The 144,179-nt window shown below is 35.8% G+C and overlaps 2 protein-coding genes across 5 annotated transcripts; one reads left to right on the top strand and one right to left on the bottom strand.

Moving 5' to 3' along the window:
- Positions 1 to 44,472: 44,472 nt before the first annotated feature.
- On the bottom strand, positions 44,473 to 104,180 carry SH3YL1 (SH3 and SYLF domain containing 1). Of its 2 annotated transcripts, none has more exons than XM_072634331.1 (10): positions 103,983 to 104,180; positions 83,732 to 83,842; positions 82,092 to 82,205; positions 73,697 to 73,761; positions 59,565 to 59,677; positions 58,726 to 58,854; positions 52,470 to 52,632; positions 51,821 to 51,899; positions 50,806 to 50,862; positions 44,473 to 44,871 (listed from the first exon to the last, which is right to left on the bottom strand). In XM_072634331.1, exons 1-10 carry the CDS (start codon positions 103,999 to 104,001, stop codon positions 44,681 to 44,683), a joined length of 1,041 nt encoding a protein of 346 aa, XP_072490432.1. In that variant the 5' UTR covers positions 104,002 to 104,180; the 3' UTR covers positions 44,473 to 44,680. The 2 variants fall into 2 exon arrangements, with proteins under 2 accessions (XP_072490432.1, XP_072490433.1); XM_072634332.1 differs by lacking the exon at positions 103,983 to 104,180 and adding an exon at positions 103,496 to 103,685.
- Positions 104,181 to 109,166: 4,986 nt separating this feature from the next.
- ACP1 (acid phosphatase 1) lies at positions 109,167 to 138,843 on the top strand. 3 transcript variants are annotated; one of them, XM_072634334.1, is made up of 6 exons: positions 109,167 to 109,551; positions 119,106 to 119,179; positions 119,459 to 119,572; positions 129,451 to 129,512; positions 138,407 to 138,512; positions 138,664 to 138,843. In XM_072634334.1, exons 1-6 carry the CDS (start codon positions 109,509 to 109,511, stop codon positions 138,739 to 138,741), a joined length of 477 nt encoding a protein of 158 aa, XP_072490435.1. In that variant the 5' UTR covers positions 109,167 to 109,508; the 3' UTR covers positions 138,742 to 138,843. The 3 variants fall into 3 exon arrangements, 2 of the variants coding, with proteins under 2 accessions (XP_072490435.1, XP_072490434.1); XM_072634333.1 differs by lacking the exon at positions 119,459 to 119,572 and adding an exon at positions 119,292 to 119,405 and having other exon boundaries at positions 109,177 to 109,551; XR_011972492.1 differs by having other exon boundaries at positions 109,409 to 109,551; positions 119,292 to 119,572.
- The last annotated feature ends 5,336 nt before the right edge of the window (positions 138,844 to 144,179 follow it).

The raw sequence follows: 144,179 nt of genomic DNA, 5'->3' as shown, positions 1-144,179 counted from the left end.
TTCTATGTAATTCTTGTCCACATCCTCACTTCCTATGTTCACTATAGGCAATTTACTTGACATGCTGGAGATTTTTCTTGTTTTCTTTTGGCCTCATGAGGATGCTAGTGAAGTACAAAGTGTGTCTAACATTTGTCCCTTATTCTTACCATACGACCATACAATATTCTTTTATATCCATTTCTTTGATGACACCCTTTATTCTACTTTTCATCATAATTCCTTATTTATAGTATAATGCTGCCTGCTCACCTTATACCAAGCCTAAATATTCTCCTTTGCAACTTCTACTCTTTAGCCGTTCCTGGTTCTGTAGCCTAGAATGAAACAGAACAGTTCTAAAGGCCTCTCCCACATAAGAGTCCTTCAGATACTTGAAGCTCGTTAATTTGAGCCACTTCTCTCTGTCTTCTCACATCTAAGCCAAACATATCTAATTCCTTCAACTAATCCTCATGTGGCCTGATTTCAAGGTCATTTACCATTTTGGCCATTCTCCGGCTTATCAGTGTCCTTCCTAAAATATGGTGCTCGTTAAAATCACCATTATTGAACAGATCACATGTCATGTGATAAAAGAAAAGATGAACTTAGAGTCAGACTGCTTAGGTTCAAATCTCAAACCTGCCACTTACTAGTGGTGTGTCTGCAGGGAAAACACTGGTTGCAATGAATTTTTTTAATCTATAAAATGAAGATTTATAATACCTGTCACAGGGATAGTACGAACAAGCTTTTCAAGGCTTTTCAAGCCATTAAGTGCTACAGAAATGTAGGCCATTGTGATTTCACTTACTAATTGTGTATTTCCTCTTTCCTTTGTCCTTTTCAGTATTCTTATTTAATGTTTATGCATGCACACTCATATCATTTTATTCCATACACTACTAAAATTTGTTTCCAATTGAGCTACAATAGGGAAATTAGGTTAATGTCCTGAAAGAGCCCAGGGAATTAATCTACATCTACTTACAGAGAACACACACACACACACACACACACACACACATATGCATGCATGTATGCATATAGTATGTATATGTATACTGATATACACATAAGTGATCTACACACACATAATGTATATTGTTGTTGATTTGTTTCAGTTGCGTCTGACTCTTCGTGACCCTATTTGGAATTTTCTTGGCAAAGATATCAGAGTGGTTTGCCATTTCCTTCTCTAGCTCATTATATGGATAAGGAACCGAGGCAAACAGGGTGAAGCGGATTGCCCAGGGTCACACAGCTACTAAGTGTCTGAGGCAAGATTTGAACTCAGGAAGATGAATATTCCTGATTCCAAGTCCAGTGTTTTCTCTACTATAACACCTAACAATTCTAATAATTAAAAAAATTCTGCAAGTGACTAGAAGAAAGAACCTAAAATATAAAGGAAAAAGAATTCAAATAAAACAAAACTATTCTGTTACCCACCAGAAACGATAGAAAGGAATGGGATAATGTGTTTTAAAGAGTAAAGGGGCTCAAAATACACCACAAGGTGACATACCTTATTAACTTGACCCTAATCATCACTGAAATCATTGTGAAAAGAGGACCGGACCTGAAGTCAGAAGACCAAGGATCAAATACTACCTGGATCATTTGCATGGAGGTATAACTCTAGGCAAGTCATTTAATATACGGATCCCAGTTTCCCAGTCTACAAAATGAACAGGTTAAATTCAGTGATCTCCAAGACCCTTCCAACTCCCTCTCTATGATCCTCTGATGTGTTAAATACAAGAGAAATTATATCACACTGCCACAACGTGGGGTGTGCCCTGGAAAAATGTGAAACATCTTAGAATTGGAAGAAACATTACGGGCCATTGAATCCAATCTATGCCTGAATGGGACAATATCACAAATGTGTGATTATCCTGACTTTTTATTTGACCTTTGGAGATGAGGTCTTCTGCCTATTACCTCTACTAGCAACTCATTCTACTTTTGGACAGTTCTTATTATTAGGAAGTCTTTCTTAATATCAATTGTATTCTGCCTCTCTGCAACTTCCATTTATTCCTTCTAGTTCTGTTCTCTGGTATCTATCAGAACACCCTCATCATTTTTCAGAGAACAGCCACTATCTTTTAATTTTGAGCTTTTTCCAATGCCCCAATTCCTTCCTCAGTATCATGATCTCGCTTGTTCTAATAAGCCACTAATACCTTAGTATGAATTGGTATTATTTGCTAGTTATCCCAGATGACATATTTTTAAAACTCTCTTTAAAAAAATTTAAAATGCAAGATTTTTAAAAGGGTAAAAAATTTCAGTGGCTTTCATACACCGTGCAAAGTTCAAAATCTTGAATTGAAGAACACTTACAATGTAGTATCATCTTAAATTTCTAGGTATTTCCTTTCATGCACTCTATATTCTAGGAAAATGGTTTATTTTCTGCCTCTGCAAATGCACCAGAGCCTCATGTCCCAGCTGTTTCTTAAACCTCTAATGTCATCTCCTCTGTGTTTGGCTCTCCTTGAATTCCCATCCATCCTTTAAAACTAAACTCAAAGTCCACCTCCCTTGATAAGCCTTCCTATTCACCCATGTTTCTCCCTTATCCCTCTCCCAATACCTCCAAATCATTACTAAACTTGTATCTCACATGAAACTTTCATAGGTAACTCTCTGAGATATTTAGTATTTAATATTATACCTTTTAATCATCTGTTTATGTCATATTCCTTTTATAGATGTAAACTCCATGTTTTTTCTAAAATTTTTCTGTTCCCCCATCACCTTGAACAGGACTTTCTACATAGAGTGGACCGTTATTACACATTTGTTGAATGGATAGATGGGTGTAAAGATGAATGAGTGGATGGATTAATAGATAGATGGAGAGATGGATAACTAGATATAAGGGGATCTGCAAGAGAAGAAATCAAAGACATCAATTTTGAATGGTGAAATTTCAGATTGGTGTTTTCTGTGGCAATGAAGAAATATTTTGAGACATTTAGGAGAAGCCACATAGGCAATAACTTACAAATAAAATCTTTTATTCCCACTTATTTTGATGATTTGGAGGTGGGGTGAGGGTGGAGCAGAGTTCGAAATGGAGAGCAAAGAAATGTTGAAGGAAATGAATATCACCTAGACCAACTCTCATTTTATAGAGCAGAAAGTTGAACTACAGTTTGATTTTACTAAAACAGAGGAGCTGGTTGTTGGGGTAGAAATGATGAGAAGCCTAAGAGGAAAGGAAATGATCACTCCCATTTAGAGTTTTTAATCGTGGATAGAAAACCCAGGCCTAATCTGACATGTTCCCTATGCAACAAATTTCAGAGAATTCAGTGGAAGGATGTGTAGGATCTCATCAACTAAACTTCTACTAGGGAAGTTGACTCAGAAGGGTTAGGAAATTAATGAATGAAATTATGAAGTCACAAAGTGAAACAAATTTCATTGAGGAGGAATAAAAAAGAATTTTTTCAGAACATCAATGTATATGCACAAAGAACTCACCAACAAACTTAGATTGAAAAAATAATAGGTACAGAAGATAAAAGCAAGATAACAGAAGATGAAAACCAGAGGTAAACAGAACAAGATGGAAGGGCTGAGGGATGAAATATAAATGTATGGCATGAAGGAAAGGGACAAAAATTTATTAGGGACCTACTTTGTCCTAGTCACTATGCTAAAAGATTTACAAATGTTATCTCATTTTGTCCTCGCAACAACCTCAGGAGGTAAATACTATCATTGTAATGCTTTATATTTACCTTTCAGGAAACTGAGGCAGACAGCAGTAAAGTGACTTCCCTAGGGAAGTGTCTGAGGCCAGATTTGAGCTCAGGCCTTTCTGATTCCATACCCAGAATTCTATCCATTTTACCATCTCACTGCCCATGGGCTTGGAAGAATAATACCAGGATTGCTTAAGTTCAGAATATGTTGGGGAAAGTAAGAAAAGTTAAGGTCAGCAAAAAAGTTTTTGTTTTTTTTTTTTTTGTAAACCTATGCTGGGAAGACTCAAAGAAGAAACAGAAGGAATGGGTATTATGTTAAAGGTTAATAGAATGATGATAAATGACCATAGATGGGGGGAAAGACTATCTGATTATGATATTGCTTTCTTTTCCTGCCAAGGAACACGACCTTTGACTAGAAAAAACAAAACGAAAATCTCAGATAAGGGAGTTACTATCCAAGATGTAGGAGAAAGAGAGCACCTAGCTGCTCTTTACAAATTCATGTCACCTGGCCCAGATTTTTGATTACTGGAACACGAGAAGAATGTGATTGATGAACAGTGAATGGGAGAGCTACCTAAGAATCAGAAGACACATTTTCTATCCATTTTGAAAGAGGGAAAGAGGATAGTTTATGTCCTATAGGCCAATGAACTTGACGTCAATTTTTGGCAAAATTTTACAATGGTTCATTAAAGATATCTCTGGGTGGTTGTTGTCCTTCTTTCTTGAAGAGGACCAAAATGGCATCACTATGCTAGAGTCATGTCAATGTGTCCAGCTGTGGCTGAGAAGACCAGTATGAGCTTGGAATGCTCTACCACAGGTCAGGCATAAATAGTGTGTGTGAACATTTGGAGTGGATTCTCTAAATTTGTGCTTTCTCTAAATCCTGTTTCCTCTGAATTGTTTCAATTCTGCTTTGCTCACAGAGCACGGCAGCTTCTCTGATATGGGCACACCATGCTGATCAGTTCTGTACCAATGTCTTCCATGTCACACAATCAATTCCAAAATTTTTAAGAGAAAACTTGAGAATTCTTCTATCACTTCTTCTGACTATCATGTGAGCTCTTGCCCTGTGTGAATTCTCCATAAAATAGTATTTCTGACAAGCATGTGTTTTGCATTCGAACAAGACCAGCGCATGAGAGTTGTGCTCTCTGAAGCATGGTTTGAATGCTTGGTAGTTTAGTTTGAGTAAAGACCTCAGTGTCTGGTATCTTATCCTGCCAGGTGATCTTCAGAATCTTCCTAAGACAGTTCAAATGGAAGAAATTCAGTTTCCTGGCATGATGTCCATGTTTTGCAGGCATACCATAATGAGGCCAGCACCACGTCTCTGTAGACTTTCAATTTGGTAGTCAGTCTAATACTTCTTCTCTCCCAAACTTTTCTTCAGAGCCTCCCAAACATTGAGCTAGCTCTGGCAACGCGTGTGTCAACCTCATTGTCAGTGTGTACATCCCTGAAAAGTACACTACCAAGGTAAATGAACTTATCCACAGCATTCAAAACTCCTCCATTTGTTGTAACCCATGGTTCCATGTATGGATGATGTGGTGGTGGCTGATGGAGCACCTGTGTTTTTTTGGTGTTGATTTCAGGGGTGATTGGTGGATTCTTTCAATTTCTATATATTTTCTCTCTGATTCAAGGGTATCAGGGCACTTTTCCTTGACAATTTCTTGAAAGATGATATCTATGGCTCTTTATTTTTGATCATAGCTTTCAGGTAATCCAGTAATTTTTAAATTATCTCTTCAGATCTATTTTCCAGGTCAGTTGTTTTTCCAGTGAGATAGTTCCCATTTTTTTCTTTTTTTTCTAATTTTCTTTTTGTTTAAAACATTGTTTCTTACTATCTCAAGGAGTCTCCTTAGCTTTCACTTGTCCAATTCTAATTTTTAAGGAATTATTTTCTTTAGTGAGCTTTTGTACCTCTTTTTTCATTTGGTCAATTCTGTTTTTTTAAGGTCTTATTTTCTTCAGTATTCTTTTGTGCCTCCTTTACCAAATTCTTAACTCTTTTTTCATGATTTTCTTGCCACACTCTCATTTCTTTGCCCAGTCTTTCATCTGTCTCTTTCATCTGATTTTTAAAAATCCTTTTGGAATTGTTTCAGGAATTCTTTTGGGGTCTAAGACCAATTCACATATTTCTTAAGGCTTTAGATATAGCAATTTTTGCTTTGCTGTCTTCATCTGAATTTTCATTTGGATCTTCCTTTGTCATCATAGTAACTTGCTATGGTCAGATTCATTTTTTTCTTCTCATTTTGCCAGCATGTTTCTTGACTTACAATTTTATGTTAAAGTTGGGTTCTGCTCTCAGTGTGGAGAGGACATTGTTCCAAGCATCAGGTTTTTTGTCCTGCTATTTTCAGAGATAGTTCTGGGTGTCTATAAGTTTTCAGTTCTTCCTAGGTGGTATGATCTAAAGAAAGGTGTGGTCACTGCTCTCCTGGCCTGTGCTGTGGTCTATGAGTGACCACAAGTTCTTTTTTTACCCTGAAACTTTGACCATGGTCTCCACTCCTGCTAATGCTCCTCCTTACCATGGGACTGCGACCTGGAGTAATGCATAAGCAATGCTACATAGTCCTGCACTCAGTGCCAGCAAAGGGTCCCCTCTAATCTCCTTCTGACTGGTTTTCTGACCCCCTTACCATCTGTGGGCTCTGGAAGCTTCCACTGCCCATTCTGTCTTTTCAAAAGTCTGCTGCTGGCTTTTTCAAGAGTGACCTGTGTGGATTGCACTCCACTCTTGTCCCAATGAGACAGACCTTTCCTGCTGACCTTCTAAGTTGTCTTAGACTGGAAAATTGTTTTACCCCACTCTTTTGCTGGTTCTGCTGCTGTAGAATTAATTTTGAGGCATTATTTTAAAGTTTTTCTGGAGAGGAATTGGGGATAGTTCAGGAAATTCCTACATTTACTCTGCCATCTTGGCTCTGCCCACCATTCCTTTGGATTCTCAAGAGCTAAAAGAATTAGATATTTCTAGTCGACTAGAGAGGAAAGAAGTAGGAACAATGGATAGAAGCTACAGAGAGGAAGATTTCATCTTGATGTCAAGAAACACCCCTAACTACTAGACATATCTAAAAGCTGAATGGGCTGACTCAGGAAGCAGTAGCTAGTGGGTTCTTGGAAAAAGCTGAACTTTTCAGATTCTACTTTTTAGAGACATTCAACAAGGGATTCTTGATCAGGTGATGTCAAATGAGGTGGCACTGAAGTCTCTTCCAATTCTTAGATTTTTTTATCTCAATGAGCCCCATTTTCCCAATCTATGAAAGGTAGAAGGTCTCTTTGAACTCTAAATCATATGATCCTGTATAAATTTTTACTATATAAAAAATTTGAGATAGAATGGGTTGAGTCATGGTATCAGTCATTTTAAGGGTACCCTCCAACTTTAGCGGTCCCCTGCATGCTAATTCAATTTAACATACTAGTTCCACTTAACAGTCAGATTAGTTTTGTACAAAGGAATATTTACTTCAAAGTTACAGCAAGAACAAACATATGTGGTATATAATATAATAACAAACAAACATATTCTCTCTTCTAACACATGTAGGTCATACTCCCCCCTTACATCACCTTAGTCCCTTAGTGAGAAAAAGGATTCTAGGGTCAGAATTTAACTCTGTTCCTGTATAGCACAATACCACTAACTGAAGTCCCTAGTACCCTGATTTCTCAGACCTTCCCTGCTAGAATGGTAGCAGCAACCAGCTTGGAATCCTGCTTCCAAGGTCAACATGGCTTCAAAAACTCCACTGTTTGTGCTGAGAACTAAAAAAGACAAAGAAAACAGATCAGATCCAGCTCCAAGGCAATTTAAGACACAGGGCCTAAAGGGGGGAGTCCTCAGTTCATGTTGCCAATAATTGGGGAAAACTGTACCTTCATCCTCATCAATGGTGCCAGAAAGAGACAGAGTGAGATAGGAGGGAAAGGGAAAGAGACAGAGACAGAGACAGAGACAAAGAGAGACAGAGAAAGAGAGAGACAGACAAAGATAGAGGCAGACACAGAGACAGAGAGAGAGAGACAGACACAGAGACAGAGAGACAGAGACAGACACAGAGACAGAGAGACAGAGACAGACACAGAGACAGAGAGACAGAGACAGACACAGAGACATAGAGACAGACACAAAGACACAGAGAGAGAGAAATGCAGAGAGACAGAGAGACACAGAAAGAGAGAGAGTCAGCCTGTCCCAGTGTGGTAATTTTAAAGACATAGCCTGTTCCAGCTACACAACAAATAGAAAGAAGCTGTTCCTATTCGTATGGTAGAGGAATGCAGAATGTCTGCTCTTAGAAGCAAGTCTCTGGCATCACCCATGTAGGTGCCTTCATGTTAGGTTATCTAGACATGTACAAAATAAAGCTCCATTATTTTCTCAATTTAATTCCCTAACAGGCTGCCAGCTTCCTCCACCTGCTACTTGTCCCTGGCAAAGCATATTTCTACATGGAGCCATGGTTTGACTTTACATAGTAGCCTTCTCCACTGTCTTGGCACACACTTCTTCCTTTAGGAGACACTGGGAGCAAAAGGTGCTGAATGAGTTTGTTTGTGAAAATGAAAACCAGTCTGACTCCAGAACCAGGGGCATTGATAATAAAATCCAGGAAGAGCTTCAGTGCTATGATATTCACAGTTATACAGACTAAAGCAGGGGTGGTTACCCTTCTGCTCTTGAAAGCTGTTGTCAGATCTTATCAAGAGAGTATCTTCTGAAGCCAAAGCAGCTTTTCGACTCAGGATCTTGGCCATATGTTCTGGGTCTAGGTAGAAAGTCTATGTCTGCATCTCTTTGTTACAGTCATCACTGGAATCCTCAGGTGACAGAAGCTACTTCCATTCTGCCACATACATGAGTTAGCCAAATTTTCCTATAAGGGATTTTTTCCATGGAGACTAGAGAGAGGCACTGGAGGATCAGTTTTGCTTAATGAGTATAACTTGGAGTATAAGCAAAGGGGCCCATGTTTTCTGTTTTGTCTGTCTTAGTCCCATCCAGGACAGTGAGCCCTAAGTGAAGATGTTATGATTTTCCATCTCAGGCTTGCCTTTTCCCTGGAGTAGGCCCTAATGGGCAGGAATCCAGACCTACTTCCTTCCTTCAGGGTTAGGTCATACTAAATGATCTGAGGAGACTTGGCTTCTGTTGAACTAGTCATTCTAAAGGTATGATCAAGGGACCTCTGAGTGTCAGATCCTTTCAGGCAATCTATAAGGTCAATACTATTTTCACAATAATACTAAAATGTTTCCATTTCTAATATATCAAATAACAATAGATACAATCTGCATAAACAAATATTTTGGTTGTTAGTCTTCAGTAATAGTACAATAAAAAAGATGATTGCATATGAAATTACAAATCTACTGTAAAAACTTGCTTTGCCTTTCAAATATACAACAAAATTATCATGCAAATTTTTTCCCTCCTCCAACACCTCACCCTAGAGACAGATACTATTAGACATAAATAATTATACATATATATGTAAAATTATTCTTTACATACTTTATCAGTTCTTTCTCTGTATGGAGACCACATCTTTCTTCATATGTCCTTTATAGTTAATTTGGACATTTATGATAGTCAAAATAACTTATTCACTAAAAGTAATTATTAAAAAAATATTACTGTTACCATGTATGATATTCTCTTAGTTCTGCTCATTTCATTCATTATTTCATGCAAGTCTTTCCATGTTTTTTTTTTAAACCATTGAGCATATCATTTCTTATGGCACAGTAGTATTACATCACAATCATATATCACAACTTGTTCAGCCATAATTTTTAAGAGTATAAAGGGGACTGAGAATAAAAAGTTTGAGAACTGTGCAGGACAATCAATATGTTGGGTAGATGGGTGGCAGGGGGCTGTAATGGCAAACAAAGTAGGATTTTTTGCTGTTTTTCTGGATTGAGTTTTAGCCAGTCAAGTGCCTTTGATTGAGTCAAGAGTCTTTGTTTCAATCAAGAGTCTTTGACTGAATTGAGTCTTTGATTGGAAACAGTATATATGGTATTGCTTGGAGGGAGAAGAGAGTGGTGAGAGAAACAGACCTAGAGAGAGAAGTGAGTGTGAGCAGACCAGGGGAACTTGCTTGTGGGGAGGCCTCATAAAAGAATGTTTGTTTGTGTTATTGGGAGCCCTGTCTGCTGAACTGCTAATTCTTCAGACAGAAGCCCTGTCTGTTGAACTGTGTTGATTTCTCAGACAGAAGTCTTGTCTGTTGTTCTGTGTTAATTTCTCAAACAGAATCTCTGTCTGTTGGTCTTTATGAGTGCATTGGGATGATGGTGTGTAACAGCAAGGACCCTGACATACACAGGAGGGCCTGCTGTACAGATTCTTAGATCTGCTTTTTTAAAAGGAAATCAACTTTTGAGGGGTCAACAATCTACTTTAATCAAGCACATATATCATTCACTTAGTTGAGGAGAAAAAGTCAGCACTCTGAACTTCAGAGAAAATACAGAGAAATAAAGATCAATATGAAGGGCTTCCAAGTGTCTGACCATTAGCAATACATACATCGTCACCAGAGAGAAAAGCACCAACATCTGGGTTTTGAAAGCCAGGGGTCTCCTTAGCATCTTCCCAGAGTCTCATCTGGCATACAAACCTTCTTCCAAAAACTAAGCCCCAAAGTAAAACCTCACCTCAAAATATTTATACCCTTTTCAGAACCAGATGGAAGGACCTTCTGACCCAGTGCCTCAATAGAAATTAACAAAAGATATTGAGGCCTATTAAAGATCTTTAACTCTTCCCCCCACTCACTGTTAATCTTAAATTACCATTACATGGCTCTGGTAATGTGTATAAATATTGTTATAGCCTGGTTAAGCTTTGTTTTCCTAGAAACAGAAGTTGCAGGCAGGAGTCCCTGGAGCTTGCTGTCAGGCAGAAGCAGGAAGCATCTGGAGTGGAACAGTCCCCAAAAGCTGAGACAAGAATCAGGAGCAGAGAGCTACCTGTGTATGTGAACACAGGCAAAAGCTGGGAGCGGCCCATGGAGGAGGAGCCATAGGGTTTGGAAGTCATCCTTAGGTTAAGATGAGAGAGGACTTTATTTGGACACTGTGCGTTGATTAAAGAAATTGTTCTTACAATGACCTAGAGGATGGTGTGATATTTTCTGCTACCCCTTAAGAATGTGTCTTGCTAGGAAAGACCCTAGCCTTGGACCCCTGACTTTGGGAATGCAATAATATATGTTATGTGCCATATGACATACTGAGTGTTATGAGATACATATATGTATTAGGTGATATGTTTTGCTTAAGGATGTAGCTATGAATGTTATGCTTTACTTTATTGAACAATGTTAACAATGTTTAGTTTATTGCTGAATAGAGAGTTCATTATACTATGCAATTAGACCCTTACAATTATTCACAGCAGCAGTCCTCAGGTGTGTTGCCGTGAATGATGGGCATTACAGGGGCACATATAGAGAATGAACTATTGAGTTCTTGTTCAGAGGAACATTCAATACGCAGTTAAATAAACGGATTTCTCCCCTCTCTAATTCTCAAGGTTTGGTTTGGTTTGGTTTGGTTTTGGAGCCAACTCCCACCCTATGTTCTCTCACCCTTTCACATTTCTGTGTTACTAGTTACTCCTCTAAGATACATTGTCCTTCTCTACACTCCTGTAAGGTACATGTTCCACCAACACTACCCGAGTCAAATGGCATTCCCATCACCTACTTATTTTACGCCAAAACCTGAAAGAGCAAATCTGTATGACACCCCCCAAAAAATTCCCTTACAGGGTTTTTTTTGCCACCAAACTATTAACATCATATGAGCCTCCAAAAAGTTCAATAAATAAACTATCACTCTGTGAGGAATCTCTATCAAAGAGACAGACATGACAAAAACCTATCTCAGGGAGTAACTATGGAAGTCTCTAGGTGTCATCCTTAGAATATTCTAAAGCAACAGCTTTTAAGTATCATTGGGGTTTAAATTACAGGACATAAATTTGATTAAAAAATAAAGATTACATCAGTTATGATATAGCTTGAGAGGGATAAAGTTGTTTTGTTAATTTAAACTGCTCTTATTCTGCTCATTTCTCCTTCCTGAAAATGCATCAGAATAAGGATCAAATTATTATAGCAAATGGTTGCACTTTATTGTAATGAATGAATGTCTTCATTTGGTTGGCAGCTCTCTCAGCTTGTACATTTTAATTTTATGCAAGAAATTTTGTAGCCTTATTTATATACATGAGGCAAAAAATTATGTTTCTCTTAAGTGGTACATGAATATCTGATTTGTACTCATCATATTGAGGACTCATCTGACGAGCATGAGGACCTGCAAGATTTAGGGATTTACCTTTTGGGGGATAATATACTTACTAGATTAAAATAATTTTTATTACGATCTTCACGTAGGACAATTGCATTTTTCATTTTGGTCTAGAGATAAATACATCTTTTCTTTTGATATAGTTGTACTACTTAGTATATACTGCAGAAACAAAACAAAACATTGGACTAGGAAATGCAGAGCCTGGTTCAAGTTTTCTACTTCCCCACTTACTAACTCTGTAACTCTGAACAAGTCAATGTAACCTTTTTTTGAGCCTAGATTTCCTTATCTGTAAACTGGGCATGATCATAGCAGTTCTATCCATTCACAGGGCATGTCTCAGGCATTATGCTAGGTCATGGGCCCATTAAGACCAAAATGAAGGAGATTATATATCGGAGTTGTCAGGTCTTACAAGAATACTGTCAGCAGGGCCCAACCTCAGAAAAGACTAAGACGAGAAATGACAATTACAATAACTAGTGTTTATTTAGCATCTTGGAGTGTCCAATAAGCTGTTGGAATTGTGAGAATGGAGGTTAACAGAGAGATTAAGCCTGGATAAGTAAATCTGAGAATCATCAGCACACAAATGATAAGTAGATTCAAGGGAGCTGATGAGATCACCAAAATGAAATAATGTGGAGGAAGAAAAGAAGGCCTAAGAGAGCATCCTAGGAACACTCATTGTTAGTAGAGGACCTGGATTATGATACAACAAATAAGACTGAGAAGGAATAGCCAGGCATGAAGAAAACCAGGATAGACTATTGTCATGAAAGCCTTGAGAGAAAAGAGTATCAAGGAAATATTTGGCAGAATGGTCAAAAAGAATGAAGAGTGAAGAAAAAGCTACTAGATTTATCAATTAAGAGATCATTGGTAACTTTGATGAGCAGTTTTGACTGAATGATGAGTTTGGAAGCCAGGTTGGAGACAGTTAAGAAGAGAGTTACAGGCACCTAATGGAAATAGCCTTCTCAAAGAATTTACCCATAAAAGGGAAGAGAGAGATGAGTTGATAGCTAGTGTGGATGGATGGATGGATGGATGGATGGATGGATGGATGGATGGATGGATGAATCAGTGAGGGATTTTCTGAGAATGGAGAAAACATGAGCAAGTTTTTGGGCAGTAGGGAGAGATCAAAGAAAAGTGAGAAAGGAAAATAGAGGGGCAATCTACTGGAGAAGATGGAATGAGATCACTTGTGCATGGAGAAAGGTTTTCTTTAGCAAGGGGAAGGACTACCTTTTCATATGAAAAAAGGTGGAGGAGGAGATACTGGCAGAAGGTTATCTAGATTGTGTGAGAAGAGAAGGAAAGGAGGCAACTCTCAGGGAATGGCTTCAATTTTACCAGCAAAATACAAGAAAAATGGCACTGACCTTTCTGCTGCTCAAACAAAACACTCCTGATTATGGGAATTTTTTGTGGGCTATCCTCCATGCCTGTAATGATCTCCCTCCTATCTCCACCTCCTGGCTTTCCTGGCTTCCATTAAGTCCCAGTTGAAGCCTTTACAGGAAGCTTTCTCAGTCCCTCCTTAATTCTAATGATTTTCCTCTATTGATTATTTCCAATTCATCCTGTAAATTGTTTATACTTAGTTGCTTGCATGTTATCTTCTCCATTAGACTATGAGCTTCTTGAGAGCAGACACTGTCTTTTACTTTTCTTTCTATCTCCAGTGCTTAATATAGTACCTTGTACACAGTAAATGCTTTATAAGTGCTAATTAATTGACTGACTGACTCATGCCTTATAATATTTTTCTTCTTTACCCCTGTCTCTCAGAATTTTTGGATCCCTTCAATTTTTAGCTCAAATGCCACCTACTATGGGAAGTCTTTCTTGATTTCCTCTGCGTTAATAGTGTTCTCTACCTTATTAAATATATTATAGGTTCTTATCTGTGTGAATGTTGTATCCTCCCAGTTGAGTGTAACCTCTTCTGGGGCAAGGGCTGTTTCATTTGTCTTTATATCTCTAGCACCTAGCAGACCTGACACTTAGCTGAATTATCCAAATGAACTAAATTGTTCAATTTTTGTCTCTTCTGTATTAGGTATGGATATGATGTCCACTCTCTATTAATCAAGGAAATTCTTTTCAATTTAAAATAAGCTAGCAGTCAGATTTTTGTATATATGGCATACCATTGAGCCTTGAGGCTACTATTTTAAAGACTACATGTGTTTCCTCAATCAAAATGCCATTTGAATTTGCTTTGTGACTAGAAATTTCAAGTATTATATATCACTCTGAAGTTTAGCTAGTTTGGGGTTTAAATTAGAATAAGAAATGTAAAAATTAGAAACCTAGTCTCATGAAAAACTTTATCTTCCTTCATCTATTGTGAAAAGCTGGAATTTCCACAATCTGTCTTTCAAATCACAGTGTGCCCAATTTCCTGCATATTTGATTACCAAATTAAGTCCACATTGTGTTGGTGTGGGAGTGTGAGTCAGCATGTGACACTGTCATTCATCAGTATTATAGACATTCGTAAAGACCTTTCAAAAGATTTAATAATCCTAAAAATGTCTTTGGAGATAGAACATGTCATAGTCATCTGCTTTGCTAAGCCAGAAGCTACAATCTCAGCTACAAATGAGAATTGGGGTCCAATGAATTGATTTAGAAAGTAAGAAGCTGGGTCACAGCAATCCTGGAGCCATATTCGTGTTTTGGTTTCTTGAGTATAAACTTCAGGTTTTTCCCAGCTGAAAACTTTTCCTAAGTCTTTCACTAAAAAAAAATACTTCCTGCTGTTTGATTGACTTTCACATTACCTCTACTTCAACTTAGTTTTTGCTGTTACAAGGTAGGTCGAGTTCTTAAAAAAAATTCTTTTGTATCTATTTTTCAGTCAACAAAAATTTTCATGTGCCTAATATGTGCAGAAAATTTTAGATAATATACAATCCTTGCTTTCACAGACTAGCACACAATCTATCTAGTGTGAGGATAAAACACAAATGCATTGAACTGTAGAGCCCATTATCTCAGAGGAGCACATTAAGAGAGCTGGCAGAGTTGCTATCAGCTCATGGGGGAAGAGATTAGAGAAGGTTCTCTAAAGAAGGTAGCACTGAGTTGGACTTTAAAGAATTCAGAGAGGCAATATGGCAACATGGATAAAGGACATCACCCCCACATCCTGTCACTTGCCAAATCTTGTCATTTCTACTTACATACCATCTTTCAAATTCAACCCCTTCTCTCCACTCACATAGCTACCACCCAAGTTCAGGCCATCATCACCTCTTGCCTCGACTACTAGCCGCTTAGTCGTTCAACCAACCGCTAAAGCGACTTCTGGAAGCCAGTCTGGATTGCTGGAGAGAGTTTCCAAAAAAGACAAAAAAGCAGAATTGATTTAGAGCAGAAATATCTATGACATGAATGAATAGTTTCTTCTGATAGATCTAATTCAGTTCTGTGAAAATGCTGCTCCATTGTTTTAACCACAATCCATTATAAAATCACAGAATCTTAAAGGCTGCAAGTGATTTCAGAGACTCTTCTAGGTAATAGCTAATTGAGAAGGAATCTTCTCTACACTATTCCTAATATTGAGTGGCCACCCAGCCTTACATTATAACTTACATTATAATGTTATAACTCCTAGTATAAGATCATAAGATCCTCTTTAAGGCTGTTAGGGAACTTAGAAAGCCATTGAGTCTAATTTGTTCATTTTACACATGAGGAAACTGAGGTAGAGAGGGAATGGTGAGTCTAAATGGGACACAAGACATGAGATATGCCTGTTATATGTGGAGATGATTATACATAACATTCTAGGTGAAAGCAAAATATAAGCCAGATTTGTGAAGGAATTTATGAAATATGATGTGTGCATAATTACTTTATCTTAAAAAACTGTTTCAAGGAATCTGAGTCAAGGTAGAGGGTTGTTTTTCTGCAGTTAGGATAACTGCCTAACTATCCTATGAGGCACGGGTGGGATAAATTCTCTACTTATTTTAACTACTTTTTCATATGGTCATCAAAACTCATTCCTTGAGGGACCCTCTGCATCACTATATACAGAGAACCAAGAAAATTCCCTAAAGTCACATAGATAAATAGAAGAGCCAAGATTCAAACCCCAGGTCCTATGCCTTCAAATTCATTTTGCTTTTACACTATTCCATACTTAAACTTTATTCTTTATAAAACAATTTGTGTAAATTATTTCAATTCACAGAATCTTTGAGTTGTTGTTCAGTTGTGCTCTACTCTTTGTGACCCCATTGGGGATTTTCTTGACAAAATTTGTGAGTGATTTACCACTTCCTTCTCTAGCTCATTTTATATATAAGGAAACTAAGGCAAAAAAGGCTAAGTCACTTGCCCAGGGTCACCTAGGTAATAAGTATCTGAGGCCATGTTTGAATTCAGGAAAATAAGTCTTCTTGATTCCAGGAGCAGGACTCGATCCAGTGTACCACCTAGCTGCCCCTCAGAATCTGATTTAGGAGATTATCTAATCTAACCTATACCTATCAAAGAATCTCTTCTACAAAAGTCCTAGTAAATCATCATCCAGACTTTACTGGAAGACTTCAAGTGAAAGTCCACTACTTCCCAAGGGAAAGGTGGCTAAATGGATAAAGCACTGGGTGTGGATTCAGGAAGACCTGAATTCAAATCTGGCATCAAACACTTACTGGATATCTGACCATGGACAAATCACTTAAACTTGATTTGCTTCCGTATCCTCTACTATAGAATGGATATCATAATAGCATCTGTTTCTTAGAGCTGTTATAAGGATCAAATGAAATAATATTTTTAAAGTGCTCGGTAGAATGCCTGCTACATATTAGGCACTATATAAATGTATATTCCCTTCCCTGTCTACCCTATTAAACTCTTCTATCATTCTAGTTGTTACATTTTTTTTAAGTTGTCTGAAATCAGCCTTACTGCCACATGTACATATTTTCCCCACAGTATAGGATCATAGTATTGTAAAGTTAGAGCTATAAGAGACCTTACAGGCTATAGAGTCTAACTCCCTCATTTTACAAGTGAGCAAACTGAGGCCCAGAGAAGTTAAGTGACTGGATAAGGGTCACACATCTAATAAGTGTTTTGGGTGACAATTATGTCCAAGCAGAAAAAGTTTATTTTCTTTTCCATACAAAATACCTTGAGATACTTAAAGGCATCTTCCCTCCCCACTCAAATAATCTTTAAGTACCCCAAATTCCCTTTTATCATTTCAAGGTTTTTCAATATCCTAGGCACGCTTCCCTAGACACTTTCTAAATTGTCAGTCTTCAAGATGCAGTTTGACCAGAATACAGAAAGACTGTCACCCCATCCATCTCTTATGTAAAATAAAATCTTGTTAGCCTTTTTGGCTGTTATGTCAGTGTTGACTCATATTGGGCTTTTAGCCAACTACAATCTCCAAATATTTTCCAGACAAACTTCTGTCTAGTCATGTCTCTTCCATTAAGTCATGCATAAGACCTTACATTTATTCATCTGATTGGATTTGGCCCAGTGTTCTAGTCTTTTACAGTCATTTTGGATAATTACTGCCATCCAGTGTATCTATAAATGTGAAAGAACTACCATTGTGCCTTCATCTAAGTCAATGATAAAAATGCAACCAAAAAAAGCACAGGGTCAAGTATAGTGTGTTATTGGAAAGTCTACCTTCCTTCAAAATGATGATGAACCATTAATAACTACTCATTGGGTGTGGTCACTCAATCAATTCCAAATCCTTTTAACTTTGTTATCATGTAGGCCATAAGGCTTCATCTTGTTCACAAAGAATTCAGTTTGATTCAATTGAGTAAACGTTGATTAATCATGTGCTAAGTATAAAGAACTATAAGATATATTGGGAATATAAAGACAAAAAAAGAATGGTTCCTATGATCAAAGAGCTTGCATTCAATTAGTGAGATGAAATACAAGTACAGATAAGAATAACATAGGACAAGAAGTGAGGAGGGTAAGGTAGAGATGGAAAAAATTTTTAGGAAGTTTTGATATCAGACAGATCACTAATACCTGGGGGTATCAGGAAAGGCTTATCTAGGAGACACCATCTGAATTGAATCTTGAAGTAAGATAAGGGGCTATTGAACAGAGAAATGGATTTGAATTTAGGAGACCTGAGGCTGAATCCTATCTCAGTCAATAAACTAGTTTTGTGATCCTGAGGTAGACACTTCATATCTCCAAGACTCCACTATTCTATCTTTAAAAGAAGAAATAATAAAACATTATCTACCTAACAAGTTAGTCAAGAAAGAATTTTGCAAACCTTAAAATGGCATAAAAGTATAAGCTGTTAATATTATTGTAAGCATAGAAAAGATGGCTTTGCGTCATCAGGGAGTTGAGAGATTGGAGATGGAATGTTGAGGTCTGGAAAGAACAAGTTGTACCATTTAGGGCAGATAAGGAAGTCAAGTGAAAAAAAGATGCAGAAATTGGTTGGAACTAGATTGTGGAGGGTTTTAAGTACCAAGTGAGGAGTTTGCATTTTATCCTAGGCACAATAGGTAGAAGCCACACATTTTTGTAAAAGGGAGAGTCATGGTCAGAACTGTACCTTAGTATATCACGAGACTTAATCAGATACTTTGTTGAAATCTAGAGTCATCTGCAGGCTGTACTGACTGGCATAGCTGGAATAACGCCAGTGAGAAAGTGAATCCATGCTATTGCATATGGTGAATGGTCTTGATTATAAATGGTAAATCCATGAAGGTTTCCCTGTAAATCAGTGGGCATAAACATCATAGGATGATAGATTTAAAGCTGAAAGGAAACTTAAAGGTAAAAAAATTAAATCCCTTTATTTTATAGATCAAGAGAGATTAAGTGACTTGCCCCACTTCATACACCTAGTACATTTCTAAGATAGAATGTGAACTCATGTTTTTCTTAGTTCAACACTGTGACATGTAGGTAATTCAGCATACAGTAACACTGTCTCCTCCACCACCTAGCTTCTTTGATCTACATAGTAGGTCCCCAAACAAAATATAATTATTCATATTTTTTCACTTTTTAAAAATTAATTTATTTTTAGTGCAACATGCACCTCCATAAGATTTAAATATTCTCCTCCTCCCTCCACACTCCCTTCCTAAGACAGCATACAATCTGATTTGGGCTCTACACATACATTGCTATTAAACATATTTTCACATTAGTCATGTTGCATAGAAGAATCATAATGAAGGGGAGAAACCATGAGAAAGAAAACAAAACAAAACAAAAGATAAAATAGTCTGCTTCACTCTGCATTCTGACTCCATAGTTCTTCCTCTGGATGTGGATGACATTTTCCATCAGGATTCTTTTGGAACTGTTTTAGTGCCTTGCATTGCTGAGAAGGGCTAACTTTATCAAAATCAGTCATTGCACATTGAATTCACCTTTTTGCCATTACTTCCATCCATTAGGGGCAGCTAGGTGGCATAGTGGATAGGCTTCTGGTCTCGCAGTCAGGAAGACCAACTCAAAATTTGTCCCAGATACTGAAGAGCTGTTGGACTCCAGCCTTAATCTTTCTCAGTCTTTGTCAGTTTTCTCTTCTGTGTGTAAAATGAAAATACTAACACCTCAGTCACAGGGTTGTTTTGAAGATAGAGTGTGATAATATATGGATAGCATTTTGCAAACCCTAGAGTGTTATGTGAATGTTAGTTATCATTATTCTCATTCGTGCAGATAATTAAGAATTTATTCAGTGTTTCAAATTGTAATGACCAAACTTGGCCATGAAAGAGAGTTATAGAAGGCACTCTTCCTTACTATTTTGCAGAACTAAGGGACTAAGGGTATGGAACACCAAGTCTAATGTCAGACTTTTCCATATATTGGTTGACATTGCTGAATTTTAGGGTTTTTCTTCTTTTTTATTTTTTATTTTGAGGGATAGTTCTCTGGAAAGGGGAAGAGGGTGCAGGATACATTTGGAAATATGGGTGACATAAAAACAAAAGATTTCAATTATATTTTTAAAAAGTTTCCTCAGGAGTATAGTCTACTAGAAATAATACAGTTTTGGCCTCCTTTTCAGCATAAGTGCTCAGTTTTCCCTTTTTACAATTCCTGATCCAGAACTCTTCACCCTATAAACAAACCAGAGAGATTAACTCAATTAACCTGAAATCAAACTCCCTACATGAAGTCCCAGGCTCACAAGTGTGTTGTGTTGCAAAAGTTCATTTGGAAAGTACTAGTTTGGAATGAACATCATATTTTCCAAATGAAACCCATTATGTAAGTGTTACAGTGTCTATTTGTAATGAAAATGGACAGAAAACAACACTGCTGAAAAACAAGTAGTTAAAACAGAAAAACTAAAATTGACTAGCATATAGATTTTTACTTCTCTTGAATGCTAATGGTTGAGAAAGTGTCGGTCTAATTTAGAAAAATGAGGAGGGAGACAAAAAGTCTAAAGGAACCAACTTGATGTTTCTCAGAAGAGTGAAGATTATTACTAAATGCCTGCCATCTCTAACTGCAAAATCATGACTTACTCAGTTCCTTGTCACCACATGACCTAGAGATGTGGGAGTTACCTCTAACCTAAAGTGAGGAGGCACAGTTGTTATCACTCCTGAGCCCTTACGCAGATAAGGATTAGAAGTCTTCTTAACACATGACCTTCTTTGTCTTCATTACCTATGACCTTCCTGATCCCTGGATCCGTTTCTTATATGATTGTAATAAAGAAGGTAAAAAAGATGGAGTCCCTGGTGAATACAATCCAATCCAATTCGATTCACCAGGTATCTATAAAGCACCTACTATATCCCAAAGACCATATTAGTTATTGGGAATACAATGACCAAAGATTTTAAGAAAGGAAATAGTTCCTATCCTCAAGGAAATTACATTCATGGGAGATGGGAGGACCAACTCAGATAAATAGATATAAAATATATGCAAATGAATAGCAAGGGGAATCACTAACAGGGGAGATCAGGAAAGCCCTTTTATACAAGGTGATATTTGTACTGAGCTTTGGAATAAGTGAGGAAGTCACATGATAGTGATAGGAAGTTCAGAAGGGGAATAGATGTGGGGGAAAGATCATGGGTTCTGTTTTGGATGTGTTGAGTTGGAGATGCCTATAGGACTTAGAAGAATTAATGGAATGTTCAGAACAAATAATTTCCCTCACCATAAAATATTTTCCTCTTTCATTATCATTAACTCACCCCTCTCTTATTTTATCAAGTAGTACTTGCTCTTTCTCATAGCTAACAAACTTCTACTGAGTCCCATTCCTCCAATTTTTATGATTCAGAATTGATATCTATTCAGGCAAAACTTTCTATACACGCTACCTCACCCTTGCACTCTCATCCTTATCCATATCAGCTCTTGCCTTTCCCAATACTATTCTCCTTTGCCTGATCCTTCCTCTGTATCCACCAGGATCCCACTTGAACATTAAGGAACTCTTCATCCTAAGTCTCTTCCTTTCATCCCTTTTCCATTTTTTTAGAATTCATAGAAACTTGGATTTCCCATGCCATCTACCTTCCCCTATGTTGGCCATATCTGTTATGCCTCTAACACACCAGAGAAGAAGAAGGAATATAGACTTCTTCATTCCAAAGCTACTTCCATAATAGCCATCTGCAGTCAACCTTTGCTCATTTGAGGTTCCCTTGAATTTATCTGTCATCTTGACTAGATCCTTGTTGTTTCTGTATATTGAATTACATTTCACTCTTTTTCTTTCCTCGAAGAATTTAAAAAATCATAGAATCACAGAACTTGAGAATTGAAGGGATCGCAGTAGTCATTTCATACAGCCCATTCAAGAAAAAAAAATCCTTACTATAACATAATAGCATACCCCCAAAGTAGTCATACATCCTCTGCTTGAAGATCTCTAAGGAAGTGAAAACCCACAACCTCTTGAAGCAGACCATTACACTTTTTGATAACTTATGTCTCTAGGAAATTTTTCCTGTCATCAGAACTACATTTATGTCTTTTCAATTTCTACCAGTTGGTCCTGGGGACAAATAGTACAAGTCTACTTTAAAAAAAAAAATGTCAAACAGTCCATACCCTACAGGAGTTTATGTTTTATGGAGTAGACACGAAATATACAAAGATAAGTGAATATAGTATATTATATAAAATAAAAGCTATGTATCTGGTTTTCAGTCTTGTTCTGTACTGTAACTCCCTCCCTCATTCCTGAGAACTTCAGCATTCATGCTGAGGTTCTTATCAACACTCTAGTTTTTCAGTTGAGCAATATTTTCAGTTCTCATGACTTCCCTCTGTCTGTGGCAATTACTCAGAGTGGTGGTCCTATCTTAGACCTTACAGGCACCCATAACTATTATAATCTCTGTGATATTGATAATTTCTCTTTCTTATCACAGTATCATGTCCTCCCAATTCTTCCTGTTCCCCACTCTTTCTAAGAATTTTTTGAACTCACTATGACTTCAGTTACCTCCATCTCTCCCTGCCACCCCTAATATAACACCTCCTTTCCACCTTTTCCCTCTCTTCACAGACTTAATTCTATAGTTAAACATTTAATCTATCTTTTTCACCTTTGGTTCCTTTGCGCTCTTTTCTTTCAACTATTCACACTCTGCCAGTCCCCAACTTTGCATCATCCATGCTGAATGCCTTCACCACTTTGCATTATTTCAAGCCTGCATAGCCCTACTGGAGGAAGTTACACAACCTTACAATTGTTTCCGTAACAAATTCATCTTACCCAACTGCAACTGGAAACTTATTGGCATGTGACAATCCTTTTAATGTACAGGTTGCATCTACCATCTATCACACTTACAAAGCAGCTGTTTTAAATCTTTCCTGCTCTTCTCAAGCCCCCAATATCATCCCCTCTTTTCCTTCTCTCAGAAGATAACCTTACTTTACAGATATAAGTCAAGCCATCCATAATAAGCTTACTAATTCTTTTCCTTTGTACCCTAAAGCCACACCACATCATCATTCATCCACTTTGGGAGTATGTTATTATGTTACAGTAGGGATTCTATTTTTTGTTACAATCTCACAGGTTGAAGTGAGCCTATATTTGTGATCTCACTCCCATTTTGTCCCATTTCTTCTAGGAACATCTTCATCAACAACAGTTATATAACAGTTTAAAAGATGCTTTGCATATGTCATTGTTGATCCTACCAACAACCCTGGAAGATGGTGCTATTATTATCCTCATTTTACAGATGAGGTCACTGAGGCAGACAGAAGTTAAGAGACTTTTCCATGGTCACAGATCTAGTAAGTATCTGGGGCTAGATGTGAACTCAGGTCTTCCTGATTCCAGGTCCTGTGCTCTACCCACTGTGCCACCTGGCTTACCTTGTAAAAATCCCCCCTCTCTCCCATCTTAAAAAAAAAATCTTATGAAATACAACATAGAACATCAATACAATCATCTAGCAAACTTTCCTAATTGCTATGTACCTTCAAGTTAATTTCAGTGCATATAGAACCTAACTTATTTAGCCTAATGAGAGCAGACATTCCTGGACAAAACTATTCCTCTTCACACTTGGTAGCCAATAATCTTTGGCAAACACTGGGGACCAATCAGGATTTTCCCAGTAAGATGCATGACCAGCTCCATAGGAAGGGTTCCTCTGATTACTCCTACTACCACATAATATATCAAGACAGTTTTTCAGTTACTTCCTCTAAGTACTCATCAGAATTATTTGTTTATCCTTTCATTCATATTCATTTTTCTTCTTTTTTGGTCATAGTTGGTATGTACTTCATTCTGGTTCTGCTTTTCACTTTGTATCATTTCCTAAGTCTTTCCATATTTATTTGTGTTCCTCACATTTGTCAGTCTTAATTGAATTATAGTATTCCATTACATGAATGTACCACAATTTATTTAACCATTCATCTGTTAGACATTTAGATTGCTTCCAATTTTTTATAATTGCACGCAATGCTGCTCTGAAAGTTTCTTTGAAGATCTTACTCTTTTGTTCTTTTTATTAAACTTCAACCATAATTCAATGATATTTGCACCAACAATGAATGATTATACCTATTTCTCCACAAACCTGCCAGTATTGACTTTCCTTTCCCTTAACCAGTGTTGCACATCTAACTCATGGAAAATGGCACCTCATGGTAGGTCAAGCCTGATCCAAGGAAGTCCAGAATCTCAGGTTCAAGAATGGAATAAAAGAAGATATCCTTAGAAATATGAAAGTTAACAAAAGGAGACTTGCATAGCCATACCAGGGGACAGAGATGCAGGGGGAATAAAACATTAATTCAGTTGAAAGTAGCTTTCCTATGCTGGTATTCATAATACTACTGGTCTTCCAGTAAGGTGCCTAAGGTTTGCACCTAAGGTAACAGAAAGCTATTATCAATCGAGCCAATTAACTCTACAGAAAAGTTTCAAAATATTTTTATATGAATTAATTATTTATCCCTATCCCCACTGAACATTTTTTAAAAATTAAAACACATAATAAATATGCATAATCCAGCAAAACAAATAGTCACATTGACCATGTTCAAAAAATGTGTCTCTTTCTGTACTATAAATCTATTGCTTCTCCAAAAAGAGATGGATAAGATGTACCATCTTCAGTGCTCTGCATATTGTGATTCATCATTTCATTGAACAGAATTCGAAAGTATTTTCTTTTATCTCTAATTTTATTTATTTTATACTGCACTTGAGAAATAAAACAAGCATTTCCATAATGTAGTAGAATAGTAAAAAAGAAAGGATGATTGCACATGAAATTGCAGATCTATTATGTACAACTTGCTACATCTTTTAAATATGTACTAAAGTTATCATATAACTCTTTTTGCCCCTTTTTTCTCCCTCCACCCTAAAACTGGCTACTTTTAGACACAAATATGTGTGTGTGTATAAAATCATTCTACATATATTTCTATTAGATATTTCTCTGGATTTAGATAGTGTTTTCCTTCATAGGTCCTTTTTAATTAATTTGATTGTTTATAATAGTCTAAATGACTTAGTCACTCTTAAGTTGTTAAAATAATATTGCTGTTGCTATGTACAGCATTCTCATGGTTCTGCTCATTTCACTCTTCATTATTTTATGCAAGCCTATCCACGCTTTTGCAAGATCATTGAAACTTATATATGAGCAAAATTATAAAAAAAAACTTTTATATAAATAAAATCAGATTTAAATAGTCTTTCAAAGTTTTTTTCTCTATAATGTTATTATCATTCTAAAAATTGTTTTTTCTAGTTCTGTTGACTTCATTCTGCAACAGTTCATAGAGTCTTATCAATTTCCTCTAAAACTGTCAATTTCATCATTTCTTAAGGTAGGAAAATGTGCCATTGCATTCATATACCATAATTTGTTTAACCATTCCACAGTGGATGGGCATCACCTTATATTTTTTATCACAACTATCAAAAAAATTCCATAAATACTTTTGTAGTTAGGTATTCATTGCCTCATATATATATACGCACACATATATGTATATATGTGTATATGTATATATGTGTGTATGCATGTACATATACACATATGCATGCATGCATATATATACATGTATCTTTGAGGTATATGTAGTATTTCTGGGTCAAATGGTATGCACAGTTTAGTGACTTTTGGGGTATTGTTCTTCAATGTTTTCCAGAATGGCTGGGCCAAATCACAGCTCCACCAACAGCGTATCAAGGTTCCTGTTGTCCCAAAGTCCCTCCAAAATTTATCATTGCCAAATTAATAGATGTTAGGTGGAACCTTGAAATTGCTTTAATTTTAATTCCTCTAAGTATTAGTGATTTGTAGAATTTTTCATGTGGTTGTTGATAGAATGAATTTCTGCCATTGAAAACTGTCTATTCATCTCATTCAACCATTTAACCCTTAGGGCATGACTCTACTTCTTATAAATTGAAATACATTCTTTATATACTTTGGATATGATAACCTTATCAGAGAAACTTGCTGCAGAATTCTTTCCAGTTACCTGTTTTCTTTCTAATTTTAATTCCATTAGGTTTATTTGTGAAAAGCCTTTCAAATTTTGGATAATCAAAAATTGTTCATTTTGTCTTCTTTGTCTTTCTTGTTTGGTCATGAACCCTTTACCTATTCACAGATCTGAAAGATAATTTCTGCCTTTCTCCTTTAACTTACTTTTATTTTTAAATTGCTTGTCCATTTGAAATTTGTCTTGATATATGGTGTTGTTCTATACTTATTTTTTGCCAAGCAGCTTTCCTGTTTTATAGACAATTTTGTCAAATAGTGAGTCACCCCATGGTCTTTGGGTTTACCAACATTATACTATTTTTTTTTCTGTTCTACTAATTAGCTTCTATTAACTGGTACTAAATAAATTTAATAATTAATGCCTTGTAGAGTAGTTGATATCTGCCAGTGTTAGATGATGTCTCTTTCAACTTTTTTTATTACTTCTTTTGAGATCCTTGTTATTTTGTTCTTCAATATTAATTTCATTATTCATTTCTCTAGTGTTGTAAAATAATCCTTTGGTAATTGGATTGGTCTGGTAACATTCAGTAAGTTAACTTTGGCAGTATTATAATTTGCATTATATTGGCTCAATCTACACATGAGGAATTAATATTTCTCCAAGTAATTAGTTCTGTCTATGTAATTAGGTCTATGTATATCCATCTATCTATCTGTCTTTCTATCTATATATGCTATCTATATATCCATCAACATATCTATTTATATGTGTATTTTTATTTATATAATGTATATATACATATCTATATGTCTATACCTGTAAGTACATGTAGGGGCAGAGAAATAGATATAATATTTATAGCAGCTTTGTTTGTGGGGTCAAAGAATTGGAAACTAAGGAGGATGGCCATCAGTTGGAGATTCACTACAATTTATCATATATAAATCTGATGGAATACTGTTGTACTATGATGCGTGATTAATTAGATGGTTTCAGAAAAAAATTTGGAAACTTGCATGAACTGATGTAAGTTGTAATAAACAGAATCAGGAAAATTATATACACACACACACACACACACACACACACACACACACACACACACCCAATACATTGATACTGATTCATTATCTATGGAGATTGTAAATATAGTAGTTCCCCTGCTTATCTGCCTGTCTCTTTTTAATATAATGCCTATAATACTATAGTCTTATCTGAAATAATTATTCTTAATCTTGCTTTTTAAATTTCAATTGAAACATGATAAATTTTGTTCCATCCCATCATCTTAACTATATGTTAATCATGTTTCAAGTGTGTTTCTTATAGCAACATATTATAGAATGCTCTTTTCTAATCAATTTTGCTATCCTCTTCTGTTTTATGGGTGACTTCATCTCACCGACATTCACATTTATGTTTGTCATTAATGCTATATATTTTATTTATAGTTATATATTTCCCTTCATTCTGTCTTCTTGTACTTTTCCCCTCCTTGTTCCCATCCATTCTTCACAGATAAGAAGGGTTTAAGAGAGTTTGGCCAAATGCTTGTGATCTATCAATGTAATAGCCTATTCATGCTCTGTTGCTCCTCTTTTCTTGTGCTTGTCCCATCTCTGAAATCAGATTGTTGGGTTTTTTTATCTTTTTCTCCTTTTCTTTTAATCTGTCTTTTTTTGTTCCAGAATTGTAGCTTGCTTTGCTTATGACTATTCCCTTGCCTATTTACTCTTCCTCTTAAACCCATCTAATATCCTTCCCCTCTGCTTATCCCCTTCTATTTCTCTTTTGACTTTAATACATATCTGTACCACAATCTATGTGTGTTTCTGTATGTAATTGTGTTCATCTTCCTTTATCCAGTTCAGAAGAAAGTAAAGGTCATAAGTTATAACTTTTTCCACTCCATCCTCCATGTTTAAATACTCTTCATCTTATGAGCCTCAATTATGCTACAGTACACTTTAAAGCTTTATTAAAGGTGTTTTTAGGGGAATCTAGTCTCCTCTAAGTCCATACTGGCACCAACTCACAAGTTTCAGTATCTTTATACTGGCCTAGTACGAGTGGGTCACAGACTCCGGTTAGTATTCCCTCTCTATACCTCAAAGTCGTTTTAATTTATGTCTGTGATAATTGGTAAGCCTGATCATTTTTATCTCATTTGAAAAATTTCTATTTACATAGCTTCACCATGGATCTATTGTGGATTAGCAGTTATTACTGTAACTTTTTAATAGGTCCTTATATATTTATGTCCAGTTTTATCTCTAATATTTGCTATAATTTTCCATTCTTTTTCTCATCCATTTCCTTTTTTCAATTTATTAATTTATTAATTTTTAGTTTTCAACATTCGCTTCTATAAATTTTAAATTGTCTCCCCTTCCCTACCCACTCTCTTCCCAAGATGACATGACATCTGATATGGCTTCTGCACACACATTCCTATTAAACACATTTTCACATTAGTCATATTGCATAGAAGAATTATAACAAATGGGATAAAACATGAAAAAGAGAAACAAAAAATAAAAAAAGAAAATAGCTGGTTACACTCTGCATTCCAGCTCCATAATTCAATATATTTTCTATGTAGAGATTGTTTTTGTTTGAATGCAGTCAAGTGCCTCTATCTAGTCCCTAATGATTCCATTTGTTGAACAGAATAATCTTCCTTAAAGAATTAAGATACCTTGTCCTTTTTTCTTCTTTATTTTTATTAGTTCATTTTAAAATGCTTAAGTCTGTCATATAACTGGAATTCACTGGAGTACATGATGAAAATATGTGTCCAAATCACTTTTGCAGCATATTGCCAATCGATTTTCCCAGGTACCATAAACTGTCACATCTTGTTGGAGAAAAGAAAGAGTCTTTTAAACACATATGTTCTCTTCTTGTCATCTGCCTTGTTAGCTTTCAATAATCTGGAGGAAGGATAATAAATGAGATGGTAATTCCTTTTTATTTAACATACTAAAAAGCATTCCAGAAGTGGAATGGTATGGTTTTGCCATTCACAAATGCATGTTCCCATAAATCATTGAGGGTTTTCAGAGTCTTAGTTGCTGCAACCCCACCCTTCAAAAGGAAAAAAAAAGAGCAATTGGTGACCAACCTTCTATAAACTCTTTGAGGGCAGGGGCCTTATTATTTTTGTCTTTATATCTTCAGCATCTAGCAAAATTGGTGACACAGATGCGATGTTTTATGAATGCTTGTTAACTGATTAATTGATAGGAATGAGCCTCAATCACATTAGGTAAGGAAGACTTCAGATAACAAATATGCAACTAAAGACTATGCTGACAATTCTAGTTTGGGTGTGCATACAAGAGCTTGCTCTCCATTGCTATTACCTTTAAGAACTCAGGATCACCTACATACCACAAGTCATCAGAGTGAACTCTATTGAAAGTTGTGGGGGTTTTTAACGAAAAGGTTTTATAAAAAATTAATAATGATAGTAACAACAATATAGAAAGTATTTCATAGCAACAACAACATTAAAAATATTAATATAATGTTTTGAGTTTGGCAGAGCACTTTGCAAACATCATCGTTTTATTCTTACAACAACAGTGGGAAATAGGTGTCATTAACTGTCACATTTTACATACAAAAAACTGAGGCAGATTGAAATTTAAGTCACTTACCCAAGATTACACAGCTAGTAAGTGTCTGAGTTTAGATTTGAAGTCAGGTCTTCCTGACTCCAGCTCCAGCACTCTATCCACTATACTACCTATATGGCATTTTAAGATTTGAAAGTATTTTCAATACCCTATCCCATTTGATCGCCCCTACACCTTCTAAAGTAGGTGCTATTATTAAAACATCCCTGAGAGTCTTTGCCAGTCATAAGTAGAACTCTCAGGTAAGAAAACTTATTCTACTCTTGTATGTCAGTATGTTGTCTACAGTTTATGATGTTAGAGACCTGACTGGAACAATGAAATGCTATATGACTTGCCCAGTGTCCCATAGCTAGTATGCGTCATTTTTTTCCTGATTGCATGACTAGCTCACAAGCCACCATGCCCTACGTGCCTTTGGATAGTAAAGCTCATTTAGCAAGATTTGCAGTTTGGGACCTAGAGTTCATTTCAGCAACAGACTCTCACAACATAATGTCCTTTTTTTTCAACTTTAATTAAACAGTGTTAGTTTATGAAAGCTTAACTAGCCCTAGATAATTGTTCACAGCTGGACAAGAATCCTGCCTACTGTGCCTTCAAACTCCTGGAGAGTGTGAGTTTTCAAATATGTCACCCTTGAATAATAAGATGGTGTCAAATCTTCTCCATTTAAGCACATGGGGTTCATTAGTAACTAGTGCTTGAGAACTATTTGCCTTTCCCTTGTGTGTTCCTACTTTTGGTGAGATTTTTATGTAAAGATGCTGTAAATGTATCCTTTCAAGTTCTACAACAATATTATAAACACCTTACTGATGAATTTGAAGAAATGCAAGTTTCAAGCATAATGGAAATGAAACTTCCCTCACAAGAAATACACCAGAACTTATATATCCAGACTTATACCATCCTTCCAATAAATAGCCTTGAAAGTCCATGAATTTCTTCCAAAAATGCTGGCAAGGTTCAAAAGAGTTTGAAATTCTTACATAGAAATTGTTTTCAGAGTCAACTTATGAACCACGGAAAAAGGGAAAAATAGCAACCTTAATTCTTTCTAAATTATACCTCTTTGAACAAAAAATGATATTATCTATCTTGATAATATACTGTTGGGATCCCTACAACCTGATTATTAGATTTATGGCATAGGGTCACCCAAAATGATTTTTCTGAAACATAGGTCTAACCAAATCATCCCCTTGTTTAATGAGTTTTGGTGGTTCCCTACTAATTCTAGGATCAAATATAAAGTCCTCAATTTGGTAATAAAGTTCTTCATAACCTGTCCCCTTCCTACCTTTCCAATATTTTCAAATTTTACTACCCTTCAGAAACACTTTTCTTACTATCCTTTTAATATGACTCTAATATTTCATACCTTTTCACTGCCTGTTCCCCATGTTTCTAATATTTTCTCTCTTCATGACCACCTAATAAATTCCATTTTCTGCAAGAGACCTTTCCCAGTCATCATCCTCCACTAGGCTAGAACCTTCCCTCTTAGATTATATCCTGTTGGGGATGGAAGCTCAATTCCATGTGGACAGTCTCGGGCGGGTAAAGGTGGGAATTTCTAAATCTTAGAGTTCTCATGAGGCCCCCCATGAAACACCAGGGAATCGAGGAGTGAGACCGAGCTATCTCGTGTATTTCCGCCTCTTCCCGTGAGAAACGTGATGGGAGGAGCATCCCCGCCCTCGAGACTGTCCCGGATCTGGGCACACCTATTGTTATCTAACAGGCACGGTATTCAGGTGCAAACTACACGGCCGGAGAGCTTAATTAGGGTCAGGAAAGCCTGAAGGCGTTCTTAGCGAGGAGGGGCCCTGACAGGACAGAAGGCTCCGTTTTTCCTCTCTTCGCTCTCCCCTCCCCCTCTCTCCCCACTTACACTTCTACTTCCAATCTCTTACCGTAAGATCTTTGCCTCCTTGGGAGATTTCTCTCTCCCTCCTAAGGAAGAGCTCCCCCTGCACATGTAACCAGGACCCTGAATAAAGCCTAACCCTTGTTCGACTCCGGAAAGTCTCTTCTCTCATACGTTTATCCGGTTTGGCCAACCGAAGACCTGGGACAGGTAAGGTAAGACTAGGGTAGCCCTCAGGCCTCTAGGCCTGGCAATATCCATCTACTTTGTATATGTCTTGTATGTGTATTAGTCCTTCATTGCTAAAGAAGACCATGCCATCAGAGAAATGATGACATGACTTGCACTTGATTTTGTTTTAAGTGAGGAAGGAGGCTGTGCAGGTCACCAGCCTCACTTCTCTCCAGAGCCATCTGAATCTAGTGACCAGATATTCCTCAGGATGACTAGAGATGACTCAGGGTGAGGCAACTGGGATTAAGTGACTTGCCCAAGGTTACACAGCTGGTGAATGTCAAGTGTCTGAGGTGAGATTTGAACTCAGGTCCTCCTGACTCCTGCACTGGTTCTGTATCCACTGTACCACCTAGCTGTCCCACTATCTTGTATGTAAACACTTTTTCACATGCTGTTTACCCAGCTAGAATATGAGCTACTTGAGGACAGGGGTTGTATTTTTGCCTTTCTTTTTATTCCCAGTGTTTAGCAAACTATGTGACCCATAGCACCTACTCAGCCTTTTGTAGATTGTACCTATGAGCTCCAGAACTAAAGCCCATTGCAGGAGGCTGGTCTGTGACATAAAAGAACTACAGAACCTTAGAGTTGGAAGAAGTCATCTTGTTTCATGTGCACCTAATCAAGAATCCCATCTTCAGTATTCTGGGCTCTACTGGGAGAGCAAAGAATAATAAATACATTTCCTTATCTGATCCTTGAGCATAGGAGCTATATTAATTTTGTCTTTATATCCCTAGAGTTTATAGATGCTTAATTAATATTCTTGAAAAATGATTTGTTTTTAGTTTTCATCATTCACTTCCATAAGATTTTGAGTTCTAATTTTTCTTTCCCTGTCCTTCCCACAATGGCATGCAATCTGATATAGGTTCTCTATATATATTCATATTAAACACATTTTCACATTAGTCATGTTTTGACAGAAGAATCAGAACCAAAGGAAAAAAAAACACAAAAAAGAAAGAACAGCAAAAATAAAATAATATGCTTCTATCTGCATTGAGACTCCATCATTCTTTCTCTGGATGTGAATAGGATTTTCCATTATGAGTCTTTTGGAGCTGTCTTAGATCCTTGTATTCCTGAGAAGAGCTAAGTCTCTCAATGTTAGTCATTGCGCAATGTTGCTGTTACTGTATACAACATTCTCCTGATTCTGCTCACTTCACTCAGCATCAGTTCAGAGAAGTCTTTCCAAGTTTTCTGAAGTCTGCCTGCTCATCATTTCTAATAGAACAATAATAGAATTCCATTATATTCATATGCCACACACAACATGTTTAATCATTCCCCAATTTGTGGGCATCTCCTCAATTTCCAATTCTTATCCATCACAAAAATAACTGCTATAAATATTTTTGTACATGTGAGTCCTTTTCCCATTTTTCAGTAAATACTTTTAAAAATTGAATTTAGTTAAATTGAATTGAATACATAAGCACTTAGGGAAATCTATCTAAATGACCAGGTTTTCTGGGACTATAGGTCTTTGCCACTCAGAAACCTTGCTTATTTTCATTCCCACCAGGATAGCAGCATGAGGGCCAGTTGATGAACAAACATAAGCACAGAAGTATAGTGTAGTTTTACACTGGACAATGAGGGGATTATTGGCAATGGATGCTGCCTTCCTGCTGCACAGTTTAATGACCCGCCTTACAAATTGTGATGATAACATGCCAATTTCAGCAAATTTAACACCAAATGACTTTTAGCTACTTCCCATTCAAATCTACTTCAGATGATACCTAATGAGTTGCCAAAACTATCACCACAAAGATTCTCGATTTTGTCTTATCCATTCCATTCTTGCTACCACATCTGTGTTTTGGTATTTGATATTCTGATGGAAAGTTCTTCAAGCCAAGACCAAAATGGAGTGAGTGTTGGTGCATGATTTTCTGTTTGCAGATGATTGCGCACTCAGTGCAGCCTCTGAAGCTGAGGTGCAACAAAGTATGGATCAGTTCTCTGCTACCTGTGCTAATTTTGGCCTAAAAATTAACACCAAGAAAGCACAGGTGTTCCATCAGCCACCACCACACTATCCATATGTGGAACCATCAGTGACAACAAATGGAGAAGTTTTAAATGCTGTGGATAAGTTCACTTACCTTGGAAATGTACTTTCCAGGGATGTACACATTGACAATGACGTTGACATATGCATTGTCAGAGCTAGCACAGTGTTTGGGAGGCTCCAAAGAACAGTTTGGGAGAGAACAGGTATTAGACTGGCTACCAAACTGAAGGTCTACAGAGCCATTGTGCTGACCTTATTGTTGAAGAAATGATACAAAGACACTCTCAAGGTCTCTCTCAAGAACTTTGGATTTGACTGTGTAACATGGGAGACACTGGCACAGGACCGCTCAGCATGGTGTGCCCACATCAGAAAAGGTGCTGTTCTCTATGAGCAAAGCAGAATTGAGACAGCACAAAATAAATGTAGGATGTGCAAATTTGGAGTATCCATCCCAAATATTCACACAGACTTTCTGTGCCCAAGCTGAGGTAGAGCATTCCAAGCTCTTATTGGTCTGATCAGCCACAATTGGACACAGTGAAACTTCACTTTATCATGGTCATGTCATTTTGGTCCTCTTGGAAAACCTGGAACAACCACCACTATAACCAACCATTTAATATTCTAGTCCAGCTGGAATACTAGCTGTTTTCCAGTTTGACTTTGTAACCGTCAACCTCATTTTTTTTGTTCATTTTCACATACTGTTCTCCCTGTTGAAGTCCTTTTCTTCCTCCATGAACCCCTGATCCATCCGATGAAGCGATTCCTCACTTCCAAGATCTCTCATGTCATTCTAATTTCTTTTTACACTCTTATTGTGATCTAGCTTTAAAGGCAGTTATTTGTAATCTCTTTAAGAGTGGGGATTATGTAATTTTTTTCATCACTGTATACCTGGTGCTTTCACCATAGCAAGACAGAGTTTAAAGTCTTTTCCAGCAATGGGAACAGTAAAATAGTAGATCCCTAGTTTGTGCCCTGTGTCATGAATTCCTGGTGCTAATTTACTGAATCCTCATCTAAAGACTGTCCTTACAGAAGACATAGATTGAACACTGAATGGGGACCTTCATTCCTTTGCTGATCATAGGTGGAATGACCACAAAGCATTCAACAAAACAATCTTTCCTATAACTCCTATGTACCATCAGAAACCATCTTGGTTGAGATTGAAAGTGGGTAGCTGACTAACAGATGTTTCATTTCTGTAGCTTTGTTTCACTGATTTTATGCCAAGGTTAAAACATCGTGTTTAGTAACCAAACATGCCTTTCCATTTATGTGGGAAATTGATTCCATTATTCTAAAGTCACATGGCTAGGGCTCACCAAGTTCATAGAGCAGGCAGGGTTTTGCCAGTTGGATGGGATCTTGGAGCTGATTCTGAATGTACACAATTATGCTACCCACATTCCTTAAACTAGAGACTTGTGGCCACCCAAAGAGAAGCAGAATAGGGCAACAGAAAGTAATTTGCTTTCTGAAAATCATAAAGAAATTGACTTTTTCCTAGCTTTCCCGTCCATCAGGGTTGAATACCATAATACTAGGGTGAGTATGGATTGATCTAAGAAAGGATGTTGGAGACCGTCAAGTTCAAACCTCTAATTTTATAGCTGAAGAACCAAGAACAAGAGAGGTTAGGTGATTAGCCCAGAGTCACAGAGATAGTATCTGAGGTGAGATTTGAACTCAGTTCTTATTGACTTCAAGTCCAGTTCTATCCATTATACCATACATAATTATCAAGTGAGTACCATAGGTTCAGAGAGATATTGCTGCCACCTGGAGCAGTTTGAGATGGTTAAGGAATAGAATACAATGGGATTGCTTCCTTCCTCCATTCTGGACACTGGGCCTATGTTAGGGTTGACCAAGGAGTTAGTTTTGATCAGTGAGATGTGGATAAAGAGCTACCTATGGTTTGAGGATACAAAGTCTGATAATACAATTGGAGTCTGAAAGGAGACTGTGAGAACTATTCTTCTATTACTTTCTCTAATCTCCTTTGGCATATATAATGTAGGACTGAAGGATGAATGGATATCTGGGAAACAGCATAGACTAGAAAATAAGTGAAAAAAGATGTAATAAATTACAGTTATTGCTACAAGATGAAGGATAGTTTGCCTACTGCAAAATAAACTAGAGTAACTTTGAGCCTAAATTTAATGCCTATGTATTGCCCCTTCATTATGGTAGGGCCATAAGTAGCAGGGATCTTTTTAGAGTGGGGACAGAGGGATGGCACTGTATAATGTCTGTATGCATCATAGGACAGAGGGCATCTATTCCTTGATGGCTCTTGGGAGGTCAATTTTATAATACTCCCTGCTCACAGCAAAAACAGTTTCAACCCTTCTCCCTGCAATCTTCTGAAGGTTGGTAGTGTGACAGGTAAATGCACCCTAAGATCTCATTAGATATTTTGTCTTCTGTGTCATTGTTGACTCATACCGATTTTGAAATCCACTAAAATAGAAATCTTTTTTAAATCCTAAATCATTTCACTTATTAGGAAACAAAAGTAATCATTTTATAATTATCAGAAATGTGTTAGATATCCTTCCTTTTAAATAATCTCAGAATATGTTCTTCATTTGTCAAAATTTATTTATGTTTTGTTTTGACTCAACATACTTCCAAATAACCAAACAACCTTCAAAGAATATTCCCTGATATCAGTTTATTAATTATCAGAAATGATTGAGGCTTCTAACATTGACATTATAATACTAATATTAGCCTTTACATTTGTTCAGAATTTTACTCTCTTTCAGTGTTGACATTTTATTTGCATCATTGCATTGATACTGTGGTGCTAGAGAAGACTTGAGAGTCCCTTGGAAAGTAAGGCAACCAAATCAATCAAAACTTAAAGAAATTGATGGATGCTATTTGCTGGAAAATCAAATAATGAAACTGCTGTTTAAATATTTTAACCACATAATGAGAAGGCAGGATTCATTGGAAAGACCTTGATAGTGGGAAAGATGGGAAGCAAAAGGAAAAATGGATGACAAAGAATAAGATAGCATCATGGAAACAATGAACATGAACTTGGGCAGACTTTGAGAGGTAGTGGAGGATTGAAGGGCCTGGCATAATGTGGTCCATATGCTTACAAAGAGTGATACACTACTGAATGACTGAACAATTAAAATCTTTGTAGATATTGTTCTTTTGATTCTACTTTCTTCATACAAGTCTTTCCATGTTTTTAAAAAATTTCATATTCTTCATTCCTAACAGTGCAATAATATTCCATCATATTAATATGTCATATTTTTCAACCATTCTCCAATCATTGGCTGTATATTTTGTTTCCAGCTGTTATTAATATTTTTGTACATATGGATCTTCTCTTGCTGTCAATACCCTCAATGAGGTACAGTCCCAGTAGTAGAAGTATTTCTATACTGCTATAAAATAATATGACCAATTTAGCCTTTCTTGTATAACTCCAAATTGTTTATTGGAACCAGTTCATACCTCTAACCATAAATTTGCCTCTCATTCCACAGCTCTTCAGACAACGCATTTTCAGATCTTTTGCTGTCTTTGCTACATTTGTGGAATAACGAGATACCTCAGAATGATTTCTGTTAGTAGTTATGAACATTTGTTTAGTTCATTAGTGATTGTTATTATTCCTTATTTTGATTTTTTTCATATCCTTTACAACTTGTATATTAGGTGATGCCTCCTACAAGATTTGCACCAACTCCCTATTGTGTTTTGGTTGTCCAACTTCTATCAAATATATTAAATATAAAGTTTATTTGTATTTTAAAGATATAAGTAATTTCTTGTTATCCTTATTGCATTTTTATTTGTACAATAGCTTTTAAAACAATAATTTTTTACAAAAAGCTGTAATATAGTCTTTCTACTATTTTATTCAAGTCATTAACTTCCTTCTTGCTTAACTTTGTGGCAGATTAGTTTTCCTGATCATCTCCATACCACAGTACCTGTGCTCCACCTTTTACCTCTATATGGCCCCATGACTGTGACTTCCCAATTCAAAGCTTCCATTCCTACCTGCTCACCACTCAGCCGCAAGTGTTGTCATTACCTATTATAATGTAAACTTCTTGAAAGAAGAGACTGTCTTGTTTGCTTATATTTGCTTCATTGCTTAGCATAGTGCCTGGCACATAATAAGTACTTAAAGATAATTTTTTATTCATTTTAAGTCTGAAAGAGGCATATTGATGTCAACTACAATTAGTCTTAACAGCTGTTTTTTTTCAATGCATTTAAGTAGTGCTTTACATTAGCTATTCCATTTGATGCATATATATATATATTTAATATTGATATTTTTTCACTGAAGACAGCATGGCATAGTGGATAGAGTCAGAAAAACCTTGATTCAAGTCTTGTCTCTGACAGGTTGCCTATGTGACCAAAAACAAATCATTTTATTTCTCTATTGAGTCAATTCTCTAAGACAAGTTAGAGATGTATATTGGTGGAGGAAATTTCTATATTGACACTTCCCTATACTACTGAAATAATAGGTCTTGGCCTTTACATTTCCTCTCCACATTTCTTACCACCATTAATTATTTCACTATCTATATTGTTTTTCAGCAAATAATAGTTTTTCTGTTTCAAAACCCTCATTTTAATTCTGCATGAATTTTTTCTTAATGTAATTTTCTATTTCTTATATCACTATGATATAACATGAATGCCTCCTCTCTGCCTCCCCAAAAGTCATCCCATATGACAAATAGAGTTATTTTTAGAAAGGAAAAATATTGAGAAAGTAAAAAAAAAAAACAAACATGCACAATGTGTAATATCTATGGATCTCCCACTTCCATGAAGGAGTTAGTTGGGGATGTCTTTTCATATCTCTTCATTTCAGTCCCACTTGTTCTTTATAATTTTGTTAGGTTGACTTATAATTTTTTTGTCCTTCTATATTAATGTGCTTGGGATTCTATAACCACGTTAACATTGACTGTTGACATTTCTTTTGGTCATTTCTGCCAATTTATAGCATATGAGGTTAAACTGCCAAGTTGTTTTGATTTGCATTTCCCTTGATATTAGTGATTTGGAGTATTTTGTGTATGTGTGTGATTATGTATACTTTGCAGTTCTTTTGAGAACTGTTTATTCATAGCCTGTGACCATTTATCTATTGTGGAATGACTGTTAGTCTTATATATGTTTATTACTTGTATAGCAGCTCTTTTTGTGGTGGCAAAGAATTGAAAATCCAGGACATGTCCATTATTGGGAAATGGCTGAACAAGTTGTGGTATATGATTGTGATGGAATACTTAATGACCAATGGTAGTATTCTCAAAGGACAATAGTTGTATCTTATCTTTTTGATAAATAAGCACTGAATTATAGTGCTTTTGGACATTTAAACTTTTTTTTTAAGTTTTATTATGTTTGGGGGGAGATCAATTACTCTTAGGTAATATCTCTAAGATCTAACTTCTAGTTCTTTTTTGAAAATTATAGCAACTTTACATATTCTTCCAATTTTGCTGACTTTTGACTTCATTCAAATAATTCTTGCTCTGTTATATTGTTGAGTTCTAACTTCTCCATTTTCTTTCTTAGGATATCAACTTTTTATTAAACTTTTCTAACTTGTGTTCTAAGTCAATCATTCGCTACTTATCATTTTAATTAAGAATTATAGTTTTATACTTTTAATGCTTTTCCAGCCAAATTGTCAAGAGGATACTTCACAGAACTTGATAAAGTACTAACAAAGTACTTTTAACCTTTTAATTAAAGATTAAACAAATTAAACAAAGATCTAGAATATGAAGGGAAATAATAAAAAGTAGTAATGAAAGGAAAATAGCACTTCTAAACCACAAATCATCTTATAAAACAGCAGTTATTCAGAGAGAGAAGGAGAGAGATCAATGGAACAGATTAGATGATGGAGAATCAGAAAGAATAGAACTCAATAACCCAATGTTTAAAAAAGTGGAAAACATAAATTAACTAGAAAAAAACTTATTTGATATAAACTACTGAAAAACTGGAAAACAGTCTGGTAGAAATTAGCTTAGACCCAGACCTCATGCCACATTCCACAATACATTGTAAATGGATATGAGACCTTAATATTAAAAACACTTTTCATCATGATTTCCTTTGGAATTGTCTTGTATCATTGTCTTGATGAGAGTTGCTAAGTCTTTCACAGTTGATCATCCTTACAATATTTGCTGTTATTTTGTAGAATATTTCCCTGGTCTGTTCACTTTCCTTTGCATCAGTTCATATAGGTCTTCCCAGTTTTTCTGAAACCATCTGACTTGTCATTTCTTATAGCACAATAGTATTCCATCACAATCATATACCACAACTTGTTCAGCCATTTCCCAATAATGGACATGTCCTGGATTTTCAATTCCTTGCCACCACAAAAAGAGCTGCTATAAATATTTTTGTACAAACAGGTTATTTCTCCTTTTCTCAGATCTCTTTGGGATATAGACATAGTAGTGGTAGAGCTGCGTCGAAATGTGTTCACAGTTTTTTAACATTTTGAGTATAGTTCCCAACTGTTCTCCATAATAATTGGACTAGTTCACAACTCTGCCAACACTATGTCAATTTTTCCATATCCCCTCAAGCATTTATCATTTTTCTTTTCTGTCATGTAAGCCACTCAGATAGGTATGACAGAGTATCTCTGAGTTGTTTCAGCTTGCATTTCTCCCGGGAAATCAGTAATGGTTTTAGAGCATTGCTTCATGTGACTGCAGATAGCTTTAACTTCTTCAGAAAAACTGCCTGAATACTTGGACCATTCATTAACTAGAGAATGGCTCTTATTTTTATATATTTTGCTCAGTTCCCTCTATATTTGGGAAATAGGGGCTTTATTAGAGAAAAAATGCTGTAATTATTTCTCAGTTTCTTGTTGTCCTTCTAATGTTAGCTGTGTTCATTTTGTGTATGTGAGTTTTTAATTTCATGTAATCAAAATGATTTACTTTACTTCCTATAATCCTATCTATATCTTGTTTGGTCATAAATTTGTCCACTATCCATAGATCTGACAGGTAAATTATTCCATGCTCTCCTATTTTACTAATGATATCACACTTCATGGCTAAATCATTTATGAATTTTGATTTAATCTTGGTAGATGGTGTGAAATATTGGTCTATGCCTCATTTCTGCCAAACTGCGTTCCCATTTTCCCAGCAATTTTGGTCATATAGAGTTCTTACTACAAAAGCTTGGATCTTTGGGTTTATCAAAGACTAGATTACTGTGGTCATTTACTACCATATAGTCTGTACCTAATCTATTCCACTGATCTAACACTCTATTTCTCAGCAACAACCAGACTGCTTTTATGATTAGCACTTTGTAATATAGTTTGAAATCTGGAACTGCTAAGCTACTTTTCTTCACGTTTCCTCATTAAATTCCTTGAAATTCTTACCATTTTTTCTAGCTCTATAAAATAATTTTTTGATATTTTGATTGGTATAGCATGATATAAGTAAATTAAGTTAGGTATACTTGTCATTTTGATTATATTAGCTTGGCCTTCCTGTGAGCCATTAATATTTCTCTAATTGTTTAGATGTCTTTATTTCCATGTTTTATAATTGTGGATTTGTCTTGGTAGGTTGACTCCCAAATATTTTATGTTGTCTGTCATTATTTTAAATGGAATTACTTTTTATAACTATTCCTGCTGGGTTTTGTTGGCAGTATAGAGAAATACTTATGATTTATGTGGGTTTATTTTTAACTATAACTCTGCTGAAGCTGTTATTTCAATTAATTTTTTTACTTGATTCTCTAGGGTTCTCTATGTATACCATCATATAATCTGCACAGTGATAGTATTGTTTCCTTGTTGCCTGTTTCTATTCCTTCACTTTATTTTTTTTTATCTTACTGCTATACCTAGCATTTCTAGTACAATATTGGACAACAGTGACTTCCTTGGTTCAACCCTGATCCCCATTACAGATAAGACATGCTGATGATTTTAGATAGATATCACTCATCAATTTAAGGATCCCTTTATTCCTATGCTTTATAGTATTTTTAATATGAATCTATTTTGACAAAGGCATTTTTTGTATCTATTGAAATGATCATATGATTTTTCTTGTTCTTGTTATGGATGTGATCATTTATGCTGATAAGGGAATGTTGAGGTGCCCCATTGGTTATAGTTTTACTGTTGATTTCCTCCTGTAGTTCATTTAATTTTTCCTCTAAAAAACTGAATCCTATCCCACTTACTGCATGTATGTTTAGTTTTGATATTACTTCATTGTTTTTGTTTCCCTTTTAGCAATTTGTAGTTTCCCTGTTTATTCATTCTAATTAGCATTACTTTTGCTTTGTCTGAGATCACTTCTATCCTTTCTTAAAAAACTTCAGTTGATACATAGAATTCTGCTCCAGCCACTTATTTTAACTATGTGTGTCTCTCTGTGTCAAGTGTTTTTTATAAATAATATATTGTTGGATTCTGGTTTCTAATCCATTCTGCTATCCACTTCCATTTTATGAATGAGTTCATTGCATTCACAGCTATGATTCGTAATTGTGCATTTCCCTCCATCCTGTTTATTTTTTTCTTTTCATCCTTTTCCTCCTCTAAAGTCTATTTCTTCTCTTTCCTTCTTTTATCTGCCCTCCCTTTAATCACCCTCTTCTCTTTACTTATTGCTTCCCCTCCTATTTCCCTGTTGGTTAAGACAGATTTCTCTTACCAATTAAGTGTATACAAACATACACATACATGTGTGTGTCTCTACATATATTCCCTCTTGAATCAATTTAGATTTGAGGCTCAAACATTGCCCACCCACCCCCACCATTTCGACCCTCCACCGTAAAAGATATTTCTTTTGCACCAGATTTATCCCACTTTCCTCTCCCTCCTTCTGCAAATATCCCTCTTCTTTGCCTATCCATTTTTTTACATTATCCCTACATAATCATTTTACTTCTGAATACTTTTACCTTTTAAGTGCCCTAAAAATGATAAAATTCTCAGAAGATATATGTGCATAGAAAAGGAAACAGATTAACCTTGAGTATGTTGTGAGTGCTTATTTATGTTTATTTTTTTATGATTTTCTTGTGTTGAATTTGAAAATCAAATTTTCTATTCAGCTCTGGTCTTTTCATCAGGAATGGTTAAAAATCCTCTATTTCGTAAAGTATCCATTTTTTTTTCCCTTAAAGAATTATACTCAATTTTTGCTGGGTAGGTTGTTATTGATTATACTCCTAGCTCTTTTGCCTTCTGAAATATCAAATTCCAAGCCCTCCACTTAATGTGGTAGCTGCTAAATCTTGCGTGATCCTGCCTGTGAGTCCACCATATTTGAAGTATTTCTGGCTGAGGTATTTTCTCCTCGATGTAAGAGCTCTTTAATTTGGCTATAATATTCCTGGGACCTTTCGTATGAGGATCTCTTTCAGTTGGTGATAAGTGAATTCTTTAAATGTCTATTTTGTCCTTTAATTTGAGACTATCAGGGCAGTTGTTCTTGACAATTGCTTGAAATATGATACCTTTTTCTTTGATTAAGGCTTTCAGGTGATCTACTAATTTCTAAGCGATATCTTCTTCATCTATTTCTAGGTCAGCTGTTTTTCCTATATTTCACATATTCTGTTTTAAAAATTCCTTTGACTTTGCTTTATTGTTTCTTGATGTCACATGGAATTATTAGCTTCTACTTGCACAATTTTAATTTTTAAGGAATTATTTTCTTCAGTGATCTTTTGTATCTTCCCCTTTCCTCCCCCGCCAAAATTTTTTTTGGCCAATTCTGCTTTTTAAGGAGTTAGTTTCTTCGGTGAATTTTTGTACCTTTCTCCCCTCCCCATTTTCCCAGTTGTTATTTAAGGTGTTTTCTTTTGTATTGCTTTTGGGCCTCTTTTACCAGGCTGTTGTCTTTCTATAATTTCCTCCCCTTATTTATCAAATTTTTCCTCAACTACCTTGTTTAATTTTGAAAACCATTTTTTAAAACTCTTCCAGAAATTCTTGTTGGGCTTGCATCCAATTCATATTTTTTTCTTGAGGCTTTGCTTATAGATGTTTTGACTTCATTTTATCTAGATCTTTCCTGTCACCATGGTAGCTTTGTATTGTTAGGTTCTTTTGTTGGTGTTTGCTCATTTTCCCATCCTATTTCTTGAACCAGAACTTTATTTTAAAGTTGGGCTCTGTTCCTTTTTGGGGGTGGGGGACTATTTCAAGCTCCAGGCTTTTTTACCCTGCTGTTTTCAGAGCTGGTTCAGGAGGTTTAAGTTTTTAGTGCTTCCAAAGAATAACTACACACCAGAAAATCAAAAGTATATGTTACAAAATTTAAAAGGTCAAGCAGGACTAAATTAAAGAGACATGAGAGGATACCCCCAAAATACCCTTTTTGGAAGTGGAAGATCTAGATTTTCATACTCTTTCAATATACTAAAATGTATTTATCAGCTGTGCTGACTTTTTCCTCTCTAAAAAATACTATTTATTATATAAGATTGCTCTCTGGGAAGGGGGTGGGTGGGGCTGAGGCATACTTAGAATAACTATGATGTTGTAAGAAAGAGAAGTTATCAATAAAAACATTTTTTAAAAAATCAATATACATATTTAGATACATTTTTAATGCTAATTCTCCTAAAGAAATATATGCATGTCATTTCATATATTTGATTTAAAATTCAAAAACACATATTTACAAATAATTTTCCTAATGTTATAAAATGGTTCATAAATGATTAACCTTCCTAGCATTATTGTGATATCTTTTTATTTATTTATTTTGCTAAAGAAAAGAGAAATGAATAATGTTTAATCCAGTGAAACATAATTTGCTGGAAAAATGCCAGTTTGACCTTGAAGTCTTCCTTCCCACCAGTCAAAATGTGAATTTGTTTTGGATATTACAGTGATCCGATCTCCAGCTTTGAATTTCAAATCTCCTGGCTGCTGCCCTTCAAAAGAATACAGTGCTGTCACTTCTACTGGCTGACTTGAATTACCTAAAAAGGGGAGAAAAAAAAAGATATTTTTGTTTTTTGGGAGAAGAGAAAAAGAATAGCTAAAATATCCATTTTGTAATCATGGCTTAGCATTCTTCTGCTCTGGATTCATCAATTAACTGCCTTTGAAGTTTTTTCCTTTAATAGTACTCTTTGGTTTCAGTATCATTCTACCCAATTATGGTCAAACTTATACTCTCTGACCATGCAAAGAAGATAGTACATTCCCCAGGGGGGGAAAAATTCATAGCTCTGTGGACAAGAACTCACTCTTCTGGAGTCCCAGAATTTACAAGTAGTACATAACAGAATTAATCCTAAACAAAATTGTCCCATAACTTAGAAGATGGTCTTTGAGAACTACTATGGCTGAAAACTCCACTACCAAAAGTTCTAGTGACTCTCCCCTAAGTCCTTCACTATCTGACTCAAGACCACCTTTCCAAACTTACTGTGCATTATTCTGTTGTTTGTGGTAAAAGGTACTTGGATGGGAAAAAATGAAGCAATTTATTCCCTTGCTGAATGTCTTGTAGTTTCTCTCCTCTGCCCAGCCCAAGGAGATGCAAAACAAGATGAAAGGGCAAGGGGGGGCCGGCACCGAGGAGTTTGAACAGATTTGCACTGGGGGTTTGGGGAGACACGATTGGATAGAGGGATGGTTGGATGAATGGGTGGGCAGATGCCACAGGCAAAGAACAGTACACCCACGCTTCAAAATAGCAATCAACAATATGCAGACAAGATACTGGTAGAAAAGCTCAATAATTTGTGGACATTTCCCTGGCTAAGAATCCAGGCAGCTGGTGGAATGTCTCCTCTCCAACTTTTTCTTTTTTCTCCCTTTCTAAAGGGAGGTTGAAGATTTAAATTTGAAAGGATGAAGGTTTAAATCCAAAGTTCCTTGTCTCCTAGGTTTTTTTCTTACTATTCCAATAGGACAGCAATCTAATTTTTTTTCTCAGGTAAGAGATGAAATCAATCTTCTTGTGTACATGTGTCTTTTGTTAAATTCTTTAGTTAAATATCTTTAGTTATATTCAGAAAATGCAAACAAGAAAGTCTCTGGCTATCGGACTAAATATAAATGAATCGGCTCCAAGATGGAGACAGAACATTTGGGGACTTGATGAACTATTATAATTTTATTAATCAGTATTAAAAATGTCTTTTCTTAAGATCTCCAAATTAGGGGCAGATAGGTGGATAAAGTACTGACCCTGAAGTCAGGAGGACCTAGGTTCACATCCGGCCTTTGATACTTGACACTTACTAGTTGTGTGACTCTGGGCAAGTCACCTAATCCCAATGACCTGACACACACACAAAAAAAGATCTCCAAATTAGCAGTGAAAAGAATACCTATAGATGTGACCCATTTCCTTTGCACTTAAGTGAGTCATTGATCTAGCAGATCATTTGAATGTGGCTGCTTGGGGCTAATCCTTGGTGAAAATAGAAGGTTGTGTCTGGAGAAGAGATTCCACTCAAATCCAAACCCCTGAGTGGAGATGATAGCCTGGGTGGATTCAAATGTGTAACCCATTATAAAAAGTGGATAGCATTTGATTACTCCTGGAAGTCAAGGGAAGGTATGCCAACCTCTGGAACAATCCCAGTTGTTGAGAAGGAATACAATGTTTAAAGCAGCTTCATTTGCTTGGTGTATATAATAGAGAAGTCAAGTACCACCTTCACAAGACATTTTGATCCCTAGCAGTGTCCAGGAAAGGGATAGTGGATAGATTACTGCATCTGAAGTAGAGACAACTTTGTCATGAAGTAGAGACAACTTTGTCATTCTCAGCTTCACACTCAATCACAGTCAACTTCCATATTTAATCAGTTGCAAGGTCTTGTTTCTACCTTCACAAGCTTTTATATATGTCTTCTTCACTATAATCACATAATGATCATGCTCATCACAAGCTCTCATCATGAGTCACCTGGACTATGGCAATATTTTTCAGATTGCTCCTTCTCTTTCAATTCTCTTCCTACTATACTCCATCTGTCATTTAGTTGTCAGAGTGATTTTTCTAAAACACAAATCTGAGGATGCCCACCCTCCGTCTATTGAAATCCCAGTGCCTCTTTATTATCTCCAGGCTCAAATATAAAATCCTGCTTGACATTTAAAGCCCTTTTAACTTAGTCTCTTCATACCTTTCCAATTTTTCTTATATTTTAACCCCTTCCATGTATTCTATGGTCTAGTGACCCAGACCTTCTTTCTGCTCTGTACACATGACACTTTATTTCCTAATTCTGTCCCTTTTTCTTTGGCTGTCTCCCATGCTTGGAATGCTTTCCCTTCTTACCTTCACGATTTTGGTGAAGGTCATTATGAATTTATAGCTCAAAGAGAGATATTACAGTGTTTTGGATTCAGAGGACTTGGGCTCAAATCCTGACTCTGTGACACTGAGAAAGTAATTTATTCTTTTGAGACCTCAGTTTCCCCATCTGTGAGATAACTAGATTAGACTGATCCTCATCTTCTTTTTCAGGTCTTAATCTATAATACAATAAGCTAATGACATGTTACTCCTTATTTCAAGAATTACTATGTGATGCACATAAGAAGTTGCTTGTGGTCGGTCAGTCCTCCTCCTCCCCCATTCCCACCCTCAATTCGTTTGGTGGGGACTTCATGGACATTCTATTTTCATTTTACTTATGCGTGTGAAGCATTATTTAGACTATTTAGATAGGGTGATGGAAAGTATAAAAAGTATGCCTTATGAGAAATGACTCACATTAACCTAGAAGAAGGAAGGATGATAAGAATCATAGAAGAAAGTTGAATTAGAACTGAAGAGATTCTTTTAATATATATCTCTATCTACCTATCTATCTGAAGATAAATTTCTGGGGATGAAAAATTATTGACTTCTTTAAGACACCTAAGCAATATGTCCCATTTCATTTTAGCTTCTTTGTTTGTAATAGATCTGAGTGACCCTTTGAATAATTTGCCAATCTTACCATTTTATTCAAGGTTAATTAAAATAGCTTATTTTTCTTGCCTAAGTCATGGCTAGCCTTAATGAGACACAGAGTCAAGTTCCAATCAACATATTCTGAGCGGCAAGGTTGCCCAGCAGCACAGATTAGTAAGTCTGGGTCCCAAGGTGTATTTTATTTTCATTGACTCCTAGAAGGGAATTTACTTTCTTGATGGACTCTGCTTAATTTAGCCCACATGTAAACTTGCACATGCCTTATATATGAAGTCATATGTTAGATGAAATATTGCAAGAACTTCACCAATCAACGTAGTGAGAAGAGCAGAGAATTACTAGCCTAAACTAATACTCTGGTTCACTGTGGTTTAAACTACTCTAAGTTTCCCAGGGAATAAACCTTTGCACAGACACTCTCCTGAACACAAATATGCTGGTTCAAATTTCAATTGCCATAATACAACTCTTAGAAAAAGGCCCTTGTTAAAAATAACAATAATAATAAAAACATAGTATCATATATGTAGAGCTGGGAGTCCTACTTAGACACAATCTAGTTCAACCTCCTCCTTTTACAAATAAGAACACCAAGACCTGGACACTTGCCTAAGATCACATTAAGTGTCAGGGCCAAGACTTGAATCCTATGTATTTTATATTCTTGGACATACTTTTCTGAGGAGTCCATAGGTTTCACCAGACTTGCAAAAGACTCCATGACATAAAAAAAAGCCTTTGAAATAGCCATTACAAGCCCCAGTGTACTGAATCCTAAATATTAGTCTGTAACAATTACTAAGTCTATTATTCAGAATCCAACTTAACTTACACATAATTCTAATAACCTTTGACATCCAAATTCTTAAACAGAAGACTAAAAGCAATAAATCCTGCAGAAGTGGATAAGAGAAAGAAAGAAAACGTACATATATAACTTAACAGAAAAGAAAACAAAATGCATCACTTTCTTAGTAAAATTCTTAAAGGTTGAAAGAATTGACTTGCCATGGAGAAACCATGGTAAAAGACTTTACGCAATAAAGGACTCTATGTGGAGTTTGTTTCTAAATGTGAAAGATATAAAGAAATATTTTCCTTTATGTTTATGCATATGTTTGTGCATATTTTTATAATGCAATTAATAAAACTCAATGGTGCTAAAAACCCAATACCAAATTTTTTTTAACAAATGTTTCACAGAATCATAAAACTTCAGAGTTGGAAGGGTCCTTAGTGGCCATCTACACTAATGATGTCAGACTCAAATAGAAATGGGGGCCACTAAACCGTACATAATGAATATGGGCCATATATTGACTTAGAAAACCACCTATTAAAATTATGTATGTTTTCCTATTAAAAGTTTCTTTGCTTTATGGTATTTTTATTTATTTTGCTAAATGTTTCATAATTATATTTTAAACTAGTTTAGATCATATTGAGTAATACTGTTTTGTGGGCCATAAGGTGTTTGACATCTCATCTAAATAAACCTATACCTACAAAAGAATTTCAACTACAAACCATCTGAAAAGATGTCAGTTTAGCCTTCACTTGAAGACCAGGAGGGAGAGGATGAGAGGCAATGCACTCTACATGCAGATGTACCCATAATTGTTAGTAAGTTTTTCTTTCTTCCTAAGAAGAGTAAGTTGAAGCATGTCTCTTTGCAATTTTCACCAACTGTTCCCAATCCTGATCTTTGGGGCTAGAGAGAAAAAGTCTAATCCCTCTGCCATGTGACAGCCCCATAAATGCTTAAAGACAAATATCATGTGATTCACTAAGCACTGTCTCCTCATTTCCTTCACCCTATCCCCATTTGTCATTATCCCTTGGCTCCTTATATTCCTGGACATTATATCTGACACCCTTTACTTTGTAAGTGTAATTTCTAAAATATACCACTCATGACTGAACATAGTACTCCAGTTGCACTTAAATCAGGGAGAGTGCAAGCAGGATAACTGCTACTCTCATGCAGGGAAGAACTTAACAGAGTACTTGCCATATAACAGGGGACTAATAAATACTTACTGATAAACTGACTCGTTGCAGTGCCTCCCAATGTAGCTGGAACAAGTTTAATTTTGTTCATTTGTCAGAGCACATTTTAATTTGTAATCAAAATGTCCTGGAAGCCTATCAGTCCCATCACTTTCTAGTTAGGAAATCTCTAAAAACCAAGTTTTAAAGATCACTATCCAGGAAATAACTTCTGAATACTGCAAGTATCACCTGAGCTCTGTTGGAATAAAAAATACTTTAAATTTCTGCTCTCTGGTATTGTGGCTTAGCTTTTGCTGGTACAGCAGTGTGTGTGTGTGTGTGTGTGTGTATAAACACATGTATGTATACACATGTGTGTACATATGCATGCACATAAACACAAGTGCATACATACACACATATCTACCTTTTAAAAAATTTAAATTTAATTTTAATAATTAATTTATTGTTTTTATTTTATTAATTATATTAAATTTAAATTTAATTTTTCCCCAAATAATAAATGTTAGCAGATTAACACAAGTTTTTATGGTTCATAAGTATTATATATAAAGTAACTGCATACAAGGTAAATACATTTCAAACTACAGAAAAAATGAAGAAAGTCAAATCCATTCTTATCACATGTAACAGAAAATAATAACAATATAATAATGAACATTTTTATCATGCTTACTATGTACCTGAAAGTGAGCTAAATGCTTTACAATTATTATCTTATTTGATCCTCACAACAACCCTGGCACAAAGTTGCTATTATTCTCCTTTTACCAAAGAGGAAACAGAGGTAAAGAGAGCTTACGAGACTTGCTCAGGGTCACACAGCTAGTACATGACTGAAACCAGACTTGAATTCGAGCTCTCCTGACTCTAAGCCTAGCACTCTATCCACACCGTGTAACCCATCTCCCTGAATAGCTACGTTGGTGCTATTTTCAATGGGAAATTGTTTATTTACCGACAGTGTCCTCATAAGAGGGAAGTTCAGGATAAAGCTTATGGGCATTTCTGCTACCTGTCGAGAAAATAAATGTACAAAGCAGGTTAGTTTACTATATGTACACTGCAGGGAAAGCATTTGGCTACAGACTCAACATGAACAGTATAAATGCAGGTCCCTGCACATCTTGAAGCAAATGCAACACAATGCAGGATATGCTTGAAACTTCAAGGTTCAACCTCAATCTAGTCCCAGTAATCAGCCATAGAAATGAGACAGATAACAAATTTTAAGGAAATTGGGGGGCAAACCCAAGAATATAAGAGGATGCGTTATGGACTTCTAGGGACACATAATGATCAGAAAATGGTAGCTGGATGCATAGAAACATGAAATAATGATGGTATTGAGGACAAAGATGATAATAAATCACAATAAGTGGTAACGAGGGAACAAAGCAAAATGTCCATAAAAAAGAAATTTGGAATCAAAGAAGTTGATTTGGATGCAAAGAAGATTAAAGGAGAGAAAGTGAGAGAAGGGGAGGGGAAGATAGGGAAAGAAATCACAATTTCAGAGTTGGAAGGAACCTCAGAGGTCATCTAGTCTGATTTATACTTCAACAGAAATACCTTCTATAACCTGCCTGAAAAGTGGTAATCTAGACTTAACTTGAAAAATTCCTTTACAGTGGGGGTAGTCCATTTTATTTCAAATGAGGTCTAATGTTTGAAGAAGTTCTTTCCTAAAAATTATTGGTTCAGATAATAGGTTCACATCTTTTGTGGACATTACCAAGATAAATGGGAAAAGTCATATCACCAAAGCTCTAAATGGAATGACGATACATCATATGAATGAGACTAGACACATCTAGACACATCCATAAATAATGTCAACAGAAATATGTGTTAGAAATCTCTTTTTTTTTCCCTTAGAAATTTTCCAGCATGATGCTAAGGACTGTCTTAATTTCTTACAAGTCTTATTTTTCTAAATGAAATTAACGTTGAATTACAACAACCTAATTTACCTTGAAAGTCTGAGTTTGGCTGGAGAGATGTAGGTGGTTTTTTTGGCCTGGAGGATGGTCTGAGAGGTATGTCTTTAGCCTAAGAAGGAGAAAAGTACACTATTAAAAGTTATCTTGTGAATCTATCAAACCTTTCCCTTAAAATGGTTGTGCAGAGTGTCTAGAAGAATGACAAATAATTCATTAGCTACAGTCCCTTGATAGGTTTACAACTCCAGAGCTTTGGAGGAGAAAGCCATGCTTTCCTAATTCTACAAGTCAGCTTTTGCCAAGTACAATTCTATCATTGAAATATATAATTTGCAAACTACTTTCATTTCTGCTTATAGTTCTTTACATTTTTCTACTTTAGAATTTTAAAATAATGCAAAATACCATACTAATCTTTAAAGACTGAGATGTGTTTCCCAAGTTTGCCTTGTCAAAGGAAAGCATTTTCTAAGTATATCTATTCCTAGATTTTTTATTTTTCCAGAAGAAATGTCATCATGGTACGACATTTTTACAAGGAATTTATGTAAATGACATTACTAAGGGAAATTTATTCCATTCTTAAGAATCCCATGCCAAAGGATAGAAATCTCTCGCAAACAGAAATTTCCTATTGGGGTGAATTAAAGCAGTAGGAAAAAGCAAATTTCATACATGCCTTCCTCTCTTCCCTTGCTGCTCTCCTTTCATTAATTCGTTGCTCTTCATTTTCATATTTTTCAGTAAATGAGTTAAGAATTTCATAAAGGTCTTCTGCTTGAGCCGGCTGTGGCATGTCTCCAAATAAAATGTCGCTGGCACGAACATCCTGACAGTAAAACCTATGAAGGAAAATCACAGAATAAAAGATTTCTTGACACCCTTAAGACTGTAGCCATGGTCAAAAATACCTTTCTCTTGCACCACTGTGCCTAGGATTCAGAATCTCTTTGAGGAAGTTCTCTGAATGGGGGGTGGAGCTAAGATGGTGGAGTAAAGACTCACCTGAGGTCTCCCCCAAACCCTCCAAATACCTTCAAATAATGACTCTAAGCAAGTTCTAGAGCGGCAGAACTCACAAAAAATGAAATAATGTTCCAGCCCAAGACAACTTAGATTGGCAGGAAAAGTCTGGTGCAACAGGGTGAGACAGGAGCACAGTTCAGTTCAGGCTGAGCCAGTGTAGAACAAGTAACAGCAAATCAGGAGCAGGCCTTGGGATGACTAAATCAGTTGTAGCAGTAGTGGTTTCCAGACCTCTCAGTCCACAGATGCCAAAAACAACTGGTCAGAAGGAGATTACAGGGTCTCTTTGCTGGCACCAGGTGTACGACTCTATTGCATTGTCTATACTTGGATCTAGGTCACAGTCCTGAGTCTTAGTCCCAGGATGAGAAGGAGTACCAGCACATCAGAGCTTGCAGCCACAGGGGAACAGGGATGCTGGTCAGAGTTCAGAGTGGAAAAGAATGTTTGTACTATGCATAAACCAGTGCATAGTACAGGAGAGTAGTAAACGTACCTGTCCCTAGATCATACCAATTTGGAAGAGCCAAAAACAGGACCCCAAAATTACCTCTGAAAACAGCTTTACAAAGAACGTAAAGCTTGGGACACTGCCCTCTCCAAATGGGAAGCGGAGACCCACTTTAGCACAGAGTTAAAAGCTGAGAAATAGGCTGGAAAATGAGCAAAAACAGGAAAAAATTCTGACCATAGAAAGTTACTATTGTGATAAGGAAGATCAAAACATACACTTGGAAGAAAAAAACAAAGTCAAAACTCCTGCGTGCAAAGCCTCCAAAAAAAATATGGATCCAACTGAGGCCATGAAAGAGATCAAAAAGGATTTTAAAAATCAAGTAAGAGAGGTAGAGAAAAACCTGGAGGAAAATAAGAGTGATGCAAGAAAATCATGAAAAAAGAGTCAATAGCTTGATAAAGGAGGCACAAAAAAATACTGAAGAAAATAATACTTTAAAAACAGAATAGGTCAAATGTCAGAAAAGGTCCAAAAAGCCAATGAGGAGAACACCTTAAAAAAGCAGAATTGGCCAAGTGGAAAACAATTTACAAAAATTCTCTGAAGGGAAGAACTCCTTAGAACAAAAGGAAAAGGATGTGCAAAAGCTCACTGAAGAAACTGATTCCTTAGAAGTTAGAATTGGGCAAGTGGAAGTTAATAACTTTATGAAATATTAAGAGACAATCAAAATCAAAAGAGTGAAAAAAAAGAAAGTCTCTGGATTGGCAATATATTAATGAATAGAAAAAAATTATGATTTCGTCAGATATAAATGTTCCCTACACTCTGACTTTATATATTTTAAGCAAATAAGCCCTTCTTAGTTAGGCCTTATCAGTAGAGAAAACTTTAAATCAATTAATTTCATGCAAATCTGCATCCCAACTACTCAACTGTTTCAGAGAAATAGAAGGTGCTTAATGAATATTTACTGATTTAACTGAAGAGTTAAACACTTCTGTTAGCTATTAAAATTTAGGTACAAAAAAGTTTATTTTTTTCAGGATATAAAGAAAATAGATTATTGGGAAGAAAAAAATTCCTTTAGATAAGACTGACATTTTAATTTAATCATTTAATCAGAAATTTGCAAAATCAGATAGTAAATAACGGCAAAGACATTTTTTTTCTTCTTTGGCTTCCTTAGAGAGCGAGATCTTGACTTACTGGTGTAGCTTTGTATTTCTAGAGCTACATCAAATAATGGTGAGAATAGAGAGAGTTCCTTTATCCCTTTTCTCAGTGAAAAAACTTCCAGTGTTTCTCTATTAAATAAAATGTGAATCTTTTATTCAATGTAAGTACTTTTTTATCATGTTAAAGAGAAGTCCCTCTATTACTATTTTTGGTGCTTTAAAAAAATATAAATACATACTTTATCTCATCAAAGGTTCTTCCTGGTTTAAACAATATAATTACTTTTTAAAATTTTTGATGATGATCTATTATGATAAAAATAGAAGTATTTGTCTAAAAAAAGAATCCAACCTTGCATTTTAAGTAAAAATATTTCCAACTAGATCATGCTTTTTTATATTGCTATGTTTTATTTGCAGGTATTTTATTTAGATTTTTTAAAAATTAATTTAAAGATACAAGCCTGAACCACTGATTTCATTTCTGGATGAGGAAACTCTCTTTACAAAAGTAGGCTAGTAGTATCTCTGCAAGTTAGTTTTAGAGTTTCCTAGATAGTGCACTCATTGGTTAAACGATTTGCCATGGGTCATATAGATAGCTAGTGTAAGAAGTGGGACTTGAACACAGGTCTTCCTGATTCTAACGTTGGTTCTTTATCTACTACCCTATGATGACTTAATGTAAATTAACTTTTTTTTGGAGTGAGAATAAAGTAATTCTTAAATCCTTTTTGTACTAAAGCAAGGGAATTCTTATAAAATTTCCATTTGAATTTAAAAAGTAAATTCCCTACTTGTTCCAATTTGATTCACTCTTGTGTGTGTTCTTCGTTGTCGAGGAAGACCATGCCATCAGAGAAAGAATGACATGACTTGCGCTTGACTTTGTCTTGAGTGAGGGAGGACTGTGCAGGTCACCAGCCTCACTTCTCCTCCAGAGCCATCTGAATCCAGTGACCAGATATTCAACAAGATGACCCAGGATGAGGCAGTTGGGGTTAAGTGACTTGCCCAAGGTCACACAGCTAGTGAGTGTCAAGTGTCTGAGGTGAGATTTGAACTCAGGTCCTCCTGACTCCTGCATTGGTGCTCTATCCACTGCACCACCTAGCTGCCCAATTTGATTCACTCTACAGACCCACTAAATGAGGTTTATACCCAGTATTCCATTCCAGTCTATAAATTCTGCCTTGTTATTCTTTATGTTCGATTTGTCACATTCTATTACTGAAGTTGAAGTCTCCCACTATTATTATTTTTCTACCTAAATCTTTTTTTTCATTTAATCAATTTGTCCTTTAAACATTTAGCTGATGATTCAACCATTCTTCAGAGTAATTTGAAACTATGCCCAAAGGATTATAAAACCATGTATAGCCTTTGACCTAGCAATACAACTACTAAGTCTGTATCCCAAAAGATATAAAAAACAACAAAAGGAAAAGGACCATATATCTTTTGTCTATATACTAAAATATTTAAAGCAACTCTTTTCTGGGGGTAAAGAATTAGAAATTGAGGGGATGCCCATCAATTGGGGAATGTTTGAACAAATTATGGTATGTGATTTTGTTGGAATACTATTTTTGTACTATAAGAAATGATAAACAGGATGCTCTCACAAAAACCTAGAAAGACTTACATGAGCTGATTCAAAGTAAAATATACTGTATACAAAATAACAGCAATATCGTAAAATGATCAGCTGGGAATGACTTAGCCATTCTAAGCAATACAATGATCCAAGACAATTGTGAACGACTTTTGATGACAAATACTACCCATCCCCAGAGAAAGAACTGATGGTGTCTGAATGTAGATTGAAGCACACTTTTTTTAACTTTATTTATCTAGAAGTTCTTGGGTTTTGGGGTTTTTTTTTTTTGGTCTATATTTTCTTTCACAACATGGCTATTATGGAAATGTTTTGCATGACTACAAATGTATAACCTATATCAAATTATTTGCTTTCTCAATGGGGGTAGGGAATGGGGAGGAAGGGAGAGAATTTGGAACTCAAAGTTTTAAAAACAAATATTAAAAAATATATTTTTATATGTAACTGGGAAAAATAAAATACTAAATACATTTATATTTTTTAAATTTAGTTGATATTCCATAAAGTGTATATAATTATAATAATATTTTTATGTCAATGTACCTTTAAACATGATATAGTTTTCATACTCTTCTCTCAATCTTAATTTCAATTAATCTTTTCTGGATCTCCTAACTGCAGATCCCACTTTTCTGTAGTCAGCTTACAGAGAAGAGTCCACCTTCTCATTTTAAATTCATATGTATCTCTCTGCCTCAGGTATGTTTCTTATTGGAAATATATTTTTGAGTTGTGCTTTTTAATCCATTCTATCTGTACAGATGTGGATGTAATTGTTAAATTGCCTTCTGCCACACTATTATATAATATAGTATGTTTCACCTATACCATCCTAAATTATATAAAGAGTACTTATCATTGTACTTCAGTGGTACAGGAAGCCCCCAGATGAGGAAACTTCCTCTACCAATACAAGTCAAAAACTTCTTTGCAGCGTACAGTCTTAGAGGAATGTCTTAAGCACTTGGCCCAACTCACAGACTTAATTCATGTTAGAGGGGGAATTTGAACTCAGGCTTTCGGAATTCTTTTGAGGACAACTCTTTATTCCCTATACCAAGCTGCCTCTAAACATGTTTATGTGCTTACATTTTTGTATAACAATATGTATGCATATGTGTATAATAATGATGATTAACATTTTTATAGTACTTAGTATGTGCTTTACAATTTTTATTTCATTTAATCCTCATAACAACCCTGGGAGGTAGGTATTATCATTGTTATTCTCATTTTGCAGATAAAGAAGCTGACTCAAACAGAGATGAAATAATTTGCCCAATACCACACAGCTAGTAAATGTCTCAGGATGGATTTGAACTCAGGTCTTCATTTAATCCTCATAACAACCCTGGGAGGTAGGTATTATCATTGTTATTCTCATTTTGCAGATAAAGAAGCTGACTCAAACAGAGATGAAATAATTTGCCCAATACCACACAGCTAGTAAATGTCTCAGGATGGATTTGAACTCAGGTCTTCAGGCCTGGTCCTCTATTTACCATGACATGTATTTATATGTATGTATACATACATATACACATGCAAAATATGAATGATTGTATACATATATGTATGAGGAGGAAAAATTATATACATAAAATATATTTAAATTTAAAATAAAATCCCATTATTTTTGATAGAATATAGTGATGAGACTATGTCCCAGCAGAATAGAATATTTTCTTGTACTAGAAGTTTTATTAAGATATTATCATCTGTAAGAAATCTTTTCCACTTCTTTTACAGCATTTTGTAGCTCTTCTCTTACATCATGCTCTATCTTATATTGAGATTATTCTGTGTATTGGCTCTAGCTCATCTGTGTTTGTCTCCTTATAAATTCCTTTGGACAGGACCTTTTTCGTTAAGATCATAGTACTTAGAACTAAAATGGATGTTAAAGATCATCTATTCTAATTCCATCATTTTTTGGATGAGGAAACTAAAATTGGAAAGTTTGAGTCAAAACTAGGAATTGTTAAACTTAGGGCAAATTTATTTGAGACATGGGGGTAAACGGGATGGCATAGAGGACCATCTGACTAAAAATACCATTGTGCGAGAAGAGGGAGTGGCCTGTCCCCTGGAGCTTGCCTCTTGGTCTCTGATTTAGAGGTGGCAGAGAAGCTAGGTGCCAGGAATGGGGCAAAACAGAATTAGTCTCCTGGGAGTGGTACTGATAAACTTGGGGTTGTGTCAACACATGAAGGAGAAATGCATTCCTAGGAAGGAAGTTCAATGACCTTTCCCAAACTCTGGCCCTGCTAGAGAAGTTAAAGCCTTTCCTGACCCCCTAGTTGTTAGTGCCTTCCCCTCCAAGGTTACCTTGTAACTACTTTATGTGTTTTGCATGTGTATATTTATATATATCTCCCCCAATTAGCATATAAGCTCTTGGAAGGCACGCACAAAGTAGGTCCCTTACAAGTGGATGACTGATAGTTATTGGTTGACTATTTGGTAAATAGGTGACATTTATTGCTGTGTGCCTAAACATTAGGGGCATTTTGTTTCATCCACAATGGTACATTACAAATAGACATTTAAAAAAAATATCTATTTGTCTAGGTTTACTAGAATTCTTCTGTGATTTCTATCAGTATCACAATATACTTTTTTTCAAATTCAAAATAGTTTGGCTTGAACTTACTTTCGATTAGTTTCTTTCCTTTCAATCAAGTAGCTTCCTTCTAAAGATACACCAGCAAACAAACCTCGTGACTTGCAATATGTGTAGACAGCAGCTGGGCTTCGTACTGCAACATTTCCTTCTAAATTCCTAAAAAAAAGCCAAAGATTTTGTAGAATAGATCTGGCTATGGCTTTGACCCATAATTATTAGAATTTAAATATTTTTGGCCACAATAATCTGATATTTTAGTTTAAGGTTATTTCTATTTATGTATCTTATTTTATGGTGACTGAACCTAGAGGTTATTTCTTTAAGATACTGTCTGGAAGCCATAGGAGGAAAAGGACTAAAGACACAAAAAAATAATGAGATTTACTGGTAGGAATAAAACACAATTAAACCAGCAGAGACAATTTTAGGTACCAATAAAAATACGTATAAAGTTTATATTTTTAATGTTTCTCCAGTAAACTATTTTGAAAATACAGTCCAATTTATATCTTCCAGGAGTTGATACTTTGAAGCCTTTTGTACAGCTTCACTAATAATATATACCTTCCTCAAACAAACTAAATTTAGGATGTTTTCAAAATCGCTGATTTTAGTCAATCCAAATCATTCTTTCCCCTACCTGTCCTAGTTTATACAGTTTGATTTTTAAAGACCACACCTTGCTATTAAGGAAGAAAAAGCATTCTTTAAATTCTATGAAAATCCCTAACCAGAAAGACAAAACAAAAAATAAACCCACCTGTCAACCACAGTTTCATTTAAATGCATTTTCTTTCTGAAGCACACAATGATGTATTATATAGACACACCATCAGGTATTCAAGGAATGTTTTAGAGGTACTTACCTTCCCAAAGGGCCAACAGCCACAGTAAAATTCCCACCAAGTGTAAGGTTACCACCTTTTGCAAAAGCTTCCACTGCTCTGTCATAATTTAATATTATTACTAAATCTGATACCTAGGAATTAAAAAAAAAACCTTCATTTGAAAATTATATATCAAAGTATAAAATTTTTAAAGTATCATCTAAAATATGTTGACCATATCTCCTTAATGCAGAAAACACTGCATCAGGAATTTTTTTCTTGGCTAAATGAAAGGATTAATGAGTATTCAATAAATTTTATTTATTGAATAAGGAAGGGAGTAAGAAAAGAATCATTCTTTAAAATCAAATAAAATGAGTGGAGCCAAGATGGCAGAGTAGAAAGATGCACACACTCTAGCTCTTCTCCCACAGCCCATAAAACACCTGTAAAAAATGACTCAACAAATTCTAGAGCAGCAGAAGCCACAGAACGAGAGAGTGAAAGATTTCTAGCCCAAGGTAGCTTGGAAGGCTGACAGAAAAGATCTATTGCATGGGGTATGGAGTGGAGTGCAGCCCAGCCTTGGCCATCCTGCACAGGGAGGAACAGGACTGGAACAGGCCTCGGGGGCAGAATCCCAAGCAGCAGTGGAGGTTCTCAGATCCATCAACCCACAGATGACAAAGACAACTTCAAAGGTCAGTAAGACGGCTTTTTCAACTGAGTGAGAAGAGAGCAGGGTCCTCCCCTAGCCCCAGCCCCAGGACACAGCAGTGGAGGAGGCAGCAGTAGCTGTGGTGCCAGTGGCAGCAGGGTCCATTTGTGAAGTCCTCCACCTCCCCACCCCTGGGGGAATTGAACAGTTGATCTGAATCTCCCAGCCAGCAAGTGAGGAGCAGTGCTGGCTTGGCACAGCTGGAGGTGGTTGTGGAGAGGGAACTCTACTATACACAGATTCTGGGAAGAAAAATTTTTGGTTGATCCCAGACCACTGTGCAGACCAGGAGAGGAGTAAAGTCCTCTCCCTTGATTGTGCCACCTTGGAAGAACTGAGAACTTATAGTGCCCCAGAGTATACCCTCCTCTTGACAAAGGACTCAAAAGTCAAATAACTGGTTGGGAAAATGCCCAAAAAAGGGAAAAAAAATAAGACTAGAGAAGGTTACTTTCATAGTGAACAGATACTTCCTTCCATCCTTACCATCAGAAGCATCCAAAACAAATATGCAATAGTCTCAGGCCATGGAAGAGCTCAAAAAGGATTTTAAAAATCAAGTAAGAGAGGTGGAGGAAAAATTGGGAAGACAAATGAGAGCCATGCAAGAAAATCATGAAAAGTGAACAGCTTGCTGAATGAGACTCCAAAAAATGCTGAAGAAAATAACACCTTTAAAAATAGACTAACTCAATTGGCAAAAGAGGTCCAAAAAGCCAACAAGGAGAAAAATGCTTTAAAAAAGCAGAATTAGCCAAATGGAAAAGCAGGTTCAAAAGCTCACTGAAGAAAACACTTCTTTAAAAATTAGAATAGAGCAGATAGAAGCCAATGACTTTATGGGAAACCCAGAAATTACAAAACAAAACCAAAAGAATGAAAAAATGGAAGATAATGTGAAATATCTCACTAGAAAAACAACTGACCTGGAAATTAGATCCAGGAGAGACAATTTTAAAATTATGGGACTACCTGAAAGCCATGATCTAAAAAAGAGCCTAGACATCATGTTTCATGAAATTATCAAGGAAAACTGCCTTGACACTTTAGAACCAGAGGGCAAAACAAATACTGAAAGAATCCACTGATCACCTCCTGAAAGAAATCCAAAAAAGAAAAACTCCTAGGAATGTTGTAGCCAAATTCCAGAGTTCCCAGATCAAGGAGAAATATCGCAAGCAACGAGAAAGAAACAATTCAAGTATTGTGAAAATACAATCAGGATAACACAAGATCTAGCAGCTTCTACATTAAGGGATCCAAGGGCTTGGAATATGATATTGCAGAAATCAAAGGAATTAGGATTAAAACCAAGAATCACCTACCCAGCAAAACTAATATAATACTTTAGGGGAAAAAATGGTCATTCAATGAAGTAGAGGACTTTCAAGCATTCTTGATGAAAAGACCAGAGCTGAATTGAAAATTTGTCTTTCAAACACAAGAATCAAGAGAAGCATGAAAAGGTAAACAGGAAAGAGAAGTCATAAGGGACTTTCTAAAGTTGAACTATTTACATTCCTACATGGAAAGATAATATTTGTAACTCTTGAAAATTTTCTCAGTATTTGGGTAGTTGGAGGGATTATACAGACACATACATATATAGACAGTGAGCACAGGGTGAGTTGAATAGGAAAGGGTGATATCTAAAGCAATAAAATTAAGGGGTGAGAGAGGAATATATAGGGAGGAGAAAGGGAGAAATGGAATGGAGAAATTATCTCTCATAAAAGAGGCAAGAAAAAGCTTTTTCATTGGAGGAAAAAAGGGAGAAGATGAGAGAGAAAGTAAAGCTACTCTCTTCACATTTGGCTTAAGGAGGGAATAATATGCTTACTTAATTTGGTATGAAAATCTATCTTACACTACAGGAAAGTAGGGGAGAAAGGGATAAGTGGGATATGGGGGTATGAGAGAAGGGAGGGCAAATGGGAGGAGGGAGTAATTAGAAATAAACACTTTTGGGGAGGGATAAGGTCAAAAGAGAGAATAGAAAAAAAGGGGGGGCAGGATAGGATGGAGGGAAATAGAGTTAGTCTTACATAATATGACTATTATGGAAGCCTTTTGCAAAACTACACAAATATAGCCTATATTCAATTGCCCTCCTTCTCAGAGGGGATGGGTGAGGAGGGAGAAAGGGAGAAAATGTTGGAATTCAAAGTATTAGGAACTTATGCTGAGAATTGCTTTTGCATACAAGTGGGAAATAAGAAATACAGGTAATGGGGTATAGAAATTTATCTTGCCCTACAAGAAAAGAGATAAGATGGGGATAAGGGAAGGGAGGGGTCTGACATAAGAGAGGGCATATTGAAGGAAGCAGTAATTAGAATGCAATGCATTATGGGGTGAGGAGTGGGGAGAGATGGGGAGAAAATTTGGAACTCAAAATTTTGTGAAAATGAATGTTGACAACTCAAAATAAATAAACAAACATTAAAAAAAATCAAATAAAATGCCACTTAGTCCATAAATCCTTCTCTGGTTCTTCTCTCTACTATTCTCTCCCTTTCCCATCAGTAATATTCTCCTGCATTGAACCTCACATAGGTCTTTGATTTACAACTCTTTAATGTACTTATTGTCTAATACATAGAATAGTTATGGGTTCCATCTTATCCTCATTCTAGAATGCAAGTACCATAAGGGTAGGGACTATATCTAATGAAATCTTATATGCTCTTATTGCCTAATATATTGTTCCACATATAGAAGATACTTGCTAGATGTATGTTGAATGGTTGAACTGCATTTTAATGTTGAGTTATGGAACCCAGATACTTAACCTAAAATCTTGTTGAAAATATAACGAAAGTATTAAGGCAAACATAATCCCCTAGTTTCCCCTAACAGAAAACTGAAGAGAGAAGTAGAATGTATGGAAATAGGAATATACAATGAAATGGGGTAGGAAGAAAAGAAAAAAAGTTGCATTTATTGTAAATTGAGTAGATGGATATTGCAGTTGGGAAAAATACCTTATGTTGGTGTAGCACTTTCAGCTTTCTCATAGTCAATTTCAATTTATTATCACAACAATTTTGAGAGGTAGAGGCATAGGCATTGAGGCAGAGGTAAGAGAAATTTTGTTACTTTCATTTTAAAGATGAGGAAAACCAAAGATCAGAAAGGTTAAGTAAATTACTTGCTCAAGGCAAAACAGCTAAGAGGCTGCTGAACTGTTAGGTAACAACAACAAAGAGAGAGCAAATGGTATGCTTTGATCTGTGTTCAGACTCCATAGTTCTTTCTCTGGATGTGATTAACATTTTCTATTATGAGTCTTTTGGAGTTTTGTTAGATCCTTGCATTGCTGAGAGATCTAAGTCTATCAAAGTTGGTCACCACACAGTGAGCTGTTAATGTGTACAGTGTTCTACTGGTTCTGCTAACTTTATTTGGAATCAGTTCATGTAACTCCAGGTTTTTCTGAAGTTTGCTTGCTCATCATTTAGAACAATATATAGAACATATAGAACAATAATATTCTATCACATACATATACCACACCTTGTTCAGTCACTCCCCAATTGATGGGCATTCTCTCAGCTTCCAATTCTTGGCCACTACAAAAAGAGTTGCTATAAATAACTTTGTACATGTGGGTCCTTTTCCCATTTTTATGATCTCTTTGGGATACAAACCTAGAAGAGGTATTGCTGAGTCAAAGGGTATACAGTTTTATAACCCTTTGGATATAGTTCCAAATTGCTCTCCAGAATGGTTGAATCAGTTCACAACTCCACCCACAGTGCATTAGTGTTCCAATTTTCCCACATCTTTTCCAACATTTATAATTTTCCTGTTTTGTCATGTTTGCCAACCTGATAGGTGTGAAGGGGTCTCTCAGAGTTCTTTTGATTTGCATTTCAACAGTAGTGATTTAGAGCTTTTTTCCATGACTAGAGATAACTTTAATTTCTTTTCCTGAAAACTGCCTGTTCATATCCTTTGACCATTTACCAACTGGGGAATGACTTATATTCTTATAAATTTAACTTTGTTTTCTACATATTTTAGAAATGAGGCTTTCATCAGAAACACTGATGGTAAAAATTGTTTCCCAGCTTCATGTTTCCCTTCTAATCTTGGTTCCATTAGCTTTGCTTGTGCAAGACCTTTAATATAATCAAAATTACAAAAATCTCATTTAGTCAAAATCTTCTGTTCTCTATAAATCTGACAGGTAAACTATTCCTCGCTCCTTGCTTATAGTATCAGCCTTTACAGCTAAATTGTGCACCCATTTTGACTTTATCTTGGTATATTGTATAAGATGTTGTTCTGTGTCTAGTTTCTGCCATACTATTTTCCAGTTTTCCTAGCAGATTTTGTTAAATATTGAGTTCTTATCTCAGACACTGGAGTCTTTATTACCACTCTATTTTAACAGCTCTATTTTTTTCTCTTCATAGTTGTACCGACTCACTGTTGCCCTAACACACTAGTATAACTCATCTTCCCACAACTCTGCCAACATTGACTTCCCATCTCTGCTAATTTTGGTTTTTGTCTCTCTTTACTAGTGACCAGATCATTCTTTAAAGTGATTGTTGATAGTTGCCCATTTTTCTTTTGAAATCTGTTTATATCTTTTGAACACTTATCTATTAAGGCTTTTGGTCTTATATAGGAATCCTAAAAGTATTCAAGAAGTTTTTAAGCTTAATAGCTACTTGTTCATATATCTTTGGATACCAAATCCTTAACAAAGAGAGTTGAGGCATAACCCCTCTCTCCTAATCTCTTTCCTTTTTATCCTAGGTGCATTAATTTTGCTTATGAAGAGCATTAGTTATGTTCATGTATTCTATTTTATCTCTTGTAATTTGCTTTATTCCTTCTCTGGTATAAGGATATAAAGCTTAACCATGGCTGTGAGACTTATATGATCTGCTTGTCTTTTTAAATTTTTTTACAATGTGATCTTTAATATTAAGGTCATGTATTTTTTTTAGAATGGAATATGGAATATGATGTAAAGTGTTAGTTTAAACCTAATTTCTCTTGGGTTGCCCTCTGGTTTTCCTAACAGCTCTTCCCTAAGCAATTCATGTTTTATGATTTATCTGATACTGGGTAATTGAGCTTTGTTTCTGTTTCTCCCTTGTCTACTCTGTTCCACTGACCTACCTCTTTACTTTTTAATCAATATTAAGTGGTTTTGATAACTGTTACCTTATAACACAATATAAAGTCTGAAAATGCTATTCCCCCCTTGTCTCTGCCTCCTTTCATTATTTCCCTTGATATTCTAGATATTTTTATTTTTCCAATGAATTTTATTTTATGGAATTCTTTAAAGCATTAGTGTCAAACACTTTGCTAGGTGGCTAACAACACTCCTGAGTGTTACTGAAGCATATTAAAAAAAGTAATTGGTAAATATTTAACAAAATAATTAAAAATTCAGTAGAACACAGAGAATGTTAATGTGGTTTTCTATGTCATTATGTGGGGAAGGATCCTGATGTAGACTTTAGTAGTCCTTGTCTTTATTTGAGTTTGTCTCCACTGCTAAAAAGTATCCCTCTGATAATTTGAATATTCCTCCACCTATTTAAGTCATTCTTTATTTCTTTAGAGAATTTTGTAATAGAATCATATAAGTTCTTTGTGTGTTTTAATAGAATGAATCTGAAATTTTGTGCATTTTAGTTATTTCAGATAGGATTATTCTTTATATTGCTGCCTCTTGGATTTTGTTGCTATAAAAATACCGATTTTGAAGGTTTATTTTGTAGCCTGCAAATTTGTTGAAGCTATTATCTCAATTAGCATATAGTGGTTCCTCAAGATTTTCTAACTATCATATAATCAACAAATGGGGATAATTTTAAATCCTCTATCTAAATTTATGACTTTCTTATTCTTATATGTTGCTAGAATTTTCATTACTACCCCAAATTATAGTGGGGAGAGAGTACTCATTTATCAGGAAAAGTTTCATTGTTTCTCCATTGTCTGTGATGCTCACTTTTGGTTTTAGATATATAATTTTTATGGTATTAAAAAAGTCCTTCTATGTCTTTACTTTTTAGAGTTTTTAGTGTGAATGAGTTTTTTTATTTTGTTAAAGGATTTTGCTGAATATATTGGGATGATAATGTCTTTGGGATGTTTATTTTTAATATTATTAATTGACTGTTTTCCTAATATTGAACCATCCATGCATCTCTGGTACACATCCAACTTGGTCAGTATGAGTGATTTCATTACTGTCGTCCATTTGAGAAGATTTTATTTGAAATTTCGAATCAATATGCATTAATGACACTGGTCTATAGTTCTCTTTCTGTGTTTTATCTTCCCTACTTTAGGTATTAAGATTACATTCATCCCATATAAGGAATCTGGTAGGATAATTTCTTTCTCAATTGTTGAAAATAATTTGTGTAACACTGGTATTTATAATTATAAAATCCAAATGTGAATCCACCAGAACCAGGAGTATGCTTTCTTATCTTTGGTAGTTCCTTTACAGATTGTTCCATTCCTTTTTCTGTGTCTCAATTGTTTAAGGTTTCTGGTTTTCTGTTAGTTTGAGATTTTGTGTTTTTTTAAAAGTATATTCCTCTATTTCTTTTGCTTTCCCAGTTTTGATAGTATATCAGGTGCAATATGGTGCATAATAGGTTCTATAATTATTTTTATTTCACCTGATTTTGTTCTGATTTCACCTTTTTCTTTTTTTGTTTGCTTTTTTTTGCCCCTTTATTTTTAATTAGCTACAGGTTTATCTATTTTTTCATCTTCACAAAAAGACAACTTTTAGTTTTATTTATAATTTCTATAGTTTTTTGTTTCCATTTTATCTATTCCTCCTCTAATTGTTAATATCTCATATTTGTGCTTATTTTAGATTTATTTGAGTTTTTTTGCTTATTTTTTTAATTTCACAGTCATTTTAGCAGGCTAGAACCTTAATCACTAAAGGTGGCACATTACCAAGATAGAGATGCACAGAAGTGCAGAGATGTTCCAAAAGGGAGCAGAGACTGAGTAGCCCCACAAAAAAGCATATCTTAGTGTTGGATGAAAATCAGTCCAGCTTTATATAAATGTATACTCAATTAGCCAATCCATTCTTCCTATTCTCCCAGTCTGTCTTTCCTGCTCTGGTCTTACTTTCCTGCTAGGTTGCCCCCATTATTTGTCTTCTCCATTCTTTTTCACAAACTGCTGAACACTGTTGGAGAAAGTCACATAATTATACCAAGTGGGGACAATTCAAATCAATTTCGTGTAACTCAACTGAGTCCTCACTGTTGCATGACAATAATTTTATTATTTTCTAATTTATCATATTCTTACCTAACAGTTATTATAGACCTCCGTTTTCCTTAAGCTCTTTAATACCACTCCTACACTCAAGATCTTTCTCTTAGCAGATGGCTCCCTCTCATATTTTCCTGAGAAAATCGGTTATCCTCATTAGCTCTTTCATCTTCCCCACTCTACAGGTGAAAAACTCTACATTTTTGTCTTCTTTGCTCCAGTTTCATATCAGGAAAGTAGTCTCCTTGCTGACACTAACCTATTCATTTAATATTAAAAAAATAAAAATACTAAATAGTAATTGTTTCTCTTTTACCCAGGAACCCTGAGGGTCTTCTCTCAGTTTTTTGGTTTTTTTTTTTTTATTAAAGGGGCCATCCCTTGAATAACTACTTAAAGAAGTCTATTCATTGAATGCTGTAAGACCTTAGCCTGAAAGGGCCAGGGTCTCACATTGCATCCTGGGCCATCTTCAGTTATTCTGATGAATATCAGGCTTGATAGTCTGGAGAAGAAGGTGAAGCTGGTGACCTCACACAGCCCTCCCTCTCTCAAATCAAAGTCAATTGCAAGTCATGTCATCATCTTGATGGCATTGTCCTCTTTGAGAAGAAAGGACAAACACAACAACAACAATAACAACCTATTCATTTCCCTAATCCCATCACCTCTGCCCTTCTCTGGAAGACTGGCCCATTTTGATCATTCATGTTTTCTTCTTTCTTTGTCTCTTCAGTGCCTCTTTGCCTCCCAACTTATTGACTCTCCTTCTTATCTATAAAAAAATGATGTTTTCCTCCATCCAGAATCACAGAAATTGATAATCAGAAAAGTCCTCAGCAACCATCTGTGGTAGCAAGCAAAGTATGATCTTTTGCTGTTTTTGTTTTAGTATAATCAAGTGCCTCTGATCGAATCCTGCCTTTATCAACCAAGAGTCTTTACTAGGAGTAAATATTCAAACGGAATATCTGTGCCCAACCTGTGGTGGAGCATTCCAAGCTCGTATTGGTTTGATCAGACATCGGACATACTGAAATTTCACTTTACAATGGTGATGTCATTTTGGTCCTCTTCAAAGACAAAGGACAACAACCAACTAACTAGGAGTAAAGTATGGAAACGAGTTTCTTTAACTAGAAATAGGATATGTATTTGTATTGTTAATTATTTTAATGCGTTTAAAGATGAATGGGCCTGCCCATTAAGGGGAGTTAGATTAAGGGAAGATTCATGCCTTTTGTTAATAAGGCACTTGTTCTCAAGGGTTGGGATGCCCTCTGGCTCTAAAAAGAAGTATAAATACTCTGAGTTGAGGTTTTACTTTGGGGCTTACTGACTGGAAGTGTTTGTTTGGCTAGATGAGACTCTGGGAAGCCGCCAAAGAGTCCCCCTCCCCAGCTTTGAAAACCCAGATGTTGGTGCTTCCCTCTCTGGTAACTATGGTCAGACAGTTAGACCTATCTGTTGATTTGTGATATATGTATTGATTATAGACAGACAGTTGAAAGCCATGTCTGTTGATCTTTGATTTTTCTGTATTTTCTCTGAAGTTCAGGGTACTGACTTTTTCCCCCTGAACTCTGTGAATGATATTGTGCTTGATTAAAGGAGATTGTTAACCCCTCAAAAGTTGCCTTTCCTTTTAGAAAATCAGATCAAATATCCTGTGATAGAAGGCGTATGCTGTGCTGCTTACTGTTATACCATCAAGGCTAGGGCATTCTTTAAAAAAGAAAAACCAACACAAAACTAAAATTATTGATTTGATTTTATGATACTCAAAGTTATCAAATTTCATCTCTTCCTTCCATTACCAAAATTGTAGAGTCACCTATATTCACTAACTCTGATTCCTTAATTCTCAACCAGTGCAATCTGGCTTCAAATCCTGCCACTTTTCTGAAATCACTCTCAATAGTTACCAAAGATCATCTAACTTTTAAATAAAATCCCAGTCTTCACCTTAGCCTCTTCTCTGCAAGTTTTGGTATGGTTGCTCTTCTTAGATGGACTCTCTTCCCTTGGCCTATGGAACAACAGTCTCTCCTTTTGCTTTGTTTTGTTTTGCTTAAATATTCTGAGTATATTTCTTTTTGGGGGGGCAGGATAATCATTCACTTCATGTCTCTCTACCTGATTATTCCATGAAAACCTGAACCTCAACATTCCTACAACTGAATCTTCCTAAGAATACTTTCTTAGAATATACCTGTCTTCCAAACTTCCTATTTATATTGAAGACACAACCAAGCACTCATGTTCATAATTTGAGATTTTATCTTTTACTCTTCCCTCACCTTCCTTCCTATATAAATCAGTTGCTAAATCCCACTAATCCTACCTCTACAGCATCTCTTGCATTCACTCCCTTTGTTCGACTCCCAAGGCCATTTTCTCCTCTATTCCCCATTCTCTGATCAGTTTGTATAACCATTCATCTAGGTCATTGGGTGTGGCCTTTTGACTGAGTCCAAGTTTTTCAGAACAACTCCTTTTATTAAGGGGTGGGGCACCTGTGGCCTTTCAGGCCACACAGTCTTCAAATTGCTCTACCAGCTTCCAATCAACTTTCCACACACCTTGACAAAATAGTTCCTCAAATACAGGTTTGACCATGGTATTCTCCTCAAGATTCTTCAGTGGCTCTATATTATCTTTAGGATAATATACAAGTTCCTTAGCTCAACAATTAAGACTAATTAACCCACAATCTGGTTCAATTTTACCTTCCCAGGTTTATTTCATTCCTTAAATGCTCTATTTATTACCCAATGAGATTTTTAGTATTCCTTTAACTCAGCATGTCATCTTCCACCTTTTGTGCATTTGCTAAGTCTATCTCCAATGCCCTGAATGCATTGTTTATTTCAGACTTAAGTTAAGCAGCTCCAATTGTATATAGTGACACACTTACTAGAACACCATAAGGAAAGTGTGTTTGTGTGGAATCCTGGAAACTGATAAGACTAGGTTGTCTTGATGATGAAGCCCAGGGATTTGGGTCTGAACCAGACTAGGAAGGCCCACTCTGGCCAATTGCTATCAGGTGCAGTCAGAAAACTCAAATTATTTTAGACAATGCCCACTCCTCATGATCCTTGGAGAGAAGTGTTAAGTCTGGAGATTCTTCTGTAGTTAAAAAACCCCACAATTTTTTATCTCCTCAGGGCTACCCTCAGTCTTCCAAATAGTGACCCCAAAACTCAGAAGACTCCATAACAACTTCAGCCTAGTTTAAATCCTAAAGTAGGGCACAAATTTGGAATCACCTGGGTATCAGACATAATAAGTTCCACATACAGATAAGAAACCTTACTACTTTTGGGAGATGAAATTAGGTAAAATATGGGTATTGTGTGGGGAGAAGAAGGACTGACTTGGTATTTGGTATTTATTTGATCTAGTTTCTTATCTTTACTCTACCAGGAAGCAGTTGCGTATAACATTGGGCAAGAAACTTCAACTCTGTGCCTGTGTTCTTGCTGATAAAATAAGAGGGTTGGGTTAGGTGCTATCTAAAGACTAAAGACACCACATTTAGCACTATGTAAGTGGTCTTTTTAAATACTCCTTTCCTGAATGCTTCCTTTCCATGACCTAAAGTAGCACCAGGACTCTGGACGAGAGAGGGAATCAGTTGGAAGATAGTTTCATTCAATATAAAAGCTCTTCAAACCCTTTAGGACTTTACTACCATGTCTGGGTTTCAATCTACAGCTCAAAAAATATTACAGTCCTGCTAAAATACTAAATAATCCCTCCTCCATAGTTTGAAAAGTTACCATATCACTTAATTTCATAAATTAGACTTGCATCCACAATGAACAGCAAGTTCTGCTTGGTATTGCCAATTAATTCTAGTAATAGACTAGCAGAGTTGGTATTATTTGGCTCAATTCAAAAAATATTTACTAAATACCTATTGTATTCAAGACTCAGTGCCAGGTGCCAAGGTGAACATAACCAGAAAAACACATGGTCTCTGACCTAAAAAGTCTTAATCTAATGAACTATACATTTAAAAATAAAATATCTAAGATTCACAGTTCCTAGCCTAGCATCTATCCACATGGTCATAAAATGTTTGGTAATGAAGGTATCCTTAAATCACTTCGCTGAATAAAATGTTAAGGTTTATTTGTAATCTAACATAAAGATTAAATTTTATGAAGTTACTACTAAAATATGTCAAAATATGACAAAGATAAGCTATAGTTAATCTTATGTATTACATAATTAATCACTAGTACAATGCATGGCATATAGTAGATACTTAATAAATGCTCGCTGATTGATCAGTTATTGAATCATGACCCAAAATAAGGCTCAAATTTTAATCTACACATTGACATGGAGGTAACGCATTTTGGGAATAGTAATTGGGTGGCCTGTGTGAATTCTGGGAGGAATTAAGAGAGCATGCTGAAATTGGGTCTAATTTATCTGTAATATAAATATTTTATATAAAATAGCAAAGGAGAGTGATATGAAATACATCCAGAAAGGTAGGTTGGAACAAGATTGTGAGCCATAAAAATTTTTGAGCATGGAAATGACATTATGATGTGAAGTCCTGGTACATGATGGTTCAGACATGCCAGTATAAAAACAATAACAAAACCATATGAAAATCTAAGGACAAATGCTAAGGGACTATCTGCTGAAAAGAAACTGACCACAGGAGGGCAATATTTTCAACAATCTTTAGCTTACAATAATACAAAAAAGTTCATTTGAGACAAAAGAAGGCAGAAGATTTTTTTAGTGTACTTCTTTGACTTCCGGTTTCTGCCGTGACAGCAAGTGAAAGGAATCCCAGTAAGAAAGATGAAAGTTAGTGAAATTACTTCCTTTAATAAGGCTGAGAGAATTTAAAACTATGGCAACAGAGAAGCCTCACAAATGGATAGCTTAGGAATAAACTGACTGAAACTTGAGAAGAAAATGCAGATTTGTAATTTGAAAATGGTAAGTATTAGGAGCCTAGGCTGACCAGTCATTTAGACAATAAGAGGGGAACAGATGACAGATTAATATCATGCATAAGATGTACTATGTGTAGATCCTGATGTAATTGATCTTAGCAGACAAGAACATTTTAGAAAAAATAATTCCTGGTCCAGATGTTCAGGCCAAAAGCCCATCAGAGGCATAGCTATGGAATGGAAACACCTTGAGGTCAAAAATTCATTTATCAAAAGAGTACATAAATCTTGACCTACCTCTGTATCAGAAATTGTAATAATTCCCCATGCTAAGAAGGCCTATTAATCATATTTTAAGATTCTTTCTGTGTAATGGTACTCCTGGCTGGAGTTATAAACCCTAACAAATGGAACCAACTAATGAATAAAGCGATGATGTCTTCTGGTAAACAAACCATCCATACTCTCCTGTATGTGACAGGGAAACTTAACAGCCCACTGATAATGAAAATAGCTCACATTTTTAGAGTATTTTATAGCCTACAAAGGGCTTTCCTCACAATAACTTTTTGAGGTAGGTAGCACAAATACTATTTTCCCCATTTAAGCCATAAGGACACAGAGATTATGTTCCCTGTGATCACATGCATTAATGAAAAGACCTGTATCTCAAACACAGGTCTTATGAGAAGGGCAGTACTCAACCATCACATTACAAACAAATTGAAACAAATATAGATTATTAAGCATAGTCTGTAGGAGGCTGAACTGATCATTTAAAAAAGATTTAGAATGGGGAGGACCTTAGAGATGGTACAGTTCAACTCCCTACATTTTACAAATGAGGGAACTGAGAATATTAAGAGATTAAGTCCCAATGTCACACAAATATTATGAAGCCAATATGGGATTGAAACATAGGTTCTCTGACCCCAAATCTAATGTTCTTCCCACATATAACATGTGCTGTAAAACTATGGGAATCAGCAGAATAACTTTTAACATTTTTTTGTATGTCCTAAAAAAATTTTGTCTTATTGAAGGGAGTTTAAGGAGGGAAGAAATGAAAAAGTTCAAGTAAAAAAAAATAGAAGTGATACACTAACAATGTAAACATTTCTGAAAGTCTTCATAGGTGTCAGTGGTAAGAAAACAAAGAGAGGTTTCTAATATTTGGCAGTTACATTTCACATACTTTTCAAGTTTATGGCAAATATAAAATAAAGCCTTAATATACAAACCTCGATCCCAATTTCAAATCCACCACCAAGCCCAGCTATTCCAATGGCAGAAGGTGCAGACCACTCTTAAGAAGGGAACAGAAGGGGAAAAAAAAATTAGGCACAGTTTTAATTCTAGCTTAAAAACTACCAATCTCAAGCAGAATCTATTTTCCATTAATTCATATGAAGAACTTAGAAAGAAATAGAAATATAAGAAAATACAGATTTGATATTTGAAAGCAGTGATGATGAGACTGTAAAAACCAGCCACTTAGACTGCAATCGAATAAGAAATGCACATGAACACAATACATCAAGTTTCTGTGTGGATCTTGGTCCGAATCAGTTGAGGGGGTCTTCAGAAGGACTAGCAATAGTTCACATTAGCTCACTTATTTCTAGCACTTCACAATTTATTTTTCCTGACCACATTCCTGTGAGGCCAAAAATCACTCCCATTTTACTGATGAACAAATGACTCAGCCCTAGGCCACAGGCCTAGTAATTAGCAGAGCCAGGATACAAACCCAAAATCTTTGACTCCAAATCTGGCTCTTCTAACTACATTGTGCTGCCTCCAAAAAGTATGCCTTCAGTCACGACTTTTGCATAACAGAGATATGAAAACGTCAGATTTTAGTCTTAAGAAAGCAAAATATGTTCATAGATTATATTCTTGGTAAGAGATGTAACACAGACAGAACAACATGTAGAAAGGTATGCACATATTTTCTGAGGATGATAAATATTCAGGTAGTTTTAAGGTATATTACAAGAAGTATCCTTGTTGTGAAAAGTTGAACATAATCATTTTGTTAACCAAGAGGGTTACATATTTGGGGATATGTTTGGCATTTTTCTGACTTACAAACACATGGGGAGGCTGGGTGGCACAGTGGAAAGAGTATGGGATTAGGAGTCAGGTCTAATTTTGAAGTAGATCTGATTACCTATCAGTTTGTGGGCAAGTCACTTAACCTACTCTGGTCTCAATTTCCTCATTTGTAAAATGTTGGAGTTAGACTAAATGACACCTAACACTTCCATCAACCACAAATATAGCAAACTGTAGTACTAAGAACACAAGTGATTTTTTAGCAAAAATTATACTTGCTGGAAAGGTTAACAATTCTTTAATTTTTTCAACCCTGTTTTCCCTTGGCACTCCATGCCGTAGAGAGTAAGGCAATGTTCACAAACTTTCAGAACTGACAGATTTTTGTTATATTTTGTAATAGAAAAAATGCCTGCTGTTAAAAAATGTTTTTCTTCTTTATTTTTTTTCCTCTTTTGTGTTAGGGAGTGATCCAATATAGGGACCAGGCTCTGACCTGTAGGGGTACTATCAGGACACAAATGAAACTATCCAGCCATAACCCTCATGACTCAATTGTATCTCATTTTGAACTATTTTCAAACAACCCCCTTGTGACTTTAAGGGACAGCTGGACTGTTGCTTAGATTGGGATGAAGGGAGGGGTTTTAGGTTTTCCAAACCAGGAGACAGGTCCCTCCTGGGATTCTCAGAGAAACTCCAGAGTTCTTATTGCTCTTTAACCTTCCAACTGCAACCAGCCTGACAATTGAGGGTCAGCCAGAGTGGGGCAGAAGGCCTTGGGAACAGACAACTCACAGATTTTCAGACAAATGCTCTGAGTCTTATTTCACTGAATACTTTTCTTTGAGCATTTCTCTATTTAGGTTGGTTTCGCTGCTGAGATATATATTGAAGAAGATCTGGGAGAGAAATATGTCTTTTTCTGGAACAGTATAATTCAGAGACAGGCAGGTTGTTCTAGTCCTTAATGGGTTGATTTTTTAATCCATTGTAAATATATACATATATGGCTATAAAGCACCAAAAAGCACCAAAAGGAGGCTACTGCTGCTGCAAGTACCTTGGCTTTTTCTTCTTCCTTTCCATTTCCAGTGTCTTAGATATCATGGCTCTGTGGGCTCTGAGGTAATGAGATTTTCAGTCATATGGATGAGGATAGTTGATTGAAGTCAAACTCATAAGGCTCAAAGAATATGCCATTGTTGGTAGGCACTAGAATTGATTCTCTTTTATGGCCAGTTTTAAAAAAAAATGTAACCCAGTACTTCTTAGGTGATTATGGATTGGTAGAAAGAATGATTATTTAACACTGTGTGCCTGCATGTAGGGCAGATTTGGCACAAGTTTGGAAGAATGACTCTGGCTTATTCTTTTGAAAGAGGACACACACATATCCAGATCCCCTTCAGGTCAAGAAGAAATGAAAAACAGAACAGACTTTGGAAGACAGAACATGAAAAGGAACCAGTGCCTCAACTTTTCCCTGATTTCCAGCTTGCTTCTCTGAAAACTTTAAGAAATTCCCCTTTAGGTGAGATCAGAAACTTTTTCTAAGGTGACCTGAGCTATAAATTTTTCTCCTGGTAATGACATATAGTAATTTCTTCAGTCATTCTCCAATTGACTGCAAACTAAGGAATTATACTTTGTCACTCAAAAAAAGCTTATTATATTTTTATACATATGGGTATTTTTCCTCTTCTTTTGATTTCTTGGGGGTACAAGTGTAGTAGTGGTATTGCTGAGTCAAAGGGGGGGGGGGTTCTATTTTGGTAGCATAGTTCTAAATTATTTTCCAGAATCACTTTTAACAGTTTATAACTCTAAGAATAATCAATTAATGTGCCTGTTTTCTTTAAGCTCCTCCAACATTTTTCATTTTCATTTTTTCTCATCTTTCTAATCTTATGGGTGTGCAGTAGAACTTCAGAGTTTCTGTAAATGACATTCTCTAGTTACTAGTGATTTGGTTCATATTTTTCATGAGCTTGTTGATAGAGGAGAAGATGAAGAAAAGAAAAATAGGATGGGAAGAGGAAGAGGAAGGGGAAAAGGAAGAGGAAGGGAGGTATCTCTTTTTGAGGTAATGATTAATAGTTCTCATTTACTCACCACAACCTTGAGATATAATGCAGGTGTCACTCTAATTCAAGTGTCACTTCATCATCCTTCATAACAATCACTATATATGTTCCTTCTAGATTATGGCCAAGATAGCTACTTGAAATGAAGGCAGCAGCCACATACTTACATCAGGAAAATCCTGAAATATGCAGCAGATTGAATAACGACCAAGAAAACCAGTGACAACTACAGTGACTTCTTGCATGCCAGAACTACACAAGCTGTCGTCCACAAGCCCAAGTAGAACAGAAAAGTCTTCAAAGCAAATCCAGGAGCGGAACAAGGTAGCTCCCAGCATCACCACAGATGTGCCAGGAACACATGTTGCCTAAAAGAATACTTGCTCCAGAGGAAGCGAGAGCAGAGAATTACTTCAGCAAAATCCCAGGATATTCAGAAAGTCTTTGGATGATCAGAAAGTCTCAGTGCAGTGTGTGGACCTTTGGAAGCCCCTACAAATAGCAACAGTTAGCCACTAGTGCAGTGCACTACAGCAGCTCAGATTGAGACACCCAAAGCCTAGGGATTTTGAGTTCCCTAATACTATGCCCTGAGATGCCAGAGAAGTCCCCGAGGATCCAGCACAATGAACCCCCAAAATCCTGGGGGAACCTAACTCTGCTATATGGTTAGCATAGAAACCAAGGTGACCCAGAAGGAATCCAAAAGTATATCACAGAGTAGACCTTGGAAAAGCTCACATTCAGGAATTAAAGCTGGAGAGATGAATAAATCAAAGAAAACAATAGCCAATATAAAAAGTTTTAGACTCTAGACCCTCCAAAGAAAGAGAGTAACTCCTTAACAACTGCAAATAGATACTCAAAGGAAAAAAAAATGGATTTTCCATGATGACTACATGAATATGTAGAAAAATATGAACAAAACATTTTAAAAATGAAATAAAAGCTCTGAAGAAAAGAATGAAAGTACAATAAACAGATAAGAAAACAAAGTGGTAAATCTTAAACTAGAAATGGACTCCCTAAAAGCAAGAAAAGACCAAAAAGAAATTAGTTCATGAATCAAGAAGAAATATTAAAAGAGAACCAAAAAACTTTTTTAAAGAAGAAAATATATTTAACATGAAAAACAGCTAACTAGGAAAATAGTTAAAGAAGAGAAAGGTTTAAGAATCATTGGGTGTTTTGAAAAGTAGTTTAAAAGAAAAATCCTAGAAACTACATCTTAAGAAATCATAAATGAAATCTACTCTATCAGACCAAGATGGCAAGTGAAGGTTAAAAAAAAAATTCCCCTTATCAATTATTGAAAAGGAACCCTAAAAGAAAAGTTTTAGGAATGTCACATCCAAAATCTAAAACTACCAAGTAATGAATGCATCCAGAAAGAAGCAGTTTAAGCATGAAGGAACCAAGTGTAACAGCAAGCAAAGTAGGATTTTTTTCTGCTGTTCTGGATTGAATTTTAGTCAATCAAATGCCTTTGATTGAGTCTTGCCTTTGATTGAGTCAATCAAAGATCTTTGATTGGAAACAGTATATATATTGTACTGCTTGGAGAGAGAGTACAGCAGTCAGAAGCAAAGCTGAGATAGAGAAGTATGCGTGAGCAGGTTAGGGGAGCTTGCTTATGGGAAGGCCTAACAGAAAGAATGTTTGTGATGCTAGGGAGCCCTGTGTTAATTCCTCAGACATAAACCTTGTCTGTTGATCTGGGTTAATTTCTCAGACAGAAGCCTTGTCAATTGGTCTTTATAAGTGAATTGAGATGATGGCACTCGTAATGTATATAAATACTGTTATAGCCCTGTTAAGCTTTGTTTTCCTAGAAACAGAAGCTGCAGGCAGGAGCCCCTGAAGTCTGCTATCAGGCAGAAACAGGAAGAGTTTGGAGTGAATAGTCCCTGTGAGCTGAGACAAGGAACAGGGGTAGAGAGCTACCTGTGTGTGAACTCAGGCAAGAGCTGAGAGTGGTTGGTCCACCATGGGGTTTGGAAGTCAACTTCAAGTCAAGATGAGAGAAGACTTTACTTGGACACTGTGTATTGATTAAGGGGATTGTTCTTACAGTTACCCAGGGGTGGATGGTGTGGTATTTTGTGCCACCCCTGCTAGGGAAGACCCTAGTCTGGGACCCCCTGACTTTGGGGGTACAATCATATATGCTATGCATCATATAACTTACCGAGTGTTATGAGATACATATATATATATATATATATATACATATATATTAGATGATACATTTTACTTAAGAATATTGCTATGAATGTTATGCTTTACTGAAAAATAATGTTTAGTTTATTGCTGAATAGAGTTTATTATACTATGTGATTAGACCCTTAAAACTATTCACAGCAGCAGTCCTCAGGTGTGCTGCCTTGATGGGCTTTATACCAAATCAGGATTAGTCAAGACAGGAGAGCTTCTACCATAAAGGAGAAAGCTTGGAATACAATGGCATACAATCAAGAAAAACCTCATCTTCCAAGCTGAGTATAATCCTACATAAAGAAAAAAAATAGATCTTTATTTGAATAATGACTTGCAAGCATTTCTGATGAAAAGACCAGAGCTGAATACAAACTTTGAAATACAAACATAAACCAAACAAAATCTAGGAACGTAAGCAATTTTGAAAGTAAAGCTGAGGAATTGGAAAGACCTTTATGACAATGTAGTGCTAATATTCTAACAGGGAAGAAAAACCAAGTGTCCTTTCACAACCTTAGTGCCCTCAATTGTACTGATAACTTAAGTAAAACAGAGATCCTACATGTGGATAGGTTCTGTTTTGAGGATTTTGAGGAAGAAAATAGAAGCAAAGATAAAAGCAACACAGTGACATAGAAAGGAGGTGGAATCTGCTATTTCTCTTAACTGAGATACATAAGAGGAAGAATATACATAGAAGAAGGGTGTGGGGGAAAGTAGACACCAGATAAATCTCATTCTTATCTAAAATGAAAAAGGGGAGGAAGGTTGAAGACAGAGTTTTGTGCCGAACTACATAAAATTCAACAAGTAAAAAAGCACAGATGGAACAGTTTAGAAGGAGGATAATACTGTAGAGGGAATCATCACAAGCAAAACAAACTTACTGATATCAAAGGGGGGTCTAGAAGAGAGAAAAAGAAAGGCAAGGAACTAGAACTTAAGAAGATGTCTCAGATTTATTCCCTGGGAATGGCTGAAGAAATTGTCATATGTGAATGTAACAGAATATCTGTTGGGGGTGGAAGCTCAATTCCATGTGGACAGTCTTGGGCGGGTAAAGGTGGGAACTTCTAAATCTTAGAGTTCTCATGAGGCCCCCCAGATAACAGCAGGGAATCGAGGAGTGAGACCGAGCTATCTCGTGTATTTCCGCCTCTTCCCGTGAGAAACGTGATGGGAGGAGCATCCCCCTCGAGACTGTCCCGGATCTGGGCACACCTATTGTTATCTAACAGGCACGGTATTCAGATGCAAACTACGCGGCCAGAGAGCTTAATTGGGATCAGGAAAGCCTGAAAGCGCTCTTAGCGTGGGAGGGGCGCGGACAGGACAGAAGGCTCCGTTTTTTCCTCTCTTCGCTCTCCCCTCCCCCTCTCTCCCCACTTACACTTCTGCTTCTGATCTCTTATTATAAGATCTTTGCCTCCTTGGGAGATTCCTCGCTCCCTCCTAAGGAAGAATTCCCCCTGCACTTGTAACCAGGACCCTGAATAAAAGCTTAACCCTTGTTCGACTCCGGAAAGTCTCTTCTCTCATACGTGTATCTGGTTTGGCCAACCGAAGACCTGCGATAGAGGTAAGGTAAGACTCGGGTAGCCCTCAGGCCTCTAGGCCTGGCAAATATCATTTTGCCATAAGAAATTATGAAACAGATAATTTCAGAGAATTCTTAGTGTCATAAACTGCTGAAGAACAAAGTCAACAGAACCAGAACAATTTAAACTAGCATACCAATGCTGAAAAGAAAAACTTTGAAAGACTTCAGGACTTTGATATATGCTGTGTCCAACATGTTTCCAGCAGACATGTAATGGAGACATATAATGATACATATTACTCACCTAAGAAAGAGGGAATGAATACAAAGTATATATAGAGACATATTTTTGAACATGGAAAACACAAACAAAAATAAACTAGGATTTCTTACATAACTCGTCACTACTTTGCCAAATTTATGTATCAAATGCAAAAAAGAAGTACAGTAAAATTGTTGCCCCTCCAAAAAACAAAGTGAAACAAAAAAATCCTTCCTTCATTGAAGTTTAGCTAATAAAGAAGTAGGGTATCTAAGGCTGTACTCAAAGATAAGGTTAAACTTCATATCCCTGTAACTTCTTACTGGGGCACTTAATGATAAAAAGCTCTAAAAAGAAAGAGAAGGTAAATAGGTATATTTCCCCTAAAAGTGCTAGAGTCTCTAAGTGTATGACAGAGCTCAGCTGTTTCATCCCTACCTCAAACCTTATTCATTAAACCAAGCATTATTCCCTTTGGGGAACAATAGAGACTATTTTGACAGCTTATGCCCTTTTCTTCTTTCCTTTCCTCCCAAGGAATGTTTCACGACCAGGCACCAAATACTGAAGGACTTAGGAAGTTCAGAAGGTAAAAGAATGTAGCTAAAAGAATGCTGGATTGGGAGTTAAATAGCTTCTGTTAATATCCCTGTTTGGCTATTACTACCTTCCTGGCCCTAGACAAGTCACTTACCATCACTAGGCTTTACTTTTCTCATTTGTAGAATGATCAACTCTATAATCCTTTCCACCTGTCTTCAACCTGTGATCTTTCCCAATCTGTGCAGTTTTCTATGTTCAACTGACATTTCATTCACCTCTGTAAAAGTGGCTTTCTCTTCCATCAATCATTAACATCAAGAAAAAAAATATATGAGAGGAAATGTTAATGGGAGGAAATATTTATTAAGTACGACATATCCATAGCATTTCTGTTTCCAGAGATTTATGCAAAACACAACATTAAGGCTTTTCCATTTAAAAATACAATTGTAGTTTTTTCACTTAAGCAATGACACAGTTCAGCCTTAGAAAGAAACCAAAATCATAGTGCTTCATTCTTGAATAGAAATGGCAGAAAAGGCTACAGATGGCTCCTTATTTTCAACTCTACTTCTAGACAAGAATTATTAGTTTTACTGTGATGCTGGAGAATAAGAATGCTCATTTGACATAAAAAATTCAAAGACTAAATTGTGTTTAAATATTTTCACACTTGGAAGAATTACAAAATCTATGTGAAATGTAAAGTAAAATCTATTCATTGGATTTCTCCCTAAGGACTTTAAGAGGCAGGAAACATCATTCTCTTCTTGGTGGGTTTATTCACACACAAAACTGAGTTGCATTGAATAATCCAATTGGAGGTTATATAAGGAAACCTGTCATACTCCTGTGAAATCTGCCCAAGATGGAAATAGAAAAAGGAAGATCATGCTCTAATTTCTCTAAGCAGGCAAATATCAACTTACTTCCATCTGGAAGGCGAGCCAATACAATCCCACTGCCTCCTCGAGCAGTGACCAGAAATCCAGCCTTTATCACTGACAGGATGGCAAGACCTTTAGCCTTAGCAATTACATGGGCTGAAAAAACATTTAAAGGGTAGGCAGGTAAGTCATTATTAATACATATTCTTTAATAAATAAGCACACAATCTAAAATGATAAATGGGGTTATGAACTCCAACACATACATAGTTAGACATCTGAATGACTAGCTTATGGGGTCCTAATTAAAAATCTTAATGAAATGTATAAGTCATGAATTAAAGCTCAAACTTATAAAAACAGATGGCCGTGAAGACTCTGTACTCCTACCTCTTTTTCTCTGGTTATTTTTATATAGCTAAATTTAACATTATAAATGTTTTAGAATCCTGCAATTACCATGCAGAGTTAGATATTTTAGATCAGAGTGGGGTTTGATTGCATCAGTGTTTAGGCAGTAGAATAAACTTTTCAAGGATTTCAAAGATTTCAATTAATTCAAAAATTAACTCTAAACAGAAAATTCAGATTGTTTAAAAAAAAAAAAAAGATTGACACAGTATCAATGGAATTTTTCCATTGGTTTCAGGGAACAAAGAAGCTTGCTCAGAAAGACCAAACAAAGGACAAAATTAGGCTCAGTTTTGGATTTAGAAATCCTTTAAACATAATCAAACTATAAACATTTGGAAATATTATGTAAATTGATTTGAGAATTATTACTTTACATAAGGATTGTTAAATTTTATGAATGGGAAAAATTTAGAAAGAACTTTTTTCTTTATATAAGAGTTATAAAGGATTTTTTACAACATTATTCTTTTAGGTAATTAAAATTTACACTAGATGATCAGTCCCATTTAATAGCACTATCTTACTTAAATTTTATAATCTGTATAGTGCCTAACAATGTAATGAAATTTCATGAAAAAAGCTGGTTCACACGCACCTTTCTTATTACATCATCAGGCACACCCATGTACAATATAGCAAAGCATATCTTTCTTAAGATATTACACAGTCAGGTAAAACCATGTACAATATAGCATAACATTTATGCTCTACAGCGTAGGGGTAAAATAAAGCATTAATTTCCTAAACATGAGCTCAAAGTTCACTTCTATTCTATGAATCCTCCATATGCTTCTGGTCAAGTCAAGTTCCCCAGGTGTTTGGACCCATGGGATGCATGGTTTCAATAGCACAGAAAACTTATAATGTAGGTGTTACCTTTGTTACTAAAGAGCAGTGCTATAAGGGGCTATATTACATCTCCATGTAATGAAAGCAAGAGAGAGACCAGAGGGGGAAGGAAGGAAGGGAGGGAGGAAAGAAGAGAGAGAAGGAAGGAAGGAGAGCAACTCCATAGTCTCTTCTGGGTTACTTTAAAAGTCAATGACCAGTATTTCCAAATCACCAAACAAGGAGACTTTCTTTCTACTCTTTCTACTGGTGACTACTTCAGTAAAAATTATTAAATTGCCTTCCTCATTTATATATGGATTTTATTAATCTACCAGACTAGATATAAAAATTAAATAACCATATAGAATCACAAAACTAAAAGGAAAACCCATTTTTAAGGAATATCTGGATATTACTAGGAGGCTTTATTTACTAACCAGGAATGATCTTATCTGGTCCATTTCTAGAAGTTATTTCTGTGAATTCTCTCAATATTTTGGCAGCTTTTTTTGCTTCAGATTTCAAGTTAGATGGTATAGGGTTATTCACTGAAAGGCAAAAACACATTTTAATTTATAAAAGATAATGAATAAAATCAGCTTAAGACATAGAAAGTTATGTTTTTCTTTTGTATAAAATAAGATTTTGTATCATTTTCCAGAAGGGTGAGGAAAAACATAAAAGTTTTTCTAGTAATTCAGCGCTTCATCTCCCAGTTTTACCTTCATTAAGTGGATATCACTAAGACATAGATACTGGAAAGCTTTGAGTATGAACTCAAGAGACGTCTTCATTGACTTATCAAAGTATTGAATTATTATTATAAAATTATTCAACAAAAAAGTGATAACTTACAATTTGTTTACAGGACTTCAAAACTAGTGTTATATTTAATAACCTTAGTCAAAACTTGCTGACATACACATACAATCTTAAATTGCATAAATAATATGGTTAGGTACCTAAAGAGCTGCTATATTCTTAAATAGATAGCATCATAAAACAAGAAATGACTATAAAGATTATCTCATGAAATCCTCATTTTACCCTCATATTTCCATGGACCTGTAATTTCATCAACATGGGTATTCTTTATGATGGTTTAGATCACAAACGATCTGATAACTCTCATCTTCAGCAATTCCTGTCATTGTCCTCCTATAAATGCTTTTTAAAAATTGTCTTTTGTATTGTGAAATTAATAATAACAATACAAACATTTCAATATACAATAGCAAACAAGAAAGAGGATGACAGAACTTTGAATAATTGTTATGTACAGGTTTACTTTTTAAAAGAAATACATGTATATCCAATTGAAGAAAATACAGCTAGATCCCTATCAATAAGAATAATAAATCTCCCGAAGTGGACACATTATTCAAATTTGTACCACATATTTCCATTGGGCTGAAACCAACGACCATATTTACCTAATTATAACCTCAAACAATATTAATTCAAACACTTGCAAACACTTGGGGGCATTCATTTTTTTTTTTTTTTTACTAATTGAGAATAAGCTATAGAAAGAAATTTGTTCTAATTATGCTTCCTTTTGTACATTTAAATGTTTTTTCTTCTGTGATCAAATATCTCGTTATTTCTCTATATATCTCTCCCAACTAATTAATGTATTGCCTCATTTCAAATAGAAATCCTTCCTCACAACAGATATGTACAGTCAAACAAAAGAAATCAATACATTGACCATATATAAGATTGTAATCTGTACCAAGAGTCCATTATCTCTCTAATTGAAGGTGAAACAGATATTTCATTATCAAACTTAAGAAGTCATGATTTAATAGAGCAATCCAAAATGACTTAAATAATTGGAGAATTTATTATTGTTCATGGTTAGATCATGCTGTTGTAATTCAAATTATTATACTACCTAAATTAATTTATCGATTTGGTGATATAACAATCAAACTACCAAGAGTAGCTTTACAGAACTAGAAAAAAAATAATAAAATTTATCTAGAAGAAAAAAAGGTCAAAAATCTCAAGGGAAATAATGGAAGAAAGGATGAATAAGGGAAGTCTAGCAGTATCAGATCTTAAATTATACTATAAAGCAATTAACATCATTTAGTACTAGTTTAAAAATAGAATGAGACAGACAACATAAACAAAATCAAGAAATAATCAAACATAGTAGCATTCAGCATGCCAGAGGACAGTGGGAAAGATGTAAAGCAGAATGGCAGAAATTAGGTTTAGAACAACAATCCATATAGCTCAATGAACTTCAAAAAGATACATGACCTAAATATAAAAGGTTATATCTTTTTAAAAAACAGAGAAGATATACTTTTCACAACTATAGTGAGAGGTAGGAGTATTAAAACTTTAATTAAATAAAATTGAAAAGCTTCTGCCCAAGTAAAATAAATGCAGTTAGAATTAGGAGGTAAAAACATTGAGAATATCTTCATAGAAAATGTTTCTGAACAATTTCTGATAATATGAGCTATATAAAGAATTGATATATATGGAAGAAGAGCTTTTTCAACAGATAAAAGGCCAAATGATATGGCTAGTTTGTTCTTAAGTGAGGAAACACAAACTTCTACAAATTTGTTATTGGAAGCCTTTGTACATGTGTGCTTTGTATAGGTTATCCTTTACTCTTGCTACTTGATGGCACACTTCCTTTCCTGGTTAAACATCTAATCTGATCCAATTCAACAAGCATTTATTAAACACTCACTGTGAGTATGAGCAAAGGACTCCAGTGCTTTATCTCTCTAATGACACCCTTAATGCTACTTCTGGATACTCTAACTGGTAATAATGTAGCAGCCTACTCCTTTTCCTTCTTATGCTAACCTACTGCCTTTGGGTAGACTTCAACTAATTCTTGGGAGACTGTAATATTCCATAACACATAGCCATACATGGAATATCACACCAAAATAACATTGATGTTAAAAAAAAAAATTGGTGGTTGTTTCTGGGAGAAACTTAGGCTCCCTAAGAACATTGGGTGTTTTCCAAAGTCAATCTAGCTTGCTCTCCTTTTGTTCAATTCTGGGCCCATTTTGTCTTATATTCCTAGTATTTATACAATGTATGAGTACTGATGGACACACTCTATGGTGATCTATAAAACTACATATAGTCCAGACCATCAAATGAATCTCAGAAATGTTAAATGGCGTGCTCTAAGTCACACAGAGAGTTAAAAGCAGAGCTGGCTTTTGAACCCAGGTCTCAACTCTCTGCCAAGTGTGCTTCCCACACTATATGTAAGGAAATATTAAATCTAAAAGGGAAAGTATGGAATAGTGCTTTATACATTTTAAACTATGGCTCAGGGGATAGAGCACTAGGCCTGGAATCAGAAAGACCTGGGTTAAAAATTCAGCCTCAGACATTTACTAGCTGTGTAACCAATTTGCCTTAATCCACTGGAGAAGGAAATGGAAAACTACTCTAGTATCTTTGCCAAGAAAACTCCATGGACGGTCATAAGGAGTCAGACTTGACTGAAAAACAATATTTTGAAGTGCTTTCAAATATAATATTTCATTTGATAGGGTGGGGATAATATTCACCTAGAGCAGTCAAATAACCTCCCCAACAACACTACTGGAATTCTTGTCTGATGTTCTATCCACTGCACACAAAAACATACTTAAGATAAATGTGTGAAACACTAGGGTGCAATCATCCCTACATAATGAGGGCATCTGGTGCTAAAAAAATCTTTTCACCTAAGTCAAATTATACAATTGATTGACTCACACATAAAGGGGTGCTATAAGTGAAGTAATTCAATCTTAAATATGGTCACAACTGGGTAGAAATTTGCTATCTCCCATTGGTAAAACTCAGGACTATGTACATATGTGTATATGTCCCAATATATAAACACATGTTTTTGACAATGGTGATATTTTTTATTCTGATTATTATAAATATATTTATAAAAATGTTTTGAATTTTACTTATGTCATCTAGGCAGTGTGGTACAATGGAAATAACTATGGAGGCTGAAGACCTTGGTTCAAATGTCCCCTGCAATGGTACCATCTATGTGGCCATGGGCAAGTAACTTACTTTCCCTGGGCATCAGTTTCTTCATTGGTATAAACAACAGGTTATGCTAAATGGCACCTAAGGTTTGTTTCAGTTCTACTTTATCCTCTTATAGCTCTATGTAATGTTAATTATGAGAGTTAAAGATCTTCCCCACCCATTAATGGGCCTGTCTATTAGGGAAGTTTGATTAGGGAAGATTTGTTTTGAAGCAAGGCCCACACCTTTTGTTAATTTCTAATGAGGCACTGGTTCTCAAGAGCTGTGATGCCCTCCAGCTTTGAAAAGTGTATATATACTCTGAGGTTTTGGTTTGGGGCTTACTCATTGGAAGTGTTTCTTGGGTCAGATGAGACTCTGGGCAGCCACTAAGGAGCCCCCAGGCTTTGAAAATCCAGATGTTGGTGCTTCTCTCTCTGGTAACTATGTATGTATGGTCAGACAGTTGGATCTGTCTGTTGATCTCTGATGTATGTATTATTCATGGTCAGACAATTGGAAGCTCTGTATGTGGGCCTTTATTTCTCTGTTTTTATTTTTTTATGAAGTTCTGGGTACTGACTTTTCCCCAGAACTAAGTGAATGATATATGTGCTTGATTAAAGTAGATTGTTTTCCTTTTAGAAAAGCAGATCTAAGTATGTGTACAGTAGGTCCTCTTGTGTATGCTGTCCTTGCTATTACACTCTATGATCCTCAGAAATGACCTTTGGAGATAATGTAATACAAACATACTCATTTTGTAGAGAAGGAGATTGCAACTTCAAAAAATGAAATACCTTGACCATTGTCTTGCATGTACCAAGTGGTAGATGCAGGTAGATGTTCTTTCTACTTTACTAGGCTATGTATGCAATCATGAGGTATAGAATTTAGAGTCATAACCATATTTCAAGGTCTGAAGTAATTTTTTCTGTTTTGTTTTAGAGAAACTATATTTTTTTTGTGTGTCAAAAGGAATATTGCTGTTAGCAGTAGGAAAAGTTGCCCATAGTCACTTACATTTATTTCCTTCCAAAGTGAAATTTACTTCATAAAGCTTATAGAATGTGGAGTGATATACTCCTGGGAACAAGGTGAAGTAGATGGGTAAAGTGGGAGAGTGAGGATAAAGAGAAAAAAGACATGTTAGATCTAATAGAATCAACTGATCAAGAAATTTTAGGGAAGAAAAGTAGCAAAGAAATGCACAGTGTAGACAAGGAATTTATTTTAAGAACATTTTGAACCCATATGTCATAAATTCATCTTTGCCTCTGTATTATTTGAATCACCCCTTGAGGATGTCTTCCAAGTATACTTTAGTACTTAAAAATACTTCTCCTGGTTATGTCTTCTTTCTGCAAACTAAGGAATCCAAACTCCACTTTTCTTAGCAGAAATTTACCAGTACCCTTGAAATTGTTGTCCTTTAATCAATTAGTTGTTAGTTATGTTCAACTCTTCAAGACTCAATTTGGGGTTTTCTTGACAAAGATAATGGAGTGGTTTGCCATTTCTTTCTCTTGAGTTACCTAAAATGCTAATGATTGATTTTTTTTTTTTTGGTAATGAAATGATATTTTAAATTCTCTGTGGGATTTTGTGAATTTTAATAACAATGACTAAATTCCAAATGTTCTTCAAAATAAATAACTTTTCCAATTCAGCTATTCTAGAAATTCTAATTTTATAAAAAAAAAAATTCCTTAAAGTAAGGTACTACTACATTAAAACTTTACTTTTCCACACCTATGTCCTCATCTTAGTTCTCATTTCATCTTACCTCTTTTATGTCTAAGTAAACTAGGAAGCCCTAGTGATGCCACATACCTAAAAGCCTTAAAATCTTTTGAGGACTACAAACTCTTTTAGAATGGGGAAACTGGAGCAGAAATTATCTGAAGTCAGCCAACGGTAGATGGATACTGATACACAAATAAAATCTGAAATTTTTCTTTAACAAAAAGGATTAATTTATTCAATTGCATCTTTACCAGTCTAAGAAAAAAAAAACTAGAAACCAGAAACATTCCCAGCTTTATATTTTTAAAGTCATATAAAAAAGAAATAAAGAAAAGAAAGTTGTATTTTGAGTCAGAGGACGGCCTGGGTTCAAATCCCATTTCTACCACTTAGAACCTATGTGGCTTTGAGCAAATTATTTTCTCTTTGGGTCTCACAGTTTCATCCTGTCTATCTCAAAATTTTGAGTACTTGCATCCTTGGGGTTTTTTTTAATGGGAGAAGGAGGAATTTGTTCATTTGGTTTTGGGTTTCTTGTTCATTTTTTTGTCTTGCCTTGTGTTACACAATTTTTTAAATTTCGTATTCTACTAGTGACCAAGTAAAAGTTTTAGTAAGAAGCAATCAGAAAATAATTTCCAATACATAATTGATTCATTCTGAATGTTGGAATTAGGGAAAAAAAGTTCAGTAAGAGGTCAAGTTTCATTTCTAACACTAACTACTAGGGAGGGGAGAAGGTACAGAATTCATGACAGTCAGTAAAACCCAGCAAAAATAGGCTCTTATAGGAAATGTACTAAATGCTTAATTGTAAGCATATAAGATTCATGATTTATTTTACCTCTAGCAGTGTACAAATATACTAATAGTCTAAAACAGAGGTTCCCAAATTTATTTGGACTACCACCCCTTTTTAAAAACCATACTACTCAGTGCCTCCCAAAACTCTACTTTCTTTAATCTTCTAATTTTTCTTTTAGATTTGTGTCATTTCAAAAACTGTATTCTATGTTGTTTAAAATGACACGTTAAATTTAATAATTTATTGTAAATTTGTGGTTTTTTTCTGCATTAAAATTTTGTTGATGCAACATTGTGTCATGTCACCATATAGTACCCTATCATAAAGAAGTCATTACATGCACATATTCCTGTTAATGCATGCTGGACTTCCTGACAATGTTCAACATGCTTGCCTGCCAACACTTGCTTATTAAGACTTGTCAGTGGACTTGACCACTGATCATTTTGTGTATTTATTTGGAAAATAATGTAACCACTATGATTTTAACTCTGTTTTACAACGGACGAAATGTACAATTTTTCAAAATTTCCTTATCGTCTCTTCTTTCCTTATCGTCTCTTCTTTCCTTATGCTTCCACCACTCCCTTATTTTTATTCAATTCCCCCCAAGCACCCAAAGATACTGCTGCCTCCCCATCATTTTAATGCCTCCCCCCAGGAGGCAGTATTGCCCACTTTGGGAAACTGCCACTAAAATTTGCATTATGAGTAACTAATATATTTTGTCTTCTGAGTTTTAGGTGAAAGGAAAGAAGTGACATGACCTATATTTAGATAGTTAGGCTGACCAAGATATATGCAGTTATTTGGGGCTTTAAAATAAATAAATAAGTTTAAAAATAAAATAAAAAATAAATAAAATTATATGCGGTCTAATTGTGGCACATTACAGAAAAATGATAGAAGAAATGTACTTTTTTTCCTCCATTGTTTGGGATGAAAATTATAGTTTTCTTTTAAGAAACTTAAAAAAATTAACAAGTCTTTATTTTTCTCTCCATCCCATTCCATTCCTCATTGAAAAAAATAGAAGAAAAAAAGGTCCTTTGTAAGAAAATACGCTTATCTGGAAACTAAGGGGGTAGCTCTCAATTTGAAAAGTACTCAACAAATTATCGTATAAAACTAGAATTTTCTCATTCAGACAAGTGAGTGTTTCACAACCCCAAAGCAAATTCATGTTATGATCAAAATGCTCTACAGTCTGATATCTTTCTTGGGTAAGAATGCCTATTTAATCATTTTTTTTTTTTACATTAGACACCTACATTTAATTAATCAATCAAAGAGTAAACTAGGAACAAGGAGCTAAAATGTTTCCAGGCTTTGGATGAAATTAGATGATGAAATGAATTGGGAATGACTGAAAGAATCAGACATATATCTGTGCCTCTCTATATGAAAAAATTCCAGCAAGATCATTAGTCCACAAACAGATTTGCAAATCAAGCTTCTGTAGTATTTTGGGTAGACAAATACTCTAAACTCATGCCCCACCCTACCCCTACCTGTACCATAGGACTACAAGAGGTTAGGAAGGAGGGTGACCTCAAAGTGTCCCATTAGCTCTTCCTCCTTTATTACTTATGTCATCATTAAGACTTTTCCAGTAACAACACATCCACCTGGAAACTGAGAGAAGATAAACTGGATATGCAGAAATAAGTATAACTTCAAGGTTCTACAAGGGTCTCAACTTTGTGGACCAGTACAGAACTACACACAGCTCAGTTAATTCAGCAAAGGGAGAATGGGATTTTCATCTAAGTTGGGACTGTGAGTTATTCTTGTGCTATGTGTGCTGTCAAAGATTGAGCCAAGTGTCTCCTGGACTCTATATGTTCTTGTTAGAGAGCATGCCTAAGACTTTTTGAAGAAAGTTTTTATACCAACAATTCTTACTATACTTTCTTACTAAATAACCATTTTCAAAAATCTAATTAACTGTGGTTGGCTAATTATTGTCAACTTGTAGTCAATATACTAGTAAGGAATCAGGAGCTAGGTAGTATATACTAAGCCCTTCAGGATGACTTCCAGAGATTTGAAGGGAGCAGCAGTTAGCCACCCTCTGGGGTTGAGGGAAGTTCCAAAGCAGCTCTGAAGGGGGTTTTACAAGTACATTTCCAATTTTGTAAAACTTTCTTTGGAAGGGACAAAAAAAGGGGGAAAAGGATCAGTTGCTAAGTGGAAGATGCTATGGGTATGGCATATTGCATCAGATGTAGTCACTGTTTCTTTTACATGTCTGTCATTTGGTCACAAGAGAAAACTCATGTGAGTATGAGTTGTATCTGAAAATGACAGTGACATAAAAATAGAACTCAGTAAAAAACTGGATAAAGAGTATAACTCTCCTTTTTTTTATGCTTTTCTATACAAGTGCTCTAAGGTTTTCAGATGACATGTAGGTCTGATTTCCATTAAAATATACAAAAATGTCATTTCATTTAAAATTATATGGTGGGCTACATTAGTCAGTTGGACAAAAGATGGAAGTTTTCTGCTTTTCAAAGTTATTTAACTAAGGATGTGCTAGACCAAGAGAGGAAGCAAATTCCACAGTTGAGAGCCCCGCACTGCAAACATCCTGCTGCAGCAAAGGTCATAGCCTCTTTCATAAACAGGGGTGGGGAAAAAAAACATTTCCATTTAGAAATTTGGATCCAGACTTAGATACTTGTAGATCATAAAGCTTGGCGCTAAAGGCTAAGTACATTCATCTGTTTGACTTAGGAAGACTGTCCTAGATAACCTCTGAGACTCTTTTTCAACTTTATATCTATTGATATAATAAATTCTTCTATCTACTGTCCTCTGATACAATGTTCTTGGGTCATCAGACAACTGTTTAACTTAACTAGATTAATCCTATCATAAATACCTTTGTCAAGCCTTGTAGTACACTTTTTTTTAATCCAATTTTAAAAAGTAAAACTTTTAAAAGTATTTTAAAAGTATTTAAAAGTATATTACCTTGCTAGTCAAATCACATCATTTGTCTGCAGCGATATATGATACATTTCTCTCTAACACAGAGCCTTTAATGTGTGTCTAATACTGTCCCCGGTTGCTAGATGCTAATAAGGTTCTGCCATTATTTTACTCTACACCAAAGGTTATATATTAGGAAGATATAGAGAAGTCAGTAATAGTCTTGCTATCACAATCTATTATGACCCCTTCAGAAAAATATGGGAGATTCCAATGAAACTACATACATTTGAAGACATGAACAGCATCTGAACACAGAGAAATTGTCTAAGAATCTTGATGTCAAAGATCAAGCAAATTCTCCATAAATATTTGGTTTCTTTTTTAATGGAGAGGATAACTGCCAAACCTCAAGCTGAGTAACTTGAATTTATAAAATGTTCCTAGGAAGGACCCTATCAAGTATCCAGAGTAGAAAAATGTACTTTGAAAATCTCAAGGCTAAATCAGTGAATGCAATGAAATTACTTGAATCCTGTCTCCAGAACCTGATATAAGTAATAAAATCAATGCCAATGACACGTTCACCTAGGAGAATTGTAGATTCAGCCTGCTGCCTACGTGCCTGTCCTTCTGCAAACTACCTGAGACAAAAGCAAGGAACAACAGAATATTCCCCACATTTACCTTCCTCTACATTTCCCTGGTTCTTAGTCCATAGCCATATTTCCATTTTATATGGGAATGATGACAACAACAATAAATCATTTTTCTCTAGGGCAGAGTTTCTTAATCTGGGCTCTGTGAACTTGCTGTTTTTAATATTTTGATAACTGTATTTCAAAATTAGGGCAGCTAAGTGGTGCAGCACAGGACCTGGAGTCAGGAAGACTCCTATAACTTCCTGAGTTTAAATCTGGCCTCAGACACTTGCTAGCTGTGTGACTGTGGGTAAGTCACTTAATTCTGCATGCCTCTGTTCATCTGTAAAATGAGCTGGAGAAGGAAATGGCAGATCACTGCAGTATCTTTGCCAAGAAAACCCCAAATAAGGTCATGAAGAGTTGTGGACAACTCAAACAACTGAACAGTAACAAACAGCGCCAAAATAATTAGTTGCCTTTGTAATCTTAACGTATTTTGTTTTATCCATTTAAAAACAATCTGACGAAGCTTTACAGACTGCAAAAGGGAACCAGGATACAAAATTAAAAATTCCCTGTCTAGGGCTTCCAGATATGCAAAATAACTTTTCTCAGAATAAACCCTGAGGTAGTATGGTGGTTATTATCCCTGTTTTATGATATAAAAATTGAAGTTTAGATTTATCATCACAGAACTATACAAAGCCAGGATCACCACAAGGAATACTCTAAGTCTAGTATTATTTTTTCTCTCAGCAGAGTATAGAGATTATCTGCCTTCTAATGAGGCCAACAAATTGAATTTATAAATCTCCCTCAAATTTTTTAAAGAGGAACAACCAAATAGGTTTGCAAAGATAAAATAAACTAATGCAATTTCTGAAGAGTAGTCAAAAGTCTTTCAGGAGGTATGTAATAATGAAAATGATTTTAATCTGGTTATTTTAGGTTAAAATTAATTCACTCACCTTGAGAAATTAATTTTTAAATCATGTCTCTGAATTCTATGGCAAAAGGTTAGCTCACCAATTTTTAGTCTCCAATTTAATCTCCAATGTATTCCTGGTTTTTATACTTTGAATAATTTGTAGCTTGTAATGTGTCAATGGGAGATATATAAAGAAGAGTAGGAAAGATCCCCATCACCCCAAGGTGGAAAAGAGAAAGAGCCATATTATGGACTGGAAGTCCAGAGACAAGGTTTCTCATTAAGGATCCAGCCAACTGCAAGAACTCAAGTAAACTATTTAGTGCCCTCTCTCCCAAACTATCTTGTATTTATAAATTTTGTAAATATTTGTATTTAGTAACTTGATATTCATGCTGTAAGTATTTTATATATAATTGTTCTCCCCCATTAGAATATAAACTCATTGTGAGTAGGGAATTATCCTATCCTTTGAACTTACATCCTCAGCATAGCATCTGGAATGTAATAGATATTTAATAAATACTTGTTGCCTAGTAGAATTAATCTTTTGAACTACCATTTCTTCATCTATAAAATGGGGGTGATTTCTGCTTCTCAAGATTGTTATGAGGCTCAAATGAGATTAAGGATGTGCAAGCACTTAGGAAGGTATAAAAGAAGCACTGTACAAGATAGAAATAATATGATTGAATACAAACCTCATTTTAGCTTTTTAAATTAGTTGAGACATTGGCATAATAACTCATTCTGTCTAGAAAGAGACATCATAATGACATTTAAATCAGTCATTGAATGCGCAAAAGTCTTTTGTAAAGCAACTACATAATAAGATTGATATTTTCCCTACCAACACTCTGAAGGATACAATAGTTATTAATAGATCAAGCAGCCAGATGTTTTAGGACACCTAAGTGATGGAATACTACATCTCTACATACGGTCTCTAAAGAATAAAAAATGGGTAAAACCTTAGGCAACTGCAAAGCTCATGATACAAACTGCAACACCTAACGAATAAGGAACTACAAAAAAAAAAAAAGTTGAGACTAAGAATGTTGCAAAAGACATATAGGATTTAAAAAGATGATGAGATTGGTTATGTGTTGAGAGTGAGGGATAATTGATATGTCTGTAGTCTATGTGCTCCACTCATACTCTTGCAATATTAAGAGAAAGCAAGGGTGGCCCCAAGCAGGTTGGTTGGATGCAAATAATGGAATGACAAAGAGTCTCTTGGAATGAATGGGCATAGATGCACTATGAGCTGTATCACTGGAAGGAACATCCATACCTCTGCATACACAGAGCTATTTGATTATTTGGGTTGACCTCTATCATAAATAAACAGGAAAATAGGTATCCCAGGCTACAGTGATTTTTCATTCAGTTTTTTTGTTTTGCTTTGTTTTTTTCATGAGGTAGTAAGAGTAAAGAGGAAAAATAATCACTTTCTACATTAGCAAAGGTATTCCTGTAGCACATAATTTTATTCTTTGGTAAAATAGCCCAATTTAGAGCAATTATCTTGTGCTAAGGATAAGAGGAAATGTTTTTTTTTCTTTTAATTTATGCATGCTAACTGCTGTAAATGCAGCATGTGGGATTCACTCTGAGATCCAATAGGAACTGAAATCATTCAACTGTTTTTGCAAAGTCTTCCCCCCACCAGAACACATTCTGTCAGAAGTCATCTCTTCACATTCATCTGAGCAATTCTTTAAGCCGCAAGAGCTGAGAGCTGAGTAACAACTAAATGATGTAGTCAGTGCTTGGAAAAGCTGTTTTCTTTCTTTTTTTAAGTTTAGCACAGGAGCACAAAAATATAGATTTCAAGGGATGCTAAATGGTAATAGGGGAAAAATTAATCTCAGAAATAAAAAGCACATTGCATGTTTACGTAGTTTGTACTTGAGCAAGAGCAGCTGCATGATATGACTGGATTTCATATTTATTTATATCATGTACTGAAAAGTCATTGGGGAAAAAAAATCAAAGAAATTTCAGAATGCTCTGGAAAGTACAAAGGTAGTCAAATGATAAAATATGCACAGAGAGACTTGGAGGAAAATTATTTCATATTCTTTCATTCCAGTTATCATATATAATAAATTTATAGCTGGAGGATCTCAGAGAACATCTAATACAAGCCCTTCATTTTACAATTGAGGAAACTGAGGCACAGAGAGGCTAAGTGACTTAACCAAGGATTCGCAGATAGTAAGGGGCAGAAGAAGGATTTGAATAGCAGTCCTCAGACTCCAGAACTAGGGGTTATTTTGTGAACTGCTTATTTGTGAGTAACAGATGCTAGAACATTTCTACACATTTGCAATAGGGGAACTGTCTAATGAAGGTCCAGTCTTAGGAATATGCTAAGATTTGCCCTTCCTGGTGAGTTATACAGAACATATGCAATATTCTTTGTCTGTTTTCAATTGACAACTTGGTGTCTTGATCAATCTTCTGATCATGGGTGACTGAGGAGGGGCTGGTACTGTGGAGTGACAAAAAGTCTTCTCTTTGGATGAGGAGTAGGGAGAACTTATAACGTAGGAGAGGTTGAGCTAGAATTGAGTGTGAATACAAATTTTAGGATGATGATCTTACTTATTCTTTTCTGATGGCTTCTGAATGAACCTGGTAGAGTCTCCACCAAGGAGCAAAGGATTGCCAGTGCTTGCCCTATGTGTTCTCTGGATATATATCTCACGTGTAAGTTTAAGCTCATTAATCCCAATGATCTTCTGTGTACAAGGGAAGAATGCACCCTTTGCTTTGGGGGCATAGTTTTGTATCTCCTGTCCTTTCCATGCCTTCTCAGTAAATACCCTTCTATAAAACAAACAAACAAAAACCCAAATAAATAAATAAAACCTAACTGATGTAAAATGGTCAGTGAACATTGGGAAATACACTGGATGGGAATTTAAGAGTAACAGTCCCTCAAGAGTACCTCATGATAGAATCTTAAGAGAAGTAAATTTCCCTCTGCTACCCCATCTACCTATATGAGTGAGAGTTATAGCTCAGTGCTACTGAGATGCTACGATTGAATAGTTTCAGTCACATCCAACTCTTCATGATTCCATTTGGGGTTTTCTTGACAAAGATAATAGAGTAGTTTGCCATTTCCTTCTCCAGCTCATTTTATCGATTAGGAAACACAGGTAAGCAGGTTTAAGTGACTTGTCCTGGGTCACACAGCTGAAGTTGGATTTGAAATCAGGAAGATGAGTCTTCCAGATTCCAGGCCCAGAACCCTATCCATTAAACCACCTAGTTCATCTACTGAGGTGATATATATTAATATAGAGATTTTTAAAATATTGCATTACTCATATATAAAAATGAATATCTCAACCTACCCATCCCTTGTCATCCCACTTCATGAGAAGTCACTAAGCATATTCCTTCACAGAAAGTTTCAGCACAATTAGCTATATTGAAGAGGTATAGTTAGTCTCTTCATTAGAGATAAGAGCATTGTTACAGAAATAAACTTGAACTCAGAATGAGGAAAAGCCTGAGTTAGAACCCTGCCTCTAATTCTTACTAGCTACATGGCAATAGTTATGGTCACAATTTCTCTGGACCTTAGCCCTCATCTATAATGAGGATGTTAATCGAGACAGTCTCTAAAGAACTTTTCAGCTCTGAATCCTATTATTATCTGGTTTAGAAAAGGGAACTTAAAACAAGCAATTAGAAAGAGTAACACAGAAATACCTCAGTTAGCCAGAGATTAACTTTTTTGGCAACCTGAAACAGCTCAAATCTAGAAATGAAAAAGACAGAGATAGAGAAGGAATCAATGGACTGCAAAGTGGGTAGCAGAGATTAGAGGTGACTAGCAGATGACTAGCAAGCACTTTGATAAGGGAATCACATAGTGTTAGATCTAGAAGAGACATCTTAGATCTAGAAGAGACATCTAATCCAATCTCTTTATTTTACACAGAAGGAAAACAAAGCCCAGAAAGGCCACAATTTCCCAAGGTCACCAAGTTGGAGTCAGTATTTGACCCCAGATTTTTTTTATTTCAGGTGATTATTATTTCCACTCCTGAGAGCTGGTTTGTTGTTACTATTATTTTTACTTTACTATATAATTGTTATTTTTATATTTATTTTAAACCAAAAAGTGATCTAGTTTTGAAGAAAAAAGACTGTAGAAAGTACAGATTTGTGTATAATAGCAGGGCTGTGAACAAAGAAACACCAAGTAATACATACAGTATTAGGGAGAAATAGCTATGTGCCTTAATTAAAAAATCCCTAAAGGTCTCACTATTAGAGTACAATAATTTATATTAGTAATAATGACCCTAAATAATAATAAAAACTATTATGTTCAGTGCACCATTTAAGAAGGCAGAGAATTATAAAACATCTTTTACAAAGATTTCCCAGGATTGGAGATTTAGAGCTGGAAAAGATCTTAGAGTCATCTGGTGCAACCCCTTCATTTTATAAAAGAGGATCTGAGACTTAGAGAAACCAAGTGATTGACCAGTACTAGTTACACTAGCACTAAGTGAGAGAACTGGGATTTAAACCCAGGTCCATTGATTCTAAATCCTGTGTGCTTTTTATTGCACTCAGCTGATTCCCATCCTGTTTTTAATTGAGTTCAATCCAAACCACATGGCTTTATCTCCTAAGTGGAAAAGGAAATGGCACTATTGGTTAATCCCAGCAGGCCCAACATCAGCACTTCCTCAAGGTCAAGCCTGATCGGTAGAGAATTATCACAATCTAGTAGAAAGATCCCTGGATTTGAAGTCAAAATCTAATCTCAGTTTTCTCACTCTGATATCTATAGGACTGGGTGAGTTACCTATTTGCCCTTTCCAGATTACCAGTTTTCCCTTTATAAAATGAGAGTCAAGAGAGGTAAGATTATCTCTAAAGTATCTTTTCAGTTCTAAATCCCATGATTGAAAATAAGGAGTTGGAAATGATAAATTGGTGAAATGCTTAGAAATAAATCAAATAAAGCTGTTTTGGAAGAAGATCAGAGGAGCACTCAGAGCAAAGAACAAACTGTACAAGTCCATTACAGAAAATAACTAGTTACTTGTAAATATAAATGAAAACAATGTAAGCAGAAACAGTGTCCCACAAAGTGAATACAAATGATTGGTCACATGACTTAGATCTGAAGAGGCTTTAGAAATTATCTAATCAATCCCCCACATTTTACTGATCAGGAAACTGAAACCCAGAGATGTGAAACCACTTGTCCAAAGTGAATAGTAAATGGCGTGTCAGGATTTGAACCCCCATCTCCTGACCCCAATTCCCTGTTATTTCTACTCCAATGACCACACTATCACACCCAATAATGTTTAAAAAAGAGAGAAAAGAAACGTAAGGATATGCAAAAAGAAATGTCTTGTGAGCCTCTTATAATGATCAAGGCAGAATCTAGGTTGGATTCTGTGATGACAATCAAAATAGGATCTTTTGCTGTTTTTATTTTAGTATAATTAAATGTCTCGATTGAATCTTATTTTATCAATCAAGAATCTTGACAAGGAGTAAAGTACAGAAATAAGAGTTTCTTTAGTTAGAAACATTGTATGTATTTGTGTTGATAATTATTTTAATGTGCCCATTATGGTAAGCTTAATTAGGGGAGTTGTTTTGTAGGAGGGTCCCAAGTACCTTTTATTTTTTCTATTGAGGCATTGGGCAAAAGTATTGTGATGCCCTCTGACTCTAAAAAATGTATAAATACTCTGAGTTAAGGTTTTAGTTTGGGGTTTAGTTTTTGGTAAAAAGGTTTGAGTGCCAGATGAGGACTCTGGGAAGCTGCTAAGGAGCCCCTCTCCCCCGGCTTTAAGAACCCAGATGTCATTCTTCCCTCTCTGCTAACTATGGTCAGACAGTTGGGGTCCATTTGTCTGTTGAATTCAGGCAGAGGAAGCCATGTCTGTTGATCTTTTAATTTCTCTATATTTTCTTTGAAATTCAGAGTGCTGACTCCCTGAACTAACTGAATGATGTATGTACTTGGTTAGAGGAATGATGCATGTGCTTGATTAAAGTGACTGTTAACTCCTAGAAAGCTGCCTTTCCTTTTATGAATGCAAATCTAAGAACCTGTGACAGCAGGTCCCTCTGTGTATGTTGGGGTGCTTACTGTTACAGATTCCTTATCTCAGGAGGGCCAAGACAACTTGGACAGAGCTCAGAGGAAAACACGTGTAATTATAAATGGTTTGGAAACAAAGATTTAGGAAATATTTTAGATTACAATTATTCATAGTAGGACTGTAGGGGAAATGAACCTGAGAAATGACTAATAGTCTTTAAATAAGAACTATCTTGCATTTGCTTAGCACTTCAAAGTACTTCTTGAGCATTTTCATTTGATCTTTTCAAATAGTAAAAGCAGTACAAGGCAGATCCTACACAGTAGGTGCTGTATAAATGACGGCTACTATTATTGTTGCTATTAGCATCACCATCATTCTGATTTACCAGATGAAGAAACTGAGTCAGAAAGAACAAGTGACTGGCTCAAGCTCATATGCTACAAGAGAGCAGAATACGGACTAAAATCTAGGATGCCTAACTTCCAGTTCAGTATTTTCTAGAATGTCATGTTGCCACCCAATTTATCCTGATGTTGTGACCAGCTGTTCTCCATCTCTATCAAGGACCAAACAAGAATTGGATTTAAATTTCAATAGCATTTAAAAAGAAGAATTTCCAAAGAGTTGGGGATTGTGAAACATTCAGATGGGCAATCAAGGAAGGCTATGTCTTCTTGGGGAAAATGATAAATCTATTTTAAATAGGTACATTCTCATACAATTAGAATGTTCTAGGTGTGGTCCTGGCTTATAGGAGTAGAAGGTTTTAGAGCATAGATTCCTTTCCAGAGCTAGGAGTCTATAGAACTGGACTATTCTCCAAGAAAGTAATCATACCAAACACTCTGAGTTTACATAATTGAGAATTCAATATCCTATGGTTTTGAGTTGCAGGAACTGTTTCCATGATCATGGTTCATAATTTTATTATCTAAAATATGTACAGCACATGTCTGTAATGTTTGTTTTGTTTTTCTTGTTTTTTCAAGGAGGGGGCTCGGATGGCTGAGAGGTAGAAAGTGTGAATCTGAAAATAAAATAAAAATTTAATTTAAAAAAAGATATATAGCTAAGACTATCTATGGACATGGGCAAAGAGAACAGCAGCTATCACCAGAGTATTGTCATGGAACAAAAAGAATTAGAACCAGTGTTTCAGAGCTCGAAGGAGCCCCAAGAGTTCATTTAGTCCAAAAGCTTCTTTCTGCAGACAATGAAACCAAGGTCTAAGATCATGATCACATAGCCAGTACAGTAAAAGAGAAAAGATTTGAAGCCATGTCCTTTGAAATGCAAATTTGTTTCCCCACTGCACCATCCAGCCTCTTACTCACAGGTTCCCTTCTAACCTATATCAGCTCTCCGATATTGAGAAACCAAAACTTTATTCCTATTTAGTAGAATCTTTTGTGTCTAAAAACTGCTTTAAATAAAACCAACAGTCCAGATCACAGAAGGGAAAGGTTTGTTTTGTTTTTATTTTAAATCTGCATTCAGAAAAAAGGTACAGTATACATGCTGCTTTTACAGAAAGGTTCCTTAAATATAGCACCAACTCATTGTCACCAAGCTGCCCTTCCTATTTAATCAATTTAAACCTGACAAACAGGATGGAAGCTATAACTTGTTTTGGTTGTTTTAACCTCCAACACAGTAATTTGAAAACACTTTAGTAGTTAGTCACCCTCCCAAGTATTTCAATAAAGGAGAGAACAGCAGAGTAAATACCAATTTAAACCAGTAACCTGTGATTTCCCTGAACTATATAAGCACAAATTTTGAGTAAGTCATTATTAATGCAAGTATTTTCTTATTTATTAGCCCCAAAACACACAAAAGCAAGCTTGCTGAATGGTTATATTACAAGGCAAAAGCAAAAAAGATATAAAGATCAATAAACAAAAACATCCTGATCCTGTGGCTTCAACAAAATCAGCACAGACCAATTATGCCAACAGAAGAAATCCAATGAGAATAACCATTTCCAGTTATTCATCCTGATAAGGGAAGTTCATATCTCCTTATCCAAAGAACCATTAAATATAGCACATTGGAAGATAAGTACTACATTTAGTTAGACCATGATCTGTAAAAGGCCAACACCATGTATTTTATAGCTATCTAAATGGCTCAAGGACAGAATTACAGCATGTCAGAGTTGAAAGAGACCTCAGTTTGAGCACCTCATTTTCCAGACAAAGAAAACTGAGGCTTTTTATTTTCCCCCAAATCCTTCCCTATGGTTAATGCCAACTCAACACTCAAGTTAACACAGTTTACAATAAGGCACAGTGAATTGGGAAAGTCACAGAGAGGTAGTCTGAAACAGACGTAAAGAAAGAAAAAAGGTGTTCAACTAAGAACCCACTGAACTTGGAATCAAACTTGGGTAAATCTTTAAAATTTGGCAGTTGAACTAGAGCACTTCTAGCTAATATCCTGTGATTCTATGACTTCCTCTCTCAGAGCTCTAATTGTATAACAAGACTAAATCTGACATTACTGTGTTCTCAAGAAGCTCACACTCTATCCAGAGAGAGGACCGAACAACTTCTTAAACCCTTTCCAGCTTTAAAATCCCAGGGTTTTATGAAAGCTTTGAGACATCCAGGCCAATAATCATAATGATGACAATTATAATAATACAGGAGGGAAATGTAACCAACAAATATTTAGGGAGTTATTAGCCAATATTTCAGGAAGATATTCAAAACAAAGTCTCACATAAACTTATTACAAATAAAACATTAGTGTCCAAAACAACAATTATTCCCTGCATCCCAGAAGTTAAGCCCACCATGGATCCTAGAATTCCGCATAGTTTGGGAGTCATTTCACCTGCACAAAGTTTACAATTTGAAAGTGATTTCAAAAGGTTGAAAAACAATACTGCAATAACCCACATAAAGAACCCCAAGGAAATTAGCTGTCTAACCACACACCAGGGCACACAAGTCTCTGGGGAGTCAAGTTAATCTTCTAATATTCACTGCCCAGTGACCTATACTTACTTGTGACTCACAGGACCCCCTTTTAACTCCCAAAACATGCAGAAAGGAGAAGGAAAAAGTTCTGTCTAGTCTTGCTGCGGCTCTGCTCAGCTCCGCCTCCCAAAAGAAGGGAGTCCTCGGAGATCTGCATACCTGGAGCAGGTAAAGGCACTGGGACACACCTGACCTCAGTCTAAACTTCCTGGCCAGTAAGTAGTCCTGGGTGAAAGAACCATTTGTTACACTGATCACGTACCGTGCTCGATTTGACACCTACCTCTCCCTTTCAGCTCTAAATCTAGGATGCTTAAAATCTTTTCTCCTCCCCCCCTTTTTGAAGACAGGTAAATCCCGCAGACACACCACGGATTCCTTTTCTAATGCGGAGGGCCGCTCCACCTCTCCACTCCTGGGATTTGAGACAGTTTGGCCGAGAGAAGAAAACCTTTCCTATAAAAATAAAATGAAAAACAACTAGGACCTATTCCGGCTGGTTTCGTATACCTACTTGCACTTAGAGCTTCCATTTCTCGGTGGCTTCAGAACTCCACTTCTGAAAGGAGGAAGAGTTAGGGAAAAGGAGCTAGGTAGGACGGGCAAGCGCTGGGAGGAGCTGGGGTAAAAGAAAGGGAAAGGACTAGGGCCAATGGGTTGGTGTCTGGAAGCCTGGGTCTGCAGGTACCGGGAGGAGCCACCTGCTAAAGCAATCTTGCAGCAGGTCAGAGCTCTGGTCAATAGAATCCATTCCTTTGATTTTGTGCCCATGGTGGAATGCTTGGATTATCCTCTATGTACACTGAATATTCCTATAGAGCCTTTATTATATGAATTGAAAAGATTAAAAAGGTGGCTCCCTTTATTTTGTATCCTTCCAAATAACTTGAGACCTAGATGGTCTACTTATCTAATCTGTCTCCACCACAACATCTAACAAATTTAAGCAATAAGATAAGCTTTGAATCTCCCCAAGATATTGATTATTAATAGTCATTAATAATCATTTTTACCTAACTTTCCTCTGAGGCAATGTGTGTAAGCACTATATAATTTTAAGCTATTATTAAATAATAACTGCCAGTAACTTGGGGAATGGCAGAATTTTTGTCAGAGAAGTGTGGAGGGCTTCCTGCTTACAGTGTAGATGTTCAGTACATTTATTGAATGAATGAATGAATGAATAACTATAGAGATGCTTGACCTTGGCAATCACTTTCCTTTTCTAGGCCTGTGTCAGTGTATACCAAATGGAAACAAAAATACTTTAACTTTTTACCTCATGGGGTTGTTCAATTCAGTTCAACAAATATTTATTAATATTTATTGTCTATGGCATGAAAGACACCATATTAAGCAGTAGGGCAAGCAAGGCTGTTCAGTGGATAAAGTGTAGGACCTGAACTTGGGAAGACTCATCTTCCTGAGTTCAAATCTGGCCTCACTTAACTCTGTTTGCCTCAGTTCCTCCTCTGAAAAAAAAAAAAAAGTGTATTGGAGAAGGAAATGGTAAACCTCTTCAGTATCTTTACTAAGGAAACCCCAAATGACTTCACAGAGTAGGATAGGACTGAATATTTTGGCAGCACCTGTGGTATGTGGTCTTGAAAACAAAACAAAACACTGCTTTGTAAACCTTAAATATCCTATATTCAATGATGCAATGGAAAATAGCTGGACAGAAAGTCAGAGAACATGGGTTTAAATTCCTCCTCAGTCTTAGGCTTGTCACTTCAATTTCTTTGGCCCTCAATTTCCTCCTCTGTAACATGGAGGAGGGAGTGGTTTAGATTAGATAGCATCTAAGTTTCACTCCAGAACTAGATCCTATATAAATGCTTAAGTAAGTCTTTAAAAGTTGAAGGGAACTCTGGGAAGAGCCTGATTGGTCTGGTCATAGATATGGGTGTGTGTGTGTGTGTGTGTGTGTGTGTGTGTGTGTGTGTGTGTGTGTGTGTGTGTGTGTGTGTGTGTGTGTGTGTGTGTGTGTGTGTGTGTGTGTGTGTGTGTTAACAGGTTCAGCATCTCAGGTACCATGCAGTTCTTTTAGTGCCTGCTCATTTTTGTTGGGGAAACACCATCAGTCAACAAGTATTTATTAAGTACTCACTATGTTCTTGGCACTGTGAATGAAACACTCCTACTTATAAAGAAATTACATTCTAAAAGAGACAGCAAGGACATTATATACAAAATTAATAGGGACAAGGGCATATATAAGTATATATTGTCAACCTCTAGAATTCAGCCTAACAAAGATAAACAATTAGTCTGTGTACCCATTTATTTCTCATTTTTTTCAAAGTAGGCAGTATGCATATGAATGACAGTCAGCAACTGAGCTCACTTTGGGGTCAGGCTGCACAGTTTATATATCCTTACAACTAATATCTATTCCATTATCTTTTCACTCTGGACAGGAAAAGAAAAATTATCTCTATACCTAACCACTTGCATCCTTGGGCCACCTAGACAAAAGAATCTGTCTCCACCCAAGTTTGAGTAGAACACCATGGGCTTCTCTACTTTAAATTTCATATATGCTCTGGTGGGGGCTGACCATGCTAAGGACAGTCAATGAAATCTCATTATCAATAATGTCCTTCTGAAGAAAAACTGTAACTTAAAATCAGGACTTTGGGAGAAGTGGGGGAGCTGTGAATCTCCCCAAAATATTGGTTATTAATAATCATTTTTCACAATATAGAATAAATATAAAGGTAATACAAATGAATACAAAAGTTAAATAAAAAGTTTGAGAGAGATGACCAGTGAAGGTAAGGAAATCAGGAAAAGCTGTACGTAAAAGTTGGTACTGAATACCTTTAATGGGTTTGGAGGGGTGTCCAGGTTCTCTACAAATGGCTCTCACTCACCAATGGTATTCCCCCAAATGTAGGGGTCTCCTGCACCCCAGTTTATTTAGCCACTAACAGATTGTAACAGTAAGCACCAACATACATGGGGGGCCTGCCATCACAGGTTCTTAGATCTGCATTCATAAAAGGAAAGGTAACTTTTGAGGGGTTAACAATCACTTTAATTAAGCACATGTATCCTTCCTTTAATCAAGCACATATATCATTCACCTAACTCCCCTCCTGCCTTTCCAGTCTTCTCATACTTTGCTTCTTTCCACATAATCTTTGATCCAATGACACTTCATCTCTGCTCTAGGTATTATCTCTGTCTGCCTCCCAATGTCTGGAACACTCTCCTGCCTTATCTTCATCTGTTGACTTCCTGGCTTCCTTTAAGGTTCAATTACTAAATAGTAACTGTTTCTCTTTTACCCAGGAACCCTGAGGGTCTTCCCCTCCAAGTTTGATTTTTTTTTGTTGTTGTTATTTTTTCTTTTCTTAAAGGGGGCCATCCCTTGAGTAACTGCTTAAAGAGGCCTATTCACTGAATTGGTATATCTCAATTGAATAGGTATATCTCACTCAAAGTGAGAGTCTGATAAGACCTTAACCTAAAATGGCCAAGGTCCCACATTGCATCCTGCCCCATCTCCAGTCGTCCTGATGAATATCAGGGCACCGGACCCAGATGACTCTGGAGGAGAAAGTGAGGCTGGTGATGTTGCACAGCCATCTCTCACTCAAATCAAAGTCAACTGCAAGTCATGTCATCATCTTGATGTCATGGTCCTCTTCGAGAGAATGAAGGACAACCACAATAACAATATATCATTTACCTAGTTCAGGGGAGTTAGCATTCTGAACTTCAAAGAAAATACAGAGAAATCAGTGTCAACAGACATGGCTTCCTTTGCCTGAATTCAACATACAGTTGGACCCCAACTGTCTGATCATAGTCACCAGAGAGGGAAGCAAGACATCTGGGTTTTCAAAGCCAGGGGGCTCCTTAACACGGTTTCCCAGAATCCTCTCTGGCCAAACAAATACTTCTTGTCAGTAAGTCCCAAAGTAAAGCCTCAACTCACTCTTTTAGAGTCAGAGGACACAACCCTTTGACCCAGTGCCTCAATAGACAAAACAAAAGGTACTTGGACCCTCCTACAAAGCTGCCCAGCTTGTCCTCTCTGTAGCCTTTAACACTATTGATCATCTTCTTCTCCTTAATACTCTCTTTTTTATAGGTTTTTGGAATACTCCTCTCTGCTGGTTCTCCACCTATCCATCCACTTCTCAGTTTTCTTTGCTGTATTCAGGTCATTCTTATTAACCACATGGATCTGTCCTAGGCCCTTTTCTCTTTGCTCTCTATACTACATCATTTGGTGACTTCATCAGCTCCCATGGATTTAATGATCATTCCCATGCTAATAATTCTCAAATATATATATCCTGCACTAACCTCTCTGCTGACCTCCAACCTTCCATCTCCTTTCAAACATCTTGAACTGGATAGCTAGCAAACTGAACTCAGTATGTTCTCCCCTTCCTACTTTACTTCTACAGCCTTGGTGCAGGCCCGCATCTCCTCACACTTACGCTACTGAAACGTCCTGTTGCTTGGTCTTTTTGCCACAAGTCTCTTCCTGCTCCAGTCAATCTTCTATTTAGCTGCTAAAGTGATTTCCCTAAGCTATAGGTCCCATCATGTTATTCTCCTCCAAAAACTCCGACTGGGTCACCAAATAGAAAATCCTGTCTGCCCTGTTCAAAGATTTCCATAACCTGGCTGCTTCCCCTCCCTGCCTTGCAGTTTTCCTGCTCCTTATTCTTTTGTCTCCTGACGCTGGCCTTGTTTTTCCTTGAACAAGACAATCTGGCAAGCTCTCTGGCAGTCCCCTGTACCTGGAATGCTCTCTCTCCTAATCTCTGCCTCCAGTTTTCCTTCAAATCCCAATTAAAATCTTATCTTCTACAGGAAATTTTCCCTCACTCTTTTTAATTCTAGTGCTTTTCATCCTTTGATTCTTTCCTATTGACCCTGTGAACATATACTTTTTGTAAGTATTTGTTTGCCTGTTGTCTCTCCCCCTGGGCTGTAGGGTGTGTTTAGGGACGGTTAGTACCTCTAGTGGGTGAGCTGCAGAACTCTTTTCAAAGGGCTGCTTTTCACCTTTGGAATCTGCCTGATCCATCTCACTCAAATCTGTGGCTCTAAGAAGCTGTGGCACGCAGGGCGGCCACTCCCCTGTAAAATGTATCGGCATACTGGTTAAACCAGGTATAGGGTAACCAAGAGGTCTCAAGTCCTTTGGTGAGTGGGGGGTGGGGTCTACCCTTAAGCATGCAATGATTGCCTTCATGGAATGGGTGGATGAGAACAACTTGTTCCTACACCGTGGGGGCATTTAGAGCTTGGTTAGACCCAGAAGAGGCCAAAGTCATCCACTCTATCTTGCCCCATCACTAGTCATCTTGACTCTTCTGTGATGACTCTGGAAAAGAGAAGGAATTCCGGCCAACCACTTGGTGCCACCCTGCTTCACTTAAGTCTACTTGGTGCTCCAATCAAGACATCCCCCATACCAGATCTCTCCCACTAGATTGTAAGCTACTTGAGGGCGGGTACTGCTTTGGAACTCTTTTCGTAACCCCAAAGCTTACTAGCACCGTGTCCCACACATAGCAGGTGCTTCCCTCCAGCCAAGGGCACGATTCATTTGGCAATTGAAGCATGACTGGGAGCTTTAGGGAGGGCAGTTTCCGTCCAGTGATGAGGTCATGCAGAGCCCCCCACGTGCTCCTCCTCCTGGGTGCAAACACACGTGGTACAGGGCTCCTGGCTTCCCTGCACATCTGGCCACATGGCTCCTACGTCCGCCTAAGCCCAGCACCCCGCACAGAGAAGTAAACCGGAAGTCTAGATCACTTACGACTAGAGATTCCCCGCGCCCCGCAAGGAAGGGGGGAGGGACTGGGAGGAGGCTTCCTTTTCCTCGCGCTCTCTTCTCGGCCAGAGAGGGAAGACGCCGACCAATGCGCAGCCTCGGCACCGCCCCCGGGGAGGAGCCTGCCTACGCGAGCCCGCTACGACTCACTGCGCATGCTCCCTGCTCCCTACTCCTGCGCCGGTTCCGTTTAGTGGACCGGAAGTCGGGAAGTCCTGCGGTAGGAAATTAAAAATGGCCGCAGAGGGAACGAGGTCTGTGCTGTTCGTGTGTCTGGGTAAGGAAGTGCTGCCTCTGTATCTCCCTTTTCCCCGCTCCATCTTGGGGTTCTCCTGGATGATGAGGAAGGTGGCTCTGAGCTCTCCCTGTCCTGGACTCTTGGGGTCCGAGAAATAGAGTCGGCGCCGCCGTTCCCTCCCCCCGATCCTTAGGGGCTTTCTGTTCCTGCGCCCTCATTCCCCGCCTTGTCCCGAGACCTTGCCCTTCTCCTGGATCCTCCCTCCCTCCCTCTTGTAGCTGCTGAAGGTTATCTTGGTCATATGTCTGTAGCCGGCCTCCGTGTAGTGTTTCTTCGGCTGCATCTCGCACTGCGTGATGTGGATCCTCAGAATGACCTCTCGGCGGGCAGGAAAGGTGCTCTTCCCACGTCACGGATGAGGCAACGGCCCGGAGGTGGTAACCCAACGACCCTGTCCTGAGCCAATTTCTCCATTGCCCAGGGGTGAAAATAAAGTCCCAGCAGGGCATCTAACGCCCTCCATCAGATCTCTCTGCCTGTACTCTCCCTCCTTCCTTTGCCTTCCTGCTCTCTCTCCTTTGCCCCTCTCTCCCTTAGGCAAACTAGCTTCCTTTTGCCAGGACCAGACATTCCAGCTGGTACTCTCACTAGTGTTTTCACAGGTGATCTACAATTTCTGTAATGAACTCTCTCTTCATCTCCATTTGGGAAACCACACCTTCCAAGGAGAGCTCCTACATAGGTCTTTCCTTCAGTACTTGTGTCTTTCCCCTTCCCCATGTAAGCCTTGAAGGAAAAGGCATATCTGTATCTGTGTATATATATACATATACATATGTATATATATACACACACACAAGCACATTTTTTGTATTCCCATCAACTATAACAATAACATGCCACCACCCGGCAGTTGTCACTTCATCAATTTTTGATGAAGTATCAAGACTCAGTCTGTGTCAGAAGTAGAATTGCAGCCTGGGCCAGCCTGATTTCAATTCCATTATGATTTTTTTTCTCTCATAGGAAAAGAGAAAGCTTTCCTGTTACTATGGCAAAATATTTTATTTTTTCTCTTTTTGTCCTGCCTTACTCTGGTTATTGCTGCATAATAATCCTTGTCCCTTATGTCAGTCTTATGCTTTGGGCCCTTAAAAAAATTCAAAAGAACTCTTTGGGAAATATCCTAAAGAAAGTAGGGCAAGTACTTTACTCTGGCAAGAATATTACATGTGGCTTCTGTTGGTGTAAGATAAATGCTTTTATAAGATAAATGCCAATCTAAAAAAGTAGCTGTTACTTATATTCAAAACGAGAGAGATATCTTTGGTCTGGGATTCTCCCCAGTTTCTTTTTTTTTGAAGTGCAGAAGTTAATTTATGCATTAAACCATCTCAGGAAAATGTTGAGAGTATTGATATTTCAGAGCATTTTGAAGTACATAAAAAAGAGTTTCTGAAGAACATAGTACTTTATAATATATTTCCTTCATATTAACCTTATCTTAAGGATAAGGACAAATAGGACTTGAAAGAAGTCAATTAAGTTGGTCAGATTCACACATTTACTCCATAGCAGAACTAACACTTGAACCTGTTTACACTAATGCATTGCTCTTATTGTTTGCAAAAAGGCATCAGACATTTATGCATATATGTGTATGTATACACACACCTATCTATGTATGTATATGTATGTGTATACACCTGTAGAGATAAACACACTTGGAGAGTGCATATGAGAGAGGATGAAAGTAATCAAGATGGGAAGGCACTAGCAGACTAGCCATGGGAGGACAGGAAAGGCCTGCAGAAAGGGTTTCTATAAATTGAAATGAGACAAACCAATCAGAGGTGAGGAGGAAGCCTTCCATTCATGGAGGCCAGCCAATACAGTGGCACAGAGATGAGGATATGGGAGTGTAACTGAAATCATAGGGTATGATTCTCTTCCCCATGAAAGAAAATAAAGTGTTGTAAGACTAGAAAGGTAAAAAACGGATCAGGTTGTACAGCACTTTAAATGTCAACTCGGAGACGTATTTGATCGTGGGGATAATAAAGAGTAACTGGTGTTATTAAGTATGTTTGTGGTGGAGGATGAAGAGGTGATATGACCTTTTAGAAAAATCTTTGGCAGCTCAGAGGAGGTTGGTTTGAAATAGGAAGAGACTTGAGGCAGGGAAATCAACTTGAAATCTCTTAAAATAGTCTGGGCTAAAGGTAGTAACTGGAAGAGCAGAGAGTAATAGATGCTGTCAAGATAGAACACTATTTAGCAATAGATTAGATAGGTAGGATGAATGAGAGTAAAAAGTCAAGATATATTCAAGAGGTAATATCAAGAAAGAAAGAAAAAGATATGGCTGTGTGGGGATGAGTGAAGAGTAAGGCTGACATCAGAATTATCAGTGGATGACTAGAAGGGTAGTTTTGTCCTAGACAGTGATAGGTAAGTTTGGGAGAAAGATTTTGGGGGGAAGATAATGAGTTCCTTTTTGAACAAGTTGAGTTCACAATGCGTATGGAATATACAGTTTGAGATAGAGAAAATGCAGTTGATAATTCAGGACAGTAGCTCAGTAGAGAGACTTGGGCTAGACATATGGGAATCATCTTCTTAAGGATGGTAATTAAACTGTTGGGGCCTAATATGACATTAAAGGGAAAACAGAATAAGACTTAGGACAGAGTTCTGGGAAGCCTGGAGGTTCAGAGAAGTTAATTAACGTGGTCAAGGTCATCAGTATTCTGTAGCAGAACCAGGACTTGAACCTGGTCCTTTCAAGCTGACAGTTCTATCTACACTGTTGACCTGTTTAGGATATGGAAGTCTGTAGACGCATTACCCTGCTGAAAGCTAAAGTAATGTATATTGTTAGTTGTATTAAATTTTTTAAAAACTCAATTTCAGATGAAAAGTTTTCAAACCAGGACATTGATCTTTTACATAGTATAACTGCACTTCTACATTGAAAGATTCTTTAGTGCAGGGATCCTTAAACCTTTTGGAGGTCATTGACCCTTTTGGTAGCCAGTTGAAGCCTATGAACTCCTTAGACGCAAATTTTTTCATGGACCTCCAAGTTAAGAACTCTGCTCTACAGTGTTTTTTGAGTCTGAACACATCTAAATAAACTTATTCCCCTTCTATAATGCTATTTCTCTGTTTTGGGAAGAGAATATGTGTGAATAAACCCTTACTCTGAGACAGAAAAATTATTAGCATAATTCACTGAAAAGTTGCTGTCATCTTCACCAATTACACATTGAAGTTAGTTTGAAAACTATTGACTGGATAGTAAAAAGCTTTGTGCAGTAGTATAATACATAACAAGAATAGAAATGTCACTGCTTACTTTAGGGCAACCCAAATACTTGCTTTTAGTTTTGTCAATTGAATTTCAGACAGTTTGGAGAATCTTTGCAAGTTTTCGTTAAAGGCAATGTTTAACATGAGAAAAATCAGTATGTCAACTTCTAGAAGAAAACCTTAATATGTCCACATGATGTGAGCTAGTCTTCCCCTCCCCCAACCACTATTCGCAGGTGATTATAAATAATCCAGTGCAGTAGTCTTTTTCTCTACTTGTAATTCATTCATTCAACAGAGCTTTAATGAAGTTCGTGCTTTGTGTGGAGCTTTCTATTTGAATTTTGAAGAGGTACACTTAACTCAGACTAAGTGATGTGTTCAATTCAGCTTAAATTTTAAAATGCCTATTATATGTTAGACTTTGTGCTACACTATAGGACAGGAGTTCTTAACCTGGAATCGGTGAACTAGTTTTAAAAAATATTTTGGTTACTATATTTCATTTATAATTGTTTTCCTTTGTAATTGTATGTATTATATACATTTTAAAATATCTTGAGAAGAGGTCCAGAAAAAAGGTTAAGGATCCATGCTCTAGAGCTAAAGATGATATAGGCCCTAACCTCAAAGAACTTTTGTTTTACTGGAAAGATAAAAATGTGCATAGATAAGTAGAAAATAAAACAGTAAATTTGATTAAGAGGAGAGTATTAATATCTGGAGGAATCTAAAAGTGCCTCATAGAGGAGATGACACTTGACCTGACCCTGGAAAGGAGCTTGGTATTCTGAGAAGGAGCTATGAACAGCTTGTGCTAAGGGATCCAGGTGAGACATATGCTGTTTATTATAATATGCGATTTTGCAAATAATATGCAAAATTAAAGAATTGCAAAATAAAATGTGATATCATCTCTGAGCAACAGGATTACTACTAACGGAATTAGAAGTATTCATGGCAGCATAATATAGTTGGAAGACTTCTGGTGGTGGAATCAAAGGATCCATATTTAATACTGACTCCTTTACTTATGTAGCTGTGTGACCTTGGACAAATCACTTAGCCTCTCTGGGCCTCAGTTTCCTCATCTGCGAAATGAAGGGGTTGACGTACATAATCTTGAAAATCCCTTTCAGCCCAAACCTGTGATCTATGTATCAAGAATAAAGAATAAAAAATATAATTTTCATCAGTAATCATGAAATAAAGGACCTAGAAGGCCTCTCTAGTTTATTGTGTAGAATTTGTAGGATTTATGGAAAGATATAGATATAGAAGGCTTGGATGATCTATGACCTGCAATTATTAAAAAAATGCCCAGACTAATGGGATCATCAATCCATGAGTATTCTCACCTTGTGTGTAGCATTTTCAAGTGTATAAAGCACTTTACGCCCAATCCTAAGGGGTTGGTAAGATAGATCGTTGTTTGGTAGATTGATGAGTGTTAGTACTGAAAATGGGTTTATTCCCCCCAAAATTTATTGCTTATAGTAGACAACTTGGTTGATAATAGGTTAAGTACATACTATTAGTATTATAATATTAGCATGTAAATAAGTATTTGTATATGCTCAGAAACTTTTTGCTTGATAGTAGTGCTTGACCAAAAAAATTTAGAGCTCACTACACTACACTTGTAAGCTTCATGAAGGCAAAAACGTTGGTCTTATGTCTGAATATTATATCTCCTCCTGAACAGTGCATAGTGCTTTATATTCAGTAGGCACTTAATAAATGTTTGTTGAATTGAATCTGATGTGAGTTCCTTTAACTTCCCTCCTGTTTACTTCAGGTCTTTATGCGCATCAGATATTGCAGCATAATGGGTTATGATTTAGTCAATATTATAATTAAATTATTAATTAAATAATCAAATATTTATTGAATACCAATTTTGTGCAAAATCACTATGCTCTAGTAAAGATAACGAGGAAGAGTGTAAAACAGTTTTGAAATATCTCCATCAATAACAGTGAAGATAAAGGAAAAAAAAAAAACTTGATGCTTAAAGCAGCAAACAACACACCCTGTCTGGTTTCTTTTTGTTTATTTTTTTCCTTGTTAAATAGTCCCCTTTTAATCTTTGTTGCATTGCATTTGTTTGTGCAAAAACTTTTAAATTTTGTGTGATCACAATTGTCTTCTGTGATCTTCTTATCCCGTATTTGATCATGAACTCTTGTCCTCTTCTGAAAAGGTTATTTCTTCCTAATTTGCTTCTCTAATTTGTTTATGGTATGACCTTTTCATATTTAGGTCATTTAGCTACTTGGAGTTCATTTTGTGATATATAGTTTGAAGTATAATTTTAACTTAAGGGTGAAACAAGCTTGCTATCTGACAGCTATGTAATTTAAAACTTGTGGGGAGAAAAGTGAGGAAAAATAGTGAAACTTGCCTAATAGATCGGTAGACTTTGGGGAGAAAATAAGTGTTATCTTTGGATATTAAATATTATATCTGCAAAAGAAAGTTTAAAATTAGTTTTTAAATGACTATGAGATATCTACCTGCACATTTTTATGTTAGTAACTCTTTGTAATGTATCCCAGTTATCTCTCTGTCTGTTCCACTAACCAAAGCTTAAGTTCATTTGCTCAAATTATCAAAAGAATAAATGAAATGTTGACGAAAAATCTGTTACTGCTGGAAAAGTTGAAGAGATAGTGTATGTTCACATAGCAACCCAAACTATATCCCTGGAGATGAAGGTGTTAGTAATGTAAAATCTGTTCAGTTTAAAAGGAAAATTTATTACTGAAATTGTCAAATACTTATTAAAAATCTTCTTCTATGTTTTGAGCTTTCTTTTTCTCATCAGTACTTCCTTTCAGTTGTGACAGATTCTTATATGGCGGTTTCCATATTTTGTATAGCAATGCATTCCTTTAAAAATGAAGTCTACAAATACCTTTTTAGTGTTTATTTTAATTCAAATAATAATGAGTTTATTAGTTTTTATAATAGAACATTAACACAAAATAAAAGCAATTTACGTAAAGCTTTATTGATAAAATCCTTTGTAGTTTTCTCATTTATAGTTTCTATAAATTACCATGATAAAATTGTTATTATTGTTGCAGGCTTGTTTTGCTGTAAAATATTTCTCAAAACTTGGTTTCCTTGATGCTTGTAATTCTTTTTTCAAACACAAATGGAGATTAATAATTTCTCTTTGTAGTAACTAGAGAAGAAAGAAAACCCTATTTTATACAAATAAAATGTTACGAGGAAATAGCGAAATTATATTTACTTTTACTAGAAGACAAAACATAAAATGATTTTTAGGTTCAAGTGCTTGTTACAATATCAGCTATCAGTTGATAGTTAACATATAACTGTCAGTTAGCAAGCCTTTGAACCATAATTGTTCCAAGAACATCAGGTCAGATGTATCATTTTGTCAATAGTATATCTGTTTCTTGTCTGTTCACATTTGCAAATACCTGACTCTTAAAGAAAAGACAGCTGTTTGTAAAGATCAGTCAAATGATTAGTAAGCCGATCTTTACTTGTATTTATTTGCAAGGGCATTATTTTTTAATTTGGGAAAGATGAAATACTACATTGTAAATTTATTTCTATAGTTCTTTTTCCAAAAATAACAACTGGACACAAGTTTCAGAAGGAAATTTGTGTGACAAAAGAATTTTGTTTAAATTAAAAAAAAAAAAGATTGCCCCCAAAATGGTAGTTTCCTTTATCTCAAACAACTTTTAAATACTTTGTCAAGAGAAACCAGTGTCTTTTTACAGTAATAGAATTGCCCAGTGATCTATCTCCTTTACCACATAGCATTACATGTGCAAAAAGCTGTCACTTTAATGGACTTTTTATATCATTAAAAATTCTAACATTTTGGGAAACAGTTCTTTATACAAATGATTGTCTATGAAATAACATACAGGATGTTCAAATTTCATGAGTCCAATACAGTTATATTATTTTCACTTTTAAAATTCACCAGTTTTGTAAAATTTTTCTTTTTATGTGAACATTGTCATTATTAATTTTGGAAAGCATCTGGTCTTCCCAGGCATTAATTTCAATAATACATGTATACTCTCTCTCTCTCTCTCAGTAATTATTTTTAACTGCATTGGTTGCTTCTATCTAATTTTTGTGTAAAATTGTAAGAGATTTTAGTTTTTTAGGTAATTTGATAACAAAAATCTTCAGACATATGCACACTTCTCCTTCTTACCATATTATATACATATGGAACCATGCAAAGCTGCTTTGCTATATGATTTGGAAAGCATCCTTTAGTTCATTATCAATAACTTTAGGTGATACCAGTTTTTCTGTTGAATACAGCTTTTTGTCATAATACACAATTTGCAGTCTGATGTAGGCAGACAGATCTTTTGATATCACAGAAATGCTTTTGGAAAAAGTTTGCTTTTACAAAAATAAATCTAATTTTCTTTCACATTCTCCAGTTGGCAGTGTATTTTGCATATAACGAAGTAAAAATTCATTTCAGTTTATTAGGTTTCATGCTATCTGCTGCTAAAGCATTCATACAAAGTAAACAGCAATCTTCTCAGTAATACCAGTGATAAACATAATGGACTGTACTTTGTGAATATGAGCTTTTTATTTTGTGTTTCTGTATTTTCAGTATTTAAATTGAGTCATGTCTTTGCTTGCACTGGCTTTAGCTTATTAGTGTTTTTCTTCTGCTTCAGACTCATTATGTATTTATTCATGATGAAAGAATATTATTTCACTTTTTAAAAAACTTAGAGGACTAAAAATTTGACAAATCAGTTTATTAAAATCATCAGTAATTTAATTATTGCTTTAAATTTAGTTGGCATTTTCAGATGATGATAATCATTCTTAAGTTGTAGCAGTTACTTTTTAAACCAGCTTATTTGTTATGTATAACTTAACAAAATGAATGAGATTAAGGAATGTAACAGGTAACATGAAGTAGTAGACTGATACAGCAGTGGAAAGGATGCTGGATTTTGCAGAGGGGCACATATTAGATTCTTGTTCCTGCAACTTTTTACCAGCATGACCTTGCATCAGTCACTTAGTCTCTCTGAACCTCAATTTCCTTATCTGTAAAATGCTGAGATTGCACTAGGTGACTTAAATGGTCCCTTAAAACTCAAGTTCATGATTCTGTGGTTATGAGACTTTCTCAGTTCCACACCATGCTTGTAATTTTGAGTTAACCTACTTCACATTGCAACAAAGCACAGGTACCAATTTATAGCAGATTTCACTGTCATGCATAGGCTCAAAATTCATCTCACTCATAGTGGCTTAAACTGTTGCATTCACTGCAGTTGGAGTTAGTTCAGTGTATTAATCTTGTTTCTTTAAACTTTTAATTGAACTTTATTTTGAAACATCTCCATATTTCTAAGATATTTAGCAATGCATATCAAGTAATTTTGATACCTTATTTGTACCCTTCCTCCTTTCTTGTCCCTCCCCCCACCACCTCCACTCAGCAAGGGGCTATACAACCACTCTTCCTTAGGGGGCAACACTCAACAGTTTGGAAAACTACCCTAACAGAAGATAAGTGGAGAGAGTTTTGAAATATGGACTGAGGACTAGTCTGAGAAGTACTTCTGAAGAAGAGTGGGCATTTGCAAAGCAAAATAAAATTCCATTTCATTTAATCATCAAAGGAAAAGAGAACTAGAGTAGAGTGGTCTAGATTATACAGGCACTTACAGCCTGAAAGGAACACTGAGGGGTAACTATAAATGTTTCCTTGGTGAGGGATAGGCAAGGAATTTAGAAATCCTTAAGTACTTACTGTTGGTTTTCTAAAGTTAATTATGAGTCAAAAAATCCAGTAACATGTAAATGTAGGATTTTCCAGTGTCCTTGGTATTTGACTATCATCATGGATTAGTGTGATACTGTGAAGTGATCACTAGTTTAGGAGTCAAGGCAGTAAGTACCTCTGTGATCTCTTTCATCAGTAATTTTTAAGAGTGCAAAAGTACCTGGAAACCACAAAGTTGGAGATCTGCTGCCCTAAATGGTCTCTACAGGTCTTTACAATTCTTAGAAAAGCAGTCTCCAGTTATAACTTTTTTGTGATGGAAAGACAACAATAGGCATTCATATGTACTACTATAAGCTTTGCAAAATGCTTTACATACTTATTTAAACCTCACAATAACCCTCATTCATCTGTATAACCTGGTTTCCAGGAATTCTTTGTAGGGAATAGTAGCAAGCCCTCTTCAGGACTTAGTACACCTCCAAGTTTTTTTCATTCTGTTCTTTTGTTTTTGAAGGTAATATTTGTCGTTCACCTATAGCAGAAGCAGTTTTTAGGAAACTTGTAGCTGAGCAAAATATTTCAGATAAGGTAAGTTTGTTACTAGTACCTTTCAGTATCTTCCTTTGGTCATCCCATACAATACATCTTTTGGGGGAAGAATATGTCACATGTTCTTTTGTTTTTGTTTTCTCCCCTGTAGTGGAGGATAGACAGTGCAGCAACATCTACATATGAAATAGGAAACCCCCCTGATTATCGAGGGCAGACTTGCATGAAGAAACATGGCATTACCATGAATCATATTGCCAGGCAGGTACTGTACCTTAACTTCATTCAAAATGCATATGTCTATGTTTTGTGTTACAGTGGATCACTGACAGTGCTGCTGTCTCTAACTGGAATGTGGGGCGTTCCCCAGATGAAAGAGCTATAAACTGCCTAAGAAATCATGGCATTAACACAACTCATAAAGCAAGACAGGTAGAAAAGATCTTGTTTAATTTTTAGTGTGTGGCTTGTTTTCTGTTTGCAGATGTTGCATTATGTTCATATTATTTAAGGGCCATTTAACTTTTAATAAAACTACCCATAGACTAATTAAAGCTATTGTGATAATTACATGAGCTGGTTACTTGTTTACAACAATATAAAGTGTGTAAGTTGCATAAATATTAGATAAACCATATGTTATGTATTGTTAGTATTTTAGAAGTCTGTCCTTACTTCCTGTTCCTAAGTTCAGAGATAATTGTGGAGAAATCTTCAGTTAAAATGGGTCATGTCTTGGAATGTTGGGGTAAACATCCTTGGGATTTGAAAACACCTTGCTTGTCTTTTTGTTTTGTTTTGTTTTGTTGTAAAATGTGCCTTTTGTTAAAACAGCAAACAATTTGTTTTAAAAAATTGAAGTTTGTTTTTGAAGTAAATTTATAGTTTCCATATAGTTTCTATTTTTGTATTTAAATGTACTTTTAGGTGTGAAAAATATGTAAAACACTTTAATTCAGTTCATGTGATCATTTTACTTTTTTTCTAATCTTTATTTAGTGTTGCTCTTTGAAGCAGACCCCTTGCCCTGCTTTGTGTCATAGACCCTTTTGATAGTCTGGTGGAGCCAATGGAACCTTTTCTCTGAGTAACATTTTTAAATACATAGGAATACAAATGAAACCAGTTACATTAAATTAAGCTTCTCTCTACTCGCGTGCACACACACATTTACATTCACATTCAAAGATCCTGAAAACAATTAAGAAAGCTTTTTGTTTCAGCCTTCAAGTTATGTGTTTGATACACACTGGGCCTTAGAAATGAGTATGCTAGATAGTTAAAGTGACTTCTAGACAGCATGAATTTAAGTAGTAGAAATTTTAATAATAATCCAGCGTGCTTAATAGAAAAAACTTTTATTGAACTCAGTTTTACTTTGAATATTTTTACTTTAAATTCCTCCCTAGCAAAATGGAGTATGAGAAATCATTCAATTAATCAACATTTATTCAGCACCTATTTTGTGTCATTCGTGTTGCTGTTTTACAGTGGGTTATTGTGAAATTATCTACACTACTGAAAGGCAAGAAGCATTGGTTTAGACCAAAGAATCAAACTCTTTAGGCAGTAATATAAATGCTCATTCGTTAGGGAAAAAAAAAAATTCTACAAAGGATAGAATTACAGATTTCCCTGAGCTGCTAAACAAAAGAAGTACTAGGCTTCTTCTTAGAGGATTCTCCATCCTACATCTAGTACCATTGTGATTGTGGGGAATTTTCCTTATGGAGGAGTGCTAGTATCCTGACATCTTTTTTGCTAGCACCTCATGTCCTGTGGGATATTTTCATGCTTCTTTTGATTTTCATATTTTCTAGGTTATAGGAAATGGCAGCCATTTGTCAGTACAACAATTTGTAAACAACTAAAAAATTAATGGTTAGTGAACTCCACGTAGAGATGGAAAAGTACTTATTACTTATAAATAATAATTGCCTTCAATTATTAGATTTTCTTAATAACTCCTTTTTATAAATGTATTGATTACTTCACCTTGTGCCTTTAAAATGAGTATTATTTGCTTCTTAAATAAAGTACAGCTGATATAGATCTGAGTCAGGAAATTCACAACATAAAATTGCCATAGAAACATTCTCGGCTTCTTTAAAGATATAAATTAGTAATCTACAATATTCTATTAGAGTGAGCTAAATTGATCATTATGCAACTCTTTAATATTGAATTAATGATTTTTTTCTTTGCACTAAATACTAATAGCTCTTAATTTCTGATTTATTTTTTTTATAATCCAGGGGTGTGAAACTTGTGACCTTAAGGCCACAGTACTAATTATTGTGTAGAGGAAATATCTAGAAGACTTAAGCCTTTCTAAAATTGGAAGTTGGCATTAGATATGTGATCAGTTTTTTTGTACCTTTCATCCTTTCTGATTCCTTTCATTGGTGGGCATAATATTTTTTTTCATGTATAATCTTTTTCTTTCATTTGTATACTGAAATATTTATATTTGTGGAAGTGTGGTTAATTCATAATTTAATTTTTTAAAAAAGAGGATAGCTAATTGATTTTTATGGCTCTGTCACCAAAGTCTTTTTTTCTTAATAGTATTTTTTTTTCCAATTACATGTAAAGATGGTTTTTAACAATCATTTTTTTATAAAATTTTGAGTTTCAATTTTTTTTCCTCTTTCTCTCCTCTCTCCCCTCCCCAAGACAGCAATCTGATACAAGTTGTACGTGTACAATCCTGTTAAACATATTTCCACCTTAGTCATGTTGTGAAAGAAGAATCAGAACAAAAGGGAAAAGCCATGAGAAAGAGAAAAACAAAAACAAAAAAAGTGAAAGTAGTATCCTTCAATCTGCATTCAGACTCCATAGTTCTTTTTCTGGATGTGGTTAGTATTTTCCACCACTAGTCTTTTGGAATTGTCTTGGATTGTCTTGCTGAAAAGAGCTAAGTTTGTCATAGTTAATTGCACAGTATTGCTGTTGATATGTACAGTGTTCTTTCTGGTTCTTCTCATTTCACTCAGCATCAGTTCATATGAGTCTTTCCAGGTTTCCTTGAAATCTGCCTGCTCATTCTTAAAGCACAGTAGTATTCTATTACATTCATATGCCACAGCTTGTTCAGCCATTTCCCCAAATGATGGACACTCTTTCAATTTCCAATTCTTTGTGGTAGGGATACTTTTAAGGCTACTTCTCATGTTTGAATTTTAATGAAAATGGGGTTATTTTCAGAAGGGTTTTAAAAAACATATATATGATTTTATTTTTTGCAAATTCATTTTTCTTTTTCAAATTATTATTTATTTTTGATGTTTTTCTTTTTAAATTTTCATTTATTTCCAAATTCTTTTCCTCCCCCATCCACTGAGAAGGCATGTGAATAATCAGTTATACATGTGAAATCATGAAGAGCACATTTCCATGTTAGCCATATCACAAACACAGAAAAAGCAGACAAAAAGAAAGCAAGAAAATTATACCTCAGTTTGCGTTCAGAGTTCATCAGTTGTCTCTCTGATAAGAGATAATTTTTTCTGCAAGAGTCCTTTGGAATTGTTCTTGCACCACTATATTGATCAGAGTGGCCAAGTATTTCACAGGTGGTCATTATTACAACGTTGCTTTTGCTGTGCACAATGATTCTGCTAATTTTACTTTGCATCACTTCACATAGGTCTTCCCATGTTTTTTTTTTTTCTTTCTGAAATTTCATCATTTCTTATGCTACAACGTGTTTCAGCCATTCTTCAGTTGATGAACTCAGTTACCAAATCTTTGCCACTACACAAAAGCTGCCATAAATATTTTTGTACATATAGGCCCTTTTTTCTTTTTACCCTCCCCCCCTTTTTTTAAAAATTTCTTTGGGGTAGTGTTATTGATGGATCAAAAGGTATGCCCAGTTTTATAGTTCCAAATTGTTCTTCTGAATGTTTGCTCCAATTCACAACTTCACCAATGTTTTATTAGTGTACCTGTTATCCGGTATTCCTTCAGCATTTCTCATTTCCGATAGGTGTGAGGTAGTACCTCAGAGTTGTTTCAATTTGCATTTCTCTAATCAGTAGTTTTTTAAAGCATTTTTTCATGTGACGACAGGTAGCTTTGATTTCTTCTCTGAAAACCAACTGATCACTTTGTTCGACTATTATCAATCATGGATGGGCCAAAATTTGTTTGAGCAGTTATTTTAAAGTTGTTTGGAGAGGAAAGCCTCTTAATTTACCTTCTTGTCTCTGCCTTTTTTTTTTTTTTTAACTATTTATTTATTTATTTTTACGAATTCTTGAATCTGTTCTTTTGGGTTGTCCTATAATGATTTTTCTCTTCCTTCCCAGATTCTTTTAAGAAAGCTTTTGAGTATTTTAATTTGTTGTCATAATTTTTGAATATTACTTAAAGATGCCATAGAAGCAAGTAAATTCTGTGACTTCTGGGCCAGGTACTTAACCTTTAAGTATTCTAGGCAGATCTCTAAGCCTGTAAGATGAAGACTGCAAAAATAGCGGAAGTTGCCTCACTTAGGAGTTTTCTATACCTACAAGGGCATAGGTCCAGTCCTTTGCCTCTGTGCTACACTTTTAAAATTGAATTACTTTTCATTCTGCTTTAATTTTCCTGATAGTTCCTGGTTTAGTGCTCTATTCCTCTTCAACAAGACTTGTAATTCTGTGAAATCCTGTCTGTTTCTTTAGATTTTTACTTTATTTTGTAGACAGTCTTAAGGTCTTTGAGAGTGAGGTTTGTTTCATTCTTTGTATTTGTATTCCCAATCCCTAGAACAGTCATAGGTTCTTATTGAATTCTTCCTGACAGATTCAGTACTTCAAAGAATCCACACTTTTATTGATGTGGTTTTATTCTTTTTTCCACTCCAGGTTATAACATTCCATGTTTTTTTTGAGCTATTGTAACCAAATAATATTAGTTGGTGACCAACTTCTGGGTGATAAGCCTTTCTGAACATGTCTAGAGTCATACTCTGATGTGACAATACAATTCTTTGTTAGTCCTGTACTTGAAGCTTACTAGCTTGACAGGCTCTGCCTGAGCTTGGACTCTACTGCTGTAGCTTTCATGAACTCAAGGTCACCTTCACGGTATGATGATGGATCTGAGTAGGAGGACTTACAGTGAAGTTTGTAAGATATCACTAGACTGATTATCCTCAAATGAAAGTGATTCAGTCAAATTTTCTCTCAGCTATTATAACACTTAAAAATCTTTCATGGTTTTATGGCTCTCTGCCGGTTTCCAAATCTTTTCTTGAAGAAAATTCATAACTATAATTAACCAAAAATGGGAATCATTTGATTATTTATAGAACAGATGGGATGGAAATTTTAAAATTTGAGCCTGTCATTTCTTATGGAAAATGTTTAGAAGTTTACCATGAAACCCATCTCAGAGCATTTTAAAATTAGCTGTGACCTTAGGAACAAGAGGTAACAGAAATTCTTTTACTGATTGCTTGTTGAATGATTTAAAATTAAAAAAAAAAATTTTTCATAACAGTTTGTAGCGCCACTGTGCCTACAGCAGCCATGAATATCCCAGTGCAATTCTGAATCGTGAAATACAACAGACTCTCCATGTGGAAGACAGAACCAAAACATTTTTTCAGATGCCAGAAAGTCAAATCCATCACAGTAACACAAATCTGTACACAATAACAATGCAGAAAACAACACCAGCCCCAAGCCTTCCCCCGCTAGGCTTCCTACAAATCAGCTCCATTAAACAAGTCACCAACAAATTCTTTCACTCACGCTAGCCAGCTGCCTGCTTGTCTGCATCCTTACTAGCTTTGACTGCTCTCCTGACTAACTTTCTGTCAGCTCTACTCCAACTCCACTTCTTGTTCCACCTGTTCAGCAAGCTCCTCCCATCCCAGTCTCCATGTGATCCAGGCAGGTCCCTTGGGCTTATTAATGAATGAGAAAGATCTTCCTATTTAAAATACTATTACACAGTTAAAATAGAGTACTTAGTTTCAGATATTCAAATGAACTTGGGATCTCCACATTGTGGGCATTCCTTCTAATGATAAAGATCACCATCCATCAAACTATCTCAGTTTGTTCTTCTTGCTCAACTCTTGTCTGTGTTTTCCCATGAGCTTCTCGTGAGTACTCCACTCACGATGGGGTCTCTCATCATTCTCTTTTTATATGACATGGCTAACCATTCTCTACTTTGTTGTTTTATTTGTCATTGCCCTCAAGGTGATTGTTGCTTATCTGTGTCTTGACAAGGTTTCCTTAAAGTGGTTTTTTTCTTCCCTGTTTCTCACTGTTCTGAGGTCATATGACTATACAGTCTTTTAACATTCTCCCCATAACAGTTTTCAGATATGTTTCTATTTTTAAACCAGCATTGCTCTTTTCTGCCACATTGGTCCACTTGGAAAGTAAGTCATATGTTTGCTAAGTTAGGCAATTCATGGTCTTTTTTTGCTGTCCTTTTTATGCAGTTGATTTATACCAATTAAACTTCTATGTAAAATTATCATAATTGGTGTTGATGTCTTTTCAGATACCAAATTACTATTTTTCCTCATAAATTGTCTAAATTGGTGAAGTTGGAATTAGTTTTATTGTGTGTCATTTTCTAATTTTTATTTTTCAAGTTTTGTCAAGTTTGATCTTTGTTCTAACAGATTTTTGATTTGACTGTACAAAGATAGCTGATTCAGTTATGGTTCACATTAGTAACAAATTATTTTTCTGTCCATTAAAATCAGTCTTTTTTTTTAATCTTTGCTCTCCATATCCACTGCCTTATGATCTTTGCTCAAAAGATGTATTTTATAGGTGTGAAGTTTCTGCATATTCAATAAGACTTTTGGTCCCTTTCATTCTTTATTCCTGAACCATATATTACAACATGTTTATATTGGCCTAACTACTCTTCTCTTTCCATTGAAGGCATTGAGTATCAAAATATATGTCTATTTAATATAGAGGTTCTTCTCATTCATCTCTATCTAGAATTTCTCTCCTTTAGAATTCCTGTAAGAGATGTTGTACAAGCCAAAATTGTAGTTAAGGTAGTCTTTTTGCAAATACTTCCCACGAGTACTTTAATATGAAATGATCAAATGTTCCATGAAATAATATTTTTCTTGCCTGTGGACACATAATAAAATCAACACCACCATTCCTTTTCTGAGGAGCCATCCTTCCAATTAGCTGTGGCTTCTTAATGTCTTTTAGGTTTTTTTGTTTGTTTGTTTGTTTTTTTAGTGAGAATATCAAGATTCGTATAAATCAGTTCCACTAGTGGTATGTCTGCTGAGTGCTTGTAGGATAAATATCTCACATGTAGTGTACCAATAGCCAAGTTAATCTTTATAGATAACATAAAAACTGATTCTTAACACCATATGCTTCTTTTTCTGCCATTATTATAGAAGCAGAAGGACGATGCATGAGTGTAAATTATATGTTTCTTTGCTTAATAGGGATATGGGGCAGAATGCTTCCCTAGAGATCAACTTGTCTGTTTCTTCAGCTGGTCCTAAAAATCAGGCACAGTCTGTTGCATGACTCCACTCTCAAGCAAGACATAGCCTGGCAGATGCAAGTGTCACTTTCACAACACAATGAGCCGTCAGAACAGGAATTTGTGGAGATAGTATTGATCTGTGTAGTATAATGATGATGGTAACGATGACATAAAAATAATAGTTGATAAAGGTTCTTAGTATTGAACCTATGAGCTTTTTTTTTAAATATTTTGGTAATTATATTTAAATATAATTGCTTTTCCTTTGTTTTTTATTTATGCACTTAAAAACGTTCTGAGAGGGATCCATAGGTTTCTCTAGACTGCTAAATACTGCCATGGTACAGAAAAAAGAAACTCTGGTATAGAATAACAGTTAAAAAAAATGTATCTAGTACTCTGTTCAAATGAGGAATATGACTTTGAAATTTTATCAATACTTTCTAACCAAATGGGTTTTCATTCAATAGATTATCTGCTTTGTGTCTACATCTATCATATAGTGTTATAGGCTGTCTTCATTGCTATAGAGAACTTCTGGGTGAGAAATTCCGTCTACTAATGTAGGTACCTTCTCTGCAATATAAAGTCATAGAGAATTATCTAGAATACATACAGGTTAAGTGACTTGCCTAGGGCTCTTACTGCTTGCTACGTGTGTGAAGCAGTATTTGAACTCAGGTCTTTTCGACTCTGAGGCTGATTTTTTGTCTATGTCATGTTACCTTTCAATAAGAAATAAATGTAGTCAAGAAGAAAAGATTCATGCACTGTCTATATTTGAAAATGTATTTCTTATTCTAGTATCTCTAATTCTTCATCTTACTACATAGAGTAGGAATCATACTTCATGTCTTCTGGAATCATAACTGACTGCAACATTAATTAGAGTATCTTAAGTCTGCAGATTACATAGACTTTTTTCTAATGTTTGGGGCTTTGAGGTAATGTTTTTGCCTCCCCAGGTGATTTTCGTGGGACCTTGTTAGTGTGTACTTTAAGTATTTTGATATAATGATATGAATTTACAAGGTAGTTTTTTAAAATTTATATTTCTTATTTGAAATAGTTAATCTAATCAGCAGTCATTTACTAAAAAAAACTTGTGTCAAAATGTCTCATAATAAATTATTATTAATAATAATAGTAGCATTATATAGCACCTACTATTTGTGAGGCATTATGCTAAGGACCTTACAAATATATCACTTGAGCCTCATGACAAACCTGGGAGATAGGTGTTATTATTACACCCGTTTTTTGCAGTTGAGGAACCTGAGAAAAACAGAGATTTAGTAACTTGCCAAAGGTTACGTAGCTACTAAGTTTTTGAGGCTGGTTTGCTGACTCCAGGTCTAACATCCCCTGCTCTATCCACTGCACTATGTAACTGCCTGCTGACATTAATTTAGAGGATACATTCATTGGCAAACAATTGAATTGGATATAATTGTTATGAAACAAATTAGGCTGAAATATGGGACTTGAAGAGGCAGAGTTCATAGTTTTCTTTTGAAAGAAACAAAAGTTAAAATTAATGTAAAACTACTATATTGAATAGGTAGTATAAGATAGTAAAAGATAATCTGCATTCAGGACATTGGGTTTTTAAAGTTCTAAACTTTTCCATTTTCCAGCTGTGTGATTCTGAGTAAGTCTGTTTACTAATATCAACCTCAGTTCCTCATGTAAAATAATTATACTAGATTGTTGACCCTATATCATTATTGAGGGAAATACATTGAAAACTATAATGGGCTAAATAGATAAGATCAGTTATTAGCTATTATACTTCTTATAAATTGGTCTCCTGGCTGGCTTCTAGTCGCTCCCATCAGCATTCTGTTCTCAATTCAGCTACCCAGTAAAGACATAGATCTGACCATTCAATTCAGTAAATATTTATTCTGCTCCTCAGATACAAAGGTGTTTAACATAAATTTGTAGCCCCAGATACGTATATAGGAATTCAATGATGAAAGTAAAATAGCCCTGCCATCGTGGAACTTACAATATGCTGAAGTACTCCTCTACTCAGAAATCTTCATTGGATCCTGGGTAAAAGATAAAATATAAAATCTTTTAGCTAGGAATTTAAGTCTTTTGGTTCTATAGCTTCTAAATTTCTTATTAATTTTATTCATGTTACTGCCCATCCTGCACTTGCTGTTCAGTCCAACTTGTCTGTTATTCACTATTTACAACAAACCATCTCTTACCTCTGCGCCTTTGCAAAGGTGGGCCACCCATGTGTGGAATTCACTCCTTGATTTCTGCCTCATACTAACTAGCCTTCAAAATATAGCTCAGGTGCCATTCTTATACCAAGTTTTTCTTGATTTCCCTCTTAGATCCCAGTGCTTTCACTATAACAGTTTTAGTCTGTATATACATTTACTTAACTTGTGTACATAGCATTTCCACCCCAGTGGAATATATTCTCCTTGAGGACAAGGACTATTTTATTTTAACCTTTGTATTTCTGAAATGTCTGTCTTAGATTGGCTGACTTGAATTAATTACTAAGAAGCTAAAATGGAAAAAATAAATAGACTTTCTGTGCTGTTTTAATACTTGTTAATATCACTTAGGAGCTCCATAATACATGGCAAACCTCACAGTGCTCAAGAAAATTGACACATTTGGAGAATTCGTGAAATCTCTTTCATTTATTGTACTCTGATTTCTTAAAGAGTGAATTATTACATTATGTTACTACATTAATGGGCAATTCATGTAGATAATTATTTGTGTACTGAGGAGCAAGTTCACTGGATAGAATTAATTGCTAAACCTGGTATTTTTTACTTTCTTCTCAATTCTAGATTACCAAAGAAGATTTCTTGACCTTTGATTATATACTATGTATGGATGAAGGCAATTTGAGGTAATCACATTTTGTAACAACGATGTTTTAAAAGTATTTCCATTTATATTTAACACTAGTAAATAGGTCAGATGATACACTGCCCTCAGTGACTTAGAATCTTTGTTTTCTTGTAAGATGGGGTCATTGTACAGAGTATTATTTTCAAATTGTAGCAAGCCCAGAGTAATTCAAAATTGGCAGATAGGCATATTTATATGAAGATGCATGCTAAGATAAGGAAAAGTTCAATTAGTTTGATTTAATTTGAAGAAAGGCAGGTTGTGTTACACTGCTTTATGTAATAAGATTTATGCTTTCTGCATCGGGTTTGTATGATGTTGATACAATGAGTCATGGACATTGCAGTTTTCCTCCTTTCCTCCTCCCATTTTGTAACATGATTTAAGTTTGTCTTGATTGATAAAAGAAATTTGACAGTTGAATTAACTTTAGGGTTTTGTATTAAAGAATGGACATTTAGACAAGCTTGAAGTTTTGGCTGTTATAATGTTTATGTCATCAGGCCAACATTTGCTTTTTTAAAAAATCAGGTCTTTTATTATTCTTTAACATTTCTAGGTATAGGGGGTGCATAACTTAAAATATGTCTTAAAATATCAGATTAGATTTTTATAACTAATACTATTTATGAACATTGTGCAGTTAAACATCATAGCAATACAATTTAGTATTTATAGTTTAAACCAGAGTATTCCATTTTTCTTAAATTGTAACCTATCTACACATTTGGTTAAATAATATTTGAATTGATTTCTCATTTTTTTTAACATCTTTATTCAATCAGTCATTCTAGGTTGGATAGTTGACTTTTGAGTGTAGCTTTGGCAATTTTCTGTTGTGTAAGGGCCAACTAAACTACTTAACCAAGTTAGAAGAGGCCTATCACTAGAGCTACTAAGATCCTATTAATATGGAAAGGTGTTAAGAATGGACTTTGTGACTGTCTCTTATTCCAAGCATAGCTAAGTTTGGAAAAGCTTATCATTAGATTTACTACAGGTTGATGAATTTCCCAGTCATAGCAACTCTCAAAGATTACCTCCTACATTTGGACTGCTGTGTGTCATCAGTTGTGAGTGCCAACACCAATGAAATTGATGCAGAGAAGTGTGTGTACAGATAGAAAAAGAAAATACATTGAAATGATTTGTGCATTTACTACAAATACTACCATTACTATTTTAAAATACTAAGTTTATTCTTGGCTAATTTATAAAAGTCTTTCATTTTTTAAATTTCTCTTTGAAAATGAATATTTTAGTATGGTTACAGAGTAATAATATGGATATTTACTAAATAAAACTAAACTTTTACTTCTAGTAACAAACTCAATTTCATATTTAACATATGTAACATTTTTTAGAAATAGTTTAATGTCAGTGACAGAGCTAAGTGGCACAGGGGATAGAGTGTTGGACTTGGCATCAAGGACATCTGAGTACCCCTGGGCAAGTCAGTTGACCTCTGTTTGCCTCAGTTTATTCATTTATAAAATGAGATTAATAGATCAAGTGCAATAATACTTGGAAAGTACTTAGTACAATGTTTGGTACATACTAAGCACTATGTAATGCTAGCTGTTAGCTATTATTAACTCTGTGTACTTATTTCCTTTGCATTCAGACTTACTCCATAACTCTTGAATATATGCCACAAGAAAAAGCCCACCTGTATGATTTCAAGTACTTTTTTGTAAGGGGAAGTTTGTTGTATGGAGTCATTCATAGATATGTAAAAGCAGCAAGGCAAACCAAAAAAAAAAAAACCACATCTGTTGTGTATTCTCTTTTAAAATATTATTTTGATCTTTTGAAAGTGTTCCTTACTCTGCCTCCAGTTTATCACTACTTGGGTAGAAGTTAATTTTATTTTCTCTTTTTCATAGTTGCTTTAAAATAACCATGATTGTTTGTTTTTCTGTTTTTTTGTTCTTCTATGTAGAGCATATTATGTGTTCTCAAAAATATCTTTGAGGTTTATCCTCAGGAAAGGCAATAGTCTTAAATAAATGACAAGTATTTTACAATTTGAGAAGGGCAAGGCTTCATTGTGCCTTGTAGTGAAAAGGAAAATAGTTAAAATAAAAGCTAACTATCCCTCCCCCAGAAAATAGTTTGTCTTCATGCAAACCACCTAATTCCTTCTTATCCTCCTAGAGCACCTCTATGTTCATTTGGAGGATGTGGTATATAATTAAGTTAGTGTTCATGTTTAGAGAAGTGATCACAGTGATCACTGAGGTTTCAGAGGCCATTTTGGAAACAAAGGAAAAAGGTATTTGAGGGACAATTGAAAAAATACTAGAAGAAAATAACTAAAATAAGATGGGTACATTATTAATAAAGAGACATTACCAAATAAAATGAGTTGGGCGACATAGGTGAATTAGAGAAAAGTGAAATTATTCCAAAGGGTTTTGAAGTAGAAGGGACCTTAGTGGGGCTTTGATTTCAGAAATGAGGAAATCAGGGTCCCTCAAGATTGACAAAATCACACAGCTAGGAGGTTGTAAAAGTAGAATATCATTATGGACCTCAAACTGCACATTCATTTGTCTCTTCAAGTAAGGAAAATACTGTTAACTACAGTAGGCAAAATACAGTAAAGGAGTTACAGCGAAGTCTCAGAAATCTGAAATAGGCCTAAATTTCCTCCTAAAATAAACATTGAAGGATGTATTAAGGAACAGGTTAGAAGAAAGTGCAGTAAAGAAGCAGGAGAGTTTATAGTTGATGAAAAAGTCAGGAGGTAGTCACTGTAATTTCTTTTTTTTTAAACATATAATTTATTTTTCAGTTCTCAACATTGACTTCCACAAGAATTTGAATTCAAAATTTTCTCCCCATCTCTCCGTGCCCTCCCACCCAAGAACAACATGCACCCCATCCACCCCTTCCTCCCGTCTGTCCTCTCTTCTAATTACTCTTCTATTATCCTCCTTCCCCTCTATTTTCCTGTAGAGCAAAAGAGATACTCTATTGCCTGCATATTGTAATTTCTAGTTGCATGTTCATTATTAAAGCTTTGAGTTCTACATTCTCTTCCCCCCTTATTGAGAAAACAAGCAATTCAGTATAGCTCATACATGTGTAACAGTGCAAAGCACTTCCATGATATTTATGTTGTAAAAGACCAACCACATTCCCCTCTGTCCTATCCTGCCCTCCATTCATTCTATTCTCTCCCTTGACCTGTCCTCCCACAATAGTGTCTGCTTCTGATTATCCCTTTTCCCAGTTTGCTGTCCCTTCTATTATCTTCCCTCTCCTGTCCCCTTACCCCGTGCCTTTCTGCAGAGTAGAATAGATTTCCATATCCAATTGAGTGTGTGTTATTCCCTCCTTAAGCCAAATCCCATGAGAGTAAGGCTCAATTATTTCTTTTCATCTCCCCCCTCTTCCCTTGCATTGTAAAAGCTCTTTCTTCCCCCTTTAAATGAGATGATTTGCTACATTCTACCTCTTCCTTTCTCTTACTCTTACTACATTCCATTCAACAGTAAATTTTATTTTTTTTAGGTATTCTCCTTTCATATTCAGCTCACCCTGTGCCCTCTATATGTGTGTATATGCACCCATGTACATATACGTACCTACACATATAATACACATACATATGTACCCTGTGAAACATGGACAGTCTGTCAGCACCATGCCAGGAAACTGAATCACTTCCATTTGAACTGTCTTAGGAAGATTCTGAAGATGATCTGGCAAGATAAAGTATTAGACACTGAAGTCCTTGCTTGAACTATACTGCCAAGTATTCAAACGATGCTTCAGACAGTGAAACTCCAATGGGCTGGCCACTTGGTTCGAATGCAAAATGTATGTTTGCCAAAAAGACTATTTTATGGACAACTCACATGGGGCAGGCATTCACATGGTGGTCAGAAGAAGTAAAGCAAGGATGCTCTCAAGGTCTCTCTCAAGAACTTTGGATTTATTTGGCTCTGCGACATGGGAGAGACACTGGCACAGGACCGCTCAGCATGGCATGGCCCCATCAGAAAAGGTGCTGTGTTATATGAGCAAAGCAGAATTGAAACAGCACAAAGGGAACATAGGATTGTGCAAATTTGGAGTAACCACCCCGGATATTCACACGGACTATCTGCCCAATCTGTGGAAGAGCATTCCGAGCTCATATTGTCAGACACACTGAAACTTCACTCTATCATGGAGATGTCATTTTGCTCCTCTTTGAAGACAAAAGACAACAACCAACACACATACCGATAAACACCTACATATATATTCCCACTAACTACCCTAATGCTGAAAAAAGTCTCATGAGTTACAAATGACATCTTTCCATGTAGGAATGTAAACAGTTCACCTTTAATGAGTTCCTTAAGGCTTCTCTTTCCTGTTTACCTTTTTGTGTTTCTCTTGATTCTTGTATTTGAAAATCAAAATTTCTATTTTCTAATGTTTATTTACTTCTAATTTTCAACATTCATTTCCACAAAAATTTTGAGTTCCAAGTTTTCTCCCCATCTCTTCCCTTCCCCCACCCCAAAACACCATGCATTCTGATTACCCCTTCCCCCAATCTGCCCTCCCTTCTATCATACCCCTCCCTCCCCTTATCCCCTTCTTCTCTCTTTTCTTGTAGGGCAAGATAGATTTCTATACCCCTTTATCTGTATTTCTTATTTCCCAGTTAGTTGCATGCAAAAACAGTTCTCAACATTTGTTCCTAAAACTTTGAGTTCTACCTTCTTTCTTTTCCTCCTTCCCTACCCATCCCCGTTGTGAAGGCAGGCAATTCATTATAGGCTATATATGTGTAGTTTTGTAAAAGACTTCCATAATAGTCATGTTGTGGAAGATTAACTATACTTCCCTCCATCCTATTGTGCTCCTCATTTATTCTCTTCTCTCTTTTGACCTTGTCTCTCCCCAAAAGTGTTTACTTCTAATTACTCCTTCCTCCCATTTACCCTCCCTTCTGCCATCCCCCCACCCCACTTATCCCTTTCTCCCCTACTTTCCTTCCTTTTCCTTCTCTCCTACTTTTCCATCGTGTTTCCCACCAAGTCACTGTAATATCTTTAGCTGGACTAGAACATGATTGAAATAGGACCTAATGACAATTATTCTTAACACCTGAGCAACCGGAAGGTATAAATATGTTCAAGAGTCCAAGACTTTATTACATATTGGATGCTGAACAAAGGAAAGCAAAGAAATGAAGATAGTATAACAAAGGTGGAAATATAATTGTAGTCTACTGCCAAAAAAAAAATTGGGGGGAATACTTATTTAATTGAGTGAAATGAGAACCCAGTTTTTAGTAGGTTGTATTTTGGGTTAAGTATGTCCTACTAGAGAGGTCCTATTGGAAATTCGAAAAATGAAATGATAAAAGTTCAGAAGCGAAGGGCGGAGCCAAGATGGCGGAGTAGAAAGACGCACATACACATAGCTCTGAACCCACAACCCATAGAATGGCTACAGGGAAGTAACTCATGGCGAATTCCGCACCCAGAGGCCACGGAACATTGGAGCGAGGGAGATTTCTGTTCCAGAGAGACCTGCAAACCTCTCGCGGGGGGGTCCTTCGCGCTGCGGACTGGGCGCCGGGACTGGGAGCTGAGTACAGCCCTGCCGCAGCCGCGGCACCGAGAGGAAAAGATCCGAGCAGGCTTCACAGACAGGATCTCCAGCGGCCACGCGGGTCCCTCCACCCACAGAGGGATCTGCAAACCTCTCGCAAAAGGTCCGTCGCGCTGCAGACACAAAGCCCAGCCCAGACCTGCTGCGGCCACGGCTGCGGCACCGAGAGAAACAGATCCAAGCAGGCTTCAGGGACGGGATCTCCAGCGGCCGCACAAGTCCCTCCACCCACAGGTGACAGGGGTGGGTGAGAGAGTCTCTTTGGCGGGTCGAGAGGGGAGTGGGGTGCCCCCATAATTCAGGCCCCCCCCCCCCGGGAGGTAGAAGCTGAGAGGCGGCTGCAGACAGGAGCTCCCCAAGCGGGCGGGAGCCTGAATCCATTGCGGAAGGTCTGTGCATAAACCCCCCGAGGGAACTGAGCCTGAGAGGTGGCCCTGCCCCGACCTCAGCACCAAAACATAATCTCATACTGAATAGCAGCCCTGCCCCCGCCAAAAGCCCTGAGGCTGGAAGCAGCATTTGAATCTCAGACCACAAACAGGGGCTGGGAGGATCAGGAGGTGAGGTGGGTGTGAGGAAAATATTCAGAGGTCAAGTCACTGGCTGGGAAAATGCCCAGAAAAGGGAAAAGAAATAAGACTATAGAAGGTTACTTTCTTGGCGAACAGGCATTTCCTCCCTTCCTTTCTGATGAGGAAGAACAATGCTTACCATCAGGCAAAGACACAGAAATCAAGGCTTCTGTGTCCCAGCCCACCCAATGGGCTCAGGCCATGGAAGAGCTCAAAAAGAATTTTGAAAATCAAGTTAGAGAGGTGGAGGAAAAGCTGGGAAGAGAAATGAGAGACATGAAGTCAAAGCATGAACAGCAGATCAGCTCCCTGCTAAGGGAGACCCAAAAAAATGTTGAAGAAATTAACACCTTGAAAACTAGCCTAACTCAATTGGCAAAAGAGGTTCAAAAAGCCAATGAGGAGAAGAATGCTTTCAAAAGCAGAATTAGCCAAATGGAAAAGGAGATTCAAAAGCTCACTGAAGAAAATAGTTCTTTCAAAATTAGAATGGCACAGATGGAGGCTAATGACTTTATGCAAAACCAAGAAATCACAGAACAAAGAGAGAAGAATGGAAAAATGGAAGATAATGTGAAATATCTCATTGGAAAAACAACTGACCTGGAAAATAGATCCAGGAGAGACAATTTAAAAATTATGGGACTACCTGAAAGCCATGATCAAAAGAAGAGCCTAGACATCATCTTTCATGAAATTATCAAGGAAAACTGCCCTGAGATTCTAGAACCAGAGGGCAAAATAAATATTCAAGGAATCCACAGAACACCACCTGAAAGAGATCCAAAAAGAGAAACTCCTAGGAACATTGTGGCCAAATTCCAGAGTTCCCAGGTCAAGGAGAAAATACTGCAGGCAGCTAGAAAGAAACAATTCAAGTATTGTGGAAATACAATCAGGATAACACAAGATCTAGCAGCCTCTACATTAAGGGATCGAAGGGCATGGAACAGTATATTCCAGAAGTCAAAGGAACTAGGACTAAAACCAAGAATCACCTACCCAGCAAAACTGAGTATAATACTTCAGGGGAAAAATTGGTCTTTCAATGAAATAGAGGATTTTCAAGCATTCTTGATGAAAAGACCAGAGCTGAAAAGAAAATTTGACTTTCAAACACAAGAATGAAGAGAACCATGAAAAGGTGAACAGCAAAGTGAAGTCATAAGGGACTTACTAAAGCTGAACTGTTTACATTCCTACATGGAAAGACAATATTTGTAACTCTTGAAACATTTCAGTATCTGGGTACTGGGTGGGATTACACATGCACACACGCTCACTTACATAGAGACAGAGTGCACAGAGTGAATTGAATAGGATGGGATCATATCTTTAAAACAAAATGAAATCAAGCAGTGAGAGAGAAATATATTGGGAAGAGAAAGGGAGAAATTGAATGGGGCAAATTATCTCTCATAAAAGAGGCAATCAAAAGACTCATTAGTGGAGGGATAAAGAGGGGAGGTGAGAGAAAAACATGAAGTCTACTCTCATCACATTCCACTAAAGAAAAGAATAAAGTGCACACTCATTTTGGTAGGAAAACCTATCTCACAATACAGGAAAGTGGGGGATAAGGGGACAAGCAGGGTGGGGGGGATGATAGAAGGGAGGGCATGAGGAGGAGAGTGCAATTCGAGGTCGACACTCATGGGGAGGGATAGGATCAAAAGAGAATAGAAGTAATGGGGGACAGGATAGGATGGAGGGAAATATAGTTAGTCCTATACAACACAACTATTATGGAAGTCATTTGCAAAACTACACAGATATGGCCTATATTGAATTGCTTGCCTTCCAAAGGGAAGGGGTGGGGAGGGAGGGAGGAAGAGAAGTTGGAACTCAAAGTGTTAGGATCAACTGTCGAGTAATGTTCTTGCCACTAGGAAATAAGAAAAACAGGTAAAGGGGTATAGAAAGCTATCTGCCCCTACAGGACAAAAGAGAAGATGGAGACAAGGGCAGAGAGGGATGATAGAAGAGAGAGCAGATTGGTCATAGGGGCAATTAGAATGCTTGGTGTTTGGGGGGGGAGGGGATAAAAGGGGAGAAAATTTGTAACCCAAAATTTTGTGAAAATGAATGTTAAAAGTTAAATAAATAAATTTAATAATAATAAAAAAAAAAGTTCAGAAGCACAGAAAATGTAATATGGGTCAGATTGGGAAACTGCCTGAGGGGAAGGGTAGATAAAAAATGCTAAAGAATAAATTGAGGTTGTTTTTAAGAAATCTCATTTTAAAAATAAGATTGATAAGCACTTATATTGGATAGTTTAGTTACAGACCCTTAGAAACAAGGAGCTGAATCAGCTAATCTCTTAAAATCCTTTGAAGCTCTTTGCTTCAGTCTATGAAATGTTCTTTCTCATTGTCCCATCATGCTTGACATGTTGAATGTTATTGAATGTCATTGTCAATTTTTGATTTTAAAGTTCAGAATTTTTTTTGTTTTATAATTGAATCTTTTTTACATATAATACCAGTAGAAAGACAATGAAATATTGCAAATTATGTAGTTGCTTGCATATTTCCTTTAAAGATTTATACAGTTCTCTTAACTTTCTAATACTTTGCTTTAAAACTAGGCCACTCTGCTGGATTTTCATATGTGCATTACACATTGCCTTAGCAGATGTCCATGTTTAACCTGAAACCATAGGTTTAAAAACTAAGTTGATGTTTTAATTTTACAGAGATTTGAATAGAAAAGTTAATCAAGTTAAAAACTGCAAAGCTAAAATTGAACTTCTTGGAAGCTACGATCCACAGAAACAACTTATTATTGAAGATCCGTATTATGTAAGTATCATTTGTACTTCCTAGCTTCAATTTTTCTTTTTCTGGGCTTTAGTGAAGCAAACATGCCTTTTTTTTCCTGCCCTGTTAAGTGAAAACTTTCAGGCAACTGTACTTTAAACAACACTTTTATTTTTCCTTTCTGTGTTTTTAGGGAAATGAGTCTGACTTTGAGACTGTATATGAGCAATGTGTGAGGTGCTGCAAAGCATTTTTGGAAAAATCTCATTAAGACTTATACTCATTGCTGTAAAGGACAACAGTGATTGACATCGACTTAAAATGATGTATGTATATCAGTTGATGTGTTATTAAAGAGTAATAATGTACTACATTTTGAGATCATTTTTTCTTCAGTTTATTTAATGTTCACATATGTTCTAATTTTAAAAGGTAATGAAAATCAGTCAATAATTTTGAAGCAAGAATATTTGACTAAATCAGTTGTATTTGTGAAACTAGCTAGAACTTCCAGTCTGTGCCTCAGATTTTAACAATGAGTTATATAGTGGAACAAACTAAAATTTGCATGTGAAAACTAAGATACCTCAGTAACACAATCATTTATTAAAAGTGTTTGATAGAGTTTTACTTTACTACAGCTTCATTTATGTCTAATTGGGATCTTTAACAGGTAAAGAAAACATTTACCTTTATGTCCTAGAAGACAATAGAAAATAACTGAGATCATTGTAGGTAGTTAAAGAAAAATTTGTTTTTAGTGTTTTAGCAGTAATTTGATGGCAATTTAATGAAGAAGAAATATCCTTTCTGTTCATCTTTTACCATCTCAATATTTTGGCTGTCTGTTAAGTTTGTAATGTGAATTTTATATAGTTACTCTTTACAGTGAGGGAATAAGGGGAAGTTACTTATGTAATTGTTCTTTAGGACCTAATTAATCTCTTGATCTTTATACAGGGGGTCCCAAAAATGTTGCTAGAATTTTAAGTCATTAAAGCTTTTGGGACACCTTGTTTATATGGACTTTGTTTTAAAGAAAAATAATTTAATTTTCCTTTGACTTCCATTGTCTCCCTCAAATTTTAGGTTTATAACAAATGAACAACAGCATTTTACTATTTTATATCTTGTAGACTTCTGTTTTATCAGTTTGAGATAAGTTATTTTGCTTTCAACATCACCTGAAACTTCAGCTATACACAAACATGGGTAATGAAATAAAGTGAACATTTGGGATCAAAAGGAGCAGTAATTATAATATGATGCAATATGATTAAAATAGAGTATCTAGAGAAATTTGGGGTGTGTTAATAGATTTTCATTCATAAATGTTTAATAGATTTGTAGGATATGTATAATATCACATTGAAGAGGTTGTGCTCTTTAATTCATATGGACACTTCACAAAATTTAATTGTTTTAAAAATAAACAGAAATTTGCAAAAAGATCTTAAGATATAGGTCTGGTCCCTTACTTTTTTATGTTGTCAATTAAATGAAAAAAGTTTAACTCATTTTTTTAAGAAAATTTTTCTTTCTGTTGATATGGATCCTAATGTGTTGGTAGTGATCTCTGAAACTAGGAAGTAAAAAGTATAAGGAAATTACTTTCACGTAATTCATGAAGTTTCTATGAAAATTTCTCACTTTTAGAGGAGGTGGTTAAGACATTTCTTTTGAGGCCACAAAAAGCAAAGTAATTTTCTGAAACCGCCTTATGAGAAGAGGAAAAGAATTGAATGAGAGAGAAAATATGATAAAACCAGCAAATGTTGTTGATGATGCCCTATCCCTGTGTCTGGTAATATCTCCCAGTGGGGTATGAAAGGATTTGGGAGAGCTGTGTTTGTTTTCCTTATCATGTTTCCAGTCTTCTTCAGGCTTAGGTTTGACCCTTTCTCTGTAACCCAACTTAAAGCTATCATATTTCTTTGCACTACTCTTTGATCAGTCTGCGGCCTTTCTCCTAAGATTATAGAGTTCCATGATTTGTTACAGTGAGTCATTACTTTATAGCATGTTCATTTGAAAAAAGGGGGGAGAGCGGGTCTTGAGATTGTTGAAGCACTGCACATTTTCCTAAATGCAATCTAGCCTCTTCTTTCTGTATTAAATTCTCATCCCAGATCATTATCTGTCTTTAGTAGCTATCTAAGACCTAAGTACTAAAATAATAATTCAGGTCTCTATCTAACTGCATATATTACCCTAGCTATATATTGCTTTGTTACTGTGAATCTCCTTGAGGAGTTCCTGTTCCAGGGATCCATAAAATTAGTATAGTTTCACTTACAAACAGGTCTCTGGAATCATCATTAGGGAATTTTTCTTTCATATCGACTTCCTATGAGACTTCCTGCTTAACAGTGACAGACGCCATCACTGAGTCTTATGTCTTCCTATTTTATCCCTCTACTAAATATTAATAGAGGATCACTAATCATAAGCTCTGTGGCAAGGCATCTTTATATAATTCTTACATGCATAGAGAGCATGGTATTTGAAGAGATCCTTACTGAAAATGTGAATCATTTGTGAAAACCATTAAGTAAATTTTTATTGAAGTTTTGTCTTACTACATCATAATAGTTTACCCCAGGATCCTTTCCTTATCCCCTCTCAGAGATTTATCAGATATAACAAATTATATTTTAAAGACAAAAAAAGGAAAAAAAAATCATAATTGATAAATATATTAAAACTCTGAAATTCCTTTCTCATTTTCTTTTTATAATATTAATTATTTTTAGGTTCATTTAAAAAAACAACTTTTTCTGAGTTCTTAATTCTTACTCTCTTTTCTGTCCACCCTTCACATTGAGAAGGAAATGTGATATCAGTTATAAATGTGAAATCAGGCAAAATGTTCCAAAGTAGTTATGTTGCAAAAATAAAAAGGCAGGAAAAAAAAATGAAAAAACTATACTTTAATCTGAGTTCACAATCTATCAGTTTGCTCTTTGGGGGTGGATTGCATTTTTCACCCTAAATCCTTCAGAATTGTCTTAGATCATTTTATGGATCAGAATAGTGAAGCCATTCCCTGTTGATCTTCATGGAGTATTGCTGTTACTATATTCAATCTTCTGATTCTGCTCACTTCATTTTGTGCCAGTTCATATAAGTTTTCCAGGTTTTCTTTTTGAAAGCATCCTGCTCATCATTTTTTATAGCACAGTAGTATTCCATCATAGTCATATATCATAACTTGTTCAGTCATTCACCATTTGGTGGGCATCCCCTCTGTTTTTAGTTCTTTGCTGCTACAAAAGGAACTGTATGTATGAGTCCTTTTTTTTTCTTAAATTTCTTTGAGCTACAGATTCAGTAGTGATATTGCTAAGTCAAAAGGTATTCACAGTTTTATAGCCATTTGGGAATAGTTCCAAATTACTCTCCATAACAGTTGAGTCAGTTCATATCTCTACCAACAGTACATTGGTGTCCCAGTTTTTCCCTGTCTCCTCCAATGTTTGTCACTATTATTATTTTTTCTCGCTCTGTGAAATAAGCTTTTGGTAGTTTGATTGTTTGATTGGATTGGCACAGAATAAATAAATTAATTTAGATAGAATTCTTATTTTTGTTATTTTGACTTTAGTTGTCTTTATTTGTGTGAAAAATGTTTTGTAATTGTGTTCATAAAGTTTCTGAGTTTTTCTTGGCAGGTAGACTCCTGAGTATTTTATATTTTCTGCTGTTATTTTCAATGGCATTTCTCTATCTCTTGAAGCTAGGTTTTGTTGGTAATATATAGAAATGGTGATGATTTATTTACAGTGACAGTTTTGTTTCCTCATTGCCTATTCTAATTCCTTCAATTTCTTTTTCTTGTCTTATTGCTATAGTTAACATTCCTAGTACAATATTGAAGAACAGTGATGATAATGAGCATCCTTGCTTCATAACCCTGACCTTATTTGGAAGACTTCTACTTTATCCCTATTGCAGATAATGCTTGCTGATGGATTCTAGGAATTCTTGTTGGACTTATGTCTAATTCACATTTTTCTTTGTGGCTTTGCTTGTAGCCATTTTGCTATCAGTGTCTTCTGGGTTCGTATCTTGATTCTTCCTGTCATCTTAGTAGTTCTTTGTTGTCAGGTTCTTTTGTTGCTGTTTGCTCATTTTTCCAGCCTTTTTCTTAACTTTATGTTAAAGTTAGGTCTTCTCCTAGGTTGGAAGGGGCAGCTTCAAGTTTTGTTGTGCTGCTGCTTTTAGAGCTAGTTCTGGGACTAGCTCTTAGCACTAGTTCTTACAGTCTTAATTCTAGGACTGTAAATTTCAGTGCTTCAAAGGTGATATGATCCAAGGAGATGTGTTTTCAGTGTTATCCTGGATTATGCTCCAGTCTGTTACCTAGGAAGGAACTTTGCTTCCCCATAGCTGCCAGTGCTTGTGTTTTTTGACCTTTCATGTCAACCTTCTGGGCTAGAAAAATGTCTTCCCCAAGCTACTGTTGTCTCTGTCACTGCAGAATTCGATTTGAGGTCTTATTTTAAAGTTATTAGGATGGTAATTTTTAAAGAATTCTGCTCAATTTCTGGCAGCATGAATTCTGCTGAGTTGTTGCCTACATGCTACCATCTTGGTTCTACCCCCCCAAACCCCTTCTCATTTTCATCTAGGTTATCTGTTTGTGTATTATTAGGCTATTTAAAGAAATGATAAAATGGGCTTGTGGATTGATAATTATAATTTCTTTTTTGATTGTTTTTCTCATTCTTTGGATATTTTCCCTACTTTGAGGTGCTTTATAAGTTTATTCTTTAAACCCTCGTTCCCTTTGTCATGGCTTTCCCCTGTGTATATTTGCTCACATACAGATGTTCTTCTGGAAAATTTTCTTAAGTGCAGTTGCCACCTGGGTACTAAAGTATAAATTTAAAATGTCATTCCACTATCATTGATATAGAAAGTAGATCATTATAGAAACATTCATAGGCCTCTTTTTTCTTCCTGTCTGTTTGTTTTGGTTAAATTATTAAAATCACTGGAATTAATGATAAATTTTAAAGCCATAAATTGAAGTACATGTTGTCTCTGCTGTAAGTTGTTGCAGATAGATGATTTCTTAAAATTAAATATTTGAATTTTTGTTTTTTAGTAATTTATTTATACTCCCAAATTGATGTTTATTTAGATTCAGCTAGGTGGCACAGTGGATGGAGTGCTGGATTGCAGTCAAGAACACCTGAGTTCAAATCCACCTTTTAAACACTTACTTAGAGGATCCTGGAAAAATTACTTGATGGCCCTCTGCTTCAGTTTCTTTTTATATTAAATAACGATAATAATAGCATTTACTTCCCAGGCTTTGTTGCAAGGATAAAATGAGATTAATATTTGTAAATTGCTTTACAGATCTTTAAGAACTATATTAGTGTTAACTCTTATTATTTTACTTTCTTATTCTCCTTGTCTTAAGTATACAGCTTTAGACTCTAGTCAGAAGAACTGGAATTGAGTCTCAGCTTTGAAAATGACTAGCATTATGACATGGCTAAAATCTGTAAATAAGAGGTTGGGCTTGATGACTTCAGAGCTTTCCTTCTTCTGTGAAATTATGTTAATCAAGTTGCTGAGCTTTCTTTCCTCTAGAATCTTATGACTGACTGACTTTAGTTATATTTTGCATGTTGACATGGCATAACTTGAAACTTGAAAAAACCTTTAGGAAGAGAATTAATTTTCATTACTTGGAAG

This window comes from Notamacropus eugenii, chromosome 1, assembly GCF_028372415.1.
Source record: "Notamacropus eugenii isolate mMacEug1 chromosome 1, mMacEug1.pri_v2, whole genome shotgun sequence".
Lineage (NCBI taxonomy): Eukaryota > Metazoa > Chordata > Mammalia > Diprotodontia > Macropodidae > Notamacropus > Notamacropus eugenii.
Note: the sequence above shows the minus strand (reverse complement) of the source record. Positions and strands in the feature narration are given on the sequence as shown.

Excerpts from the sequence above, each read along its gene's own strand:
- SH3YL1 (XM_072634331.1), bottom strand. Across the intron at positions 50,863-51,820 it reads GCCAAACTCAGACTTTCAAG|GTAGCAGAAATGCCCATAAG; the intron begins GTAAATTAGGTT and ends TTTTCTCGACAG. Across the intron at positions 44,872-50,805 it reads CTCTTATGAGGACACTGTCG|GTAATTCAAGTCAGCCAGTA; the intron begins GTAAATAAACAA and ends TCCCCTTTTTAG.
- ACP1 (XM_072634334.1), top strand. The coding sequence starts at position 109,509 with ATGGCCGCAGAGGGAACGAGGTCTGTGCTGTTCGTGTGTCTGG. Across the intron at positions 119,573-129,450 it reads CAACTCATAAAGCAAGACAG|ATTACCAAAGAAGATTTCTT; the intron begins GTAGAAAAGATC and ends TCTCAATTCTAG. Across the intron at positions 138,513-138,663 it reads TTATTGAAGATCCGTATTAT|GGAAATGAGTCTGACTTTGA; the intron begins GTAAGTATCATT and ends CTGTGTTTTTAG.